The 119,514-nt window shown below is 42.9% G+C and overlaps 1 protein-coding gene across 1 annotated transcript; it reads left to right on the plus strand.

The window, feature by feature from the left end:
- Positions 1–15,043: 15,043 nt before the first annotated feature.
- On the plus strand, positions 15,044–116,308 carry B4GALT1 (beta-1,4-galactosyltransferase 1). Its single transcript, XM_061636032.1, has 6 exons — positions 15,044–15,573; positions 70,626–70,861; positions 90,449–90,636; positions 92,541–92,663; positions 102,846–102,950; positions 107,403–116,308. Exons 1-6 carry the CDS (start codon positions 15,339–15,341, stop codon positions 107,536–107,538), a joined length of 1,023 nt encoding a protein of 340 aa, XP_061492016.1. The 5' UTR covers positions 15,044–15,338; the 3' UTR covers positions 107,539–116,308.
- The last annotated feature ends 3,206 nt before the right edge of the window (positions 116,309–119,514 follow it).

Genomic DNA, 119,514 nt, shown 5'->3' on the forward strand with positions numbered 1-119,514 from the left:
ACTGGCTAATACACTTCCCTTTCGTGCTGATTGACTCGTAGGATGCTGGAGACATAGGGACCCTGCTCCAAAAAAAAGTAAGGGGTCTAAGACCCCCTCCTGAGGCCCTGGATGACTACACCCCTGCCTAAACCATATCCTGACGACTGTACAGTGACAGACTGCCCTTTCTTTGATATACCAAACACAGTTTGTTCTGCTACATTTGAATCTAGCGGTGCTTCCAGATGGGGGCTTAATATTGCAAAAGAGTCATTCAGACATCACAAACAGGGCATAGATAACTTTTTTTAAAGCTTATCAGATTTTCTACCAAAAGGATAAATCTGGATTAAGTGGTGGTAGTGGAGATATAGGCTGGCAGTTTGATGGCAATTATGTGGATGCTGCAAAAAATGTGCATGCATGAGTACCGATCCCACAATAAACATGGCTGGAAACAGCCTTTGCCACCTATGCTCTCTTTCCTGCCTCTTAGAGCAGGAATGGAGAACCCATGTAGTACAGAATAAGTGCAAGCTACACAGTTTGTCACCTTAAGAATGATTAGACAGCATGGAATACTTTTATCGTTTTTTCCTGGCAGGACTCTTGTCCTTTTAACAGCTGCCTGACAGGCAGAAGTTCAGCTGCTATAGCTTCTCTCCACCTGGAGATAAAGTATTGGTGGATTCTTTACCTGTGAAATTACTGCCTGTCATGTAGCTGTTGAAAGCTAAGTCAAGAAATAAGATGACAACTTCAGAAATGATGAGAAAACAATTGTGATCCTGAGTTTCACTTCCGCAAGGAGCAGGTGGACCTCATTACCTTTATAACCAATTAAGGTATACTTGCAAACATTTCTTTCAGCTCTGGAAGTTATTTACTGCTAGTAAACTCTCGAGAGATAGGTGAATTATTATGGGTATATTTTTCCAGCCAGAAGCAACTAAGCTCTGCAAAGGGGGCAGTGGCCAGCTTCCAGCTAGCTAAAAAATAATAATCCTTATTGTAACTAAAATATATTGGAAGCTATGGGGTGGAATATTTTTGTGACAGTTTCATTGTCTGGGATTTCAATTATTCAAGGAAGTTCAAAGTGGGGAGGAGAGCCTGACTGGGAGTCCAGAGTCTGTGAGTTCAAATCCCCGCTTGGGTCTCCTGGGTGTCAAGGGCCAGCTAAAGATCACCCCCCCCCAGTGAGTGGCTCGGGTTATGTGCCCTGCCACCTGTGCAGCCGTGGGCAAGTGGCATAGTCGCAAGGAGCCCAGTTGCCCCCCAGCTGGCAGTTGTGGACAAGGAAGGGGCTGGCTTGTGCAGCTGTGGCAAGCTGAGCAGGCCCTAGCCAGCTGGGGAGGACTAGGTAAACCCTCTCTGAATACCGCTTACCATGAAAAATCTATTCATAGGGTAGATGTAAGTTGGGATTGACTTGAAGGCAGTCCATTTCCATTTTCAAATGAATCCACTTCAGGAAGGCTGCCAGTCAAGACACTGAGAGGGCTTCCGTATGCTGCTTCCCATCACAGTGCTGCAGTAACCGGGGGGTGGTGGTGTATAAACACCTAGATTTATTTCCCCCCCATTAAACTCTTAATGCAGAGGAGCCCTACTTTGGGTCTGGACTAGAGATAGTAATCCATTCACCCTCAAGGAAGTTTGATGTGGCACTGTAATTCTGAAAACATTTATTCTGCAAGCGTCATCGGAACATGAGTTTTATCAATGCTTACTAAAAGGTCTGTCATTATTGTTATTTCTATTTATTGCCTGCCCTTCATGAATAGGTCCCAGGGTGGGTTACAAAATCTAACATACAATATTTATATTGTGCTTCTGAATGTAGTCAAGCAGCACGGTTTCATGGAATATCCCGGAGGCAGATGAAGTTGTAACCAAGCCACCCCTGGCCCTTTTCATAGCTTACAAGTGTGACCTCCAACAAAACGTTGCAGCATATTCCCCACCGCTTAAAAGGAGTGCTCCTGTCGAGAGCTCTAGACAGCCTGGAACAGAACCCTTGTAGTCCTGTATAGGGGGAGGGGATGTTTTTCCATTTTGTTTCTGAAAAATTGGGGAGAAATTGGGGGAAATGGATTTATTTTTTTTAGGCCTTCGCATCTCTATTCAAGAAAGAGAGTGGATGGGAGAAAGGAATCTGAGCATTCTATAGTTATACTACAGGAAAAGGGTCCACTTTAGTTATACTACAGGAAAAGGCTGTCTTTTTCCTTTCCTTCCTCCTGAAACATCCCTATATATTGAAGAGAAGGGAGTTGTTTTTCCCACTTCACGGCACACTAGGGTGGTTAAAAGCAAAAGAGGATAGGGCACCTTTGTACCTGTAACAGTTGTGGAGAAGAGGGGATTTTAGCACATTTGCTTGCATGACTGGCTCTGTATGCTGAAATTCCCTTTTCTACACAAAGGTGTAGGACCCTTGCCATTTTTTTCTTCATCTGCCCACCCTATGGCATGAATTCACCCACACACATACTCCCTACAGCTTCTCCAAGGTATTCACATACGTTTTTACAGGTTTGAGCACCTCTACAACTTGCAGAGCTTCCTGGGAAGAGGGATCGACTGTTAAATCACTCTGAGCATTGGAGGTTTGTGAGGGGAATAGGGCTTTCCTAACAACTGTTAGCACTCGTCACAAACTACACTTCCCAGGATTCTTTGGGGGAAGCCATAACTGTTTAAAGTAGAATACAGTAGGGCCCCGCTTATACGGCGGGTTAAAGACCAGGCCCGCACTGTAAAGCGGAACCCATAGACTATAATGGGGCCATCGCGCAAAAATGACGCAAAAATGTCACAAAATGCAGCAAAATCGGCTTTAAAAAGGGGAATTTCCCGCCGCCACATTAGCAGAACGCCGGAATGCGAAGCGCCGGTAAGCGGGGCCCTACTGTAATAGTGGAATAAACATCTGGTGTGAATGTGACCATCTCCAACATTTCACTGATGAAAGGTGGGGTACCTTTATTTTTCTCATTTCCTCATCTTGCTTGCTGCTGCCCGCCGCCCCCACATCACACTACATGATGGTGTGATGTCTTACATTTTGATTATATAGATAGAAAGGATCAAACGTTTTGCAAATATATTCAGACTGAAAAAGGAACCAGGAATCGCTACTAGCCTTCATTTATACAACCTGTGTGCGTGTATTTAACTGGACAGCCAGCGTGGTGTAGTGGTTAGAGTATTGGAGTAGGACCTGGGAGACCAGGATTTGAATTCTCACTCAGCCATGAAGCTCACTGGGTGACCTTGGGCAAGTCACTGCCTCTCATCCTAACCCACCACACAACTGTTGTGGGGATTAAATGAAGAGGGGGAGAACCACGTACACTGCCTTGAGCTCCTTGGAGAAAAGATGGGATAGAAACACCATGAATAAATAACATTATGTAATATGAATAAAATGTACATAATGCCCTGTATACTGCCAATAGGTGTTCAGGGCACCTTATAATGAAATGCAGTAAAATAACAATTGGTCTTAACTGATCGCCTCATTGAAGTGTGCCAAACCACATCATTGTTTTCTTTTAGGAAACAGGTGAGATGCACCTCTTCCATCAGTCTTGCCGATAAGGGCATCAGTGACAGAAATCATTTATGAATAATTTGATGATGCATTTCTGATATACCTGTTTTAACTTATACATTGTATGCATATTACATGCGTATTCTTGCATGTTATGTTATTTATTGTGCTCTAAACAGCACTGTGACCTTTGGGCAAACAACTTTACATAATTTTCTTAATAAATAAATCAAACAGTTTATGAGCCAGTATGGTGTAACAGTTCCAGTACTGGACTAAGGTCTGGAAAACCAGAATTCAAACTCCCACTCAGCCACGAAGCTCACTGGGTGACCTTGGGCCAATCACAGTCTCTCAGCCTAACCTACCACACAGGGTTGTTGTGAAGATAAAATGGAAAAGGACAGAAGCGTGTATTCCACTTTGAGATCTTTGGAGGAAAGGTGGGATATAAATGTAACAACAACAAAATGTGCTTCTGTATCGAATTGTATTGTTGGTTATATTTCGTTACAAAAAGAATTAAAAAAAAAGATTGATTCACATTTATAGTCAGTCTGTCATTCTCCCCTTCCCTTGGAAGCGTCTCGGGAGCATCTGGGGGCTACCATTAGGCTCACAATTAAGCACCGCTCACTGAAGCACCATGTAGAATTGGTGCCTCCACTACATAGAGGCCATTGCAAATTGTGCAGCTTTGCACTAGGCTCCAGGAAGCATTGACATGATGGCCACATATAATGCAACTAGTGCAGAATGCAGCAGCCAGACAGCTCACAGGAGCAGATTACTGGCAATATGTTACCCCGCCACTGAAAGAGCTGCCCCAGTTGCCAGTTTGCTACCAGGCCAGGTTCAAGGTACTTGTATTAATTCACACAGCCCTAAATAACATTGACCCAAAGTACCATGAGGACCACCTGACTCCTGATGTTCCATCTCAATCACTGAGATCTTCTGATGGGGTACTTCTGGTGGCTTCCCATGCTCCTGAGGTTCATTTGGCCTCCACCAGGACTGAGTCTTTAGTGTTGCAGGCCATGCCCTGTGGAACTCCCTGCCAATAGAGGTTCAACAGAAATATTTTTCTTTCTTTCTTTCTTTCTTTCTTTCTTTCTTTCTTTCTTTCTTTCTTTCTTTCTTTCTTTCTTTCTTTCTTTCTTTCTTTCTTTCTTTCTTTCTTTCTTTCTTTCTTTCTGGAATCTCCTGAAAGCGAAACTTTTTAGACAGGCCTTTTAACATTTTTTTTTCTTCCAACCAATGCAGTATTTGTCAATGCTTTTAATTTTGTTTTTAATGGTTTTTATCTTATGTTTTTGTATGTTGTAAGCCACCTTGATGTACTTTTATTAAAGTGTGGCTTATAAATACTTAAATAAAATAAAATTATAGGCAATGTTGTTCTGATGGCCAACCAAACAGACAACTTTTCTTTCTAATCCAGCCTGCTAGGGAGAGTGGATAGCCTAAACATGAATGAACCATAATGCTACTCCTTACCTAAAAACCTATTGTGGAAAATACCCAAAGCCACACCTACTTGCAGGTTCGTGACTGTAAGGAACAGTTTGTACAGAAACAGCAGAGTCATGCAGCCCCTTAACAGAGAAATCTGGAGAGGGACACCATGTATAAAGTGTTCATATTATACGGCTACAAGAATGGCCATATCCTATAGCCAGTGTGGATTTTTCACATTTCGCAGTGTTAAATTTAAAATACCCCACATGCAATTCTGATGCTTCCCATAAGCTCATTTCAAAACAAAACCTTACAAAACTTATAGTCCTGAACTCAGAAATGCTTGTTTAACAACCCTCTAAATTCTCATGGTGATACACAAAACAGTCAGAGAGAATCCAGAGTTCAAATTCTAAAAAGGAAGAAAAAAACCCAGAGCCCTTTTGGACTTTTTTCTGTCTGAGTTCCCATAATCTGTTGAAGTTCATCAAAAATCAGCCATGTTCATAGAGTACCTATAATCCTATTACTGACCTTGCCCCATACTCTGACCTTCATATTCTGCACTTTAAAGGTTAAAAAAATCCCTGGCTGATTTTTAATTAATTTAAACATTTTTGCATTGAACTGAATAATAGTGTCAGGCATGCTCAGTAAGAACCAACTGTCAGTGTTCTAAAAGTCAGACTCACAGCTGCTGGGCTTGCCTAACCAGGGGGCCACACCCACACCAGACTTTGATTTCACTTCAGACAGTCATGGCTTCCCCCAAAGAATCCTGGGAAGTGTAATTTGTGAAGGGGGCTGAGAGGAGACTCCTATTCCCCTGACAGAGCTCCAGTGGCCAGAGTGGTTTAACAGTCAGTCACTCTGACTGAAGGGGAACAGGGTGTCTCCTAGCAACTCTCAGCACTCTTCACTAACTACATTTCCTAGGATTCTTTGAGAGATGACTGTCCAAAGTAAAACAAAGGCCTGATGTGTATGTGGCCAGGGACAGCTTTGGTTTAAATTTGGATGGGAGGCTACATGTGCCTGCTGTGGAAAAAAAAGGTGTGTGTGGGGGGGGGAAACTGACAAGCAATGATACTGTTCACATTATTTTCTTTTTGGAAAGGAAAGGGGCTTCCCCTCTGCCCAGTGCCCACCCACCCAATCTCCCCCCCCCAGATTACAACCTGGGAGACTAGGCTTTGAATCCCCACACACCCATGAACCGTGGTATTATGATATAATGTTGCTATCAGCCAAAGTAATCTCTTATCAATGTGTAAAGATTCTAACTTATTCCACAGCCGGCCGCGTGGGATGGAATCAAAGGCAGCTTTAAGATCTATAAAGGCAACAAATAATTTGCCTCGGCTTGGCTTAATGTACTTATAGGAGAGCTGAGACAGTAACAGGCAATGATCCAACGGAGAGTGCCCTGGTTTAAAACCAACCTGTGCTTGGCTCAATATATTATTGGAAGTAACCCATAAGTTCAAGATCTTAGAAAGCTGGCATAAACCTTTCCCACTACTGACAAGAGACTAATGGGACGATAGTTGTTTGGATAATTTCTGGGACCTTTCTTATAAATCGGGATTATAAACGCCTTAAGCCAGGAAGTTGGAATTTTTCCAGAACTGTTGATTAGTGTAAAGAGGGAGGCAAGCATAGATGCCCACCAAGTTATATTACTCTTAAGTAGTTCGGGGGTAATACTATCCGGACCAGCTGCTTTATCATTTTTTAGCTGTGTAATTGATTCAGCAATGGTATCTGGTTCCACCGGAGCCCACTCTGGCGTATCTGATAGATCCGGGAATGAATAAAAAATATTTGCATCATCCGTACACAGCGTGAAAATGCTGTTCCCAGGTATCCGCAGAAATAAGACAATCATAAGTGTCGTTTTGTTTTCGAAGGGCACCTGAAACTATCTGCCAAAATGTCTTTGAATTATGGGTAGCAACCGCAGCCTCGAGGATGTTCCAGGATTCCCTCATTGCCTCCTGCTTCTTGTTAACTATAAATTTTTTGTATTCCCTATGTAATGTATAATATATATTTGGGAGGCAACGTTCATTATTTCTCCTATATTGGCGATAGATGACAGAGATCGTCTTCCTTAAATTTCTACATTCCCTATCAAACCATCTATTTCGTGGGGCTCTTGGGACACCAGATTTGAATGTATTAAATCCATATAGCTCAGAGACGAGTAGTTGTATCAATTGCTCATAGATAACCAGACCTTCAATTAAAGATCCTATCGTAACCAATTGAGATGCCAAAAGAACTACTTGAGGGGAGTTTACTATTTGAAGGAATTTTTGAGTTAGTTGGGGAGACCATTTAACTCTTTTATAAATATCTAGTGTTGATGTATGTGAATTTAACACAGGTTGAGTTGTTAAATAAATTTTCCCTTTAATGGTAAACAAAAATTCTAAAGGTAAGTGGTCACTATCAATGCGATCTGCTATTTTGAAATAATGGTCTTGATATTCTTTCATGGATGAAATTATTATATAGTCCACAACACTGGACCCTTGGGGGGAATGAAAAGTACATTCTCCCCAATCATCTCCATGAGTCCCATTTAAAATATATAATTGATGTTTCGAAACAAAATGAAGGAGAACAGTTCCAGCTAAATTCAAAAAAGTATCTTTTGAGTGGCGAACCTTACTTCTCAAATGCTTCCTATCTACGTTTATAAGAAACCCAGATTGTACAGCTTCAACTTCATAGGATCCAGTTCTTGCGTTGAAATCTCCAACAAGGATTATATATACTTGTGGGTATAAGGACGTCCAGTAAAGATACATAGATTCGAAAGTTATCCAACTTAACATAGTATCTTCCTTATTCAGAGAGGGGATACAATATACATTAAATAGTAAGTATAGACATTTGTGATGATCTAAATTCTAAATATAGTATAGATACCATGAAGTCATTTCCCCCCAACTCAGGAGCCGAGAGCTCTGTGAGCTTAACATTCAGCTTTAGCGAGATCGAAATACTCAGGCCTTGTCTAGCCCTCCCCTTTCTACCTTTAGGTAGAGCTGGGGTGCTAAAAGTAACAAAACCATCGATGTAGACCTGATCCTCGCACCAGGTCTCCTGGAATAATATTATATCACATTTATTTAAATATGCCAGGAGACTCGGTTCCCTGGATTTAGATTTCCACCCCGCGATGTTCCATGAGAGAATTTTCAAGGGGGGGGGAAAGAGGGCTATTCAGTCAATCACACTCTTGGATATCGTCTATGAAGGTCGCTGGTACAACACAACAGTTCTCAACTGAAGCTTTTGACGGAATCGGTAATGGAGTAGTTGGAGTTGATAGACAACTTATTCTCACTGGCGAACCAATCTCGTGTGGTTCCAGATACTGTACTGCCAGCCAGTCATAAGGATGTGCAACTGGGTTGGAATAAACATAATATAGCTCACATTGAGGGGTCTTCTCTATTGTTTTTAGGCCGAGTTGTTGAGGTAAAGATATGGAACCGTCTTGATCAATTGGAGGGAAGTCACGTGATTGCTGAGCAACTAAGTTGGAATTAAAGTCGGGAACCTCTTCTGACAATTGATCCACACTTAGATGATCCGCTGCATGAGAATCTTCATTCTCATTGCTGTTCATCAGGCAGGTCTTACAGGAAGATTGATGTTGTTGTTGTGAATTTTGTAATTCATTTTCTGTGCCATTACTGACCTTCTTTTGATTCTCCAATTTGTGCTTCTCTTCTGCAATTCCATGGAGTTCTGTCAAAGACTTCAAATGCTCCTTTACATGAGTATCAAACATCCGAGCGATGAAATTTTCAAGTTTTGTTATAATTTCCTTCCGTTCGCTAAGCGGCAGAAGACCAAAGGAATATAACAGTGATTGTTCTTCATTGTGGAAGGAGTCATTGACCCGTCCCTCAAATTGGTGTCCTTCCCGAGGTTTTGATACCATACTACCCACTGAGATCCCAGTATCAAAATCACTTTTCTTAATAAATAAATCCAAGGGGTCCAAATCGATTAACATATGTATTTTTGAACAAGCCTCAGGCTGAGATCTTTCGGTTTGTGAATATAGACCAGGTAGTGCTTCAGCTAAAGGAACCTGAGATTCCAAAGGACTTTGTATGTCTTTTTTTCTGTTAGATAGCTTCGACTGCTCCAACTCAATCAATAAGCTAGAGTTAAATTGTGTCTCAGTCTGAGGGCTTTTCTTTTGTAAACATAACATTAACTCCTCAGGAGGAGCCTGATTTTCAAAAAATCTTAATACATCCAAACCCTGGTTGGCCAATGCCTTCTTGTCTTGTCTAATATTCGTGGCAGTCTCTTGTGAAAGAAAAGTTACCACAGCAAGAGCCCTGTGGCCGTTATAATATAGATATTCCACTTGCTCTACATCGTATATATTAAGAGGCATGGACAGAGCACCTTGTAATGTCTCTTTGAGATGTCGTTTTCTCGCTTCCGGCAAAACACAACCCCTAGGTTTGGGGTAGTTTGCAAATACCAACTTACGAGCATTAAGAACCAGGTTCCACTGTGGGAACATCCTCACTGCAACCTTAGCCGATCTTGCCTACTCTTCCACAAGCACATTGTTCCACGGATCCTGTTGAGGAATGTAGCCACCCGGCCTAGTAATAGAGAGAAAGCTAGATGCTAACACAGAAGGAGAAGGAGGGCAGAGGTGAAAGGCATTCCCCAGATGGGTAGATGTATCATCCTTGATAGTCTTTGCTAGAGAAAACCTTGGTTTCTTTTGACTTTCCGTTGAAACTTTATCCAACAAATCAAACGATCTCTTAAAATTCATTTTATTGCCTTTTATACGTTTTTGTGATTTTAGATTTTTACTTTTTTTAGTAGTAATTACGCTCCGCCTCCCTTTTCTAGTGGTAGTAGCTTTCATCTGTTTGAACTTAATCCTAGAGGAGGCAACTGATGAAGAGACGTTTATAATAGAAGACTGCTCAATATTCGACAATGGTAAGGGGGCAGGAGTTTTCTGTAATTTCACTAACGTTGTTAAGTTATTACATTCTGCTAGAAAGGTTTTCACATGTTCCAACTCAGTCGCCAGCATAAATAACCACCCTTTTAAAGGAAGATCCTGTCCCAAAGGATCTGCTTGTGGAAGTTGGTAAAATTACTTCAAGGAAGGACTGGGCCCTTCTCAGCTTCAGGAGTTTTTTCTATTAAAGACTCTGATAAGGTGACTTCTGGAAATATAGCATCCTGATTCACAGAACCTGTTTGCATTGATACAGCATTGTCTTTTACAAAGGCATCCACATAGTGATCATTAATATCTATTGAAGACAGCTTACAGCTGGTTCCTTGGGAAATTGCATTGCTTACATTTTGGCTTTCAGCCAGAGCTATTTTGTCAGCCAAGCTTAAAGCTGTAGACTCCCTTGTAATTCCCTGCGAGATGCCCTTAGTAATAGTAGACCAGTCCAAAGGGGGGACGGTTAAAGACGAAGTGCCTGTCTCGCTATGTTGTTGGGAGAATGGTAGGAAAAAAATTTGTGATTTTTTTCTGACTATTTTGAGCCTTGTATGTATTATCTGCCATCGGTTGGAGTGTGGGGATTACAGCCTGTTCTTTCCTCCTCTTCTTTGATTTTCTTGTCAACAAACTTTCGAAGGAGGGAGAGATCCCAAGAGCTTTCCTCCCTTTCCTTGTCAATACCATTACAAAGTTCTGTTTTATATACAAGCCTCGAAATAATTATTTATAATAATAATAATAATAATAAAATTTTATTTCTAGGCCGCCTATCTGGCCGAATTAACGGCCACTCTAGGCGGCGTACATAGACAAAAATATAACATAGAGTAAAATATAACATATAATACTAAACAAAACCCCAGTAGTCTATAGACATCCCGAGCAGCAGGTTCACGCACACATACACACACACGGTCTCTGGCCCCTTCAGCACTTGCTGCTTTTGTAGCTGGAGAGAGACAGGGCCCCGCCCTTCCAGGCCAGGTGGAAATCAGCCAGAAATGCAGGGAGCAGGTCTTGCAGAAACTCACACAGGTAGATAGTCTCTGGCCTCTTCAGCAGTTACTGCTTTTGTAGCTGGAGAGAGACAGGGCCCCGCCCTTCCAGGCCAGGTGGAAATCAGCCAGAAATGCAGGGAGCAGGTCTTGCAGAAACTCACACAGGTAGAGGCATTCAACCAAGCTGCTATTCTGTTTGCTAGATTTCAAGGCCAGCTGTAAAACGGTCAGCTTGTTATGAGATAAGACTGCACGCTGCTTCTTTTCCACCAAAATATAATAAGAATTTGTTTATAAAAACCATATAAAACCGTCGGTCTAAAATTAGTTGATATGGTGGATATGTTAAATAATATGATAAAATAATAAGAATTCGGTGGAAGTTCAACAAGAGCCAGAAGCATCTGGTAGAAACTCACCCGTCGCCATCTTAGCTCTTTTCGCTTAAGGTGATCTTGGAGAATGAAATCAGGGAGACATCCAAAGAGAATGTGTTGTAGTAATGGGGGACTTCAATTACCCTCACAAAGATTGAGCATTAGTTTCGTAATGATAAAGATACAAAATTTCTAGACACACTAAATCTGCCCAAGAACAGTTGAAAGTAGAATCAATCAGGGCGGAAATGAAACTGGACTTAATCTTAAATAGCGCCTAGGGCCTGGTGTAAGATGTATGTGTTGTTGACCCAATTTGAAACAATGACCACAGTACTATCAAATTTAGTTTATATATAAGTAAACAGTTGGCAAGAAAATCTAATGCAGTCACATTCTACATCAAAAGAGCAAACTCTGAAAAGTTAGGGAATTGTTAATAAGGAGGTTGAAAGGGAAAATGAAGAGGGTCAGATCTCTTCACAATGCTTGGGGGTTGTTCAAAACCATAACCAGAAGTTCAGCCAGAATGCATAGCGTAGATCAGGAAAGGTACCACCAAGGCCAAGAGGATGCCAGTGTAGCTAGTGAGCAGAGGCAAGAGGGATTAATTCAGAAAACTTGTCCAAATGTGGAGAACAAAAAGGAACACAAATTTGCACATACATGTACAAATGCAAGCAATAAATAAGAGATGGAAATAACAAGAACAAAAGAATTTGAGGAACATATTGCTAAAAACATTAAGATCAACAATAAAATACATCAAAAGCAGGAAACTGGTTAGAGACATGATTGAGCTGTTGGATGACAAGGGAGTTAAAGGAATGCTAAAGGAGGATAAGAAGATGCAAAGAAGCTGAATTAATTCTTTCCATCTGTCTCCACTGCAGAATATGTAAGGCAAAACACCTGTGCCTAAACTGACATTTTCAGGAAGGGAGTCTGAAGCAGTGAGCAAAATTGTACTGACAAGATGTGATGTTCATCTAGGCCTCATTGATAAGTTAAAAATAAACAAAACACTGCAAAAGTTCTTTAAAAAATAAACCCAGATGCTTGCTTCTGTTACCTTGTACATATAACTTCCTACTTCTCCCAGAACTGCAGGGTTGTCTTGTTTTTTAAATTTTGCTTGCCAATCTATTTTAGTAGGTCAGCTTAACTGCATAAGGGCGTCAACTGCTCTAAACTGCCTCTGTTATTTATTATTTTTATTTATTTATTAGATTTATATCCCACCCTTCCTCCCCGTAGGAGCCTTGCTACATTAATGTCACCCTGGTGACATTCTGAAACTTCACAGTTTTTTTCTTCTAAATTTGTATTTCATGGTAAGTTTGCATTCACTGACATAGCTGTCTTGTTTATTTTGTTTGCTATTGTTAGGTCCAAACCCAACACGCAAGCTGTCACTCAGCTCACATACACCCGGGAAGGTGCGGAGTTGAGAGCAAGAACCTATTGCCAGAGGCCAGGAAATAACACACATTATTACCTTTGCAAAGGGGTCCCAAGACCTGCCAGCAAGTTGCCTTTCAGAAGTGGGAACCCCGTTTATTGATACACACAAGATTTATATAGTTTCCCCAATGGTTACAAAATGGGGAGCAGACGTCATAAAGAATAGAAAACATTGCTAGACATAGTAACATTTTAGATATGGAAAAAGGGGTTCTTAGGATAACAAAAGCCAGGAACATCTTGCCTTCTTTCAGACATAGGCTTGCATAGTTTATGCGACCTTGAGATAAGCACTCAGAGTCAGAGGAACAAAGGATAGATAGGAGCAGGGGATGTTCGGTTACAAGTGGAATCATTAAACTAAGAATGCGCTCAGGTTACATCTTCTACATTTGTAAGAGTATGCGTGTCAAGGTCTACAACCATGTAAATGAAGCATAGGCATTATTTTGTGATACAGCTGGTAACATCATATAAGACATTGAGTATAGATATTCACAAGGAAATGGGAGGGGAGCACATTTCCAGTTCAATCAGGCTTTTATTCACTTAGCCACTGGAATGTTTGTGGTCAGGTCATCGGGAAATAAACTGATATCTACTTTATATCAAGTCAGTAATATTTCCATACCCAACACTAACTTCTTGTTCTTCTAAATTTGTATTTCATGGTAAGTTTGCATTCACTGACATAGTTGTCTTGTTCATTTTGTTTGCTAACTTCTTGTAATACAAACTCAAATTGGCTTCTTTATCTCAATTCAAGGTCTCACCCCCCCTCCCCCTCAAGCTAAAAACAAATAAGAATTAATCTCATCAGACCAAAGGTAGATTTAATCCAGCATTCTGGGCTCCATTGTTTGTCCCACCTGGCTTTCAGAGGCACATGTTGGTTCTGAACCTATGCCACAACCAGAAAGATCAGCCAGAAGATAGGATGGCACCATCAGTCACCATAATTCCTTCTAAATAGCGAACATTGCTGATGGACTGAGTTTGCAACTGGAAGCAAAACAGGCCTATCCAAAAACTCTCTAGGTACACAGAAGTATATGCTTGAAATTAAAAGAAGAAAAAATGGACTGATGCAGGGGAGAGATGTGGCCTGCTGAACTCCCTAGCAGCCTCAGGTAAACTTCCTGGAAGATTAGGGTTGAGGGGGATGCTCTGCAACATTTTGTTGCAGGTCCCACATGTGCCTCTGAAAGCCAGGTGGGACAAACAATGGAGCCCAGAATGCTGGATTAAATCTACCTTTGGTTTGATGGGATTAATATTTATCTGTTTTTAGCTTGAGGGGGGGGTGAGACCTTGAAATGAGATAAAGAAGCCAATTTGAGTTTGTATTACAAGAAGTTAGCAAACAAAATGAACAAGACAACTATGTCAGTGAATGCAAACTTACCATGAAATACAAATTTAGAAGAAAAAAACCGTGAAGTTTCAGAATGATACTTAGAAGTATTGGGCAACTTCCAGGAACTGAGGCTAAAGAGTACTTCCGTTTCCACTGAAAAACATATTGTTTATAATATGAAATTGAATCTGCAGTTGTTAAACTGTAATGGTTGAGATGCAGAATACAGTGGGAGATTCAAGGTGGTGCTACTTCTGACTCCAGGGGGGTGGATGTCATATCTTCGAGGGCGCTGCCATTAAAAACACAAAACTCCTTCCTTGTAGAAAACTAGTCCACCGGGAGAAAAGTTTGGCATAGCCTTCTTCCTGCTGTGTTCGTTTATTACATGCCTGAGTCATCATCACTTAGGCTGCAATCCCACATACACTCAATCTGGAACATTACAAAATATGACCACCACCCTGTAGTTGAAATCGAGAATGCTACTCCCTCCGTCTACCCACCTCCTGTAGTTTCGATTTCACTCATGTTTACTGGCTGAAAACCACCAGTTGAACACTACAGGCAGCCTGCACTTCATACATGCGTAAAGCTAGCCCGCCGGTGGGTGTGCAGAGAAAGTCGCCGTCCGCGTCCTTATGAACAGAGCGGGGCACATGCTAAACCCGGTTTAAAGCCAAGGGACCTTGTGCACCCGATGACGGCGAAAATAGGTTGTGTGAATGGGGCCTTAACAGCACCATCCTTGATCTATCTCCTCAAAAGTAAGCAGGCGTACGGAGTTAAATGGGGCTGACACACACACACCCGGTGAGGGCGTGTAGGATCATAGCCTGAGTGAGACACTGTAAGCGTTCAAACTTGGACTTTCCCACAGCCACATTACTTCCTAGAGGAGGAGTTCAACAGCAGCCACCGCCCCGCCGCAGCTAGGAAAGGAGGAGCCCCAGCCTGACATCACAATTCCCCTCCCTTCGCCGCTGGGCAGGACAGCAGCTGGCGAGCGCCTCGGTATATTGGTAGCGGTCCCTTCGCTCCCCCGGCCCGATGCCCAAGAGCGCAGCGATGATGCGCCCTTCGGTGCCAGATTCGACGCACTGAAACCACGCGCAGGATGAAGGATCTGCCCGGCGCCTCGCTACAGAAGGCTTGCCGCCTCCTCGTGATCTTCTGCGTCCTCCACCTCCTGGTTGTGGTCTGCTACTACCTGGCGGGCAGCACGCTGAGCCTCCAGTGGAGTCCGGAGCCGTCGCCCCGCGGCTTGAAGCCCCCGCAGAGGGGCCTCCAGATGCTGTCGGCCAATGTCTCCAACCCGGAGGCGGATTGCCCCGACCCTTCCCCTCTGCTGGGTAAGTGCCTGGCTTCGCCGGCCTCTCTCGCTCCACGCCGTCCGGGCTTTCTGGCGTGCGCCCTTGTTCGTTCGTTTCCCTCAACCCCGATATCTCTTGACCCATGCGGTTCTCCCGTATTTTCATCCCGATCTCCTTGCCTCTCGCCTCCTGAACCCCGATTACCCCGTTGCCCTTTTCTGCCTCTCCAGTCCCCCACCCTTTCCTGTTTCTGTCTCCCCGCCGGCCCAGCCTTCTCTCGAAAGCCTCGAAGCATGGCAGGATTCCCCTGACTAAAGTTGTGTCTCCACTTTCCCTCTCAAGCTCTTCCTTTGTATTGAACGTAGCGGAACTTTCCCTAAGAATAAACAGGAGCCTCGCAAGGAGCGCGTTCGGATACAAGTTTCTTCCTTAGCGTTGGGAATTGTTACCCAGATCCGCAGCGCGGCAACACCTTTATTGTGTATGGCCAACCAAAATGATCTCGGACTTAATGAGCAAGCTTTCAGTTTCTCAATAACTCGTCATCAGGTTAAGTAGTTCATAAAACAGTGTGGGTGGGTGTGCGTGGTGGGGGTCAGGAATACAACACCTGTTGCTTTTGTAGACTTTGTGGTAAAGGTGGGGGGAGTACCTTTTATTTCGTAAATACCTAAAGGCTGCGTGCTTGTTGGGAAAGGGACCCGGTGAAAGAAAGCGGGTACCTCCGAATAAATATGCACAGGATGGGCTGCACGATTGCTTTCCAGTGCGCACTTGCTTGGGACTCGAGAGTAACTACTGTTGGGTTCAATGAGACTTGGTTTGAAGGAAGTGTGCATAGGATTGGGCTGCAGGCAACTTCCTTTTCTGTTACAACCACCCTCTTCCTCCCTCAAAACTTCCCCCCCTTTTCCGGAGTTGCTTTTTATAACCAGATCTGTCTTGGCTGAAGTGCTGCTGCAGCCCTGCAGTGCAGTTTTTGACAATGTGGTCTGCAAAGGGGATGTAAGTGGATAAATCATATGTGCCACGTTGCTGAAGAGGAACTTCCCCCAACGTTCCTATAGTTAAACATTTTCTCTCCTACTGAAGGAGAGGTGTTGTTGGTTGTCCTTTTGCGTTTTATTCAAGGACAGTTTCTTGGCCCTCCACAGGACACTGTGAACAATAGTTGTGGAGTCTTTTTTTTTACATTGTTCTGGATCTTAATGAAGCTTTTTGGCAAGCGTGCTAAAACTGGTCCAGAGTATGTGAGATTGCCATGCTGGTGTGTGGTGCTGTGATATACCCCTGCCTTCATGCATTGGGGTGGCTCTGCCTCTCGTCTGCTGAGCCAAGGAACCAGCATCACTCATCTGGCCACATTGGTGCAGCTCGAGGAAGTGGACAAGGTGCTTGGAATGGTTCGGGCAACCACGTCTGTTCTGGATCCTTGCCCATCTTGGCTAGTGAAAGCTAGCAGGGCTGGGACCACCGGTTGGGCCAAGGAAGTGGTTAACGCCTCCTTGAGGGAGGGAGTAGTCCCTGGTAGCCTCAAGGAGGCAGTAGTGAGACCTCTTTTAAAGAAACCCTCCTTGGACCCAGATAATCTGAATAACTATAGACCGGTGGCTAATGTCCCTTTTTTGGGCAAGGTTTTGGAGCGGGTGGTTGCCAGCCAACTCCAGGCGCTCTTGGATGAAACCGATTATCTAGATCCGTTTCAATCCGGTTTCAGGCCCGGTTTTGGCACCGAAACAGCCTTGGTCGCCCTGTATGATGACCTTTGTCGGGAGAGGGACAGGGGGAGTGTGACTCTGTTGATTCTCCTTGATCTCTCAGCGGCGTTTGATACCATCGACCATGGTATCCTTCTGGGGAGACTCGCGGAGTTGGGTGTCGGGGGCACTGCTTGGCAGTGGTTCTGCTCCTACTTTGCGGATCGTCACCAGAAGGTAGTGCTTGGGGAACATCACTCGACACCATGGACTCTCCATTGTGGAGTCCCCCAGGGATCGGTCTTGTCCCCCATGCTTTTCAACATCTACATGCAGCCGCTGGGTGCGGTCATCAGGAGTTTTGGAGTGCATTGCCATCAGTACGCTGATGACACGCAGCTCTATTTCTCCTTTTCATCTTCCTCAGGTGAGTCTGTTGATGTGCTGAACCGTTGCCTGACCGCGATAATGGACTGGATGAGAGCTAATAAACTGAGACTCAATCCAGACAAGACCGAGACATTGTTGGTGAATGCCTTCCCTGCTCAGATGGTGGATGCTTACCCTGTTCTGGATGGGGTTACACTCCCCCTGAAAGAACAGGTACGTAGTTTGGGGGTTCTTCTCGACTCTTCCTTGCCTCTCGAGGCCCAAGTGGCCTCGGTGGCACGGAATGCGTTTTACCATCTTCGTCTGGTAGCCCAACTACGCCCCTATCTGGACAGGGACGACCTCGCCTCCGTTGTCCACGCTCTGGTAACTTCAAGATTGGATTACTGTAATGCGCTCTACGTAGGGCTGCCCTTGAAGACAGTTCGGAAGCTTCAGCTGGTGCAGAACGCAGCTGCCAGATTATTGACGAGGACCAGTCGGTCTTCGCATATAACACCTGTCCTGGCGCGTCTGCACTGGCTTCCTATTTGCTTCCGGGCGAGATTCAAGGTGCTGGTTTTGACCTATAAAGCCTTACACGGCGTGGGACCTCAATACCTTGTGGAACGCCTCTCTCGCTATGAACCTACCCATTCACTTCGTTCAGAATCTAAGGCCCTCCTCCGGGTACCAACCCATCGGGAAGCCCGGAGGGTGGTTACTAGATCTAGGGCCTTTTCTGTGGTGGCCCCTGAGTTGTGGAACAGCCTCCCCGAAGAGGTACGCCTGGCGCCTACACTTCCATCTTTTCGGCGCCAGGTGAAGACCTTTTTATGCTCCCAGGCATTTTAATCTTCTTAACTTTTTTAATCTTTTAATCTGTATTTTAATTTTTGTAGTATTTATTTTGTTTTTGCTGTGCTTTTCGTTGTTTGTTTGTATATGTTTTTGTATTTTTATTATGATATATTGTATTTTATTTTGTTTGTTCACCGCCCTGAGAGCTATTTCGCTAAGGGCGGTATATAAATTGAAATAATAAATAAAATAAATAAATTCTTGTGTTAAGTTTTAATCGAAGGCCAGTTGCCGCACCTTAGCATGGCCATGAGTGGCATGGGGGTATGTGCTGGTCTTTGAGGAAAAACAAGAATGAAGCCTCTCTGAGTTGCCAGAGCTAGTTTTTGGAGTGCATGCCCAACAGATATAGTACTTTTAAAATTTGTTACAATTCTAATATCTTTAGGATCAACATACTATTTCTATTTACTTCTGTGCAATCTTTCCAGTCAGAGCCAGTGTGGTGTAGTGGTTAAGGTGTTGGACTACGACCTGGGAGACCAGGGTTCGAATCCCCACACAGCCATGAAGCTCCCTGGGTGACCTTGGGCCAGTCACTGCCTCTCAGCCTCAGAGGAAGGCAATGGTAAACCACCTCTGAATACCACTTACCATGAAAACCCTAATCATATGGTCAACATAAGTCGGAATTGACTTGAAGACAGTCCACTTCTTTCCAGTCAGCTTCCTGAAGGGGGTTGTATGGAACTGCAAGTTTGGGGCTGGGGCGGGGGGAAGATTGGTGCTTTTCCTGCCTATTTCTATTTTTGCTGCAGCTCCTTCCCCTACTCAGCTTTCCCCACAAGGGGGAAAAGAAGCTTGGAGGGTAGTCTTCCACAGATAAGAAGTGGGCTTCAGATCTCTTTCTGGTGTCTTTTCTCTGCAAGAGGTATTTGCCAGGGTTTTATTCCACCCTTTTGCAGGTCTTTTCACTGCTTGAGATACAGCAGCTGTGGCTTTGTAAGCCTTGGCTGAATCTTGTTTCCCCGCCTGCTCCCTGTCCTGTTACTGTGTGATATGATACTTCTGCTGTTTTATTTGTTGAAATCTGATTTATTTTAATTGTGCATATGTATTTCGTTAGCAGCAGTGGGGAAGGATGATGTATGAATTTTTTAAAATGAAATAAAACAAATATCTGGCTTAAATTATCTTCCACTTATCCAACTGCTAGAGATTTTGGATATTTGATATATCCTTGTATTTTTATGCCCTTTTCTGTTAGTTGTGTTTTAGTCTTTCTCCCCCCCCCCATTACATGAGGGGGGCATAAAGGACGATACATATTAAAGTGATACCTCCTGTTCTTTGTAGAACCTCAAAGTGATGGGCTCCTGATAGGCTTCCTTGGAGGTGCTGATATGGATCCAAATGCACCCCAACAATGCTACAGCACTAGGTGTTCCCACACATTTGCTATGTTTTAGGAAACCCCTCTTCTTTTGCCAGACTTCTTAAGATAATAATTTCTAGAGACTGTAGTGGTTAGAAAAGGGGGCCTTTGAAGAGGCATCATAACCCAGTGGTAGAAGGCATGCTTTGCATGCAAAAGGTCCTAGGTTGAATAATCCCTGGCATCTCCACCTGAAGGATCTCTGGCAATGGCTGGGAAAGACCTTTGTTTGAATCTTTGAGGAGCTGGTGCCAGGGAGTACATAGAGTAAATCAGCCTTCGACAACCTGGTGTCCTCCACTGTGTCGGCTGAAGTTGATGGGAATTTTAGTCAAAAGCATCTGGAGAGCACCAGGTCGGGGAGGTTAGATAGTCTGACAGTATAAAGCAACTTCATATGTGGATGTAAGATGATAAAAATACTTCCAACTGAATATAGTAAAAACAGCATAATGTCCCTAGTCTTTTTTTGTTAAATAATTTTGTACATTCAGCTTAAAAGAAAAAACCCAGTCAACAAAAAAACAACCCAAAAACCACGTCTGCCTTCAATGTCTAATTGCTATAACTTGGGCAGTTTTAATTTGCTTCCTTTGACATTGGGACAGCTTATTTGTCTTGCCCAAAAGATACTCCATACTAAATACTATGCTGCTGGAACATATAGGAATGGATCAGGAATGAGGAACCTTGTGGCCCTTGATATTTTGTTGAGCCCTAGGTGTCATCAGCCCTGGTCGTTGGGCTGGCTGACTGGGCTTGCTGGGAGTTCAAGTCCAATAATGTCTGGAGAGCCGCAGGTTCCCCATCCCTGGAATAGTTTTTTTTACTTTTACTTTTTTTAGATAATGCCTCACGTCTATACTAGAGTATGCTGCATTCCCTTTGTGGCCAGCTGTTTGGTTTATCCTTGTCTTGTTTCTATGGAATCAGTGCTTGCCTAAGGATAAAATTCAGTAAGTATCAACAACAAATGGGGAAGAGGAAGTCTGTTCTGATGCGTTCTTCCACATTTCAGATGCATTAGGCAAATTTGTCATTTGCCATGGAGGCTTTTGTATTAAAATCTGACCCAGTTAAATAATTTTCTTGTTGAATCCAATTTTATACCATTAACAATTTAGTGCCATTTGTGTGTGTGTGTTTAAAATATCAGGGTGAACAATGGGTATGTATCTACATATGCCATTATAACATGTATTTCAGAAGAAATCTCCTATACTCTTATACATCATTTGGCAATGTAGTGTTTTGATATCTGATTCCTCAGATTCTCTGTGAGAAGCCAAATTGTAACAAAACAAACAAAGCCACTCTCAATAGTCGACCTTTACTGCATCATAGAAGATCTTCTAGTGCTATCATTTGAGTGTTTATTTTATATGAAGCCTGGTGTAATTGCTTATCATTTGATCTAATATGGTCACAAGAATGTTGTAAAAGATCTTACCATTCTGGTTTAATCGTGAAATCAGTCTATACAAATGAAGCAATTGAGTATATTTATCTGGATCAATGGAGAATCGTTATTTGGTTTCTGTATTAAAGTTGTTTTTCCTTCTGTTCCAACTTTTTGGAATTTGATGGTCTGTAAGAAATTAATTAAAAAAACTGGTTTCATAATAATTTGCAGACAGACTTCATAAAATTTCAGCTGGAATGTTACCTAAGAGCTTTATTCATTTGACACTTTGCATGTGCAATGATGTGATTCCTTTAACTTTGTTCAACAGATGACTGTGCAGTCATCGTGCACAGAGGAAGTAAAAGTGGGTGTTTTCATTCTTAAGAGATTATTACTTGCACAGCTTTTTTTATAATGCTACTCCCCGGTACAGAGTGCCATCACCTCTTTTTTTTTTTGTGCTGCCCATAGGAACCATTTTGTGCTAGCACCCATAGCACTTTTATGAAGATACGAGTACTGGCCCCTTATTCTTACAAAAAAAGAAAAAGAAAGCATTACTTGTATGCATAGAACTGAAATTCAAGAACTCTGTATGTAAGGGATTAGAAAAGATTAATACCCAAAGAATGCCTTCTAATTGAAACCTTATTGTTGTTATGTGCCTTCAAGTCGATTATGACTTATGGCAACCCTATGAATCAGCGGCCACCAAGAGCATCTGTCATGAACCACCCTGTTCAGATCTTGTAAGTTCACGTCTGTGGCTTCCTTTATGGAATCAATCCATCTCTTCTTTGGCCTTCCTCTTTTTGTACTCCCTTCTGTTTTTCCCAGCATTATTGTCTTTTCTAGTGAATCTAGTGAACTAGATGTCAGGAATTCCCTTCCACCATCTATAACAAAATTTAAATACTCAAAGTAGTCACTTTGGCAAGATTTAGTAGTTTCCTTTCTGCAGTCATGTTGGGCTGGTTCAGAGGAAGAGCTCTGATGTCAGTGTAGACCAGCCTTTCCCAACCGGTGTGCCTCCAGGTGTTGTTGGACCACAACTCCCATCAGCCTCAGCCAGCATTACCAATGGCTGAGGCTGATGGGAGTTGTGGTCCAACAACATCTGGAGGCACACCGGTTGGGAAAGGCTGGTGTAGACAAACCGGGGTGAAAACCATAGAACGTGATAGTGTTGCAGTACAGTCTATATAATTGCTCTAGACAGAATTTTATAGCAAAGTGTTTAGAGGACAAAAAGTGATTGGGTAACAGAGTACGTACTGGTTGTTGGGCTGACAGACCCGACCCATCAGGATCATATATGTATTAGCTAACTTTCTAGTAGCAGCTTTGCTATTAAAAAGAAATCGTCTGAATTCTGTATTATTGATTGCTGCATGGTTTAGATTAATGAAAGTGAATGAAGAGTGTCAGATAGGGGACTCTCAGCTCTGTTAAAGTATGGAGTTAAATTCTGAATGAGTAGGATCCTCTTGTAGTGAGTGTTCTTTTTATTTCTATATGTTTTATATGTTGTAAAAGTTAATGGATATTTTAGTGGGTTATGTTATTAGCTTGTTTTTTTAAAATTCTATTTGAGTGGTTACACCATTTCTTATTGCATTGTTGTATGATCGGTGATAGCCTTTGGCAAAGCAATACAGATTTGTGATTAAGCGATTTCTTGTATGCTTGGGACTGAGAAGTGTGAGAACTTGGTATGTACGTAATGCCTAATTATGCAGCTGATCATTTGTAGCAACTACCAACACAGGAGCAGGCCTCTAGTTCAGGGGTAGACAACACGCTGTTCTCCAGACTTTTTGCTGTACTACAACTCCCATCATCTTTGATTATTGGCCATATTGACTGGACCTGTTTGGAGTTGCAGTCCATTTTCTGGAGGGTGCCATATTGGCTATGCTGCTGTATTTGGTCTTCATTAACCTAGGCAAGAACAAAATCTTTCCCAACTGGCATTGTACCACTAGTACCTTAATAGATAGCTATTTGCATTTAATAGAATTAAGTATCTTTAACTTCAGCTACCACGTGGGATGTCTGTCACCCGAGACCAAATATGGTATGAACTTGAAACAATTCTGATCGGCTCTTCCCCCTAACCTTTGCCCCTTAGGAGTGCCCACTCAGTCTTCAGCAAATAGTTTTGCAGTGGCCCTTTCATCTAGCATCATCCTCAGTCTGATCGCCTTTTATTTTTAGGTGTCTCCCTCCCCTCAGGAAGCCAGGTCTTCAGCAATGTATCCCTAAGACAGCATTTTGTTTAGTTTTTGGTGGAGTCTTGCCTCATTTAGACTGTTGCCAGCTGGTTACTCCTGAGCACATGCACTCTAACTAGTTGTCCCTGTCTCTTCCATCCCGTTGCCTATTTTACTTTTGTTACTTTCCTCTGGTTAGTCAGGAACCCTAAGGACACGAGGCATCTCTTAAGGGAGCTTATGTGTGTCTCAAACTGTATTGGAGGAATTCCTATACACAGCAAGGCACATGGCTCAAAGGTGACCTATGAAGCCTGGCATCCCTTCAGCCCTCCCATCGTGGCCAGTGCCCTGAATTTTTTGCAGTCTGGTTTTCATTACTGGCATAAATCCACAAGCTTGGTTCCTGGCTGTTCAGAGAGCTCCATTATTCAGTCATGACCCTAAACACTCGAGTCACAGTGAAACTTGGGAAACCCACTTCTTTGTTTCTCCTCACTTTGGAACAGATAATTATTAGCATTATCTTTTCTTTCTACCTCTTCCATTTCTTAAATCATCTGTCCTTACAGGGGCTAAGCATGGTTTGGGGCTGGGTTACATAAAGAACCCCTGTTACCCATACCAGCCTGTCTGTACTCTGAGACCTGCATTGGAGTGCCTGTTAAGTGTCGGCTGGTGAAGGAGATCTAACTGATAAGCAGTTGCAACAGGGACTTCTTGGTAGTGGCCCCATTCACTGCAGTCTTTATGGAATTAGAATTCCTGTGGAGGTTAGGCAGGTCCCATCCATTGCAGTCCTTAAGTGGGCATTGAATGCCTATCTCTTCCCTAAGTCCTTTGCTGCTTGATATATGAAATGGAAATTGACTGTCTTCAAGTCGATCCTGACTTATGGCTACCCTATGAATAGGGTTTTCATGGTAAGCGGTATTCAGAGGAGGTTTACCATTGCCTCCCTTTAAGGCTAGTCCTCCCCAGCTGGCTAGGGCCTGCTCAGCTTGCCACAGCTGCACAAGCCAGCCCCTTCCTTGTCCGCAACTGCCAGCTGGGGGGCAATTGGGCTCCTTGGGACTATGCAGCTTGCCCACGGCTGCATAGGTGGCAGGGCACATAACCCCTGAGCCACTCACTGTGGGGCTGATCTTTAGCTGGCCCTTGACACCCAGGAGATGGAGACACGAGCGGGGATTTGAACTCACAGACTCTGGACTCCCAGCAATGCTGTCCTCCCCACTTGATATAAGGAGGGGCTATAAACTGGGCCTACCATCCTGGGGTCGGACTTTTTGTTATGTTTTGTTTTACCTCTGTGGCAGTTGTTAGGCTTTCAGAAGTGTTATAAAATGGGTATTTAAATTATTTTTTATTTGTATTTGGACTTGGTTTTCTGTATGTTGTGTGGAGTATGGTTCTGTAAAATAAAGTAATTATAAATTGTTTAAATACAATTAATCTACAAGCTGCTTATATAATCATGTTTTGGGGTTTGTTGAAAAGATTGGCGATATTTTCTCTTTCTCTTTTTTGCTACATAGTGTGTTAATAGCTTATCTGCAGTATTTTATTATTATTATTATTATTGCTTTTTTAAAAGTACAATTGCTTATCGCCATTAATGTTTCTTTTGTATCAGTCTGAACTCTAGTTCTCTTTTTACTTGGCTTGTATTATCTAAATTATCTAAACATCTAAATTTGTTTTGTGTGTGAATTCAAATCCTTTAGTCTTTTCAATGAGGTTATTTTTTCTTTAACTGGTCCCCCCCCCCTTTAACAGGGAGAATATCTGCACAATTATACCATGTATATGTGTGCTAAAGGTGTCCCAAATCATTCCCTGGTCTAATCCATCTGTGAAACTGATCGCAAATAATTCTTTTTAATATTTTTACTGTTTGACTTCACCATTTTATAATATAGAAAAGTTCAGTTGCCACTGGAAGAGCCTAATTTTATCTTGTATTTCCATTCACAGCTAACAGTATTACTTTGGAACTTATCTCTGTATTTCGCATCTTAGCAAGTATATCTAGAACCATGAGAACCATGTCTATTTGAGTTACTTTGATGGTATGTGGAGAAAAGTGTAACCTTAAGATTATAAAATGCCATGTGAGGAGTTTGTAAAAATATGTAAATCATTAACCTGCACATCTATGGCTAAAGTTTTTCTTAAAAAAATTTTTGGAAGCATATATTTGATTCCCCACCCACTCCTACTGTGGAGCCTTTCAATCTATGGTTCCATTTATAATTCAGTTATAGCTTATTGTTTTAATGATCTCTCCCTCTGCAAAGTCCTCAAGGATCCCAAAAACATTCCAGGAAAAATATCCTGCTGAATGGTTACATTCTAGTAAAAACATCCTGCTGAATGGTATGCCGTAAATACTTGCAAGAGTTCGTTTTAACTCTTCTAATTTTCCTTTCATCAAAATATGTCATTTACAGTTTTCTTCAATAATATCAAAGGGAGAAAGGGTGGAATATAAATCTAATAAATAAATAAATGCCATCCTTTTTGCTTCAATATTAATACACGCTGCAAACACTTCGCTAATCTTCACACCATCTAAGTAGGAGACATGATGTTGTTTTTATTTCAGTTTCTTGTATTAAAAGTATTTGTTCTTGGAAATATGTGCTGACTTCTTTCTTTTTGCACTGTTGTTTAATCTGTTAAGTGAAACTGCTTTACATTTATTGGAGTGTATGTGTAGTGTTGTGAATATTTCAAAAAGCCATCTGAATTCTGTAATTCATAAAATTAATAAAAACCAATTTAGCTCCACTTTTGGTGGATGTTGGGCCATGTAGAATCAGTGTGTGTGTGTTTAGAAAGCCTGCTTTCCATCTTTGCATCAGAGAGGCATAGCACACTCACCGACTGGAATTGAATGACAGCCTCATGCTTTTGTGGGAGAAAATTAAAGCATGTGGTTGGGGTTGGGTAGAGATGTGGCCTGAAAAACAAACTGGGGAAAAAACATGTTTCCCCCCCCAAAAAAAAGATTTCCAGTTTTTTCCTGGGACTTTATATGTCTAGGGCTAGAGTGGGATCAGTGGTGGCTGGTGCCCATTGAAACTGGTAGGGTGGAAGGCAAGGAAACAAACAGCAAGTGGAGTAAGAGCCAATGTTGGGCACAGCCAACTAATCCTAGTTCTCTCACTGTCTTCCTTCCTGTTAAGTTCTATAAAGGACAGCACTGAGACTACACATTCACATGAGACATTTATTCCACTATTATTCCACTTTAAACAGTCATGGGTTCCCCCAAAGAATCCTGAGAAGTGTAGTTTGTGAAGAGTGCTGAAAGCTGTTAGGAGACCCCTCTTCCCCTCACAGAGCTACAATTCTCGAAGTTTTCTGGGAAGAGGAAATAACTGTTAAACCACTCTGGAGAATTGTAGCTCTGTGAGGAGAATAGGGGTCTCCTAACACCTCTCCCCATCCTTCACAAACTACACTTCTCATGGTTCTTTGGGGGAGGCCATGACTCTTTAAAGTGGAATCAATGTCTGTTGTGAATGTGGCCTATGGAGGAGGATGCTGACAGCCAGTGCTGTCCCCTGGACTGGTTGTATGTAAGAAGGCAGGCAGGTGGGGTTGAGCTGAGGACAGTGCCCCATTTGCTCCAATGGCCTGCCTCTGCTGAGTGCTCTTTCTCCCTGGTGATGTCAGACATTGAAAACCGAGCCAGTCTCTAATTGCACAGCTCCCTTCTACGTTCGGTTTCTTGGTTACACTATAGCATGATGGGATGTTGTCAAGTTTTTCTTGTTTTTCTAAAGTTGACATTATCAGTTCCTCTTAAGAACTCTTTTGTAGCTATAGTGCGACTATTTTATTCCATCCCTTATGATGCCAAAATAATATGTAATTTCTGAAACTAACCCACCAAATAATGCCATTGGGAAGCTTTATGGTTAACGGTGGGTGCGTAGGAGCAGCATATAGTGGATTGCTCCAATTATTGGTGGTTTATGCCACATCAGCTGCATAGCCTTATCCTAGTTTTTCTTCATGCTAGAGTGTGACAGAATGTGGAAAATAGCTAGAAATCAGGGAACCGAATTACTGCTGTGTATCCTCACGTTTGGACAGGAGTGCTGCTATTCAGGGTGCCAGTCAGCCTGTCATGCTCTTCTCCAAGAAATATAAGCTGTGAGGGGCTTCAGCAAGGCAATTCACTTTCCTTCTCCCAGGTTTTCCATTTTTTTCTCTTTCAGCAGATACTCAAAAATGCTTTGGTTTCTGGTGACCACTGTGCATACTCAGTCCTCATTGGGTTTTGATTCACTCCCTCCTTTCCCCCTTTTCTTTTACTTTGTAAATGTGTGCATACCAGGGGAGTCACTGGAGTATGTAGAAGCCACTATCTTATTTTTAGGTGGCTGTGTTTTCCTTCCAAATGGATAGGCACTTGACTGCCTGGGTTTGCTATTAATGTTTACAAGAGGGACCCTGCAGCAAAATGTTGCAGTGAGGAATGCTTCTGTTCATGCTCTCTCTCGCACTCTATCCTCCAGGCTGCTATGGGTGGTGGTGGTATGTGTGTAATGCATGCATGCATGCATGCATACATACAAACATATTCTCTCTCTCTCCACATATATATGAAATGTTATCTATGTATGTATAAAATACGATAGATGGATGCACAGTGTGTATATATTGTATGCAATTAAATCTGGTGAATTCTTGTTTTCCCTTTTTTTTAATGTGCGATAATGATATGGTCTTGCTAAACTTCTTGCAGGTTACCAAGGGCGAAGTTGTGGGCAGTTACTAGGCAGGGTGCTAAAGTTGTAACCAGAACTATCTCAGCTACATCTTCTGTTTCAAGCGGAAACTAGTGCCTTTGCTGTTGTTTGTCTTTTTGGGAGGCTGTCTGTGAGAACATCTTTGTTTTCTTTAATGTTGCATTTATGTAGGTTGTGTTTTTCTTATACACTTACTTTGAGCTTGATGCTGGTAGCTGTTTCTGTGACCTCCCCCCCCCAAGGAATATATCAGTAATCCATTTATACAGTGACCAATTAATCATCAGTAACTTTCCACCCCCTTTCTAATCTCCCTTCCTTCCAGTCTAGAAATACAGAAAAAAGATCAGAATGTATGCCTGAAATCCTTATGCTCCACCTCTATCACTGAGATCCTCTGATGGGGCACTTCTGGTGCTTCCCCATGCCCCTGAGGTTTGATTGGCTTTCACCATGGACTGAGCCTTTCATGCAGCAGGCCCTGCCCTGTGGAACTCCCTACCAGTAGAGGTTTGACTGGAACCATCCCTCTCGTCTTTTGAAAACTACTTTGCTTAGCCAGGCCTTTGCAATTTGAATGTTCTCTTTTTAACCAATATGTATGTATGTATTTTATGGTTGCCTTTTTGCAGATTTTATTTTTCTATGTTGTATGCCACCTTGATATATGAAAGTGTGGAGGATGAATATGTAAATAAAATAAATACACAAATCCTTCCTTCCAAAGGTAGGAGTGAAAATAGATGAAAATGGAAAGGGGGGAAAAAAGAAGTCAGGAAGAGAGAAATGCTGGTGTCCTGTGCTGATGGTCTTAAGTGTTGTCCCAGCTATGCCCACTTTCTTTCCTATAACTTGTAGACACTTTTTTGTGTCTTAATCCTTCTGGTCGCTTGCCATTTGCACCATAATGTGATTGGTCAGACCAAGGACAGTCTTTCCCCAGCATTCTGTGTCTAAGCACAGGTAACTCTGGAAGCTCAGAAACAGGGCGTGAGAGTGATGACTCTTCCCTGTTTGTCCCCTGCAGCTGGGGGTGGTACAGTATTCAATGCAAGCCCTATTCAGAGTAGACCCATTGAAGTTAATGGACATGACTAACTTAGGCTCATTAATTTTAGTGGGTCTATTCTGAGTAAGACTTCGTCGAATACAGCTCCTAGTCCTTGGAGGTGCTGTACATAACATTTCTATTTAACTGCCATGGCTATTAGCTGTTGTTTTACCATAGATGAAGACTCTGTGGCCCTCCAGATGTTGTTGGATTCCCACTCTCATCAGCCAGAGTCAGCATGCCCAATAGTCAGGGATCATGGGAACTGCAGTCCAACAATGTATCAAAGGCCACAGTTTCTCCATCCTTGTGTTAGTCTCATCCTTCACATGTTTGTCAAAACTATTTTTTTTTTAAAAGCCACCTAAGCTAAAGGCCCCCAGCGTGTTTTGTGGCTAAGGATTTGCCTGAAGCAGCTATACAACAGAACATGACGTTCTGGTTTCAAAGGGCCATAGGAAGCTGCCTTATATGGAGTCAGACTGTTGGTCCATCTAGCTCAGAACTGCCTACACTGACGGGCAGTGGCTCTCCATGGTTTCAGACCAGGGTTTCTCCCAGTCCTACACGGAGCCATCTCGATGACTCTTCTGCTCAGGTTGTGAAGAAATACCTGTGTGTGTGCACTCTTGTAGTGATAGGGTTTGGCATTTGATGGACCAAAAACATTTGGTCAAATGAGGGTCAAATAATTGCCAAATATTTAAAGCATTAACTTTATTAGAACAAAAAAACACTACATTCTTATGAATGTCTACTTAGCAGGTCCACTGAGTTCAGTGGGACTTTGTCTCAGTAAGCATGCATAGGCTGCAATCCTGTGCATATTTACCAGGGAGTATATCAAACAACTCAATAGGACATTGTTGCACTGTGTGTAGTTGTGTTGCTTAATTTTGTTTAAAAGCAGCACCACAGCAGCAGAGAGTAACAGCAGATGTTGAAATGCGAGTGTGCCAGCGTGTGCGTGCGTTTGCCTAAGAAAGCAGGCTTTTACCCTGCATCAGCATCACTGAGACTGGAGACTTAGTGAAATAAGAAAAGCTACTTTTAGTAGATGGAAAAGGCATACCTAGTTCTAACTAACTAGCTAAGTTGGAGGCATAATGCCCAGGTGTAGGAGTCAGCCCCATGCTCAGAGAGAGCAGAGACAAAGGGATGTCTCCTCTCTCCCCGACAGCCGGAGGACAAAGGAGTGGAAAGGGCGGAAGAAGGAGGGGCAGGTAAGCTTCCCTAAAGACGTCACAGTCTAGCGACAGAAGGAAGTCAGTCAGAGCATCACAGGTAAAGGTAAACAAGCTTATCCATCTGGAGGACCCTAGCTCTGTCTCCCTTCTGGAGCTTAATCAAAAGAACAAAACAGGAGTAGCTCTTGCCCCACTTCCAACAGACATACACGCCTACTCAAGATATGCATAGGTTTGTGCTGTTCATCATCAGTGTGTTTGACAGTTAACTAGCTTTCATAATTAACATTTTTGTCATGAAGCAATGACTAACTTTTAAAGAATTGTAATGCAGTTTTGACAATACTAGATAAGGCTCCTATAAATGTGTCGCTGATCTAGTTCTTCTTTTTGGTTTCTATTCAAGGTCCACCTACAGTTATTATCAGAGCTTGGAAAAGTTACTTTTTTGAACTACAACTCCCATCAGCCTCAGACAGCATGGCCACTGGATTGGGCTGATGGGAGTTGTAGTTCAAAAAAGTAACTTTTCCAAGCTCTGGTTATTATACAGCCATATAGTCAGCATGGATATTTCGCATTCCACAATGTTAAATTGAAAATACCCCCATGCCATTCTGATGCTTCCCATAACCGCATTTCAAAACAAAACCTTACAAAACTTATAGCCCTGAACTCAGAAACGCTTGCTTAACAACCCTCTGAATTCTCATGGTGATACACAAAACACTCGGAGAGAATCGAGAGTTCAAAGTGTAAAAAGAGAGAGAGAGAAACCAGACCCCTTTTGGACTTTTTTCTGTGAGGGTTCTCATAATTTGTTGAAATTAATTAAAAATCAGTCATGTTCACAGAGTACCTGTAAACCTATTACTGACCTTGCCCCCATACCTTCATCTTCTGCAGATTAAAAGGTAAAAAATTGCCTGGCTGATTTTTAATTAGTTTAAGAAATTTAGCATTGAACTCAATGATAATGTCAGGCATGCTAAGTAAGAACCAACTGCCAAGGTTCTAAAAGTCAGCCACTCTGATTGAAGCTCTGTGAGGGGAACAGGGCATTTCCTAGCAACTCTCAGTACCCTTCACAAACTACACTTCCCAGGATTCTTTGGGAGAAGCAATGACTGAAATAAAGGGCTGATGTGGATGCGGCCAGAGACAGCTTCGGTTTAAATTTGGGTGGGAGGCTATATGTGCCTACTGTAGAATAAAAAGATGGGGGAAACCCTGAAGAAGAAGGATACATAAGAACATAAGAACATAAGAAGAGCCTGCTGGATCAGGCCAGTGGCCCATCTAGTCCAGCATCCTGTTCTCACAGTGGCCAACCAGGTGCCTGGGGGAAGCCCGCAAGCAGGACCCGAGTGCAAGAACACTCTCCCCTCCTGAGGCTTCCGGCAACTGGTTTTCAGAAGCATGCTGCCTCTGACTAGGGTGGCAGAGCACAGCCATCATGGCTAGTAGCCATTGATAGCCCTGTCCTCCATGAATTTGTCTAATCTTCTTTTAAAGCCATCCAAGCTGGTGACCATTACTGCATCTTGTGGGAGCAAATTCCATAGTTTAACTATGCGCTGAGTAAAGAAGTACTTCCTTTTGTCTGTCCTGAATCTTCCAACATTCAGCTTCTTTGAATGTCCACGAGTTCTAGTATTATGAGAGAGGGAGAAGAACTTTTCTCTATCCACTTTCTCAATGCCATGCATAATTTTATACACTTCTATCATGTCTCCTCTGACCCTCCTTTTCTCTAAACTAAAAAGCCCCAAATGCTGCAACCTTTCCTCGTAAGGGAGTCGCTCCACCCCCTTGATCATTCTGGTTGCCCTCTTCTGAACCTTTTCCAACTCTATAATATCCTTTTTGAGATGAGGCGACCAGAACTGTACACAGTATTCCAAATACGGCCGCACCATAGATTTATACAATGGCATTATGATATCGGCTGTTTTATTTTCAATACCTTTCCTAATTATCGCTAGCATGGAATTTGCCTTTTTCACAGCTGCCGCACACTGGGTCGACATTTTCATCGTGCTGTCCACTACAACCCCGAGGTCTCTCTCCTGGTCGGTCACCGCCAGTTCAGACCCCATGAGCGTATATGTGAAATTAAGATTTTTTGCTCCAATATGCATAATTTTACACTTGTTTATATTGAATTGCATTTGCCATTTTTCTGCCCATTCACTCAGTTTGGAGAGGTCTTTTTGGAGCTCTTCGCAATCCCCTTTTGTTTTAACAACCCTGAACAATTTAGTGTCATCAGCAAACTTGGCCACTTCACTGCTCACTCCTAATTCTAGGTCATTAATGAACAAGTTGAAAAGTACAGGTCCCAATACCGATCCTTGAGGGACTCCACTTTCTACAGCCCTCCATTGGGAGAACTGTCCGTTTATTCCTACTCTCTGCTTTCTGCTTCTTAACCAATTTCTTATCCACAAGAGGACCTCTCCTCTTATTCCATGACTGCTAAGCTTCCTCAGAAGCCTTTGGTGAGGTACCTTGTCAAACGCTTTTTGAAAGTCTAAGTACACTATGTCCACTAGATCACCTCTATCTATATGCTTGTTGACACTCTCAAAGAATTCTAATAGGTTACTGAGACAGGACTTTCCCTTGCAGAAGCCATGCTGGCTCTGCTTCAGCAAGGCTTGTTCTTCTATGTGCTTAGTTAATCTAGCTTTAATCATACTTTCTACCAGTTTTCCAGGGACAGAAGTTAAGCTAACTGGCCTGTAATTTCCGGGATCCCCTCTGGATCCCTTTTTGAAGATTGGCGTTACATTTGCCACTTTCCAGTCCTCAGGCACGGAGGAGGACCCAAGGGACAAGTTACATATTTTAGTTAGCAGATCAGCAATTTCACATTTGAGTTCTTTGAGAACTCTCGGGTGGATGCCATCCGGGCCCGGTGATTTGTCAGTTTTTATATTGTCCATTAAGCTTAGAACTTCCTCTCTCGTTACCACTATTTGTCTCAGTTCCTCAGAATCCCTTCCTGCAAATGTTTGTTCAGGTTCAGGGATCTGCCCTATATCTTCCACTGTGAAGACAGATGCAAAGAATTCATTTAGCTTCTCTGCAATCTCCTTATCGTTCTTTAGTACACCTTTGACTCCCTTATCATCCAAGGGTCCAATTGTCTCCCTAGATGGTCTCCTGCTTTGAATGTATTTATAGAATTTTTTGTTGTTGGTTTTTATGTTCTTAGCAATGTGCTCCTCAAATTCTTTTTTAGCATCCCTTATTGTCTTCTTGCATTTCTTTTGCCAGAGTTTGTGTTCTTTTTTATTTTCTTCATTTGGACAAGACTTCCATTTTCTGAAGGAAGACTTTTTGCCTCTAAGAGCTTCCTTGACTTTGCTCGTTAACCATGCTGGCATCTTCTTGGCCCTGGCGGTACCTTTTCTGATCTGCGGTATGCACTGTTGGCTTGTGTGCATTGTTGTGTGAAACAGCATACATTACGTTGGAGTTAAGTTGAGCAAGAAACATCTTCAGAGCATGTTAAGAGTCTTTATTAAGACATTAGGGCCAGAGGCTTAAGAGTGAATACATGTAGAGATTCTTCTCACCCCCCTTCTGGTACATCTCTCTCCATAGATAAACACAAAAGACAGCCTCTCAGCTCAGAGGCATAATTCAGAAGAGCAACAACTCACATAGACTCTGTTACAACTTTCCCAGCTGTTATCAGATGGCTACCATAGCAACGACCCTGGCAGTCCGTTCCCAGACAGAACATAGACATAACTCCCCCTTAACCAAAGTTACGTCTTGAAACTTGCAGGCTTCATGGAAAACTACTAGAGACAGTAATGCCTACTGGTCGCCAGCCCAACATGCACTCCAGTTGAGCTTCTAATATAGTGTTTTTAAACAACTTCCAAGCATTTTCGAATGATGTGACCCTCTGGACTTTGTTTTTCAGCTTTCTTTTTACCAATCCCCTCATTTTTGTGAAGTTTCCTCTTTTGAAGTCAAATGTGACCATGTTGGATTTTCTTGGCAATTGGCCAGTTACATGTATGTTTAATTTAATAGCACTGTGGTCACTGCTCCCAATCGGTTCAACAACACTTACATCTCGCACCAGGTCCCGGTCCCCACTGAGGATTAAGTCCAGGGTTGCCGTCCCTCTGGTCGGTTCCATGACCAACTGGTCTGGGGAATAGTCATTTAGAATATCTAGAAACTTTGCTTCTTTGTCATGACTGGAACACATATGCAGCCAGTCTATGTCCGGGTAGTTGAAGTCACCCATTACTACCACATTTCCTAGTTTGGATGCTTCCTCAATTTCATATCTCATCTCAAGGTCTCCCTGAGCATTTTGATCAGGGGGACGATAGATCGTTCCCAGTATTAAGTCCCTCCTGGGGCATGGTATCACCACCCACAACGATTCTGTGGAGGAGTCTACCTCTTTTGGGGTTTCGAGCTTGCTGGATTCAATGCCTTCTTTCACGTATAGAGCGACTCCGCCACCAATACGTCCTTCCCTGTCCTTCCGATATAGTTTATATCCAGGGATAACCGTATCCCACTGGTTTTCTCCATTCCACCAGGTCTGTTCACAATGTTTTCCTTTTGGAAAGGAAAGGGGCTTCCCTCTGCCCAGTGCCCACCCATCCAATCTCCTCCCCCTCCCCTCCCCTTTCTGCCATCCTCCTCCCTTCCCTGCCCCTCCCGCAAGTCAGTTTCACCTGTCCTAAGCATGATTGCACAAGAATAAATCCCACTGAACTCAAAAAGCATGCAAATAATCAAACCTGCCCTCCCTTCCCCTCCTCCATCCCCTTCCAATCCCCCCTAATTCACTAATAGGCAAAAATCCTTGCGGTTTAAGAACGTACCTATAGCCAACAGATATTTCTATCAAACTTTGAAAAGCCGGGAAATTGGGCAGCTATAGTGAATGCACCAGGGGAGCAGGAGACCTGGCCTCCTCTCTGAGATATTGTACTGCCCTACAAATATGTCAAAATGCAAACACCATTTGGGTTGGTCTTTCACAGTCCAATCCACTTCCTGTATAGCTTGGAAGAATTTGGTAACATGTGCCTCTGAGCACATGGTGAGTGGTGGCAACACCTGCAATCAGCCCATATAACAGAAACAAGACGTGTGCTGTGCTGATCTTGTTTGAGCAGGGAGGAAGCAACAATATTAAAACAGTTGACATAGTTCAGATAGTCACTTTAAATATGTCTGATTTACTTTGCCATTTTAGTGATGTTTCCTATAGTAAATCATTCTCTTTTGCTTCTGTTTCTGTGAATATGTGAAGTACAGCAACACTTTGCAAAATTTACACTAAAAAAAGTCCAAAAATAATTATGGAATAATGGCACTGACTGTTCTGCAAAATAGTTTCCAGTGGACATGAGGAGTGTCTCAGTTTGCACAAGATAAAACAGTGGGAGGTGCAATATATTCTAGCAAAATTCTAGGTGTGCTATGTTTTTAATTGACCATGCCCACCTTTCCTTAAATGAAATAGTTTAAACATAGCAGGCTGAAAACATGCATCTTGGGCAGGCCAAGTTTGTTTTTTCCAACAGCTAGAGTCATGGCTTAAGTAGCAACATATTGTAATCAATCTGATTTTACATCATACTGCAGTTTCAGATTCAACTGTTAAATGCACCCAAAATAAAAATAGAGCATAACCTCCAGTTTGAAACACAAAAGGCTATCTTCACCATCATATGACATTGACCAATAAAAAGGCTTTGAAATTAATAAAAATAAATTTGGCACAGATTTCCAGGATAAATAATGAAATACAATTTTCTAGGTTAGATTCTCTGTAGAAACAGTAGTAACACAGAAAAGAAGCAAAGTAAGAACACCACCAACAAACTTACAAAAATGTAATTCTCCATCTTTGGAGATGGCAGGTGTTGCCACCACTCACCATATGCTCAGAGGCACATGTTACCAAATTCTTCCAAGCTGCACAGGAAGTGGATTGGACTGTGAAAGACCAACCCAAATGGTGTTTGCATTTTTACAAATTCAGAGAGGAAGTCAGGTCTCCTGCTCCCCTGGTGCATTCACTATAGCTGCCCAATTTCCCTGCTTTTTAAAGTTTGATAGAAATATCTGTTGGCTTATAGGTACGTTCTTAAACCACAAGGTTTTTTGCCTATTAGTGGATATTTCTTAAAAAGGAAATTATAATGGAAATAAAGCGAAGTAATAACAGCTCCCCTTACCACTTCTTAAACCCTGCATCTTTAAGGGCACTTGAATTAAATAGACAACAAATGCTTCAGGCATTGTGGCTTCTTGGAATGTTTTATTGACCACTGTCAAATAATAGATGGTCAGGTGACAATATTTGACCAGACAGTTGACTGGTGTGCCCACACTACACTGTAGTCATAAAGGTTCTTGTTTCAGTGTTCTAAGTTCAGGACTTGCAATATCTTATTATATCCAGCTTGTCTGTTTTAAAGGAACTTAATACAACTGGTTCGTTTTCTGAAGCAATGTAAATTTCTATGTCTTTTAGCTATCTGTGAGTTGCTGGCAGCTTGTTTAGTTGACGCTGGCTGAACTTTGATACTATCGTAACTGAAATTTAGCACTGGAACTTGTTGTTTTGACCTTGTGTTACTAAGGAGACTAAATATATCCAGTGACTGATAAGCACAAGCAGTATGGAAATTTCAGGCAGAGACTGGCTCAGGCCTGCACAACTCGTGACCCACCAAGTCAAATGCAACCCACCAGTCGTGTATGAGGCTTGCCCTCCCCTGCTGTTGGCCCCCTAGCAACTAGCTTTCAGAGGTATGCTGCTTCTGCACACTGAGGTTCTATCTATCCATTGTGAGGTGTGTCTTCCATGAATTTGTCTGATCCTCTTTTAAAACCACTGAAGCTACTTCCATTGCCCCATCTTGTGGCAGTAAATTCCATAAATTAATTACCCGTTGTGTGAAGAAGTATTTTCACTTGTCTGTCCTGGATCTACCGCCAATCAATTTTTGCTGGGTAATCCTGAGCTCCAGTATTATATGAGAGAGGGGGGAAAACTTTACTCTATCCACTTTCTTCACTACTCGCTACAAATTGGACTGCCTTCAAGTCGATTCCCACTTATGGCGACCCTATGAATAGGGTTTTCATGGTAAGCGGTATTCAGAGGGGGTTTACCATTGCCTTCCTCTGAGTTTGAGAGGCAGTGACTAGCCCAAGATCACCCAGTGAGCTTCATGATTGTGTGGGGATTTGAACCCTGGTCTCCCAGGTTGTAGTCCAACACTCTAACCACTACTCCACACTGGCTCTCCCCCACAAATTAAAAAGCCGCAAATTCTTTCATTTTTTTCTCTCATGTGGAAGTAGTCCAGCCCCTTGTTTGTCTTTTTCTTGATTTGTTGTTTTTAGCCCTAAGTTTCATTAAAATATCTAAAATAATTGTGTGTGTGCCACTGACAGCACAATCCTATGCTTGTCTATTCAGGTGTAAGTCCAATTGAGTTCAATGGGATGTTATGCCTTGTTAAGTGTGATTAGGACTGCAGTCTAAGAAGTTACCAGTGAACTTTGTGGAATGCAGGGAACCTGGGGACAAATCAATCAGTACATGGCATACAACAGCTTTTTTTTTTATGAGGTGGCAGAGCGCTCAGCCATTTTAAGAACAGAAATCACATTATGCTTGCCATAGCAATGAAAATGCTAATCAAGGGCAAGAAGGGACCAGGAAGGTGTGTAGCTAACCTGCCCCTTTTTTCTAATTACGAGCTGTCTTAAATATTTTGTTCATCGGAATTTAAATGGAAGATGGGAAATGGCAGCAATGTATTCATACTATACTTCTAAAAGTGTTGTAAAATAGATTTGAAAGGAACTAGAGTGTTGAGTAAACAGAGGAAGTGAACTAATAGGACAGGTGTATCATCTGATCATCCAAAGGTAGTGATTGGGGGAAAAACTTTCTTCGCATAACTTACCCTCAGTGACATCAAGTGCTGACATTCACATTAAAGATAATCTTTCATGAAAGGTCTGAAGATTGTTGCTGGCTCAATCTTACCTTCTTTGGAGTCAGTAAAAGAATGGTATACTAGCCAACATTGTAAATGGCATGTAGTCAATGCACTTGGAGCAGCCCCGATCCTCTGGTCGCAGTTAAGGGAGTGGACAGAGGCTTCGCACCTTCCTCCTGCCCCTCCCTTCTGAAGTGAGAGCGCTCGCTGCTTTTCCTCTGCCAGCCTTCACTGCTGTTACTGTGACAGAGGTCCCCTCCCAAGGTCTGTGAACCCTGGTTTCAAACCCTGGTGAGAAAGGAACAGTGCTAACTATAGTTGTTGGTTTTTACAATGCTTCCTAGGAACAGTTACCTGAAAGAGAGAGAAAAAGTTTAACTTGGCTGATATTGCATCCATCCATTATTTTACTAATTAACACTGTAATCTAAACTCCAGCTGGGGAGTGATAGGGCTTAACTGTTTGGCAGCGTCACTGCCACAGCCTTGCCACTCCTGCTGGCTGGGGTGAATTGTGACCAGGAGGCAAATTTCTGCAGCATCCTGGAGCTGGTGCAACAATTGGGCACAGTGCTGTCAAGTGATGGCAGTAGGGCCTCCTGGGGATCCTGTGCATCCTGGCATGGCTCGCCCCTTCCCCTGGAACACCCTGTTTCATGGCTTTCTGCAGGCTACTGCCAGCAGGGATCCTGCCGGTGGCATTACTGGGTGGGTGATCAGGGAGGAGTTACTCTTTCCCAGCTCTGCCCACCTGGGTATATGGTTCAGCACTGTGGTAGATCCGAGGGTCGGGGAGGTGGGGTGGCTGTGGCCTATAGGAGTTCTCTCTCGCTCATCAAGCACCCGTCCAGGTGATCTCTGGCTTGGAATGCCTCCACCTTGTGTTGGGTCAAGGAGACAGACTGGGAATCTTGTTGGTGTACCATCCACCCTGCTGCCCAACAGCTTCCCTAGCTGAGCTGTCAGAGGTAGTCTCGGAGGTACTGTTGAAGTCCCCCAGACTATTGGTACTGGGGGACTTCAACATTCATGCTGAGGCTGCTTTATCTGGGGCGGCTCAGGACTTCATGGCCTCCATGGCAACCATGGGGCTGTCTCAATTTGCCACTGGCCCAACACACGTGTCGGGGCATACCCTTGATTTATCTTTGCCACTGGACGTGGAGATGGTGATCTGGAGGTGGGGAATTTCTCATCAACCCCATTGTCATGGACAGATCACCGCTTGCTGAAGTTTAGGCTTACAGCCACCCTTTCCCTCTGCAAGGGTGGAGGACCCACTAAGTTGGTCCGACCTCGGAGACTAATGGATCCTCAGGGTTTCCAAAGGGCTCTGGGGGATTTTCCGGCTGATAAGACAGGCGCCCCTGTCGAAGCCCTGGTCGAACTGTGGAATATGGAAATGACCTGGGCCGTTGACACGATCGCTCCTGCGCGCCCTATCCCATGCAGAGCTCTTGCAGCCCCGTGGTATACCCCGGAGCTGAGAGCGATGAAGCAAGAGAGGAGAAGGCTTGAGTGCAGATGGAGGCGTACTCCTGACAGATGCAATTATGCCTTGGTAAGTGCCTCCACTAAGCTGTATACAGCAGCGGTGAGGGCAGCGAAAAAGCGATATTTTGCTGCCACCATTAAATCATCTCTCAACCGTCCAGCAGAGCTTTTTAAAGTTGTCCTAGGGCTTCTACACCATAGTCCTCAGGATATTATAGAACCTTCAGAAACCCGCTGTAACGAGTTCGCTGGGCACTTCCAAGATAAAATCTTATGCATCCGTCGGGACTTAGACTCCAGTATTATGGCAGTTGAACCTAATGAGGTATCCAGAACACGGTCTTGTCCTCATTTATTGGATGAGTTTCAGTTGGTACAGCTCGAGGACGTTGACAAGGTGCTTGGACTGGTACGTGCGACCACCTCGATGCTGGATCCTTGCCCCTCTTGGCTAGGGAAAGCTGGCAGGGCTGGAACAGCCGGCTGGGCCAGGGAAGTGATAAATGCCTCCTTGAGAGATGGAGTGGTTCCTAGTTGTTTAAAAGAGGCGGTAGGGAGACCACTCCTGAAGAAACCTTCCCTGGACCCAGATAACCTTAACAACTATAGGCCGGTAGCGAATGTTCCATTCCTGGGCAAGGTCTTGGAACGGGTGGTCGCCAACCAGCTCCAGGCGCTCTTGGATGAAACCGATTATCTAGATCCGTTTCAATCCGGTTTTAGGCCCGGTTTTGGCACTGAAACAGCCTTGGTCGCCCTGTATGATGACCTATGTCAGGAGAGGGACAGAGGGAGTGTTACTCTGTTGATTCTCCTTGATCTCTCAGCTGCTTTTGATACCATCGACCATGGTATCCTTCTGGAGAGACTCATGGAGTTGGGAGTCGGAGGTACTCCTTGGCAGTGGCTCCGCTCCTACTTGATGGATCGGCTCCAGAGAGTAGGGCTTGGGGAACATTGTTCGATACCCTGGACTCTCCATTGTGGAGTCCCGCAGGGATCGGTTCTGTCCCCCATGCTTTTTAACATCTACATGAAGCCGTTGGGTGCGGTCATCAGGAGTTTTGGAGTGCGTTGTCACCAGTATGCTGATGACACGCAACTCTACTTCTCCTTTTCATCTTCTTCAGGTGAGGCTGTTAATGTACTGAACCGTTGCCTGACCGCGATAATGGACTGGATGAGAGCTAATAAACTGAGGCTCAATCCTGACAAGACTGAGACGCTGTTGGTGAGTGCCTTCTCTGGTCAGATGGTGGATGTTCAACCTGTTCTAGATGGGGTTACACTCCCCCTGAAGGAACAGGTTCGTAGCCTGGGGGTTCTTTTCAATCCATTCCTGTCTGTCGAGGCGCAGGTGGCCTCGGTGGCACGGAATGCGTTCTACCACCTTCGGATGGTAGCCCAGCTACGTCCCTATCTGGGAAGCGATGACCTCGCCTCAGTTGTACATGCTCTGGTAACCTCGAGATTGGATTACTGCAATGCGCTCTACGTGGGGCTGGCTTTGAAGACAGTTCGGAAACTACAGCTAGTGCAAAACGCAGCAGCTAGAATGTTGACGAGGACCAGACGGTCCACGCATATAACACCCGTTCTGGCTCGTTTGCACTGGCTACCTATTTGTTTCCGGGCCAAATTCAAAGTGCTAGTTTTGACTTATAAAGCCTTACACGGCACGGGACCACAATACCTAGTGGAACGCCTCTCCCGGTATGAACCCACCCGTTCACTGCGTTCAACATCTAAGGCCCTCCTCCGAGCTCCGACTCACAGAGAAGCTCGGAGGGCTGTAACAAGATCTAGGGCCTTTTCGGTGGTTGCCCCCGAATTATGGAACAGTTTCCTTGATGAGGTGCGCCTGGCGCCTACACTTATTTCTTTTCGGCGCCAGGTTAAAACCTTTTTATTCTCCCAAGCATTTTAATCTATCTTTTAGCTTTTAATGTATAGCAGGTTGTTGAACTGTTCAATATGTATGTTTTTACTGTTTTGTGATTTTATTGTTCTATTGTATTTTATCCATGCTGTGCACCGCCCTGAGAGCCTTCGGGCTATGGGCGGTATATAAATCGAATGAAATAAATAAATAAAATAAATTACTATCTACCCACACATTCTGCAAGCAGAACAGGGAGTTCTACACCCAGCCTAGCACAGTTTGTATTCTAGCTAATTTTATGAGAAGATGCGTTTTTACACATGGGATTTTTTTTCCATGCGCATTTTTTTTAATGGAAAATATGGTAGTTGACTGCAGGAGTGTTGTGTGTGCACCTTCCATGCTCAGGTATTTGTCTTGCAAATATACGTATTGTGTCTTTAGACACGTGCTGGTTATGTTAGAAGTCGGAGGGTCAGGTTTTTTTAATTGTCACTGCTTGGCATGTGAACACAGTTGCATAGGTGAATAATGTGAATTCCTGAAATGTGCTAAGATGCACTCCAGTATTCCAAGACGACCCTGCAGTGCTTGGCAAGGTTGTTTCCATTTGTGGTGCTGAGCCCAGCCCCTGACAGAGAATGTGTATGCCAAAAGCTGCTCTAATTGAAAGATGCACCTTTTGAAAACCTGTTTGTCTTTGTTTACTGGTTCTTCCAGAGTTGTGGCCGTGGGTGTTGGGCTACGAATGGAACCATATTTCTAATGTGGCTAAAAGTCCTGTTGTGAAATAGTTGAGGCTGTTGACCATTTGGCCTATGGCAAAAGCTAGGAACTCTCCCAGATTAAGCAACCCCCTTTTTTTTGTTTTTGTTTTTCTGTACTTCTCAGCTCTTTGTATCCAAGATGACCTTGGTTTGTAGTTTATTAATCTTTATTGCACAAGAGCAGCTATGTTGGAGTGTCTGTTTCTTTGATGAATTGCGCCAAAGTGCCCTGGCTGGATATTAACGAACAGGCAAAAATACCTTGTGGTTTAAGAATGTACTGCCTTCAGTGTACTGTGGTTTAAGAATGGACTGCCTTCAAGTCGATCCCAACTTATGGCTACCCTATGAATAGGGATTTCATGGTAAGCAGTATTCAGAGGGGTTTACCATTGCCTCCCTCTGAGGCTAGTCCTCCCCAGCTGGCGAGGGCCTGCTCAGCTTGCCACAGCTGCACAAGCCAACCCCTTCCTTGTCCACAACTGCCAGCTGGGGGGCAACTGGGCTCCTTGGGACTATGCCGCTTGCCCACGGCTGCACAGGTGGCAGGGCACGTAACCCCTAAGCCACTCACTGTGGGAGTAATCTTTAGCTGGCCCTTTACACCCAGGAGACATGAGCAGGGATTTGAACTCACAGACTCTGGCCACTCAGTCAGACTCTCCTCCCCACTGTGCTATACCAGCTGTCTAAGAAAGTACCTATAGTCAACAGATACTTCTATCAAACTTTAAACAGCAGGGAAATTGGGCAGCTATAGTGAATGCACCAGGGGAGCAGAAGACGTGACCTCCTTTCTGAGATATTGTACTGCCCTACAAATTTGTAAAAATGCAAACGCCATTTGGGTTGGTCTTTCACAGTCCAATCCACTTCCTGTGCATCTTGGAAGAATTTGGTAACATGTGCCTCTGAGCATATGGTGAGTAGGAGGGGAGAGAAGGAAGGAGGCCAGGGGTGGGAGGGGTGAAGAAAGGGAGAGGGAAGGGGCAAGAGGGAGGGGATAGAAGGGAGGAGGAGGAGGAGGAGGGGAGGGCAGGTTTGATCATTTGCATGCTGTTTGAGTTCAGTGGGATTTACTACAGTACAATCATGCAGGATAGCTGACCTGACCTGGGGGAGGGGTAAGGGGGAGAGAACAGGTGGAAGGGTAGGGGTAGGAGGTTGGGTGGGTGGGCACTGGGCAGAGGGAAAACCCCATTCCAAAAGGAAACCATTGTGAACAATATCATTGTTTTTCAGGGATTCCTCCACCTTTTTATTCTACAGCAGGCACATGTAGTCTCCCACCCAAATTTAAACCAAAGCTGTCCCTGGCCACATCCACACCAGACCATTATTTCACTTTGGACAGTCATGGCTTCCCTCAAAGAATCCTGGGAAGTGTAGTTAGTGAAGGGTGCCTAGAGTTGCTATGAGATGCCCTGTTCTCCACACAGAGCTTCAGTCAGAGCAGCTGACTCTTAAACCACTCTGGCCACTGGAGCTCTATTTGGGGAATAGGAGTCTCCTCTCAGCACCCTTCACAAACTTCACATTCCCAGGGTTGTTTGGGGGAAGCCATGACTGTCTGAAGTGAAATAAATGTCTGGTGTGGGTGTGGGCACCTGATTATCCAAGCCCAGCAGCTGTGTCTGGTTTTTAGAACACTGACTGTTGGTTCTTACTGAGCATTCCCGTGCTTATTATTGACGTCAATGTTACATTTCTTAAATTAATTAAAAATCAGCCAGGCTTTTTTTTTTTTTACTTTTAAATTGCAGAAGATGAAAGTCAGAATATGGAGCAAGGTCAGCAATAGGATTACAGTGAACATGGCTGATTTTTAATTAATTTCAACAAATTATAAGACCACTGACAGAAAAAAGTCCAACAATGGTCTGGATTTCCCTGCTCTTGTTTTACAGTTTGAAATTTAGATGGTAGTTAAGCAAGCCTTTCTGAGTTCAGGACTATATGTTTTGTAAGGTTTTGTTTTGAAATGAGCTTATGGGAAGCAGCAGAATGACATGGGGGGTATTTTCAATTTAACGTTGCAGAATGCGAAAATCCAAGCTGGCTCTAGTATACAGCCACTCTTGTGGCTGTACAATTAGGAAGGCAAACTGTGAGTCTAAGGAATTATCCCTGTAGAGAAGGAGTATCCCTTGTCCTTGGGCAGAGTGATGTGGCATTCAGTATTATTCAGTCTTGTCACAAATTGGAGTGTGTGCAAATGTAACATTTTCTGAGTGGTTCTTCCTGGTCCTCCTAATGGCTATGATGGCTCTAGCCCAAATCTGACTTTGAAAGCTGTCAGCCAGACATAATAAAGGAGACTGGGGGTGCTTCCAGACTGTTGCTATTTTGGGGTGGGATTCAGTCACATACCCACAAATTCAATTTGTGCAATTATAGTGGATTGGGAGGTCTTTCGCCTGGGAGTGAGTATTTGAGCATTTGGGTGCTTGCTTACTTGCTCCCTTGGGTTGCTGTGTCTTGAGACAGCTGAGGTCCCTGGTAAGTGCGGTAAGGACTGGGACCCCCTCCCTGACCCTGAATCAAGAAAGAGGCTGCATTCAGTCTTGCAGTCTCTTGCATCAGTCCCTGGCTGAGTCAGGGGGCATAAAAGCCGCCAGTGGGGTTGCCACCAAAGGATCTCCCTGGGTGCTACCCCTGTCTATTTTTTTTTTTAAAAAACCAATCTAGAGGAGATTGATAGTTGGGAGGATATAAGGCACATGTGTGGTTCCTGCGCAAGGTGAGAGCTTGTGCAATGAATTGTGTGATAGGAGAAAGTTGCTGGATGCCTTCAGAGTGAGTCTACATCTGGCAGAAGGTTGGCTCTCCCTGGGTGTAAGACTGGGGGCAGTAGATGTGCCTTGTATGAAAGATATTGAGTGGCCTAGTCCTAGTAATACTGTTCGCAATTTTCTCAGAGGCATATTGGGATAACTGTTCTAATAGCTTTTATTGTTCATATTATGTGTCTAGGAGGAGTCTTGGGAAGGAGGGACATGGGGGGTGCCACCCCAGTTTCAGTGATCATGGATAGAGAGAGGTATAGCCATGGGAAGGCGATGGGTTACCATGGAAGATGAGGGCAAGGCTATCTATGGCTTGTTCCTTGCTCCCATGGACGGGTTCCTGGTTGCTCATTTGCTGTGCCCACTGGCCTGTGTGTGCTGTTGTTTAATGCCAGATCAGTAAAGAATAAGACCACACTCATCCATGATTTGATCATGAATAGGATGCTGATTTGGTGTGCATTACTGAGACCTAGGTGGGTGAGGTGGGAGGAGTTGACCTGACCCAGCTTTGCCCACCTGGATACTCAGTGCAACACCAGCACAAGCTGCAGGAGAGATGGCTGTGGTCTACAGAACTTTCATCTCTGTCACCAGGAAACCACTCTGTCTTGGAGCTGGCTGTGAGGGCCTGCACCTGGTGTCGGGTCAAGGAGACAATAAAATAGGGTTGCTACTGATGTGTCGTTCACCCTGTTGCCCAGCAGCATATTTGACTGAGCTGCTGTAGGCCGTCTCAGCTGTGCTATTGGAGGACCCAGAACGATAGTCCTGGGTGATTTCAATGTCCATGCTGAAGCTGCCTCTTGTGTTCTGGCTCGAGACTTCATGGCCTCCATGATGACCATGGAAAGTTGTCACTGGATTCAACACATAGGGCAGGGCACACCTTCAATTTGGATTTTGCTCCAGATGGAGGAAAGGGTGGTCTGGAGATGTGGATGTCACCCCATTGTCATGGTCAGACCACTTCCTGGTGAAGTTTAGACTTGGGGCTCCAATCTACCCCTGCAGGGGTGATGGACAGATTAAGATGGTCTGCCTTTGGAGACTAATGGAATCCACTGGATTCCTGAACACCTTGGGGGAGTTCCCAGTAGATAGAGCAGGCGACTGAGCTGAAGCCCTTGTTACGCTGTGGAACAACAAGGCACATCGGGCTCTTATCACAATTGCCCCTGAGCACCCTCTCCGGCATTATGGAGTCCAGTTTGCACCTTGGTACATCAGTGAACTAAGGACAGTGAAACAGGCTGGATGACAGCTAGAGCACAAGTGGCGAAAGACGTGCTGTGAGGCTGATTGGGCTCAAGTAAAACATCATAACCGTGCCTGCTGTGTGGTGATCAGGGTGGCAAAGAAGCCCCACTTCTCTGCCTCCATCACATCCTCAAGTAGCCACGCAGTGGAGCATTTTCGTATTGTCAGGTGTCTGTTAACATCAACTCCAGGAAATGGAGTTTTAGACCCTTGGAAGCCCATTGTGAATTGTTTGCAAGGAACTTCGAGGGTAAAGTTGCTCACCTCCATAACAATCTTGATGCCCCCACCTACATCTACTGTAGTTCCCAGTGAGGTGTCCAGTGCAACATCTGCTACAATGTCTTGGGATCACTTTTAGTTGATGCGGCCTGATAACGTGGACAGGGTGCTTGCAACAATGCAGCCAGCAACATGTCCTCTCAACCCTTGCCCTTCTTGGCTTGTGAAAACTTGCTGAGGAGGTATGACTAAGCGGATCCAGGGTGCGGTTAATGCATCTTTGCAAGAGGGAATGGTCCCAGCCACCCTGACAGAGGCAGTGATCCGACCATTCCTGATAAAGCCCACCCTGGATCCATTGGTTTGTGACAACTACCACCTGGTTGCAAATACTCCCTTTTTAGGGAAGGTGATTGAGCGGGTTGTGGCACAGCTATTGCTCTTGGATGAAACAGATTATCTTGACCCATTTCAATCTGTGTTCAGGCCTGGTTATGGCACTGAATCAGCCTTGGTCGCCCCAATGGATGACTTTTATTGGGAGAAGGACAGGGGGATTGCGATCCTGTTGTTCTTATTTGATCTCTCAGTGGGTTTTGATACCATTGACCATAGTATCCTTCTGAGTCGACTTGGTGAGATGGGTATCAGTGGCACTGTTTTACAATGGTTCCGAACCTATTTCCAGGATTGTTTTCAGAGAATGGCATTGGCCCTGTGGCAGTTGTGCTGTGGGATGCTGCAGGTACCATCTTTTCCCCAATGCTGTTTAACATCTATATGAAGCCCTTGGGAGCTGTTATCAGCAGGTTTGGGGCAAGGTGTCAGCAGTATGCTGATGATACCAAGCTCTATTACTCTGTAACATCTGAATCGGGAGAGGCCATGCAAGCCCTGGACCCGTGACTGGAACTGGTGGTGGGCTAGATGACAGCCAATAAACTGAGTCTGAATCCTAGCAAGAGGGATGTGGTGTGTGTTGGTGGTTCCCGAGTTTGACTGGTTAGTCAATTGTCTGCTTTGGATAGTCATAGTCCCTCTGAAAGAGCAGGTTCCTAGTCTGAGGGTACTCCTGGATCCATCTTTGTTGCTAGAGGCTCCGTGACCTCAGTGGCCAGAAGTGCCTTTTACCTGCTTGGCCATATCTGGTGGGATAGCCTGGCCGTTGTTGTCCATGCACTGGTAACTCCATGCTGGATTACTGTAATGCGTTCTATGTGGAGCTGCCCTTGAGGTTTGTCCGGAAGCTGCAGCTGGTGCAAAACACGGCGGCTTGACTGCTCACTGGAGCAGGGTATCGCCAACATGTTAAGCTGAAAGAATTGTGCTGGTTGCCCAGTTGCTGCTGGCCCATGTTCAAGGTTCTAGTTTTAGTGTACAAAGCCCTACACAGCTTGGGACCAGGATTCCTGAAAAATTGTCTTACCCCTTATATACCCAATTGATCACAGCACTCTGCAGGTGAGGGCCTGCTGCAGATACCATCTTATCAGGAGGTCCATTACACACAACATAGAAAGTGGACCTTTAGTGTTGTGACATCTACGCTTTGGAATTCCCTCCCCTTAAATATTAGACAGGCACCATCTCTGTTACCTTTTTGGCGCCTACTGAAGACCTTCCTCTTTCAACAATCCTTTTAAGTAGAGACCTTATCCCAGTCTGCATCTGTGCTGGAATTGCTTTTTAAGATGTTTTTAAATATATTTTTGAGATGTTTTGTTTTAAAATGTTTTAAAGTCTTTTGTTTTTAAGATGTTTTAAAGTGCTTTTGTTTGCTGCCATGGGCTCCTCCTAGGAGGAAGGATATAAATTTAATTAATAAATAATAAACGAAGCAGGTTCCCCCAAAAGGTTGAACTCTGTGTGATGGGAAAATGCATGGAAAAATGTGGGATAATACTTGCATTGACGCAGACTGCAAACATTCCCTGCAGATAAATCAGAATGAATGCTCATTAAATAGTCAATGTTACCCAATCACCTTGCAAACAAATCCAGATGAAGCTCAATAAACAAGGCCATCTGCAATTGCCCTGGGAGCCTTGCTTGAGGTTGGGTGCGTGTGTGGACTTGTGCTGGAGTGTATCCTTAATACTGCAGGGGAGTTGGCCAGGGGTGGGGGGTAGAAAATCAGTCGGCTCCTTTGGGGAGGAACCAATTAAATTCATATTTTCAAGGGGGGGATCCCTCATTTATTCTGTTTCGTAAGGAAGCATGTCAACAACTTTAAAGACAAGACATGAATGGTGCACTCAAATGGGGTTGGAGAAAATATCTGTTCTTGCTACATTTTTCCTAAAGGGTCTGGAATAGGGTTGCCAGGTGTCTAGTTTTTGCCCAGAGTCTCTGGCTTTCGGTGGTACTATCTGGGTCTCTGGGTGAGTCACCTTAATCTCCGGACTCCTAGCTTTCATTTGAAAACAAAAATTAAGATTCTAGGTGGTCTGGTTCAAAAGATATAAACCAAAATGTCAGTCCTTCCCCCTGCCACTTCTGTTAGTACCCGCTGCTCTAATCCCTGCCCTTTCAGGTTTCTTGCCAATAAGTGAAGTCAGGGTTGCAATTGACAAGATTTGTTGACCCCCAGGCAATACCTGAACCCACAGTTTCCTTTTCCTGCTTGTATCACAGCAGGAATTCAGTAAATATATAGCTTTCAGCAGCATAAAGAGTACTTTCTCTGTACAGGATTGGGACTTCCTTCTCGTTAAACATGTATAGGATTGCACTATAACAGAAGATCACAGCAGGATCTTGGTGGGCATACACAGTAAACAATGTTAGTTATAATTTTAATAAGTGCACGCAGGGATTTTTAATTACTTGCAAAAATGGCATGTTATACATGTTATGTTTCAAATAATTTTTGAAGTGTACATGCTGCAATGTTATACTTTTCTAATTAAGGAGTCAAACAAGTTTAAATTTTACTGGACTGTTGAAGAGGGCAGTTTATTTGTCTTATTCATAACCTGTTTTGGAAACCTTCCCAATGTGAAGATTTTCTGGAAGTAAAGCTGCAATGCTAATTCCACATACCTGGGAGTTAACCCCATTGAATTCAGTAGGACTTACTTTTGAGTAGACATGGTTAGGATTGTGCTGAAAATCAATGGGACTTTTGAGTGAACACAGAAAAGGATTGTGTTGTAAATCTTTGTCTCCCCCTCCAATCTTTTTTTTTAAAGCAATTAGGCCGGGCTTACTAGGTGTCACTGATTTTATACGGCAGAGAACTAATACTTTAAAAAAATGTTCTGCAATGGCCAACTGGTTTTGACAATAAACTATTATATGTGGTGTAGTGGTTAAGGTGTTGGACTATGACCTGGGAGACCAGGGTTTGAATCCCCACACAGCCATGAAGCTCACTGGGTGACCTTGGGCCAGTCACTGCCTCTCAGCCTCAGAGGAAGGCAATGGTAAAACCACCTTTGAATACCACTTACCATGAAAACCCTATTCATAGGGTCGCCATAAGTCAGAATCGACTTGAAGGCAGTACATTTACATTTATATGTATTTTTACATCTCCAGTGTGTGTGTGCATTTGGAATCTTTCCAACCCTGTGAGGTAGGGTTGAAACCAAGGCAGTTCACAACAAGAAATAAAGCCATTTAAAACCCAATAATCATAAAACAAGTATGAAACAGTTGCACAACAGCTTAAAGTGGTGTGATTCTGAATTTTTGATTGGGTGAGTGAAGTTCCTTATCACTGAATTGAAGTCCTGTGCATGCTTCCTTATTTGAGTAAGCCCCATTGAATACATTGTGTCTTGCTTCTGAGTAAACATGCATAGGATTGCACTATAAATATCTTTGCAGGTTGTGTAAATAATAAATATCTTTGACATTCATTCTTACATAAATATTTCTTCATACTATGTCTTGATATGTATCTGATTTCACACTATGGCTGTAAATTATTATTTACAAATTATTTCCTCTACATTTTAAGTGTGCCCTTCTTCCTTGGGGTGGTCATGGTCCCCCTCTGTTGTTTTCATTCTGAGTGGCAGATTAGGCTAAGAGATGGTGCGTAGCCCATGGTCACCCAATACACTTTGTAGCTTATTTCCATTTTAAAATTTAATTTAAATGATTTATATGCAGGCAAAGTTTATGAAGTAATGCAGATTCACATAATACATTTAAAACACACCCAACTCTCATTTAAAGCACATAATTTCCCCCAAAGATTCCTGGGAAGTGTAGTTTCCCCCTCACAGTTATAGTTCCCACCTCCCTTAACAAACTACAGCTTCCATGATTCTGTGCTGGGATTCATGTGCTTCAAATGTATGTTGAATGTGCTTTAATTGCATGGTGTGGATCTGTCCTAGTATGCTGTGCATTCAGTAGTGAACTGAAAATAACAATTCTAAAATATGCTTTTTAGAACAGGGCTGTAGCTCAGTGGTAGGGCACATGCTTTGCATGCAAAGGTCCAAAATTCAATCTCTGGAAAGACTATTGCCTGGAATCCTGGAGAGCCAATGCTAGTTCATGTCATCAGTACTGAGCTAGATGGTATCAAATGGCCTGAGTTGGTATAAGGCATATTCCTTTGTGCCTAAAAGAGGAAAGAGACCCAGGGTCCACAGTGATTCTGAAATTTATTTATGTATTTTATATACAACATTTATATACAGTTTTATTGTAAAAAACCTCAAAGCGGTTTATAGAAGAAATTAAAACAATAAAATTATTGGCAAAAACAATTAAAGACAGGTATTTAAAAACATTCAAAATAATAAAACCAACAATGAGTTAAAAACAGATAAAAAACATAATAGCTTCTACGTGCCTGGGTAGGCTTGCCTAAACAAAAATGTTGTTAGCAGGTGCCAAAATGAATACAATGAAGCCCCGGCCTAATGTAAATAGGCAAGGAATTCCAAAGCATAGGTACTACCACATTAAAGGAACAATTTATTACAAGAGCAGAACAAGTATTATGTGGAACCCATAAAATGGAAAGCACACCTTGAACTTGACCTGGTAGAAAACCGGCAACCAGTGCAGATTTCAGAGCAGAGGTATTATGTGCTGATAGGGTCTCACTCATGTCAGCAATGGTGCTGCAGCACTCTGCACTAACTGCAGCCCCCGGATCAGGTTGTGCATGAGGATTTCTGTGACCTTGACTGACTGGTTGCCAGGATTTTTTTGGTTTTGGTTAGGAACCCTGACTGGTTGTGGGATGCTGAGTTTTCTGTCTTACTCACAGGAATGTTGTTGTGGTTGGTATGGTATTGCGTTTAGGAAATCATTGCTGTCTTTTATATTTATTTTTCTATTTGTATTTCATTTGCCTCTGACCTTACTCCCTTACATCCATAGAGGAAACAGCAGTGGTTCCATGTGGTCAGCTCAACCCCCTGAAACCCCCTGATGATGCACCTTGTTATTTGCATGATGGTTTGTTTCTTGTCCAATAGTGGTAAAATAGACTTCACATTCTGGCTTTAACTGCTGTTGTTCCCAATCTACTGCCGTGAAGGTAGACCAAACCATTTGTGTTTTCTTTCTGTCAGTTATTACTCACTGGAATTGGGTTGGCTGTCAAAGTGAGTTTATAGCATCCCACAGAGTAGGCAGGAAAAAGTAGAGAATCTTCTTAACTTACTCATTTCTCAAGCCTCGTCTACAGACTTGACCCTTCATTGCAGAGAAAGAGGGTTGGAGCAGCCACGTTAAAAGGCAGCTAGGGCATTCCAGGCAGGGGGCTGCCAACCCTGCTTTGATACAGATATCAAGCCTTACCAACAGCACAATCCTAACCATATCTACTCTGAAGTAAGTCCTGTTGAGTTCTATGGGGCTTAGTCCCTTAGTAAGTGTGTTTAAAATTGTAGCCTTCAGGGCATCCATCTTTACTCCTGAGTGCTCTCATCTAACATCACCACAACAGTAGGCTTTCTTCCTACAATGGTCTTCTGGTGACTGGTTTGGCCTGAGGGCACTTAAATCTTCTTCCCAGAAACAAGTAGGCTAGATTAAATGTTCCTTACCAAAGCTGTCTAAACAGGTGAGAAGGAATGATCCCGTCACTTCAGCTAGACCTAGAAACACCCTCATTTAGCTAAGATTTCTGTCTTAATTTCCAATCAGATATTTTTTTTGTTTGAGTGGTATGCTCCAAGCAACTTTGGTTGATGCTTAATGTATCATTCTTAATGATATCACTAGTACATGTCTCCATGACATCACTAGGGCCCGCCCCTAGAATCGCAGGGTTTGGGATACTTCTGACCTGGCAACCCAAGCCTGGAAACTGAAAGTGGCCTGCTGCCTTCCACCCCCACCCCCCAACAAACAATTAAGTATTATGTAAAAATTAATTTAGTTTTATTGCTAGAATGTCTGTGCCTGAAAAACATCAGTTAGAATGCAAAGGCTTGCAGAACTTTAAATAAGTAGGAGAGATGATCCCAATGTATCCACAGTATATCATGTATAAAATGGGAGGTGCCAGGATTTAAGCCCATTGTTAAAACTGCTTGTCAATGCTGTAACTAATCATTTCTGTATGTCCCCTCCCAAGAACTAGCAGCTGGGTACATTAAGAATACATATGAACCTTTTAAGGAAACTGCTTCTGATTTTCTCCATCTGACTGTCACTTATGATGTTAGATTGAAGGCACAGGGCCCCTGATCTGCTGCCATGGTGCCACTCTGCCAGGCCAGCTGCCCTAGGTCTTTGATTACACAGCCACAAGAGTGGCTGTATGCTATAGTCAGCATGGATTTTTCACATTCCGCAATGTTAAATTGAAAATACCCCCCATGCAATTCGGATGCTTCCCATAAGCTCATTTCAAAACAAAACCTTACAAAACCTGTAGTCCTGAACTCAGAAATGCTTGCTTCTCTAAACTTTCATGACAATACATAAAACAGAGAGAATCAAGAGTTCAAAGTCTAAAAAGAGAGAGAGAAAAACCAGACCCCTTTTGGACTTTTTTCTGTTAGAGTTCTCATAATCTGTTGAAATTCATTAAAAATCAGCCATGTTCACAGAGTACCTGTAATCCTATTACTGATCTTGCTCCATACCCTGACCTTCATCTTCTGCAGTTTAAAAGTTAAAAAAAATGACTGACTGATTTTTAATTAATTTAAGTAATTTTGCACGGAACTCAGTGATAACATCGGACATGCTTAGTAAAAACCAGCTGTCAGTGTTCTAAAAGCCAGACTCACAGCTGCTTGGCTTGGCTAATCAGGTGGCCACCCCCACACCAGACCTTCATTTCACTTTAGATAGTCATGGCTTCCCCCAAAGAATCCTGGGAAGTGTAGTTTGTGAAGGGTGCTGAGAGGAGACTCCTATTCCCCTGAGAGAGCTCCAGTGGCCAGAGTGGTTTAACAGTCAGCCGCTCTGACCGAAGCTATGTAAGGAGAACAAGGCATCTCATAGCAACTCTAGGCACCTTTCGCTAACTACACTTCCCAGGATTCTTTGGAAGAAGCCATGACTGTCTAAAGTGAAATAAAGGTCTGGTGTGGATGTGGCCAGGGACAGCTTTGGTTTAAATTTGGGTGGGAAGCTACATGTGCCTGCTGTAGAATAATACGGTGGGGGAAACCCTGAAAAACAATGATACTGTTTAAAATGTTTTCCTTTTGGAAAGAAAAGGGGCTTCCCCTCTGCCCAGTGTCCACCCACCCAATCTCCTTCCCTCCCCTTCTTCCTGCCCCCCTTCCTGCCTCCCCCAGGTCAGTTTCACCTATCCTAAGCATGATTGCAGAGAGCTAGTGTGGTGTAGTGGTGAGAGTGCTGGACTACAACCTGGGAGACGTAGGTTTGAATCCCCGCACAGCCATGAAGCGCACTGGATGACGTGGGGCCAGTCACTGCCTCTGAGCCTCAGAGGAAGGTGATGGTAAATTCATCTCTGAATACTGCTTACCATGAAAACCCTATTCATAGGGTCGCCATAAGTTGGAATCGACTTGAAGGCAATCCATTTCCATTTCAACATGACTGCACAGGAGAAAATCCCACCAAACTCAGAAAGCATGCTCTCCTCTCATCCTCCTTCCTACCCCTTCCCTCCCCGTCCCCCTCCTTTTCTAGAGAGTTTTATCAGAGAGTTTGCTGAGAAGCACATGTTGCCAAATTCTTCCAAGCTACATAGGAAGTGGATTGGACCGTGAAAGACCAACCCAAATGGTGTTTGGATTTTAACATATTTGTAGGACAGTACAATATCTCAGAGAGGAGGTCAGGTCTCCTGCTCCCCTGGTGCATTCACTATAGCTGCCCAATTTCCCTGCTGTTTAAAGTTTGATAGAAATATCTGTTGGCTGTTGGTACATTCTTAAACCGCAAGGTTTTTTGCCTATTAGTGAATATTTATTCATGTTGTTGTTCTGCCCAGTGCCTTCATTGCCCAACTCTTGCATTGCTTGTTTGGGATCCGACCTGAAAACGTCTTTTCCTGTTCTGAGATGTAAGGAAAGGTGGTGGTAATCGCTATAGGTAGTGATATGGAGAAGCACTCTCCACATGTTTAAATGCACTCCCCTCTTATTATACCTTGTTAACCCTGGCACTTAAATGGGTGCTGGAACTCAGTTGTTGTGAACAGTAGCTGCGGATTTCTAAGTCAAGTAGAGCCATCATTTTATGCATTGTGGCAGCCCATAAAATGTGTGCCACTTGTTAAAAAAACTGATGTAACCGTCTGTGAGAGCCACAGCCAGCCACCCTGGGTTCCTGGCCACCTGGGGAAGGGAGATTCGGACACAAGAGAGTGTACCCCTCTCTTTGCACCCTCCCTCCCACTCCGCATTAAGAGCTTGCATAAGGGTATGTGTGATTTGATTAAAGGCTGCCCCATATTAATCAACCTAATACAAATAACAGTAATAAAACCCTTCGTTGGGTCTCCCCGAAGCCTCTTGAGGTAGTGTGATATAATGGCTTCAGGCGTAAGTGGTGAAAATAGAGACCACAACAGGTTTATAAATCAATTAAAAAGTTTGCTAAGACAGGGAAAATGTGGAGTTAAATCAAGAGATAGTTATGGAGAAAAAAATGCAGTGCCCCATGTGTGATGCAGAAAAAATTACAGGAAACCCAGAATATCGTTTTAGAGCACAACAAATTAAAACTGGATAAACTCAATCCACTTGCCTTCATCTAAACAGTCCCTAGACTCACTGGGCCCTCAGTAGGGTTCCTTACACACAAGTAGCCCTTTGTTCCTTGAGGCTTTCCTTCCAGGGTTAGCAAAGTTCTGCCTATCTCTCAGACACCTTATGATGGGAATCCCCTCGTTCTACCTATTTCCAGGATGGTGCTTCCTTAATAAAAACTCTTTGTTAATCATATACCCCACTCCATTAGGTCTAGGGTTGCCAGGTTCATGGCCTGAGACTGATCCTGTATCTTTGGGAGAAAAGTCAGCCAAGTGCAGGTGTTCTTGCAACACTGTAATGAGAACAACCACAAGGTGGAATTCTCCCTTCCCCCTGCACAACTTTTAAGGATACAGAAGATCTCTTGGAGGTCTCAGGATCAGTCTCAGGCCATGAACCTTGCAACTCTAAGTAGGTCACAGGAAGTTATGAATGGTCCAGACTCTGATGTGGCTTTCCACACACAGGTGTCCCCAGGCCAGGTCATATGATCAGCCAGGCCAACTGATTTGGACAAGTTCACCTTGCTAAATTGGCTAAACAAACAACAAATGCAAACATGTATTCCCATGTTATGCACAGCATTTCCTAAAAAACAAAGTCCATATTAACAGTCCAGCACAGCAAAGACCAGTTCCTTCACACCTTCCCTCCCTCTCCCTCCATCACACTTTGCTCCATAGTAACACCAATCCCACCCCGCCCCTTGGTCACAACTTGACTATCGCTTTGATGCCTGACACACTTCATAGGCTCTTCCATTTGGTGACCTGAATTGTTCTGGTAATGGAGGAAATTCCAAGAGCTTTTTCCTGTGTTCTTTTAAAGTTTGGCTTTGTCAGGCTGTAAAAACAACAACCCAGAACCATAGCATGCTTTGAATTGCAGATTAGTTTTAGATAAAACCAACCAGGATCTCTCTCTCTTCTCTCCCCCCCCCCCAATAAGTATAATGGTCATAGGAACATAGGACGCTGCCTTAGACTTAGGGCTCATCCAGTCGACTGTAAAATGTGTGACACACCCGCTATGTGTGTTCATTATTTTTCGGTTGTCCAAATGACATCTCACACTGTTATGCATTTTCGCTGGTTAAATCCGCTCCTTGCAATACCGGCAAAAATGCGATTTGCTGTTTAAAATCGGGAATCATCTGCTGTGCCTTCAGGAGTTAGGATGCATAACGCGGACTTTACAGCTGATGGGCGGTTCTTGGGCGTTTCCCCTTGCCCCCTCTCCTCATTCCAGCCAATCATGTATCTGCACTTTTGCGCATGTGCGAGAATAAGCCCGGGAAAATTGAACCAATCATCGCAATGGTGGGGTGTTGGGGGGTTTCTGCAACTACTGCGCAGATGCATTTTATTTTTTGCCAGCCTGCAAACTGGGCGGCCGCTGTGGGTGAGATCTGCAATGCACAGCAAGCGAGAAAGGGGGGACGGTCGGTTTCAGCCTGCCTCCGAAAGCTTTGTCAATTTCATTGTACTTGCTGGGGTTTTTGCTTCAAATCAGAAAAGCATACATTTGTTTAAGTGTAATATCTCAAATACAAACTTAGAAAAGGGCTTCTGGTCGGTTTCAAGCCTGCTTAGAAAGCTTTGTCAATTTCATTCTCTTGGGAAGGAAAGGGAGAAGGAGGGGGGGTAACACATTTCTTGCTTTTTTGGAGAAATAAGTGCAATTGCCAGCGTGTGTATCTCCTTAAATATCAATAAAGGCAGAAAAGCATACATTCGTTTAAGTGTAATATCGCAAATACAAACAAGGCAGGCGTGAAACCGACCAGCAGCCTTTCCTTAGAGGCGAGAACTCCTTTACAGCCATATTGTGCTTCATTGCAAAGGGGGAGAGGAGCATACGTAATTTTTTGGCTGACCAATTGGTTGATAGGGGAGGTTTTAGAGGCGGAACTTGGAAAAAGCGAAAAGAATGTAGGGGTCTTACTGCTGCGTGTGTGGGTGCAAACAAGCGTTTTTTTTAATTGGGAAAGAGCAAACTAAAAGGCAAAGTGAGGACTATCAGATGACAAACCGAATATGGAAACCGTGGATTATCCCGCTCCGTTTGGATAAGCCCTGAGTCAGACAAATGGTCCATCTTGTTCAGCATTTTCTACACTGACTGTCAACAGTTCTCCCGGTTTTGAGGCAGCAATCTCTTCCAGCCTTTCCTGGACATGCTAGGAATGAAACATGGGACCTTCTGCATGCAAAGTAGATGCACTGCCACTAGGCTGTGGCCCTTTCCTAAGGTCAATTTACAACTTGTCCCTTTGTAAAGAGCATCATAAAAGCATGGATTACTACAAACATAACAGTCTAGAACACCTCTATAGGAGACTTGCTTCTCTAGCAGTTTTTCATTTGAAGCTAAGCTGTGGTTGGAAGATTTAACAGGAGTTCCCGCTAGGGAAAACAACAGAGAATCAACGCAATAGTGGCCTTGTTCACATGTCATGATAGTACTAACTGGTACAAGACCAACCAAACTTTGCACAAAGAAAAGGGGTAACAAGTGCCATGTTAAGAAGCCTAGAAGGTATAGCACAGGAGTGCTGAACTAGTGGCTCTCCAGATGTTGCTGAACTTCAACTCCTATCATCCCTGGCTACTACCCAAGCAGTATGGGGCTGATGGGAGTTGTCCAACACCATCTGGAGGACCATAAGTCTCCACCACCACTATGGAATAAATGTGGATGCTCTGAGCACGCTCTCTGTGGCATTGTTGATAATGTCTTCTGACTTCACTGGTTTTGTTGTTTTTCTGGCTCTTGATGATTTCATATTTTGATACTGTTTCAGTGAGGATTATTTCTGGTCTTTGGTTATTTAGATAATTTAAATGCTGTCCTTTGCACAAGCCATAGGGTGGTTTACAACAGTCCAGTAGATTTTTTCAAGATCCATGAAATTGCACAACCCTTAAAAACACATAACAGATCACTAAAGAACAATTGCTAATAGCTGGATCATCGGGTTTCTCCTTGAAATGCTTGCTGAAAAAGATTTGTCTTAATTAGCTGCCTAGAACTATAAAGAGGTGGGGCCAGAAACACATCAGGAGGGAGGGACTTCCACATACAAGCAGGCGCCACTGAAAAAGCCCTTATAAGGTTATCAGGTGCTCTGGAGACGATCTAGGATGCAAATAACTTAAATAAAGTGGTGAGCAACAACCAGCCCAGCTTTAATCTGGAAACACAATTGAGTGATTGTGCAAGACCTTGAAAGCAGAGATGCATTCTCTAAGCCAGGTGTGGGGAACCTTTGGTTCTCCAGAGGTTGCTGAACTAAAACTCCCATCAGCCTCGGCAAGCATGGCCAATAGCCAAGGGAGATGAGATGTAGTTCAGCAACATCTGAGGGCCAAAGTCTCCACATCTGCTCTAAGCAAACAAAAACAAGCTCTTCTCATTTTGCAGAGATGTGCGCTTCTCTAGGCCACACCCCCATGCATATTTGTAACAGTTGGCAGGCCAGCTATCTGCATGAACTAGACATGTGTCCTAGAATGCTCCCTGGAAGCTTCTGTAACACACACAGGTTCCTTGGCTGACAAGTTAATATTGAAATGATTTTGTGAAGATAAGACAGTTTGAAAAACTCTTATCTAATAGCCTGAGACAAGCTGTGGGCATATGGCAGAGTTTTAGAGGTGAAAAATAATAAAATAAATTACCTTTATCAAGGTGTGAAACAGCACAATGAAATGTTATGGAAATGTATACAACTTGGAACTCTGCCGAAACAGAGAGAGAAGGGATGTTTATGTCTTAATGCTTGTGCTTATTTTCTTGTCTTGACTCAATATTAAGAGTGAAACTTGGAGTTTGCAGTTCCTCATTTTCCCTTGTAACATTTGGAAGGGAGAATCCTTGGGCAGAAGGCAGGATACTTAACCCTTCCCTTGCCTGCTATTCTTCCTTGCAAATACCTGGGCATTGCTTAATATTGTTCCTCACCCACACATGAACTCCAAAACAGGAAGTGGCCCCAAACTGGGGAGGAAATGGCTCTGCTATGGGCAGGGGAGGAATATGGACAAGAGAATCAGCAGGTGCAGGAGAGGTGCCTCTTCTCCTCCCCTGCAAGTGCCTCTATTTCCCATTGCTTTGACAAATGTGGAGGTGGGGGCCGTTGGAGAAGGAGAGGTGGTAACAAAAGATTCTGCAATAAACGAAAATCTCAATGAATTGCTTATTTCTGCATAATCGCCCCTTGTCAGCCTTTATGTCCCTCATGTGATGAGGGGGGAGTGAGCTGTTGGGGCCCCACCCACTCTGTTGTGTGAGTGTGGTAGGCTCCCTGCTGCTTACATTTAGCCCCTGACATTTAGAGGGGGAAGGGCTGCAAGGGAGTGGGGCCAATGGGCTCATCCTCACTGCCCCCATGCAATTATCATGGTGTGGCATATGTGTGTGAATGCCTGGATAGGACTTATATGTACTATAGACATCAGGTGCAGGCAGATCTCAGGTGCAGATGTTATTTTCCTGGGAACCTGGGAACAGTAGGGTGCAGAGATGGGAAAGCTCCCTCATACCACATTCAGAAATTTTATCATTTGACCAGGACATAGGAATGGCAATGCGATGGACTCCCTGTTAGATCAATGGCTCCTAAACTTTTTTCCACACAGACCACTTGAAAATTGCTCAGGGTCTTGGCGAACCACGTAATGATTTTTGTCTGCCTGTTGTAGCTATTGAATTTAAATTTTAATACAGTATAATACAATATAAGAAGTAAAATAAGCAGTAAAAATCCAATTAACAATCAATACAAATATTGAATGTGATGGATGCACTATCTTGAACCACAAATCCAGAAACACACCGCAGACCATCTGAATGAAGCTCACGGACCACAGTTTGGGAATCTCTGTGTTAGATGAATAGTGATAAACATGATTTAGTGCTGATGCAGACATAACACTGTAGCATGGTTGGGGCATACCATAGAAAGGAGTGGGAAATTTGGGAATGATAAAAGGGAAGAGAGCCGGTTGAGCACATGAGAAAGGGTGAAGGGGGGGGGGAACCTGTGAGCACAATCTCCTAACCACGATTAGGAGATTGGGAATGTTACCTCTGCAGGTGATTTAAGGCAACTTTCAGTGGCTACGCCACAACAATCCACACAGATGGGCTAGCTTGCTTTTATATAATAACAATAACAATAATAATAACATTTTATTTATGAGTCGCCTATCTGGCTGAATTAACGGTCACTCTAGGCGACGTACACTGACACAATAAAGTACAATATAAACCAGAAAACCACATTCAATATATACATAGAAAGCTTCATTGCCAGTTGTTTGCTTCTAGCAGTGTACATGGGTAAAAGTCACGTGAATACGGGAAGAATATTCTTATGAAGTAGAGGGCTTGTGGTATTCTGTGGATGCTTACAGTTGCAAATTGAAAATGTTCTCTTTTGGTGCAGTTTCTGTGTACCTCAGCCATTGATTACCATGATTCATAATACAGCCCATGAATGCTCTTTGCTATATTTGGGGAAAGTAAATTTTATATTTGTTCTTGGCCAAACGTCCTTATTAATTTTATAGAGAACACAGATCACACGGAGATTGCTGAGATTGTCATGAGTCCCATCTAGGGTTACTAACATGCAGAAGCAGCTTGCCTGGTGGAGGAAGGAGAAGGGGGAGAGACAAGGTGGCAGGAAGTTCTGCTTTGCCAATGTGTCTGCACCTGGACAGTCAGGGTGCTCCAGCTAGTGCATTTGCACTGCACCAACTTTCCTGTTGCTTTGCTCTTTTCTTTCCTGGTAAGCATCAGCAACCCACCTGCCAGGAAGGTAGTGCCTTCACCCCACCGGCCAAGCCACTTCTGTCAGCCAGTGAGTACTTTACTGGTCCAAGAACCAGTAAAACCTTTTTCTCATAGGTAATCAGGATCAAGTTCTGAAAAGCCAATAAATGCTAAAGGATGAATTGGCTAAATTGAACATTGTTCCTAGGAGGTTCTTTGAAAATAAGGCAGCGCCAAAGCCTCTACTTCCTAACCCCCAGCCTTGCCCAAATTTCCATCAAGACAATAAACATGGATGGCTCATCGACCTGGAGGCCCCGGAAGAAAGTTCTAAGAAGGAAAAATCAGCACCCCAAAAAGAGAATATGGTCTTTACACCGCAAACTACTCCTCAATCAGTTGGTGGATCCAATATCTCATATGTGCAGGAAGAGCAGGAACTCCTACAATCATTTGGAGCTCTTGCCCTAGAAGATCGCATTGAACTATTATGCAGACTTGAGCAACTGTCAGCACAGCTGACAAAGATCCACAGCCACTGCCCGGATTACCAAGGTGGCGAGACAAACACTGCGCAGGAATGGGATGCGAAATGTGAGCCCACCCGACAATATCAACAAGGGAGAACCCCATTAACTTTCTCATCTACCTCGTGGTCTACCACAAGTTCCCTGACATCGACGCACTGGGACGCCCTAGGGGTGGGGAGCCTACCTGAGTGACAAACAAGGAGGGTGGTCATGTGCAGACTGGAAGGGGACACCATAAGGAGGGTGGGAAGCCATGATATTAAGAGGCTGGGCGGCAGATCCTGGAAAGGTGTATACGGCAGGCCACGCCAACTTAGGGGAACAAGGGATAGATGTATAATATCCATCCCATGTTCCGGGCCTGTCCATAACCAGAAGACTACTGGGGGAAGCAGGACACCATCCAACCTTCATCTGCTGTTGTGTAACGCCAGGTCTGTGACCCAAAAAACATCGCTCATCCATGATGTGATCCTGGATGAGAGCGGAGACCTGGTATGTATTACGGAGACCTGGCTGGATGAGACCTCAGCTCCCACCCTTGGGGCCATGTGTCCAGCCGGTTTCCAATATGCACAGCAGCTGAGGGTTGGTAGGCGGGGAGGGGGAGTGGCAGTCATCTATCGGGAGTCCTTGGTTTTCGCCAGACCCCCTCTCCATGAGACCAAGTTTGTCGATTGCATGTACTGGAGGTTGGGCCCAAAGGGCAGTTTAGGGATTCTGCTTGTGTACCACCCTCCCCGCTGCACAGCAGACTCCCTGACCGAGGTGCTTGAGGTGGTCGCGGGTGTACGGATGCTCTCCCCCAATCTCTTGGTTTTGGGAGACTTCAACGTGCACGCTGAGACCGTCCTCACTGGAGCCGCTCGAGATTTCATGGAAACCATGACTTCATGGGAACTGCACCTTAGTACTATAGGGCCCACCCATGTAGCCGGTCATGCTCTTGACCTTGTGTTTGCCTCAGGAGGGGAGGAGAGTGCTCTGAAAATAGGGGCTGTTTTCTCTTACCCTGTGTCATGGTCAGATCACTACCTGGTGAATATCGACCTCTCAATGCCACACACCCTCCGCAGGGGACAAGGACCTATTAGGATGGTCCGCCCTAGATGCCTGATGGATCCTATAGGATTCCTGAATGTGCTGAGAGACCTGGAGCCTGCTGCAGGACGCCCGGTTGAAGCCCTGGTGATGGAATGGAATGGAGAGATCACTAGGGCAATAAACCGAGTGGCTCTGAAACGTCCTCTCCCCCTGAATAGAACTCAGACAGCACCCTGGTATTCACCACGGCTGCGGGGTCTGAGACAGGAGGTGAGACGACTAGAGCGCCGGTGGCGGAAATCTTGCTCTGAAGACGATCGGACACTGGTTAGAGCAGCAATAGCTGCCTACCAGGTGGCAACAAAGGCAACGAAGAGAGAATTCTTTGCTGCCTCTATTGCGTCGGCAGAGTGTTGTCCCAGGAGGTTGTTCCAAGTGGTCCGAAGCCTGGTCGGTCCAGTTGCTCAGGAACCCATGGAATACTCTAAAGCCTCCTGTGACATATTTGCTAAACACTTTGCCGATAAAATCAAGCGCTTGAAAAGCATGATTCCATGCGCCGTGGATACAGGAAGTGAGCTAGAGTCGGCCAGTTGCATTCCGGTCCGGTGGGATCGATTTCAGCCTCTTCCCTCTGAGGAAGTGGACAAGGTGCTCTCTACAGTGAAGCCAACCATTTGTCTTCTAGATCCTTGCCCATCATGGCTCATTATGAACTGTAAAGAGAGGCTGAGCGAAAGGATCAAGGCAGTGGTAAATGCATCTTTGGAAGAGGGTGCAATGCCATCAGCCCTCAAGGAGGCAATAATAAATCCCATGTTGAAAAAGTCCTCCTTGGATCCTCAAGACCCAAACAACTTCTGCCCAGTCTCTAACTTACCATTCTTGGGCAAGGTGATTGAGCGAGTGGTGGCCAAACAGTTGCAGACACACTTGGATGAAGCAAATTATTTGGATCCATTCCAATTGGGCTTCAGGACTGGACATGGAACTGAAACAGCCTTGGTCGCCTTGGTGGATGATATGAGGAGGACGTTGGATAGGGGAGAACATACCCTCCTTGTCCTCCTGGATCTCTCAGCGGCTTTTGATACTGTTGACCACGGTATCCTTTTAGATCGCCTGGAGGGATTAGCAATAGGGGGCACCGTTTTGCGGTGGCTTCGTTCCTATCTCTCTGACAGGCACCAACAGGTGGCATTGGGGGATGAGGTTTCAGACCCTTGGCCTCTCAATTGTGGAGTGCCACAGGGTTCTATCCTCTCCCCCATGCTATTCAACATCTATGTAAAGCCGCTGGGGGCCATCATCAGGAGATTTGGGCTGCAGTGTCACCAATATGCGGGTGACACTCAGCTCTATCTCTCGTTTAAGTCCTCACCAAGGTTGCCTGTGGATACCACGTCCAAGTGCCTGGAATCCGTTAGTGAATGGATGGGAAGGAATAGGCTGAAGCTTAACCCTGACAAGACCGAGGTGTTGCTCGTGGGAGACAAGAGTAAGTTGGGAGATATAGACCTGGTGATTAATGGAGTAAAATTGCCCCTGAAAGACCAGGTCCGTAGCCTCGGGGTCATTCTCGACTCCCAACTGTCCATGGAGGCTCAGGTTTTGGCAGTGGGTCAAACAGCTTGGTATCAACTTCATCTGATACGGAAGCTGCGACCCTACCTTCCTGTTCATCTGCTCCCACGGGTAGTACATGCCCTTGTCTCCTCTCGCTTAGACTACTGTAATGCGCTCTACGTGGGGCTGCCCTTGAAAACGATCCGGAAACTACAGCTGATACAAAATGCGGCGGCACGTTTAATTAGTAACTGCTGTCGCTGTGATCACATCACGCCAGTGTTAGTAGATCTACACTGGTTACCAGTTGTTTACCGGGCCCAATTCAAGGTGCTGGTACTGACCTTTAAAGCCCTATATGGTGTCGGCCTAGTCTATCTGAAGGAGCGCCTCCAGCATCACCAATTAGGCCACCTAATAAGATCAGCCACACAAGACCTTCTCTCGATTCCGCCAGTTGAAACTGTTAGGCTGGTGCGAACCAGAGAAACGGCATTTTTGATTGTGGCCCCCACCCTCTGGAACTCCCTTCCTTTCGATCTTCGCCATGCCCCCTCTTTGATAGGCTTTCGCCAAGCCTTAAAGACCTGGCTATTCAGACAGGCCTATGGGAAATCTGGGGTATGTTAGTTTTTAATTACCTAAAGAGGTGTTTAGTTTTTTAAATATTAGTATGTTTGTATTGGTTTTATACTGTATTTTATTGTACATGTAAGTCTCCTAGAGTGGCCGTTAATATGGCCAGATAGGCGACTCACAAATAAAATTTATTATTATTATTATAAATTCACATTCTGGCTCCATCCTTGGAGAAGGGCTGCAATTCAGTGGTAGAGCACATGCTTTTCATGCAGAAGGCTACCAGTTCAATCCCTGGCTTCTGCAGGCAGGGCTGAGAGGGCCCTTGTCTGAAAGCCTGCAGAGCTGCTGCCAGTCATTGTGTAGGCAGTGCTGAGTGAGAAGGACCGATGGCCTGACTCGGTATAAGACATCTTCCTATGGCCTAGTAAGGTTTCCCTATTTCTCCTGCCCTGGCCCCCCACCAAGGCCAAATGGAAGGGGGCAACAACATCTATTATATGCAATAAAAGGTTTGGCAACTTTAGTCCCATCCTAAGTAAATTTACCTATAGGTCTGGAAATCTTTGAATGAAGAGCAAGGACATAAGACTGGAGGGAAACTGCAGCAAGTTAAAGGTCAGAAGGCCAGCCTCAATATTAGCTATGCCAAGCTCATGTATGAATTCTCTGTCTGCATGAATATTAAGATCAACGTTTCCTGTTCCTCTGTCTTATTGGTATTTGTGTTTCCCTTTATCTGTCCATCTGACAGTTGGTTTTGTTAACCTGACACTCGACTCAATAGCACTTTGCCCTTGTTTGTTCCTTAAGATATGTAAATGGATATTTCGCCCTGCCAAGAATGAGATGCTAATTCATTTTTTGTGGGCAAACTCTTTTATACGTACTTGAGCAGAATCGAAAGCAGTCATTTAATTTCTACCATCCTCCCCACCCCCCTGAAAAGAAAATGTGTGTCCTCTGTCTGTGGAGGACCTGAATTTATCTGTAGTGGTTAAGTAAAAGGATCTCTTTTCTAAAGATACTTATGTATAAGTGGACCTTAGCTCAGTGGCAGCGCTTCTGCTTTGCGTGCAAGAAGTCTCAGGTTGAAATTCTGGCATCTTCAGGTAGGCCTAGGAATATATCTTGTCTGAAACCTTGGAGACTCACTACCAGTTGGTGTAAATACTGAGCTAGCTATACCAATGGTCTGATTCAGCATAAGGCAGCTTCCTATGTTCCTATTTGATACTAGTCGGTTTTTCTGTCCAGTTGACACACTTAGCACTGCTGGTAGAGGGTTGTTTGTGTGTTACAGCAGAAGCGTGAAAAATGACTGACTTGCACAACTGCTGGGGCATGTGAGCATATGGCTCTTTTACACATGTTCTCTCTTGCAACATGATTTGTAGACAGTGAGCATCCAGAGCAGGCTTTCCTGCATGACGGTGCCACAGCAATGAGATGGCCTTTCTAGAGAAACCCACCACGGCCATATTTGCTGAACGTTAGTTAAAACTTGCATGTCGCCAGGGATTTTGAGTATATGGGGTTATGAAGGTTTAGTGCTGTTGATCTTTATTCATTTATGTATTTCTTACATACAATATTTGTCTAAGGCTGTCATCTTGCTGCATTCTGCAGTGTGACAGCTTTCTAAATGCTGCAGGACCATGGCAGCAGGTGAGCAAGTAGGGTGAATGAGGCAGGCAGGCAAGGTAGTCGCAAAGGAACAGTCATGACAGGCTGGGGCAGTTCCTCAGCAACTGTCCTGCTCTTATGCTGCTGTTGCCGCCCCCCACCTCACCAACAACGCTGTTTTAACCTGCAGCTGGCTGGTTACTGAGGAGGTGTCCTGCCCTGCACTGTTCGGACTGTTCCTGTGTGCCTTGGCTGCCCGTCTTCCTCTTCTGCTTTCCTCCTTCTCAAGGGAGATGGTCTGAGGGGGAGAGGAGGCAGCTTGATGACCTCTAGAAGTGGGGAAGGGGCGGTAGCTTGGCAACCTCTAGAAGGGGAGAGGGTTGGCCAGATCTCAAAGGAGGGGAAGTTTGGCAAGGCCTGAGGATGGGGGGTGGGGGTGGCAAAGGGGGTGAAGGATAGGTGGGGGTGGCATTCTTTGGCGCCTCCGGCATGGGGGGGGCGGAGAAGGGGAGGATCATAAAAAGCTTTTGGTAAGGGGTTTGGGTTTGGGTGAGGTGGTTAGGTGGTGGAATGGGAGACCAAAGCAAGCAGGGGTAGGAGTAATACTAAGCTTTACTGTGTATATGGTAGTGCTACAGAATTGATTTTATTTTGTTAATTTCTGTTAGTTCTCCACTTGTGACATTGCAATTATAAATGTGGTTGTACATCTCTTTGATTCTTAGTTGATTCTCCGTTAACAAAATTGATTAAATAAAAATAGAAGAGCCCTTAATTTAGCCCACTGTTTCCAAACTTCTGGATTTTAATTTTTGTTATAATTTTGTTACAATTTCCTGCATCTGAAAGGCTTGCTTTTAGAATGTTTTGGAGTAAGAACTACACACCCACTGGGGAGTCTATTTTTTCCATGTCTCTCTGTCTTTGTTCTGAGTGTGCCTTTCAAAGGAGGCAAGTTCAGACCAATGACTCGTGCAGAGATGCAACATACACTGTCCTCTGAAGATGGTTGATTCTGCTGTGTGTCTGCATCAGAGGGCTTGAATTATAAAATTGCACCAAATGCTATGATGAAGCAGAAACGTGCCAGAGTAATGGATCATGCAGAGATGGGGGCAGCCTCCTGTGTTTGGGGGGTGCTTTTTGCTCATGGAAACCTTCAGTTATTTCATTCTTATGGCCTACAGTTTGGGAATTGAGAAATCTTCCATCATGTCTAATTTTCCTTAAGAAGGCTTAAACATGCCTCATTTACAGCCTTTCTGGTGTCTCCTGCTACATGAGTCTATTCCTGGTATCCTGAGCTGGTAAAGTTATTTTGAAAGACTATTAGATGTCCTGCACGTGTGCTCAGAGTGTGCACGGAAGCCTGGCAAATCTATTGCCAGCTGCAGTGTAGGTGACCCATTTTGCCTTAGAATTCTGATACAGGAGTTTTAGGAGGTATATTGTTTCAGTGGGTGAGTTAAACCCAAAAGAGGTTTTGTTTTGCATGTGGTTAGTCCCTGAAGGTTTTTTTAAAAGGAAAAAAAGCCCAAAACACATAAAACTAGAACTGGAAGATTTCAAGATGGTGTTAGAATGACTGTATAAATTCCTGCCTTGTATCTTAAATAGTTATGGGTTGGTTGCTAGATTGATTTGGTGGATGACAGGCAAAGTAATCATGCCAAGCTGATGTCTATTTTATATATTATATTTAGCTCCCACCCACCCCTGGCCACCTCTCTTCCATGAAGCAACACAAAGCATTTTAAATAAGAGTTCCTAAATGGTCTCCCACCAGACACCGACCAATCCCAGACATGCTATGCTTCAGCAAGGTTGTTGCCTCATGTACCTTCAAGCCATGTACTAGACTGATACCACTTGCTTACTTTGAATATTTGAATCACTATTGCAAATATGATCATAAATATTGTCACAGATCCATCTGCTCATGCTTATCAGAATTACGTCATTTGTGGCACATCAACTCCAGTTGACAGCTTGTCTTCCTGAACTGTTTCTATTCTAGCTGGTCATTATAAGCACTGTTATGTGACATTTACTGCTGGCTGTGTTTTCCTCTCGCCTCCTCATCCCTTCTTTCTTTGTCTCCTGTCTTCTAGACTGTAAACTTCCAGGCAGGGCTGTTTGAGTGATATCCCATGTTAGGCCACTTTCACACCTTACATTTATTCCACTATTATTCCATTTTAAATAAACATGGCTTCCTCCAAAGAATGATGGGAAGTGTAGTTTGTGAAGGGTGCTGAGAGTTTTTACGAGATCCCTATTCTCCTCACAAAGCTACAAGTGTCAGAGTAGTTTAACAGTCAGTCCCTCTTCCCAGAGAACTCTGAGAATTGTAGCTCTGTGAATGGAACAGGGCGTTTCCTAGCAACTCTCAGCACCCTTCACAAACTACACTTCCTGGGATTCTTTGAGGGAAGCCATGATTGTTTAAAGTGGATTAAAATGTGAATGTGGTCTTAGTCACACTCTAGACCAGCCTTTCCCAACCGGTGTGCCTCCAGATGTTGTTGGACCACAACTCCCATCAGCCTCAGCCATTGGCAATGCTGGCTGAGGCTGATGAGAGTTGTGGTCCAACAACATCTGGAGGCACACCGGTTGCTGCTCTAGACTCATTGATTATATGCATATTCCAGGTTTCCTGAAGTAACCAGCACATAAAACAGATACTTATAACAATTCTTACAACTATATAAAAATACTTGCGTATTGATGTGCTTACAAAGCTATGCTACAGAAATATAGTAGCCTGTAGGGCTTGATGTAAAATATTTTTTGCATATAATTTTGCATGTAATTGGCGTTTTGCTTTAGAAAACAACCTGTCAGTGCACAAGCAGCTTGGAGATAAGCGGGCATTTGATAGAAGAGGTGGCCCGATGTTAGCAAAGCTCATTTGGGTCATCTGCCAAATTCCACATATAATTCCTACATCATCCCTATATGTAGTTTATAGTGTTACAATGATAGCTTATGCCCTTCAGTGTCTTGTTGTAAGCAAAGGAAGTGTTGGCCAAATCTTAATATTGATCAACAGGCCTGGAGAGACAGCAGGGCCTCTGAAATAGCTGATAGTAGGCACATGCAAAGTGTGTGATCCAGCAGAGATTATAAATCATTTCTTACTAGTGGTACAATATTGCCTGGGGTGTCATTGTAAGACAAAAAAGGAAATTGTAAGTAAAATGCTTCATTCTGAGAAAAAGAAATGTCTGGTTCAGTTGTGTGGTAACATCTGCAAAAGATTAGCTGCTTGTATCCACTCATCACTAGCCACCTTTGTTCCCCTAATATATCACTTCTGAATCACTGGATCAAAACTCATACGTGTATCCAGAATGAAATTCTTGGTTCCCAAGGAGACTCTTATAGAACCTATCATTCTCTCCCAGAGCCAACGATCTCCCACAATTTTCTTGTCTGACTACCTTGTTTTTCCTTCCAGTTGGTCCATTACGTGTGGAGTTTTCGCTATCTGTGGATTTGAAGAAAGTCGAGGAGGACAACCCAGAAGTCAGGGAAGGAGGGCGCTACACCCCAAAGGACTGCAAAGCACTTCAGAAAGTAGCAATTATCATCCCATTCAGAAATCGAGATGAACATTTGAGTTACTGGCTGTTTTATCTTCATCCAATCCTTCAGAGACAACAGCTTGATTATGGTGTATATGTAATTAACCAGGTAAGTGGTCACCAGATTCTGAATAAACTAGTGCATGTGGAAAAGGAGCATGTGCGTGCTGTCATTTTTTTCAGACATGTGGTTGACTTTCTGTTGAGTGAATAGATAAGCAATTGTATAGTGTGTATAATGGTGAGATGATACATTTTGGTAAATCTGTGAAAACAACCCTTGCTTTGCACGCTGTTAAAGCAAATGTTGGTGTTAAATAAATGTTTTTATTTAATGACTAACAGGCTTTTAAAAAACATAACAACATAAAATTTTGCGTTATCGAACAATCCACAGGGATCATAAAATAGCCCAAAATTAGATAAAGTCGATCCTCTATTTCCCGTCAGCAACCCAAATATTATTCTAAAGTTGTTGCCAACCTTCTATATGTCGGGAGTAAGATAAACAGCCAAGATGCCCCTGAGCAGAGAGTTCTAGGGCTTTTTCTGCACTGGTGCCCTCCCTATAGATCAGATTGTTGTCAACAGAAATGCCAATAACGGGAGCATCCAAAGCAGCACCTTGCTTGACTACGCTCCAACTCCAGCCTGGGTACTGGCCAGGGATGATGGGAGTTGTAGTTCAGCAGGTTCCCTGTCCCTAGCTTAGTCCTTGTTTTTAATTTTATAGAAACTCTTCGTCCAGTGGGCTGGCCATATAACTTGTCAACTTAACTATCATGAGCTAATCACTTAAGTTCTTAATTTAGTTTCTGTTCTACATTGCACTGGAATTGATAACTCTCTAAACTTCAGAAGAAGGAGGGTAATCCCTAATAGCCATATAGCCAGATTTTTGAAGAAAAATAAATAAACTTTCCCCCCCTCGTGGGCTGTCTGTCACCATATCTAACTAAGCCTGTTAGTTCTGCAACTGTGCAACTGTAAAAAAAAATTAGGAAAGGTTTTATTCTTGTAGTAATATTATACTATGCTCAAGTACTAGCAAAGAATGCTATTGGTGAATGAGGGCTCCTTCATGTAATACATTTTATAACACTTATGCCTGGTCATGTGATGCATTCCTAGAATGCATTTATTTGAACTCTTTATTTTTTAATTGATTGTATTTTTTAATTTGAATTGAAAAAAAGTTACGAAAAAGGAAAATAAACCCTCAACATATTAAAAATAAAATAACCAGCTGTGACCCAGGCTCAGGGGATCTTGGGTGGGGGGCATGCTGAACTCAGGTAAGCACTTGAGACTTTTTTTAATTACTTTTTTATTGAACAAACCCCTCACCAACATTATGAATTTATAAAAGAAAGAGAGTCCTGAATAAAATATTTGGTGGTCTTCTTGCTGTTCAGTCCCTCTGCTTCTGCAGGACCCTGGCAGTTGCCCGGGTGAGCCTAGGTGAAGATGTAGCTTCTATGACATGCACATTGCCGGTTCCTGGATCCCCTGTTCCTCAGAGCTGTTCTGTCCCATGCTGGCTCTCTTTCGCTCTTCCTTTCTCGCCCTATATCCATCCTAGATTTTCTTCTAAGGCCTTCTTATTCCCCAGCAGCTACAGCTCTTCTCCCTCTAACTAATACTATGGGAAGTCTTCCCCACATACAATAAGCCACAAGGACAAATAATAATGTATACAAACTGTGTTGTAGCACAGTTGGAAAAATGGTGCGATGCAAAAACATGTTGATCCAATAGATGTTCAAAAGTATCTCTTTGAAGGGATAGAGAACACATTGTATGCCCACTACATTTGAAATGATCCTGAAACTGAGAATCTAATTCACCAGTTAGGGGAGGATCAATGTCTGAACAAATTAAGTAGTCTCTAAGATTACCACTATATCAGTGAATCACTGTATTCAGTGTCGCTGAACACTAAAGTCAGGATCATTCAGACCATGGTATTCCCGATCTATATGTATGGATGTGAGAGTTGGACAGTGAAAAAAGCGGGTAAGAGAAACGTCAATTCATTTGAAATGTGGTGTTGGATGAGAGTTTTGTGCATACAATGGACTGCAAAAAAGACAAATAATTGGGTGATAGAACAAATTAAACCAGAGCTGTCACTAGAAGCTAAAATGATGAAACTGAGGTTGTCATACTTTGGACACGTAATGAGAAGACATGATTCACTAGAAAAGACCATAATGCTGGGGAAAACAGAAGGGAGTCGAAAAAGAGGAAGGCCAAACAAGAGATGGATTGATTCCATAAAGGAAGCCACAGACCTGAATTTACAAGATCTGAACAGTGTGGTTCATGACAGATGCTCTTGGAGGTCGCTGATTCATAGGGTTGCCATAAGTCATAATCGACTTGAAGGCACATAACAACAACAAGATTACCAAGCACACAACTGCAAATAAAGTAGCAAAGTATATGTAGTGATAAAACACTAAATGGGGAAAATACACAGTAGTGAATAGCAGAATAACAATGTGCTAATTACAAAAATAGCTGTAGAAAAATGCATACAAGTGCACAGAATACAAGGTTCATAAATTGCAGTGTACTAAATACAGAGAATTATATTCTGATAAATACAAAACATTGACAGGTATCCGGTATATTTCCATTTCAAAAAACGTCTTCAGAATTAAAACAACTTCTAAATTGGATCCCAGCTGCAAAAGCATTAAAACAATCCCCATAAAAGGTTAAACATAATCCATATTGATATACCTTTTATACATATATTAAAAGTAGCACATAATGTTTCATCCAAATCCAATTAACTTGCTAAAGGGAGGTATCCACTTCATAGCTGTAAGCACGAACCAACACACAAGCACTTCCTTGACACACCTGTTGGAGGCTGCCAGCTCTCTTTCTATCTTCCTTTCTCTCTATATATCCATCCTAGATTTTCTTCTCGTGTCTCCTTATTCCCTAGCAACACCAGCTCCCTCCAACTGCCCTTTTCTGTCCTCCCCCCCCCATTCTATTCTCCACAATAACTGTTGTTACAAGGGTGACACATCAATAACATACTGACATGCCGCCCTGGGCTCCTGCTGGGAGGAAGGGTGGGATAGAATAATAATAATAATAATAATTAATAATAATAATAATAATAATAATAATAATAATAATAATAATCCTTAATTTAAACATAAAAATTTATGTATGCTATCCAGATAGGCATCTACACGAGTTGTAACACATTACAAGAAATGTGTTCAAATGTAGCAAGGGCAGTAAGATCCTCAGACCACTGCATAATAGATGGTGAATGTTTATCCTTACTATTTCTATTTTTCTGATTGCTGGATCTACTGAGATGTTCATCTGGCTGACAGAGCATCTTCTTACCATTGTGATATTCTGACAATAGCCTTGGTGGCCCAGAGGGAGAAGCCTGTAACCTGTCTTGGGTACAGATTGCCTAGACTGAGGGATGGCTGAAGATTTGTGAACTTTATATTGGATTCGTGGCACTGGATTGGTCATTTTTGTGTCACCTGATGCCCCAAGCCAAAGATTTTGGGGCCATTACACATCCATTCCGACAGCTGGTATAGCACAATGGGGAGAAGAGCCTAGCTGGCAGTCCAGTGTCTGTAAGTTCAAATCCCCGCTTGTGTCTCCTGGGTGTCAAGGACCAGCTAAAGATCAACCGCGCAGTGAGTGGCTCAGGGGTTATGTGCCCTGCCACCTGTGCAGCCGTGGGCAAGCGGCATAGTCCCAAGGAGCCCAGTTGCCCCCCAGCTGGCAGTTGTGGACAAGGAAGGGGCTGGCTTGTGCAGCTGTGGCAAGCTGAGCAGGCCCTCGCCAGCTGGGGAGGACTAGCCTCAGGGAGGCAATGGTAAATCCCCTCTGAATACCGCTTACCATGAACACCCTATTAATAGGGTAGCCATAAGTCGGGATCGACTTGAAGGCAGTCCATTTCCATTTTTTTCATACATCCATTCCAGGGGGAACAGCCTGCAGTTGCCTTCTCTGACCGCCAGTGTCGGTAGCATGCTTCATTTGCAGGGCTCCTGATTACAGTCCTGTAGTACCAGATAGGCTTGTATTATCATAGTCTATAGTTAGTTCTGTTGTGCAAATGAATAGCTGTAACATTAAATTGCATATTGTTGCAATTTGTAATAGATGTACTAAAGTTTGGAATGAGTTTAAGCAACATGTTGAAAAGTTTAGTTGCCACTTCTAGTTATTAATACAGAGACTGCTGCGCCAAGAACCAATGTGAAGTCATGGAGTTTTGTCTGCCTGTTCATAGTTATCCATGTCTTCTTCCTGAACTTTGGGAAAACAAACATCATTTGTGGTTCTTCTGACCAGATGGTGGATGTCCAACCTGTCCTGGGTGGGGTTGGACTCCCCCTGAAGGAGCAGGTTCGGAGCTTGGGGGTTCTCCTAGAACCATCTCTGTCACTTGAGGCTCAGGTAGCCTCGGTGGCACAGAGTGCCTTCTACCAACTTCGGTTGGTGGCCCAGCTGCGCCCCTATCTGGACAGGGATAACCTGGCTTCAGTTGTCCATGCTCTGGTAACCTCCAAGTTAGATTACTGCAATGCACTCTACGTGGGGCTGCCTTTGAAGACAGTTCGGAAACTGCAGCTTGTGCAAAATGCAGTGGCCAGATTGGTAACAGGGACCAGGCGGTCCGAACATATAAAACCAATTCTGGCCCGCTTGCATTGGCTGCCTGTATGTTTCCGAGCTCGATTCAAGGTGCTGGTTTTAACCTATAAAGCCTTATATAGCTTGGGACCACAATACCTGATGGAACGCCTCTCCCGATACGAACCCACCTGTACACTACGCTCAACATCTGAGGCCCTCCTCCAGATGCCTACTCTGAGGGAAGCTCGGAGGGTGGCAACAAGGGAGAGGGCCTTCTCAGTGGTGGCCCCCAAATTATGGAATGATGTGTTTGACGAGGTGCGCCTGGCGCCATCACTGTTATCTTTTCGGTGCCAGGTCAAGACTTTCCTCTTCTCCCAGGCATTTTAGCATGTGTTTTTAAATTGTTTAAAAAATTTTAAATTGTGTTTTAAATTGTTTTTAAAAGATGTGTTTTAAATTTGTATATTTGTTTTTAATGTTTTTAGTTACTGTAAACCGCCCAGAGAGCTTCGGCTATGGGGCGGTATACAAATAAATAAATAAATAAATTTGCACAAATGGAGATAGTAGGAAGCAACACCAATCTGTTTTATAAGCATTCTGAACTTTCATGAGCCAAAATGATTATCTTTTCCTGTGCCGGTTGCATAGGGTACGTACACCTGCATGACACAACTGTGTCAAGCTCAGCAATATTTAACCATTTCACACAAAAGAACAAGTAGTTCTACATTCTGGACACGTTTTTAGATAAGCCAGCTTTTGTTTAGAATGAGATTTCAGTAAAGCAGTGCTGAAATTATACTGCTGACCTGGGGGGCAGTTTTTCTCCTCCCCGGTTAATATTAAGTGGCATGCGTCATGGTTGCATTCAAAAAGATCATGAATATCTTCCTGTTTGGCTTCCAAAACAATGGGCAGAACCCTTGCAACTACAGAATAGCCTGTTTTAATATTGCTTCCTGGCATCTCATTGTCCGTCTTGTTTAATTGCTCAGGGAACAGACCTGCTTTCTCAGCAATAGTGTTGCTTCTGGGATTGCCTTGAGTCTGTCAGTTCCAACACTGGCTGTGTTAGGGAAACCAAGAGCACCCTCACTCCTTTCCTTGGGATGATATCACATACTGATGGGACGGTGGTGGTAGTAGTAATATATGGAGCCTCTCTGCTCAGGGGCATTTGCTAGTAGAGAGATTCAAAATGATGGCTTGATTTTTGTCAAGGCAATCTTCAGTTCAAACAGTTTGGGAATAATTAGGCTATAAATTTCTACTTCCTGTATTCTTGCTCCTTGCCATCTGATACCTCTTGAGAAGGCATTAAAATGTTATTTCTAAGAGGTTTTATAGTTCCTACTTATAGTATCTCAAAAAGAAGGAAAATGCTTAGTGGGATCTGTTGAGCTAAACTTCTATCTTGTCCTTTTAAAAATTTGTTTCCTTTAGCAGCATAGAGTCGGGTTATTCCGTTGTGTTTCTCCATGGCTGAATATAAAGGTTTCAGTTCTTTTCCTATGAAAAACTTTCATGGAAATAATGGATCCAAAATATGCTACATTTGGAAATATGCTTTATTGACTTCAACATAACATGTAGGTTGAGTTCAGGGCCCTAATAAGATTCTGTTAAAAAAAAACCCTATATAGTTTTGAGAGATAGGGGATATTGGATAATACTAAACATCTAAAGAATATAATTCTGTAGTTATGTTTTCCATTATAGTGCAAAGATCATATAAAAGTTATCCAGTGTCATGACATAATTTGTCAATGAAGCATTAAATTTGGTTAACTTCATTGCATCAGGATGTCTTGTGTATTCAGAGGTCTGGCCAGTTATGTATGCAACAAGAAACATTGGCAATAACCTTAAATTATCCAGATGGTTTTTTTCTTGGAAGGATTATGAGGAGCTTTTAATACCTGCTAAGAAAACATTCTTATTTCTTTGCTCTCTTGACAATTGCTTTCTTTCTCTCTCTCTCTCTTTGTTTTTTTTTGGCTCCTTTGTCTGTCCTTCCTCTGCATCTACTCTTCCTTTTCTTTCTTTCTTTTTTTCTTCCTTTAGGGGGGAGATGTTATTTTTTTTCTTGTTAAACCTGTCCTATAGCAAAGCAATCACTGAAGCAAGGAGAGTTTTTATGTGAGTGATTCTTACTCCAGCTGCGTCCTTCTGTACCCTGCATCTCGTAGGAAAAAAAAAAGGAAGGAAGGAATGCTGACCACCTTGCTGCATCAATGGTAATGTCCCACCTCTTAACTTTCAGTGCATTACAAATTCAAACTTAAATCCACTGCATTTTCACCATTGACTTCTGGAACTGCAGAAACGCATTAGGTTAAGCGGAATACTGAAATGGAGATTAGGGTGTAGAAATGTGAGAGTATATAAAATGTTGGGGGTTGGACTGCTGGAGCCACTGCTGGAGCCACTGGGAAAAAATGGATGTTAATCCTCTCTGCCCCCCACCCCCGTGGTATACAACTTGGCTGTTATTAAGCCATATACAGTTACTTGCCCTATATTCACATCTCCATGGTGCATCTGCTCTCTGTTTGGAGCACGCTGTGTTCTAGCTGTGATGATTTCTGGGTGGACAGTCAATGGTCAGGTTTGCACAACATGCTAAGCCATGGTTTATACTTAACCATAGTTTAAAATAATAATATAATCCTGTCACCATGGCTTAGCTATAATTTACTAACTATGGCTAATGGGTTCTTATTAACCAAGACTTGTAACTCGTTTATAAACCTTGGTTTATGTTAACCATATCTTATTCAGTTATAACATGGTCCTGTTCTGTAGCACAGAGACTTGCTTTTGGGTTTCATCCAGCTGTATCAGTGGTTTTGAAATTGCATTGACTTGTCTGACAAGAAATCCCTGTGTGCCTGCCAGGAAACTCCTCTGCAAAAGATTCTAGGGTGCATTATAGGATCCATAGTCACAGCTCACTAAGACTTGCCAGAAATTTGCTTGTGTGTTGCAGAGCTGACTTAACATCCTCTTCAGGCAAACATTGCAAGGTTCAATCAGACACAACCTGTCTTTCAAGGAAGCTCCTCCATAATTGATAGTCTACTCATTGGACAATCCTTGGTAAGCTTCTGAGAACTCCGAAGGTCCCTGGAACACAGAGTGAAAACCATTAAGCTATATTGGTAGAAAGAAGGTAGCAGCTGTTTTCAGTGGTCTCATTACTTTGAGAAATCTGCATCTGCTGTTGCAACTTTCTAATCAGATAATATATGAAAGATTTAATTAACAAGGACATGAACTCCATCCTGCAAGACAGAGCCAGGGTGGGAAGTCTCTGGCTGGTGAGCTCTGCCAACCTCAAGGAAGTAGCAACATCCAAGCCTGAACTAAAAACGCTAGGCTTGCAGCCCCAGTCTTATGCTGTTCATTCTTTCTTAGATAATATTTGTGCTAGATAATGAATGAGCGCCACCGTTTCACATGTTGCAATTTTGGAGCAAATAGCTCTGTGTGGGATTGGCTGATTGAGTAGAGCCGGGAGGGGGGGTGTTCTGCCCAGACTTAACAGAAACATACAGCTGCTGCTCCAGGCAGACGTCCAGCTGGCTCTCTGAACCAACTAGTAATTAGTTTGAAGCCTCTTGTTGGAGAGGAGCAGAGTGGAGATGGTGTGTTGGGTGTCCTCAAATCTACAAGTACAGTATGTACAAGTACAGGAACTCTTGCTGTAAACTTTGCTGTTTCATATTGAAAGAAAAGCTCAACAGTATTAAGCTATAACACTGAAACAGTGGCAAATTAGAACAGCCTTCCTGAGAGACAGTGTTGAGATGTCAATTTCCTGAACTCTTTGAAAGCAGAGTGAAAGAAATAAGAAGGGTTTATGGGGGTCTTTGTCTAGAAAACAAATAAATTGGGGGGGGATTGAAATGATGCAATATTGATATCAGACCTAAACTTTATTTTACAGTTGTAAGAACATTAAATTCACTGGGGTGGATCCCAATGTTTCTTTCATCTGAGGGCAGGCAACCTTTGGATCCCATTATATATAACCTGGTTAGAAGTTCAGCATGCAAAATATTGATTTTTTTCTATATTGAGGAAAAAAGTAATATATATTTTTACTTTAAGCCAGATTACAAATATGCCACCTTATTTTAAATTATTTCTATCTTGCTTTTTGCCCCTGAACAGGGCCTCCGCAGGTGGTGATAGTGGTGAGTCTGAAAACAGAAAATGTCTAACATGTTAAACAAAAATGAAGGTTATTTGAGGTTAGAATTGATGTGTAGACTTCAGTATTATAATGTAGAAAGAGAAGAAATATGTTGAGAGAGAGAGAGAGCTCTGTGTGTATATTTTTCGTTCATATTAAGACTCAGGAAAAATAGAAAAATGCTCCCCTGCCCCCGACTTACCCCATCCCTGCTGGTCAGTCCTTCACTTCTCTAAGCCAGTGGTTGGTTGGTTGATTTATTTCTCATGAGGTCATTGGACTGGCTGGATGGTAAATACCACTGGACTAAACAGTTTTCCAAAACTCTGGAATAAGTTCTTCCCCTGTATTCCTGCAGATGGGTTATAGAACTCTTATCTTTCTGGTTTTCCCCCTGTTAATGCCCTTCCCTGCTTTAGTTTGCCAGTTTTTGTTAGACTAGGGCCATTGCATACTGTACATTGGTTCCAAATGAGCTGTCCTTTTCCAAGGAGGCAAGTTGCACTATATTCTGCTTTGGGCCAAGCTTGACATTTTGTGGTAGACTAGGCTCTGGGAAGCTGGATCTCTGCTAAACCTCTAAAAAGCAGCAAGGAGTGTAGTTTTGGAGGGAAGAAGCAATAGTGCAGGAAAGATCCATGACACTGTTTCCATCCAGGCTGTCTGAGGTCCAAAAAGGCCTGGGCCACTTCCAGCTTTTGAGCCCTTAGCCATATATACATACATACACATTGTGGGGCTCAATGTACTGTAATAGTTTTTGCATTACACTGTGTTTTTGGGATGTGATACCAATAAAATCTCCTTTCTGTCAAAATGGAGTTATTTTGAAATCAACCATAATCTTTATTTCCAACCAGGGCTTATGTTAAAGAGGTCCATTGGACTCCAATTAGCACATTTTGTCTCCTGAAAGTGATGGAGGAGAGTTAAAAGCTGCAACCATCACAAATATGTTGAAACAAAAATCCTTGATATATCTAAGTGTTCTCTAGCCCAGCTGAACCTCATTTCTGACCTGTTGCTTTTCATATTTATATCATGTTGAATTGGTTCCAAGTGTTCAATTTATGCATGTTATTTACATGACAGGTAGATCTGCTGACGCAAAGCCATCTGACCTAAGTCAGATCTCAGTGTGGACTGTAGTCTGGTCATGACACAGGTGCATTTTGATTCTGCAACCAAGTTGTGTCTGTTGTGTGAATGACCAGGGGCTCTGGTCCTTCTGTGTACAATAGACAAGATTAATATATGGTTCAATTTGGGCACTATGCAATTTTGGAATGGTTTTTCATCCTAAGGAGGAGGCCAATGTAAGAAACAGGAAGCACCTTAATGCTGTCTTGTTTTGGAAATAGTTTTAATAAAAGTTTGTTTTTCTTTGTTTAAATCTACCTCCTTATGTTCTGTCTCCCTTAATGCAGTTTCTGGTTACAGTGCCATGTCAATCCCCACGAATCAATTTCTAGTTGCATTTGAACTAAGTAATACTTTTGCTTCCTAATTTGTTTTCTGTGTTTATTGTGGATGAATCTGGATGGGGTGAGGCTGCTTGCCTCAGGCATGAACCAGGCTCAAGTAAGCAGCAAGAAAGTTCTCCTAACATTTGCAACATTTTAAGCCACGATTGTGTGTACTTTGCACTTTAAAACAAAGTGCTAGTTTAAATTCTGCCACAAGGGACTGAACCCTGCAACTTTTATATATTATGCAAATTTGATATATTTGCATACTTTCACTTTTTTCCATTTTTATAAAAATTGTATCATTTTTATTTAGAAAAAAAGAAAAATTGCAAGCCTGTATGTACAAAAGGAGACAAGTATGCACAAACAGGCAAAATTACAATATAGTAAAATAACAAGATCTTGAAATGTATTTCAGTGAATGTATTTATTCAGAATGATTCCTCATTTACAATGCAAGCCCTTTCTATGTTAATTTAAAGTAAGTCCTACTGAGTGCAGTTGAGCTTACTCTCAAATATGTGTGTTTAGGATTGCAGTCTAAAATCTTGGTAGCTGCAAGTTCAGGACTAACTCTACACCTGAAACCTGAGAAAGTCTTTTAAGATAATAGAATTACTTTGAGATATTATCAAATACCTTCTATTATCTAATTAATCTGTTCAAGTATTCTCCAAAGCTTTGGATATTAGGATAGAATATGTTTGAAATTTGCATATGGCCATACAGTGCCAACAAATGCAGCAAATTATATTAAATGTTTGTGGTGTCTAATTCTGTGGTGTCAAATACCACTGAAAATGTCCCCCCCCCCGATTATTCAAAATTTAACCTTAAGGGTATGCAACCAAGAACCATTCTCACTATATCTCTGCATCAAGTCGTATCAAGTCTCTCTCCTATTTCTACAGAACACTGCAAGATAAATTACTTTTTAAGTGTATAAAACTTTTAACAGTGTATAAAACTTGCTTATCATGCCTTTTGTATTATTTGTACTTGCTAGCAATTCAGAAGGGATATTTTCCCTTTAAATATTTTACACTTCCTTAGAAGCAGTGAAATTATATGCCTGCCTGGAAATATTGCTGGTTTTGTATAATACTGGGCCATTATAGTTACCCCTTCCTCGTGTGTATCCAATACAGGCTTTTTGGTGCCAGCCTGGTGAAGACCTTCCTTTTTTTGCCCAGGCAATTTAGATTATAGATTTTATTTTATTTTTTGCAATTGTGTTTTATTCTGTGTTTAGCTTTTGGGATTATCTTGTTGTATTTTCTTTATTTCTTCATTTAAAAAATGAAATTGTTTTCTTTTTTGATTGTTTTAAATTGTATTTATATGTTGTCTGAATCAATTTTTATTCACCCTCTTGTACTCCGCTCTGGAATTTTTGCTGAAGGGTGGTTAGAAAATACTTTAAATAAAATAAAAAATAAATACATAATTCTAATCTAGACCAAATTCTTGCCATCATCATTTTTTACCCACCCTTCACCCAAAGGTCCCAGGGAGGGTCACAACAATTTTAAAATATGACATTAAAAACAATTCAAATAAATAATGGAACTTCACCCGTTGTATTTATCTCATATATTGACTACAGGACTCTAAATTGGCTTGAGAGAACTTTGAGAGGACTAGAATGATCTTAAATCTGCCACACTATTTTTGTGTAATTTATTCTGGTTTTGCCAGTCATGAAGGGAGGGAGGCTCCAGCAATTATATAGCGCATTGATCCCACCCCTGAACACCAAAATGTTTCTCAGCTACATCTGTGGCTTCTGATGTTCTAGCACGTATCGTCTTTCCTGTATAACTTTGCCAACATGTCTATGTGGAAAAACTGGTTCTGGGTTCTGTCTTGGGCTGCTTCCACACTGGGCAATTGTTGTGGCATAGCCACACTTTGCTCACATACCTTTTACAGCGCATCTGCAGGATGTCATGAAAAAAAACCCTCTTATTTTCCCCATATTCAGCTGTGTTCTTTTTCCAGAGCTCTGAAATCCAATCATTTTTAATTCCACGAAATAACTGCATAATATCCTCATGTAGATGACCTATGTTGCTGTTACTCTCGCCTGTTAGAATGCTGTAGCCTAGGGATGGGGAACTTGTGGTTTTCCACATGCTGTGGGATTACAACTCCCATAGTCTCTGACCATTATCCATTTTGGCTGGGGCTGATGGGAGCTTAGTCTAATAACCTGGAAGGCCACAGGTTTCCCCACTCCTCTCTAGCCATTTTCTTCTCTTTGGTTCAGAAGAGGGCAACCAGAATGAGATCAAGGGGGTGGAGCGACTCCCTTATGAGGAAAGGTTGCAGCATTTGGGGCTTTTTAGTTTAGAGAAAAGGCGGGTCAGAGGAGACATGATAGAAGTGTATAAAATTATGCATGGCATTGAGAAAGTGGATAGAGAAAAGTTTTTCTCCCTCTCATAATACTAGAACTTGCGGACATTCAAAGAAGCTGAATGTTGGAAGATTCAGGACAGACAAAAGGAAGTACTTCTTTACTCAGCACATAGTTAGACTATGGAATTTGCTCCCACAAGATGCAGTAATGGCCACCAGCTTGGATGGCTTTAAAAGAAGATTAGACAAATTCATGGAGGACAGGGCTATCAATTGCTACTAGCCATGATGGCTGTGCTCTGCCCCCCTAGTCAGAGGCAGCATGCTTCTGAAAACCAGTTGCCAGAAGCCTCAGGAGGGGAGAGTGTTCTTGCACTCGGGTCCTGCTTGCGGGCTTCCCCCAGGCACCTGGTTGGCCACTGTGAGAACAGGATGCTGGACTAGATGGGCCACTGGCCTGATCCAGCAGGCTCTTCTTATGTTCTTTTGTCCTCTTGAGAAATCAGCTCCATCACTTTTAACTTGTCGCATTCCAAATAGCCGTGTCTTGATATCTCTCCTCCTGAACTGCAGCTGAGTGGCAATTATTATTGGGAGTGCACACAATTAAAATACCTCCAACCTTAGGGGCCGGGGAAATGGGGCCTGCCTGCTTGCTACAAAATGCTGAAAGTCTAAAAACAGAGTTAATATTCCACTTCCAGCTTAAGATATAAACACAAACTTTTGGTGTTGCTAAAAAATTGGCTTTGTGGATACCATGGACTGCGAAAAAGACAAATAATTGGGTGTTAGAACAAATTAAACCAGAACTATCACTAGAAGCTGAAATGATGAAACTGAGGTTATCATCCTTTGGACACATAATGAGAAGACATGATTCACTAGAAAAGACAATAATGCTGGGAAAAACAGAAGGGAGTAGAAAAAGAGGAAGGCCAGACAAGAGATGGATTGATTCCATAAAGGAAGCCACAGACCTGAACTTACAAGATCTGAACAGGATGGTTCACGACAGATGCTATTGGAGGTCGCTGATTCTTAGGGTCACCATAAGTCATAATCGACTTGGAGGCACAGAACAACAACAAAAATTGCCCATGTCAGGAAGTACCCTCAGCTTAGTGGAACTTGATTTTGGTGTCCACACAACTCGATTTTAAATGGTTTCCATTGAGTTTTATGGGAAAAATGAATGCTTCAATCCCATTCATACTTGCCTGGGAGTAAGCTGCATTAACATGCAGTGGGACTTGCTTCAGAGTAAATAATATGCCTACAATTGTGCTGCAGATTGCCTCTTTGGGTCACTGATAAAAGAGAAGAAGAAATGTGCCCCAGTCACTGGATTGCTAGGAACTGAAAGGAAGGACCCAGAGGTATTCAGACAGGCCTATAAGATCAGGGTGGATTAGTTTTAAAGTGTTAATTGATGGTTGCTTTTAGATGGATTATGATTGTTTTTAATATGTGTATTGTATTTTATATTGTTGTACGTCACCTAGAGTGTCCGTTAACCCGGACAGATAGGCGACCCACAAATAAAATTATTATTATTATTATTATTAAAGGGCCAGAGGAAAACAAAACTCGGACAAAGTCTGCTGGGAAGGACATTTTCCATATACATTTCAGCCCTTTGGTGGACATCTCACAGGAGCTTAATGATTCTCTAAATGTTTTTAAGACCCTGAACGTTTCTTTTATGAGAATTTAACATTGTTGCTTTTTCAGTTGGGCTTAAATAAATTAGAAGCATCAATGTTTTTTAAGGTCTCGTAATCAAGGTGTGAAAGTGAAAGTTTATTGTCTCTGGTTAGAGGGCTTCTTTTTCTTAAATGTGCGTGCAAAAAGAGGGAGGATGTACATGAATGGCTTTTATATCCTAATCCTTTGCTTGAGGCACTTGGTTTGCAATTTCCTTCCTGCAATTTTTCCTGTGATTATTTATTACATTGGGGAGGGAGGGAGTTGAAACGAACATAATTCGTTTTAAGAGGGGATTAACCACAAGAAATGATGTCCAAACAAAACCTGTTGGACAATCTTGTTCTGTTATGTTTACATCTTCCCAAAAGGAGACACAGCCAATAATAATAAACATTTTATAACAGGGCATTTCAAATGGGCAGAGTGCTTCATGTACATTAAGGCAGGTGTTTATGAGCAGTGTAAGGTTGCAATAGAGGCTTCATTAAATCCTCCAAATGAATTCACGGTTGAGATGAAATGAGATTTGACCTGGGGACTTCCTAGCTCACCCTCTTAGCCACTCTGCTACCCAGCTGTGACAAAGCTAGCAGGCTGAACTTTTATGCATGGTCAGTAATAAACATGTAATAAATGTTGGGCATAAGGTGCATGTTTTTTCCCTTCAAGGTTGTACCTCCATTGCAGTTATACCCTGTTTTCCTTGTGGGCAGGCTGCAGTATTTTGTACCTAAAAGAAAACAATTTCCCGCCCATAGATGGAATATTGCATTTATATTGTGATTGTTTATTTTGAATGCAACTGCGCAAGTTTTGTGTGTTGCTGTTGGACATTGCTAGTGTCAAGTAACACAAGTATCCGCCTGCTTGCTTGGTGTGGAACTGGATGGTATGCTGCTGAACACCAGTAAAGTGTAGGTAGTATCGCAAAACATGTGGTGTGCTGTCATTGTGCTCAGTTTCACCATAACTCTCTCTATTCCACAGGTGGGGATCAGGAAGTGTAGTGAATTTGTATTGCATGCTTTTAACTACACATTACAGCAGCCTTTCCCAATCAGTGTGCCTCCAGATGTTATTGGACCACAACTCCCATCTTTCCTGACCATTGGCAATCCTGGTTGTGCCTGATGGGAGTTGTGATCCAACAACATCTGTAGGCACACTGGTTGATAAAGGCTGCATTACAGGGAAAAGAGGAGGAGGACACACGTGGTTACTACTTTTGGCAGCAACCAAGCGTTCTTTGCATCTACAATCCACATCATTTTGTTAACCCTTTTATTTTTACAGTTATACAGGAAGGGTTATAACTCAGTGGTAGAGCACCTGTTTTGCATACAGAAAGTACCAAGTTCAGTCCCTGGCATCTCCAAGTAGAGCTAGGAAAGACCCCCATTTGAAATTCTGGGGCGTCATTGCCACTCAGTGTAAACAATACTCTGCTACTTGGACCAGTGATCTGACTCATTACAAGGCAGCTTCCTATGTTCCCATATAGTTATCTTAAATGTTTTGGGAGGCTCTGCAGTCTCCCAGTGTACAATTTTTAACACTCATCCAGCTTTTTTTTTTTTAAGTAGTAACCAGGCAGAAGATTAGCCCCTTCTCAAAATGTCTCACAGTTTCTGAACTGAAAGTTGTTTGTTATTTATTTTTGTTTTTTAAAAAAATCCTGTTCTGGAGAGTGAACATTTAGATACACTTTTCAAAAGAGGGCGATGACCTAGCAGTGCAAGTGTACGCCTCCCTAACATGCAGAAAGTATATCAGGCATTTGTCACTGAAAAGAGTGTTGCAGGATTATCATGCAAAGGCTAAAATGAGAAAGAGGCAGCACTAGACTTTTAAGACTCTTTTTAATCGGCGAGGATTCTTTTCTCTTGCGGCGTGGCACTTTCAATACAAATGTATTAGCTAGCCTTGAATGCTAGCATAAATTGTGGTTTCAGGATGTTATCTGCATTTCTATCCATGCCTTTCTACATGGAACAGATTAGCCACCTGTCTGGCTGATACAAAAAATGCACCTTGATTTTTCTATTGGAAATAGATTGGATCCCATGAGGAGAGACACATGTTAGCTGGGGACAAAAAAAAAAGTGTTGATCTGGAAGTTGTGAGAATGCACGGCAACTGTGTTGGCACACCTGTTCTGGCATTCGGAATTTGGATGGGATCATGGGAGTTGAGGTTATATTTGACCTTTCACATGAGGCACAAGCTAGCTCCAGTATTCTAGTGGAATGTAGTGCAAGTTTAGCGCAAATTTCTCTGATAAATGATACCAGAAATAATCCGTTAGCAAGGCTGGGAACCCAGAAGATTGCAAGAGATTTTTGCTAGCTGCAGCCGCTCATGTGACAGGCATCCCAGCATGCAGTGTGTTCCCGCCCTTTAGTTGCACCTGGTTTTTTGCCTGACGAAGGTTGTACTGGTATTCTGACATCAGTGCAAATAGCAGCAGAACACACCCCTGTGTCTATGCAACTAAAATAATTTTAAAAGTCAGATCCTAAAGGGAGAGGGCTTGCATGGTGAAAGGTGGAGATCTTAGACCTCCTACACATTGGGGAACAATACACATGTGTATAATGGGTGAGGGATGAAAACAAGACATTCACTGCAGCCATGTGAAAGACCTTTGCGCGATATCGGCTGAAAAAACTGCTGTTCCTTAACGCAACAGGTACTGCAGTGTGAAAGGGGTTTTAGAAATCGGGACAGAATCACTTCCTTTTTAATCCGTTAAACTAACACAATTAGTCTCATGTGTGAAAGCAGCCTAGGATTTAATTGAATCATCTGAATGATGCATCGTTTGGCATTGGGCACACTTAAATGGTTTGATAGCATATGATAGTTCCACATGTGACAAAGTCCAATCTGATCTACAAATTCTGAAATATTCAGGTGATTGAATGGTAGGTCACTGTGGGGAAAGTGACACAGTCTTAAGATAGTGAAGAGCAATGAGATTCCTTACAATGACAGAGATTCAGGCTGTTTTCAGACATGGGCCTTTTTGCGTTAGTTTAACATGGTAGTGTTTCTGTCCCAATTTCTAAAATTCCTTTCACAGGAACAGTAGATTTTTCAGCCAATATTCTGGCATTTCACGCAACTGTCTTTCTTACGGCTGTAATGAACATCTTGTGTTCGGCCCTCACTCATTTTACACAAGCACACTATAGTTCCCCACTGTGTAGGAGGTTTACGATCTCATCCCGCCGCCATGCAACCCCTCTCCCTTTAGCATCTAACATATATTTTTTAAGTTGTATAGACACAGTTGTGTGTGGGAAATGCTGCTGGTACTCACGCCTATGCCGGAATATCGGTACCGGTTTCATCAAGCAAAAAGAAAGTGTGTACCTAAAGGGCAGGAATGCACTGCATGCTGGGATGCCTGTCACACTGAGTGGCTGCAGCTAGTTAAAAACTCCTGCAATTTTCCAGGTTCCCAAGCTTGCAAATGGATTATTTCTGGTATTTCAGGACTGGACATGGAACTGAAACAGCCTTGGTCGCTCTGGTGGATGATATGAGGAGGGTATTAGATAGGGGAGAATTCACCTTTCTTGTCCTCCTCGATCTCTCAGCGGCTTTTGATACTGTCGACCACAGTATCCTTTTACATCGCCTGGAGGGATTGGGAATAGAAGGCACTGTACTGCAGTGGTTCCGCTCCTTTCTCTCCGATAGGCATCAACAAGTAGCATTGGGGGAGGAGGTTTCAGACCCTTGGCCTCTCAATTGTGGTGTGCCACAGGGCTCTATCCTCTCTCCCATGCTATTTAATATCTATATGAAGCCGCTGGGGACTATCATTAGGAGATTTGGGCTGCAGTGTCACCAGTATGCAGATGACACTCAGCTCTATCTCTCGTTTAAATCCTCACCAGAGTTGGCTGTGGAGACCATGTCCAAGTGCCTGGAATCCGTGAGTGGATGGATGGGAAGGAACAGGTTGAAACTGAATCCTGATAAGACCGAGGTGCTACTCGTGGGGGACAAGGGAAGGTTGGGAGATATTGACTTGATGTTCGATGGGGTGAAACTGCCCCTAAAGGACCAAGTCCGCAGCCTAGGGGTTGTCCTTGATTCCAAGCTGTCCATGGAGGCTCAGATTTCGGCAGTGAGCCGGGCAGCTTGGTATCAATTACACCTCATACGTAGACTGCAACCCTACCTCCCTGTTCATCAGCTCCCATTGGTGGTACATGCCCTGGTCACCTCTCGTTTGGACTACTGTAATGCGCTCTACGTGGGGCTACCCTTGAAAATGGTCCGGAAACTACAACTTATACAAAATGCGGCGGCTCGACTACTTACAAACTGTCGTCGCCGGGAGCACATCACCCCAGTGCTGTTCGATCTGCACTGGCTCCCAGTTGTTTTCCGGGCCCAATTCAAGGTGTTGGTATTAACCTTTAAAGCCCTACACGGTCTCGGCCCAGTTTATCTGATGGAGCGCCTCCAACACCACCAATTATGCCGCCCGACAAGATCAGCCACATAGGGCCTTCTCTCAGTCCCACCAACTAAAACAGCTAGGCTGGTGGGGACTAGAGAGAGGGCCTTCTCAGTGGCGGCCCCCACTCTCTGGAACTCCCTCCCATATGATCTTCGGCATGCCCCTTCCCTGAATGTATTCCGCCAGGCCTTGAAGACCTGGCTTTTCAGACAGGCCTTCAGGACTTCCGGGGAGGGTTAATCTTTTTGACTAATTGCCTGCTACTCTGAACTGTCACTGTTTTACTGTTTTATTGTTGTACTGTATTTATTATGATGTATTTTAATTGAGTTGTACGTCGCCTAGAGTGGCCATCGGCCAGATAGGCAACTTATAAATTAAAATTATTATTATTATTATTATTATTATTTATCACAAAAAATAGCGCTAAACTTGCAGTATATTCCACTAGATTTCCAGAACTAGCAGCTTGTATATCATGTGAAAGATCAACTATAATGTGCAAATTACCAGGTAAGAAATTGACAGAATAAAGGAATAAAGTGCAGTGTGAAAGCAGCCTCAGCACACATGCTTTCAACCTCCCCAAGGTTTCAAGAGAGGTCTCTGGGGAAGGCAAAACATGCAAGGCGCCAGAAAAACATGCTGCTTTCAAGTTAAATGAGTCAATAATTTAAGCTAATCTGGACAAGAAAAAATGACTAGAAATTTTGAGAGAACTTTCTCTTGCATGTTTGCATTGCTGCTTTTGAAGGTCCAGACCTGCAACAAATACCAAATGCTAACCAGCCTTTCTTTAAGGTGCTTAATAGCTCTTCTCTTTTTTTACATTAGGATGGAGAAGAAACATTTAACCGTGCAAAGCTTCTGAACGTAGGCTTCACAGAATCTTTGAAAGAATATGATTATGACTGCTTTGTATTTAGTGATGTTGACCTAATCCCTATGGATGACAGAAATATCTACAAGTGCTACAGCCAACCCAGGCATCTCTCTGTGTCTATGGATAAGTTTGGATTTCGGTAAGACAATTGTTAACATTTGTCTGAAGTAAGAAAAAAACCCCTATGTAATAGCATATCTGTTGATATCAGGGATGGATTAATGACAAGAGCCTATATCCAGGTGGGCTTGGGCAGCAAAGTCATGGCCCACTCTGGATTATGCTGTTCCAAGATGGCAAACCCCTATTCTCAGGGGTTTCTCTGATCTTTAATCAGTGCCTTGGTTGCCTGAAGTATTTTTTATTTCTTTCATTTCTTTAGATAATCTGTTCACTGTTCTTCAGCCAAAAAGCTATTGGAACAGTTTATATAAAAATGTAAAATCTATTTACATAAAGTTTAAAATCTCTGTTTCCTACCTGTATACCCAGCTGTAAACATGCACACATGCACAATATTGATCCTCCTTGGCTGTAAGGCTTCTTAATTGAGGAGCATGTCTCAGCTGAGAGATTATGCACAAAATCCAAAGGACGATGTAAAGTCTGGAGTAGATGCCTATCTCACAACTTCTGAAAACATTTTTTTGTAAGTGAAACTGGGGGCACAATTTTTACTGCATGCTGATATAAAATTCAGAAGAGTTACCTGGAGATCCTTTTTTTGTTGGGTCTGGACCACTGCCAACTAGTTGCCCATCCTTATTTTTCTTACTGGTATCTGAGATACTTTTGCTTTTTAGAGGGGAAAAGTAAAAATGCTAATTGTATTCGAACTGTAATGAAATTAGTGTGATCCTAAACATGTTTACTTGGAAGTAAATACAACTGAGTCCAATAGGATGTGCTGCCTAGTAAGTATACTTCAGATTGCAGCCTAACCAGTGTGGTGTAGTGGTTAGAGTGTTGGACTGTAAAGTTCAAATCCCTGCTCAGCCATGAAGCACATTGGCTGACCTTGGGCAAGTCACTGTCTCTCAGCCTAATCTCTCTCACAGAGTTGTTATGAGAATAAAATTGGGAGGGGAAGACCATGTTTGTACACCACCTTGAGCTCCTTGGAGGAAAGGTGGGATATAAATGTAATACAGAGATATAATAATGTATTTATTTATCAGCTTTCCCTAACCTAGTGTTGTCCAGATGTTTTGGACTCCCATCAGCCCTAGCCAGCATGACCAATTAATTTGGGATTATGGGAAGTGTAGTTCCAAGCATCTGGATGGCAGTAGGCGGGGGAAGACTGCCTTATACAGTTGGAGTAAGTGATTTCTATTGGTAAGACTAAGATGTTGTAATCTACCCCTGGTTGGTATGCCCAATGCTAAAAACATGACCAAGAGTCTGAGGCCCCGTCAGAGGTAATGGGGAAGCCTAGCTTTCCACAACCTGAATGAGCTGTGGTGAGCCTTGTGTTTGTGCACTCACTCTGCTGGCACATGAAAGAGAAGAGGGGAAGGGGTAAATGCATGAACATGTAACAGGAACAGGATGGTTTACTTATTACAACCGTATTAGGCCTGAAAGTCCTTGCAAGTTATGTATGCAACTTCACTAAGAACAGGTTTCGAGTATTGCTATTCGGTGGCAGGATTAAGACTTCACTTTTCAGATAATAAAGGGTGTCGCTAAAAATCAAATGCTGTTCTTACTTTCTTCTGTATTTCTGATAGGGAAAAATGGAAACCAATAGTCTTCATTTAGTGCTGTATAACAATGATATTGCTTAATTCAGCTGAAAAAAGTGTTTAAGCAATTTCTGAATTCAGTACATTCTGTTTTCCAGAAGCAGAGATTCCTCCCCTTATCGCATGCAGGGTTTTGGGTGTATTGAAGCCAATATTTGTATGGCAATTGCTGATGTTGTATTTTCCATACTCTTTAATGCAATTATTAATACTCTTGTTTAGAATGGTGACTAGATGGTCTTTGTGATGGCAGAAAAACCTGTTTTTATTAATGACTTGCCTTTCTGTCTTCCAGCTTGCCTTACAATCAGTATTTTGGAGGAGTGTCTGCTTTGAGCAAGGAGCAATTTGAAAAAATCAATGGGTTTCCCAATAATTATTGGGGCTGGGGTGGCGAAGATGATGATATTTATAACAGGTAAGATGCTGTGTCTTCTGTTTAATATAGACTTCTTTCACTGTTTAGGGAAAGCTTATTTTTGTAAGCAGTCGTCTGCTCAGGTACCTGAGACTAATACTTTATTTAATTGTTTGTTTGTTTGTTTATTTATTTATATTCCACCCTTCCTCCCAGTAGGAACCCAGGGCGGCAAACAAAAGCACTAAAAACACTTTAAAACATCATAAAAACAGACTTTAAAATATATTAAAACAAAACGTCTTTAAAAACATTTTTAAAAGGTTTAAAAACAGATTTTTTAAAAAAAGGTTTAAAAACATATTAAAAAGCAACAACAACAATAATTTATTTCAGTCATTGACCAGATACATAGAATACAAAAAATAAAAACCAATAAAATGCAATACAATTTAGAAATAGTACATCCAATCAAGATTTTACAAGCATTTGACCTGTACCTTCCTACAAGAAATAGAAGCCGCAATATATTTGGCGACTTTATATGTAACTTGTGGAGAGTAATCTCCCAATAAATAATCAGCATAAAAGGATTCTGGTCTACCTGGGAAGGAAATTAAAATAGGGGAAATTAGCTGTTGCCTTAGATCACGATAAAAAGGGCATCTCAATAGAACATGCACATTGGTTTCAGTTTCACCTTTGCCACAAGGGCAAATTCTATCACTGTATGGGACTTTATTAAACTTGCCCTCTAAAAGGGCAGAGGGGAGAGTATTCGTCCTCACCAGAGTAAAAGCCCTTCGATACTTAGGGAGTGTCAAATCTGTTAGATAGGGCATGGGAGAAAAACATCTAGGATTGTACCTATGTTTTCTTACAAGCATCAAATGGTGTTGGAAATCTATGTCTTTGATGCGTTGCCGGATGACCACTCGGGCTGTGTCAAGGCCCATTTTTAGAATTATCGGGACAGAGAAGCCCAAATTAGCTATTTTATCTAAAATCTGCTTTTCCCATATTGAATTAAAATCATCGACTAAAATAAAAGGGGAAAGACCTTTTGGCTCAAAAATCAGTTTTAACCACGCATTTATTTTAAGGGCCCAAATGCGTGATTCAACAGATTGCAATCCCGTTTCTAGTCTCAAAATAAAACTAGGTATACAGGTAGAAACAGCTAAAACAGCTCTCATAAAAGTGTTTTGAATAGATTCCAGAGCCGAAAATTTCTCAGAGATGAAAATTTGAGAACCGTATAGCAATTGGGGAATAATTTTCGCCATAAATATTTTAACAACTGATGGGAAGGATTGGCCACCTCTCTGATAGAAAAAGGTCATTAATGCCTTCATAGATCTTTTTGCATTTAAAGTGGCTACACCAGTCTGCAGCCGAAAGGATCCCGAGGCTTGAAAAGTTATGCCTAGATATTTATAATTATTTACCTGCTCAACTGCCTGGCCATTAATACGCCAGAGATGTTTTGTTTTCTTTTTGGAGAAGACTATAACTTTCATTTTTGCATGATTTATGGTTAAAAATTCTGAAGAACAGAAAGATGTTAATGCGGCTAGTAAACGCTTTAAGCCGATGGGAGTCCTAGACATTAAAGCTATGTCGTCCGCGTATAATAATAGAAAGCGCGGAGTTCCAGCTAACCTTGGAGGGTGCGACACAATAGGAGCTAGCTTGGATACAACATCGTTAATGTAAATATCAAATAACAGGGGCGCTAAAGGGCAACCCTGTTTTACACCTTTAAAGGTGTAAATAGGGTTTGAAAGATGTCCCTTGTTGGAACATCTAACTTGGAGTGATGTATTTTCATATAGGCCCCTTATTAATGCTAGAAGACGTTTATCAATACCTAGATTGTTTAATTTCTCCCGAAGTCTTATTCTGGATATGGAATCAAACGCCATTTTTAGATCAATGAACGCAACACAGACGCAGAGTAATAGTTCTCTGCCATCCCTTCCTCTGTCTACCATTGTTCACTTGTGGCTTCCCCTGTGCTGCCTAATGTGATGATCATTTATAGTTTTGTTGCTATAGCTATGCAAAGAGTTCATTTTAACGAGGTAATATGAGGTGAGGGAATACTGTCTTCCATGCTGCTTTCCGTACAGGCCTTAATCTTGGCATCTTAATTCTTGCTTTGCACATCTGCAAAGATTATGGCGTCTAGTAAACATATTCAGTGAGAGCCAGTGTGGTGTAGTGGTTAACGTGCTGGACTATGACCTGGGAGACCAGGGTTTGAATCCCCACACAGCCATGAAGCTCACTGGGTGACCTTGGGCCAGTCACTGTCTTGCAGCCTCAGAGGAAGGCAACAGTAAACCCCCTCTGAATACCACTTACCATGAAAACCCTATTCATAGGGTCACCATAAGTCAGGATTGACTTGAAGGCAGTCCATTTCCACTTTTTAAACATATTCCTCAATGCAGAATTGTTTCTCTGTAAAAAAAGGGCCTCTCCCAATGAGTAGTATGTAGTTTACTGCTCAGAGTAGTGGTGCTCAAAACTCCAGCCAAGCTGGATCTAGCCAAGACTTTCCTGCCTTACTCTTGTGAGAATTTGACCCAAACTCCCTTAAAACAGAGTAGTGAGTTATAACTCTTGGTTTGAGTTTGAGCGTGGGGTGGGGGACCCTTTAGCATCATGAAACTACAGCATATTGCTGGGCACTTAACTCACTTTGACATCCTGAATATGCACTCTCTGTTCTGTTGAGTCTGTATGAAGGCCTTGAATGTGCTATTCAATCCAGCTGCAAGTGTGTGAGCTGGGTATCTGGTTACTCTGGAGTGAAAATGAAATGGGCTATGTGCAAAGCTGTTACATGTAGGGATGGATGTTTATTGAAAACCTTGAATATTTGAAGATGACTCTGCTCACTCCTTCCTCATTATTTACTGAGGAGTCCTGCACTCTGCACATCTTCAGGGGGAAAAGTGGAAGCATTCAGTGTGGATCAGTTCCCCCCCCCATTGTTTTAGGCAGAATCAGCTTTATATGCACTACTTCTTTTTATGGCCTGGTTTTGCATTTTGGCTCCTGCAAAGTTGAATGCCTGAGTCATAATGTTTGTTACTAGGGCAATCAATTTTCTACATCTAACAGATGGTTCTGGCACAATTTGATTCAAAGAAGTCCTCAGAAGTGACTGGCTCATAAAAATGTTTATTAGCCTACCTACCCACAGATAACCTTACAACAACATTTTATTGCAGTCAGCCAACCATTAAGAAGTACCCAACTGGAATATATAATCATAAAATCAGAAGAACAGAGGTGAGGATATAAGAGCTCACAGTCACTGAATGTTTAAGAGACACTTCTCAACTTGCTACGGTTGACCAAGAAAGTGGGTAGTTACATGCCAGTGCTAGGAGGAGGTGAAAGATAGCTTGCTGGCTACCTAACCTGTGCATAAATACCACACCTACTTTCTCCCCCCCCCTTTCTTTCCAACTGTGACATTTGCAAAGCGCTTAACTGGTATATATTTCAGCTACAAGCTGAACTCCAGACATTAGTCTGTGGTGGCTTGCATCCAAAGAGGCCCAGGGAATGGCACTCATTCATTGTTTTCCTTTTCTTGCTGGCTTGCCATCAAACCAAGCTGGCAGAAAGCAGAAGATCCAGGGACAGAGCCTGATGCTGTGCATTGCACAGGGGTCACTGTTCTCCTTGTCTCTTTAGTGCTGCTCTGTGAGTTGGAGAGCAAAGAAGAATCTGGCTTCCCACTGTCAGGGTCAAGCCTTTGGCAGCTTCCATTCAAGCTCTTTGAAAACCTTCTTCCTCTCTACTTTCAACTGGAGGAGCATGCTGCAGCTCGTCTTCAGAAGTCCCAGGAAGTATTTACATAATAATGTGAGGATGTTCAGGTGTTTGAGAGAATAGGAAAAAATGAGAGGCATGGATTACAGGCACAGAAGTGTTATGGGAATACCACCATAAACCTTTTATTTTTTTAATGTAGATGGTGTTCTAAGGATACTGGCAAAAGAAAACAATCCACTGTTTCATTTCTCGAAAGAGAGGTACCAGGGCTCTGGGCTGTATGGGAGGCCTTTCATGTGCCCTGATAGGATGTCCTGCTCCTTTAAGTGTGTTGAAAGCAGGCTGTTGGGACTATTATAAGGGAAAGCATCACTGAGCACACCCAGGGCCGGATTAAGCTGAGGAGGGCCCCTAGGCTGATTCTGAGCCGCCCGCCATCCCATCCCATCCCATCCCCCCGCTTCACCTACCTTTCCACTTTTTTTGCAGCTGCATGCACTGCGCGCGCAGGTTTGCCATCAGTCAAGATGGCAACCGAGGTTTCCCTAAGGGGCTGAAGCCTCTGCCGCCATCTTGGTTGATGGCAGCAATGCGCGTGTGTAGCACGCGCTACATTCCAAGCTTTTATTGCTAAGCTCATAGCAGAAAAAACACGTAAACAAATACTTTTGGGAGGAGGGGGAGGATGTTGGATCACTGTTCTAACATAACTAAAAGCCAAATGAAACAGATGTACATTGCAGTCAGGGGCGTCACTACCGGGGTGCAGATCGCACCCGGGTGACACCATGAGGGGGGTGACACCCAGACCCAACCCCCCCCCGCACTCCCGCTAGTGACACCGCTGCCTACCCCTTCTGCAGAGCGCGGAGGAGAGCTGGCTCCTCTCCTCACATGGCGTCTGCACCGAAAGCAGGCGCCTGCTCGCTGGCGGTGAAGCCTGGAAGGGCCTTCCACCGTCAGTGTGGAGTGCGGCGTGCGCGCATGCGTGCGCAACCAGCCACCCCGTCCATGCCCCTGGGAGGGTGTGCGCTGGAGGTCCGCACCCCCCCACACTCCCACTAGTGATGCCGCTGATTGCAGTTCTCCTCAAAACCAGGAAGAATAAGAGTTTGCCCTGGGAGGGGCAGGAGGGCTTGAAGGCCCTTTAGTCTAACCCCTGCTTGCTGCAGACAATCCAGGGGAAGAGCATTCCCAATATATGGCTGCCCTGGTTGAAGACCTCCAGCAACCTTATCCTATTTATTTATTTATTACATTTATATCCCACCTTTCCTCTAAGGAGCTCGAGGTGGTATACATGGTCCTCCCCCTCCCCATTTTATCCTCACAACAACCATGTGAGAGAGGTTAAACTGGGAGATGGTGACTGGCCCAAGGGTCACTCAGGGAGCTTTATGGCTGGTCTTTATAACCCTGGTCTCCCAGGTCCCAGCCCAACACTCTAATCACTACACTACACTGGCTTTTTAATGTTAACCTGAAATCTAGTCTCCTGCAATTTAAGCTTATTATCTACTCCTGCGCTCTGGGGCATCAGAGAGAAAACGTCTTTCCTCTCTTCTGTGTGACTGCCCTTCAGGAATTTGAAGAGTGCTGTCGTGGCACCCCTTGGTCCTCTGTTCTCCAGGCTAAGCATAACCAGTTCCTTCAACCTTTCGTCATAGGATTTATTTTTCTGTACCCCTGCATCTTCACTGCCTTCCTGCTGATACTGTTCCAGTTTATCTACCATCTCCTTGAAGTGCAGTGCCCAGAAATGGATGCAGTGCTCTAGATAACATCTGTCTAATGTGGAATAAAATGGAACTTTGACGTGTTATGTCTTGGAAACTGTGGTTTTCTTAATGTAGCCTAAAATTGCATTAGCCTTTTTTTCCTTTTTCTTTTTGGTGGAGCCACAGAATTATATACCTCCCACGAGATAATATTCACAGCCTTAAAGCAACTGATACAAAAGGCCCTGCTTCTACAACCTCACACAGAGAAGGAACATAAAGGAGGGTCATGTCCACGAAAGGGTTAAACCAAAAAGGAGCAAAACGGAAAGCAACCACAGCTGCATGTAATCAGCTGCAGAGATAAGCGGCTGGCAAGCTATAAAACAGTTGTAAAAAGAATGCGTAGTGTGGGGGATGTGAGGTTGCAACAAACATATGTATTGCTTCTGTATGGAATTCATGCCAGTAAAGAATATATCGATTCGAATGTCTCTTCCTTGAGCGTCTTGTGGTACGCACTCTCGCTCTCTCACACAAAAGGCATACGCCAAATGGCAACGCATCCAACAAGGGTTATGGGCCCAGCTTGGTGCTCAGTGTGGTGAGAGCAAGGAAGAGGAACTCCTTAGGGATGAATACTACCGGAAAGCAGACGGAGAAGAAAAAGCCTTGTCTGTGAGAATGGCAGTATCACTATCAGCAGGCATGCCATTGGAACGGCTTACTGACCTAAACTATTCCTGTTGGCGTTTGAGAATGCAGGCGTTCCTGACTAAAGAGGATTTATGGCAGGTGATTGAAAACGACCCACTGGTGGACCCACCACCAGCTCCATGGAAACGTTTGGAGGAAAGAGCACGTTCTTATCTAATATTAGCAGTAGATGATACACAACTGTTACATATACAAGATAAACCCACAGCTAAGGCAATTTGGCAGTCACTGAAAGACGTGTACATCAGGAAAACAGCAAGCAGTAAAATATACTTGGCAAGGAAGTTACACCAACTGCTGCTGATGGATGACGTATCTATGTCTACACATTTACTAGAGATAAACTGTTTGCAGAACTGCAAGAAAGAGAAGTGGTACACACAACAGGTGTACATCATCTTATCCTCCTTAAACTCTTCCTGGGATCCAATCATTAGTTTGCTGGAAGCCATGCCAGATGAAGGGCTGACTGTCCAGTACGTTTCGGGAAAGCTGATCCAGGAGTGGGAGAGGCAAAAGGACATAGAAGGAAGAGAGCAAGACATGAAAAGAGAAAGGAGAGAGAGAAACCAAGACTTTAAGGACACAGGTATGAGGTCTTCTGGAATAAAGGCATGTTATACCTGTGGTTCTACTTTGCATCTGAAAAAAGACTGTAAGTCTATGCGGAAAGAGCAAGGAAGAACATCGTCATACGTGCAGTTGGTACGTGCTGCTAAAGAGAGCAGCAACCAAGACAGTATTGCATGGGTAGTAGACTCAGGTGCTACCCACAGCATGATCAAGGACAAAACATTGTTCAGAACTATGTGTACTATTAATGAAGATGTGGTTCTAGCAGATGGCACAAACAGACAGGTACTGGGAAAGGGAACTGTAAACATATGTGTACTAAATACTGTAATGACTAATGTGTTGTATGTTCCTAAATTGGAAAGTAATATAATGTCTGTAACAAAACTAAACTCCATGGGATATGTGGTCACATTTAGTAATGGAACATGCGAGATAAAACAAGGAAATAGAGTGTGTTTGAAAGGAGTTCTTAAGAACTCTCTATTCTACATAACACTGAGTCCAAAAGGAAGGACGGCTATGATAGCAAATCAGAAGCCTCATGAAAACTGTATACATCTTTGGCACAGAAAACTAGGCCACGCCAATTTCGGAACAATAATTAAAACCCCCGAAATTAGTGAGGATGTAACATTTACAGATTGCAAAAGGCACGTAGATTGTGACATTTGCAGGCAAACCAAAGCTACTATAACACCAATACGAAAGGAGGCTATAAGTAACACAAATAAACCATATCAGACAATACATGTAGACCTAGCAGGACCATTTCAAAAGTCTCAGGGTGGTGCCAAATATTTCCTTGTAATAGTTGATGATTACTCCAGATTTTGTACCATATATTTACTAAATGCGAAAGATGAAGCCAGGGGATAAACTGAAACTCTTTGTGAGAAAAGTTGAAGTGCAACATGGCACAACTATTCGTCAAATACGTTCAGACCAAGGTGGAGAATTCACCAGTAAATCACTAGAACAATACTTGTTAACAAAGGGAATTAATCATGCGTTAACAGCCCCGTATTCTCCGTTTCAGAACGGATTGGCAGAGAGAAAAAATAGGACCCTTCAGGATGCCACAAGGGCCATGTTAAGGGACTCTGACCTACCAAATGCATTTTGGAGAGAATGTATGTTATACGCTACTTACATACAAAATAGGCTGTTTCACAGTGCATTAAACATGACACCATACGAAAGGCTCCATGGTAGGAAACCTAGAATGCAGCATATATTAAGGTTCGGTGCAAAATGCTGGGTTCATGTTAACAAAGGGAAACAGTATGGTAAACTAGCACCCAGAGCACAGAAAGGATATATATTGGGTTTCCAAAACGCCTACTATCGTGTGTGGCTGCCAACACAGAGACAAGTGATTCTCAGTAGAAGCGTTAAAGCCCAGGAACAGGACTGGGGTGAAACAGTACAGGTAGAATTAGGTAACTCACATAGAGATGATGAGAACACTGAACATGGAATTGAAAAGGAACATGAAATAAAGCAGGAGGAAACTGAAACACAGATAACACTGAGAAGGTCAGAAAGAGCAAACGTAGGAAGGCCACCTGATAGGTTCCAGATCGGTGCTATACGTTGTCAAAACAGCTAAAGATGAGAGTTAAACCCAGAAGGGAAAACAGAGTGTGAAACATTATACATTGACTGTATTAAGTAAACCATAAACGCACTAAACATATCAGTGTGAGATACCACCACGTCAGGGAATGCATTCAGCAGGGCTTCATAACACTAATCTACTTAAACACAAAGGACATGATTGCAGACGTATTGACAAAGCCTCTATGCGAGGAAGCTTACAACAAACTGGTTAACATGTTAGGTATGTGTACTGTATAAAACAAAGTCTACAACAAAGGAAACTATGTACGAATTAGAATGAAACTGTCTTCACAGAAAAAGTGGGGGTTGTTGGACTAAACAGTAGCATAATGGTTTTATATGTTTTTCTGTAAAAGACATGTCCACGAAAGGGTTAAACCAAAAAGGAGCAAAACGGAAAGCAACCACAGCTGCATGTAATCAGCTGCAGAGATAAGCGGCTGGCAAGCTGTAAAAACAGTTGTAAAAAGAATGCGTAGTGTGGGGGATGTGAGGTTGCAACAAACATGTATTGCTTCTGTATGGAATTCATGCCAGTAAAGAATATATCGATTCAAATGTCTTTTCCTTGAGCGTCTTGTGGTATGCACTCTCGCTCTCTCACACAAAGGGCATACGCCAAATGGCAACGCATCCAACACTGACTAGGGAGAAGCAGTTCTGACATATGCAGGGCCTAGTGTGGGAAGAGGTTCAAGGACGTGAAGGACATTACATTATGGAACAGGGGGCAGGCAAAGAGCAGTGGTGTTGAAGAAACATTCTGGTGGAAGCATTCCAAGTGTTTTTGGTACTTAATCTGTGTTCCTGATGCTGCATCTGCCAAATAGCTCTTGGACTGATAATTGTGACTGCAAATGGCTCTCATGCACAGACTTTGTCCTCCCTTGGCTCAGAACCCTCTCTGAAAAGATACTTTTGGTTGATGACATGTAGTTTGAATGTATGGCTGGGATGAGCATGAACTTTCCTCTGTTTTTGTTGTATTTGGTTGATATCTGTAAAAAATGAAAATTAATAAAAGTTATTTAAAAATAATTGTGACTGCAACAAGCTGCATTAGAATTTGCACTTTTAAGATCTTAATTTTCTAGATCAGTCTTCAACCCAATACAGTGTAGTAGTCCCATCTGAATTCACAGCGATTAACCAGCATATATACAGAGTAAAAACTATTTTTATTTTTATTAAATTTATATTATGCCCTTCCTCTCAAAGGGAGCCCAGAATAGAAAGAATATAGAAATATTTGTTATATCTTCTTACCAATTTAGGGAATGAGTGAGAAGTAAATGTCCCTGTCTTAATAGCAGCTGGTATAACTTAGAGGCATAGAGTGTGAACTGAGAAGTCCCCATGTCATATCTCACTTCATCCACAGATTTCCTTGATAGCCTTTGGTATGCCACTGTCTCTCAGACCCAGGCACACATGCAAATATCCAATATTGGAATTAAAGAACTGGCCTGTTTTATAAGGATGTTGCATGAATTATTAAGATAATTACTTGGTGATGTATTTTGAACGCTGGAAGTATGCTACATGGATATCAAGAGATAACATTATTTTACTTTCACAAGTATCCATTTGTTAGGCTATTTACAACTAATTGGGGGTTTTTTTTGCCATGGGTATCTTTAAAACAGGGGTTATGAACCTGTTGGACTCCTATCATCCCTGACCACTGGCCATGTTGGCTAGGGTTGATGGGAAGTGGTGTCAAACAACATCTGGAGGGCTGTAGGTTTCCCAACCCTGCTTTAAGATGTGGGTGTGGTTTTATATAACAAGTTCTCCATTTGTTTGGCTTTTACAGGCTTGTTTTTAAAGGCATGCGGATCTCCCGCCCAGATGGTGCAATTGGGAAATGTCGGATGATTCGCCATTCAAGAGACCAGAAAAATGAGCCCAACCCACAGAGGTAGGTCAACTTTCATTGCCTTATGTGCATATAGTGAAAGCTTGTTATAGCGTGGGCATGGTGGGGGAAGACAAAGGATGCACCTGCATTATAGGGCAATCTGCATTATAATGTAAACTTCACTGAAAGGGTTAAAGCCAGCAAGTACAATCCTACTGGTTCTTAGAGAGGCAAAAAAAAAAAACCCACTGCTGCTGCAGCTGAGGAAGGAAGAAGCAGGAAGGGGTAACAAGAGAGGGGGAGAACGAGTTAAATAAAGCTCCACAGACAGTAATGAAGGAACTCAAGAACTCGGAGGCTTGAGAGATCCCTTGGGAGAAAAACTCCAGGAAGGAAAAGGGAGGAAGGAAGGGAGGGAGGGGTACTTCAGGAAACAGTTTTTTTTAAAAGCTCTTAAAGAAAAAAAGGGGAAAAAAAGACTCAAAACACCCTGGTGAAGCAAACGGAGGACTCACCAGGGGCAAGGAGCACAGAGGATGGAAAAAATGAGGTATAACAAACAGAAAAATAGGGTATACGGTATTTCACTTTGGGGGTGGTCATAGCTGCAGTATATCCAATTCTGCAGTACAGTGACACATGATATATCGAGCTTTCACTGTAGTCATATTGGGCTGCATCCAGTTGTCTTCCTCATGCTGACAGAAGGCGCTCTGATCTACTGAGGCTTCCTTCACTGGAATAGAGAGACCTCTCCCTTCCAGCCCCCCCCCCCCACCGTGTCATTCCTCATCCTGTTCTGAACGTTCCCCAACCTCTGAAGCAGATTTTGTAGGCATGCAGGGGGTGGAATTGTCAAAAATACCTCCCTCCCCTTCTGCTGATGGAAGCCTCTCCTGGATGAAAGAGCCGCCTTGTCAGTATAAGGGACACCATTGGATACAACACTATTTCTTTTCTGTTGGCCCTCCTTTTCTTTAAATAACACATCTGCTAGTGAAGAGACTTTAAAAAAAAATAAAACTACAGAATTGATGTCTAACAAGCTGGGGCCTCAGTTTATTCATTTATCTTAAAGTTCCACCCTTCTTAAAAAGTGACTCTCATCACAGCCATAGGCATGTAATCAACTGTCTATATATTCACATGCGAATGGCAAACACAGTGGAGTGGCAGTAGGCAACTGACAGCTTAGGTGCTCATGTGGCTTCCAAAACAGTCCTTGGGTTATATCCGATGTTAGCTCTACTCCAGGTAAACCCAATGAAATGAATAGACATGGTAACTGGAGTCCCTTAATTCCAGTGGGTCTATTTTGAGTACAGCATACAACCCCTTGTTTCCAAGGAATCTACCTTTCCATATTGCAGCCACTTGCTCCTAAGCTAAGGCACGGCAAAGAGCAGTTTTAACCCCTGGCCTATTCCCAGTTTGAAAAGCAGCTTTTGCAGTGCTTTCCTCTTGTCATGAGCTTCAGGTCAGCACATCTTTGGGTTCGCATGACTGCCCTGTTCATAATTAGAATTGGTTGGTAGGGGGCAAGGGGAGGATCTGTCTTCTTATGACAAAGTGTATACAGATTAGGGGTACTTAACCCTGCCATGCCTCACCTCCCTGTGCTCTGTACTTCAAGTATTTTCTCCTTAGCCCTCAGTATCAGAGCTCAGCTGGGGAGGAAAGTGGTTGAATTATAGATCACAAGGAAGTAAGTTGTGACAAGACTCCCCCCTCAGTTTCAAGATATGAATGAAGCAGGCACACAGGCAGCAAACACTGGTGCTTCTCATCATGTCTGTTCTTACTCCTAGACTCTCTTAAGTCAAATAGAAAACGATATTGTTTTATGCCCTTTTTTAGCTCTCAGTCCTAATTTCTCCTATTGAAGAGGTCTATGAAACTTGAAAGTTTGCACCCTATCTTTAAACTAGTGGTTGGTTCAATAAATATACCATGTCATAGATCCTGTGTGATATTGGCACAAACCTTTGTAGTGTTTTGAACATTTGGGCCGCACAATATTTTGTTTTATTCTTATAAAAACAATTAACCAAAATTGGGTGACTAAACACTTGGAAGAGAAAGCCGCTTGGCTTCAAGTGATTTAGACGCTGCTCTTGAGGCAGTTCCAGCTGAGGTTTTAATGCAACATTGAATCCAGTGTTGTGGGATCAATTCCAGTTAATACAGCCTGATGATGTGGACAAGAAACTTGCAGTGACGCGCCCACCACCTGCTCATTAGATCCTTGTGCATCCTGGCTTGTTAAAGCTAGCTGAAGTGGGTTACAGGTATAGTAAATGCATTTTTACATGATGGTGTGATGCCCACTTCTCTTAAAGTGGTGGTGGTGCGTCCACTTCTTAAAAAGCCCACACTGGAACAACTATAGACCATTGGCAAAGGTGGTTATAGAACAACTGCATGTATTCCTGGATGAGACTGATTATCTAGATTCATCACAATCTGGATTCAGACCTGGTTTTGGAAAAGAATCTGTCTTGATCACCCTGATGGATTACCTTTATCATGAGAGAGACAGGAGGAGTGCGCCCCTGTTACTTCTGCTCAATCTCTCATCAGCATTTGATGCCATTGACCATGGTATCCTCCTGGACTGACTCAGTGGGATGGGTATTGGAGGCACTGTATTACAGTGGTTCTGCTCTTACCTTCAGAGCCACGTCCTGAGAGTAACACTGGGTGAGAGTTCCTCAGCCTCCTGGCACTTGGACTATGAGGTTCCGTAACGTCTATATGAAGCTGTTGGGAGCTTCATTAGGAGTTTTGGAGCAAGATGTCAGCAGTATGCTGATGACACACAGCTCTATTTCTCCATAACGTCTGAGTCAGGAGAGGCTGTGAATGCTCTGGATCAGTGTCTGAATGCTGTAGTTTATTTATTTATTTATTTATTTATTTTTATTCGATTTATATACCGCCCACAGCCCAAGGGCTCTCAGGGCGGTGCACAACATGGATAAAATACAATAAAATCACAAAAACAGCAAAGTATACATTATTAAACAAGTAAACAACCTAATATAGATTAAAAACACAAATGAATTAAAATGCCTGGGAGAATAAAAAGGTTTTAACCTGGCGCTGAAAAGATAAAAGTGTAGGCGCCAGGCGCACCTCATCGAGGAAACTGTTCCATAAATCGGGGGCAACCACTGAAAAGGCCCTAGATCTTGTTACTACCCTCCGAGCTTCTCTGTGAGTCGGAGCTCGGAGGAGGGCCTTAGATGTTGAATGTAGTGAACAGGTAGGTTCATATCGGGAGAGGCGTTCCGCTAGGTATTGTGGTCCCGCGCTGTGTAAGGCTTTATAAGTCAAAACTAGCACTTTGAATTTGGCCCGGAAACAAATAGGTAGCCAGTGCAAACGAGCCAGAACAGGTGTTATGTGTGCAGACCGCCTAGTCCTCATCAGCAGTCTAGCAGCTGCGTTTTGCACTAGCTGTAGTTTCCGAACTGTCTTCAAAGGCAGCCGCACATAGAGCGCATTGCAGTAATCCAATCTAGAGGTTACCAGAGCATGCACAACTGAAGCGAGGTCGTCTGGTGGACTGGATGAGCACCAATAAACTGCTTGAATCCTGGGAAGATGGAGGCTCTTTGGGTAGGTGGTTCCCATGTCCGGGAGATCGGCAAGTTACTTGTTCTGGATGGGGTTGCACTCCCTCTGAAGGGCTAGGTCTGTAGCCTAGGGCTACTCCTGGATTCATCTTTGTCACTAGACGCCCAAGTATCCTCTGTGGCTAGGAGTGTCTTTTACCAGCTTTGTCTGATTCATCAACTACAGCTGTTCCTGGACAGGGATAGCCTGACCACTGTAGTCCATGTGTTGGTAACCTCGAGGCTGGATTACTACAGTACACTCTATGTGGGGCTGCCCTTGGCCCTGGTTTGGAAGTTCCAGCTGGTGCAAAATGTGGCAGCCAGACTGCTGGTGGGAGCACATGGCCGACAACATGTGACACTACTCTTAAAACATCTGTACTGGCTGCCCATCTTCTACCAAGGTAGGTTCAAGGTCTTTGTATTAATTTACAAAGCCGTGAACGACTTAGATCCATGGTGTCTTAGGGGACCGCCTGAACCCTTATATCCCAACTCGATTGCCGAGATCATCTGCAGGAGCAGCCTTGGCCGTCTCCCAAGTTGGCGAGGCTAATTTAACATTGACAGGAAATCGAGCCTTCAGTGTCATCGCCCCAGTTCTCTGGAATGCTCTGCCAACAGAGATTCAGCAGATGCCTTTTGTTTTAACCTGTAAATACCTGCCGAAAACCTTAATTTAGAAGGTGTATTTTCACAATAGTTGACCTTTGGTTTTATTGTGTGGTGGTGGTGGTTTTTTAATTTGTTGTAAACTGCTTTGATGTTTTTAATAAAATAGCGGTATACAAATATATTTATATTTATAAATAAAATGCCCTTGCAAGAGGCAAAGTATAATTCTGTTTGCAAATGGATATTTCCCAACAGTGAATTTCTTGTGTTCTTACAGGTTCAACAAAATTGCTCACACAAAGGAGACAATGAACTCTGATGGCTTAAACACTCTGAAATACACAGTTGTAAAAACTGATAAATTCCCATTGTATACAAAAATCACAGTGGATGTTGGATCACCAAAAAGCTAGCATGGCAGAGGTGCAACAGAAGACTTGGAGGACCTAACCAGGGACTATTCATCCTATCAGAATTTTATACCTGCTGTTTTTATTACAATCAACATGAAAAAGGGTGCCTTGTTTTGCCATTCAGAGGCCTTTCAATTGGCTGGACAAATAAGAATTTTAATCCCAGATTTTGCTATATAACTCTTTCTCTCTTTTAGATTTAGAACTATTCATAGGAGTTTGTAACTGTGTCCAGTTTCAGGAAATGGTGGCAACATAGGGGCATAATCCACTGTGAGGTTTTCCTGTACAAGCCCCACAGAAAAGCAAGCAAGCTGTGTGATGGTACCATCCACCCATGCAGCTCCTGTGTGTCTCAGTGGGCCTTGCTCAAGAGAGTTGCATGATGGGATTGTGCCCTGTGTGTTTACTACAGTGTTCTCCAGTTTAAATAATAGTAACACACAACTTGGAAAATATTTCTGCTTTACAAATAATTATGTATTCAGCAATTATGGGCCATTCCCTTCCTCCCCCCCCCCATTTAATTTTAAAATTAGGTAACATTTATGAAAATTCACTGCTGTGGTTGCAGTTTGAAGAAGTGGAAAATGCTGCTAAAATTGTCTGAGTTTACATGCTTTGATATAGCTCCCCTTCATGTAGACAGAATCATTCTTTTCTTATAGCTGTTGAAACAACTTCTCTAAGAGAGAAGAAATGTAAATATCAAAACAAAAATAGCCTTAAATTTTGTTCTGCTGGCAGAGGATTTTTTTAATTATTCAGACCTCTTTTGCTGAAAAATAGCTTTGCATGGCAAAAGTATTAAAGCTCTCATATTAAATGCAAGGTGCGGTTGACTTGGTACAGTCTAGGGGAGCTCTCAGCCCATTGATTGTATTGGTCTGGGCTTATGTCCACTGTGGGGAGAAAGTGCAAACTGTGATCTATCATCTATTTGAATGCACTTCAGTCCCTCAAGCCTCCTAACTGAAGTCCCCCTTCTTTCCTGGAGCAGAATGCTTAGGAAGATACCAAGTTAAAATATACGTGATACAGCCCAGAGATCATGCAATGCTTTCTCCCCAGGGTGTGGGAAAGAGGCAGGGCAGGATGCAATCCTGAGGCTTGGGGCCAAGGTATGTAAGATATAGCCCCTGGTGACAAGTTAAGCATTCCATATGAGTTCTGTCATGTTTTATATTCACTTGCTACATGAGTTGGTCTGTTTGTGTGTAGTGTTAGCATTCCAGCATCACATATGTCCAGGCTGTTATTGAACACGACCAAGTCACAGCTACATCTGAATGGGCCAATCCATATGGCAAGTATATTTAAATATGGCAAGGCACGTGTAGAGTACTCATACAGGTGCTCTGCATCACATCTTTGACCCTTAGAACTGAGTTGTACATGACATTATTCACATGGCAAGTAACTCTGCTTCTGTGGAACCCCAAAGGGCTTGATCCCACAAGCTGTCCCAACACACAGAGCTGTGTTACCTTCAGCAGCAAATTTTTCCTAGCTGTTTTAAGGAACAGGAGCAGGGAAATTAACTGTTGGGGATAAGAATGGAAAAATTGAGAAGCCCACCCAGACCACACCACCTTTTGCCTAACAATAAGCTTCTCCATCGAGAGCAAGTCTGATGTTGATCCGTCCTTCTCAGGAGCATAAGGATGGGGAAGCCTTTCTAGATACAGATTGTGGAGGGAGCCCTTCAATGTTCTATACAAGCATAGCAGAGCTACTTGCCAGGTAGGTAATAAAATGGGTAGCTCAGCTCTTAAGATAGTTCTCCCAGGACACAATGATGAACAGGCCTCACATGTAGCAGAATTATTGCTTAAGGCAGTGCTTCACAAAGGCTGTGTGGAGGTATCTGGCATATCGGAATGTGAGGTGACATTCATTGTGCTCCTAGTTTGCAGTGTGGGCATGCAACTACTGTAGAAGCACATGGAAGCAGCTGTGGCCAAAGATTTCATGAGCAGCAGAGCCTATTTCCACTTGTAGGTAATGGCACCCGTGCAGATAGGTAGGGTTTTAAGGAACACATAGACAATAAGGACTTTGAGTACACTTAAATAACAGAGACCTTCTATGAAAGCACCTTATTAAGCAGAGTAGGAATTCACCACTCTTCGTCTTTGCTCCACCATGCAGCCTGGGCACATGCTGCCTCTGTAGTTTGTAGCAGAGAGGGTGACCCAGTGACCAGTTCAATGACCCTCATTGAAATCAGTAGAGTGACAAGTGGAAGGCTGTCCGTCCTTGACATTGAAAGGAAAAAAAAGACTGGCATAAATACTATTTCTTGGTTACTTTATGTGTGAATGTTGAGTTTCATGTTTTTTTACGGTTACAATGCAATCTCTTTCTCACTAAGGAATGGCAAATTATTTGTAATTCTGGGCTCATAAAGTGGTCTCTTTGTCAGATAAGTTTACTGTTCTAAAGCCTACATATTGTATAAATATCAAACAAAATGTATTTCTCTTGCAGTGTTGTGTGTGAAACTTGAAATTTGTTTTTATAGTTGCAACTTTTTAACTTTTATGTATAATCCCCTGCAATATCTCATTAACAAATGAGATATTCTGGAGGATTGTATATAAAAGCTAACTGCGACATTAGGGAGCATGTTAACACCGTCACCATAAGCTGCAGGCAAAGTCGCATTTAAACCAGACTAAAAAGGGGGTTTATACAATCCTTGTAAGATTGCCTGTTCAGTCTTTTAATGGGCTGGTACATAAAAGGATGGCAAAAACATTTTGCCTTTTTAGTGTATTGCTTGAGGAGATGACATCCTCAAACCTTTTTTTTTTTTTGATAAATCTTAAGAATATCTGTCTGTATGCCTTTGAAACTGAGGGCCTGATTGGATGTTGTGTTGTCCCCCTACCCTCTCTGGATTGTCTGTGGGGAATAATGAAGAGATTGCAATGCTGATAGATTACAAAACTGGACTTCTTCCAGAATGTCAGAATCCTTGATTTTTGCTCAGCGCTCTACATACATACCCACATTACACTTTTATAAGGTGTTTTTACATGGGGTTCCCAGTGGTCTCCCTTTCAAGAGACTAGCTCACACTCACTTAGTTTTAGCAGTGCTTATAGCATCAGGCAGTCCCAAACCATTCACTTGGCCCTGCTCAGGACTCATGTATGAACAGGGGTAGGCGTCAACTTTAGGCTTCTCTTGCATGCCCTCCAATTTCTCTCACGATGGCACATAAGTAATCTCATCTCAGGAAAACACCTTGGAGCAACAATGCAGAGACTTGTGACACCTTAAATTCCAACAAGTTTTGTTACACCATAAGCTTCTGTGGACCATTTCATCAGATGCATGAAATCTAATCCTGAATTAGCAAGCATAGTTTCCACATTCCTCAGCGGTCCCCCTATATTGCCTCAGGTGTCGGTAGCAGCCCCAGAAATATCCACTGTCCCTCACACCCAACCAAGTTGTAAAGGATGTGGAGTTACCTTTTCTGCTCTCTTGTAAACACCCAACCCTTTCGACTTTTCCACTCCGCTTCCTCAACAGTATTGCCAAAGGAAAGCCACCCACAGTTTATCTAGTCATAGACAAACTAAGAGGGAAGCCTGCTGCTGTTGCTCTAGGTGCTGCTGCTCAGGGGAAAAAACATGCTTGTGGAATTCTGTTTTGCACAGCCTACTTGCCCCTGGTTGGAAACCAACAGCAACAGTCAAAACAGAGAGATTCTGTCCTCTCCAATCATCCAGCATGCTCCACTCGTCCTCTTGCTCTGAGGCTTTCCAGCCATGCTAGGAACTGCTACTATATTGTGCTGTCTGGAGCTCCACCCCCATCTCGCCAAGATGCTGCAGCAGTTGAGGGCTCCCCCCCCCACGTGCCTGAATGCATGCACGCTTGCAGATGCTTGCAGGAGGGACAGGTGTGTTTGCGTGTGTGCATGCACTGATTCGTCTTTTGCTCTGATTCCCCAAGTCCTAACCAAGTAATCAGTTCTAATTATCATCCCAAGGTCTAAAAGTACTAACCCCCCTCCTCAATCTATTCATCCTTTTGTCTTTACAGTGTAGCATCCCCACCACAACCACGTTGCTCCTTCTTGATAATTATTTTTTAAAGCTCAGCAGGTTGGCTGTGGCTGGGGTCCACATACTGCAGCTGAAATGTATTTATTTAATTATTATTGCATTTATATCCCACCTTTCCTCCAAGTTGCTCAAGGTGGTGCACATGGTTCCACACCTTTCCATTTTATCCTTACACAGACCCTGTGAGATAGGTCAGGCTGAGAGACTGTGTCTGGTCCAAGGTCACCCAGTGGGCTTCATGGCTGGGTGGGGATTTGAACCTGGATCTTAGTCCAACACTGTCACCCACTGGTGTTGGGAGACAGGACTGTACATCTTCAGACTGCGTGGGAGAAGGGTATACAAATTTGATTGGACCTTTCCATTAAGAAAAGAAAGCAACATCTCCCTGTCTGCAGGGAGCTTTTAATGGAAAGGGATATTTAGAGATGTGATTTTGCCACACACCTTTTTTTTTTAATTAACAGACTTAAATTACAATTGGGGGGGGTCACAAAAAATTTTGAGCTTACAAAGGGGGTCCCATACTTATAACGGCTGGGAAGCACTGCTCTGTCTCTAGCTTCATTGGAATCCTGACCAAATCTGGTCTAGTATGAAAAATGGAAATGGACTGCCTTCAAATCGATCCTGACTTATGGCGACCCTATAAATAAGAGTTTCATGGTAAGGTGGTTTCAGAGGTGGTTCACCATTGCCTTCCTCTGAGGCTGAGAGGCAGTGACTGGCCCAATGTCACCCAGAGAGCTTTGTGGCTCTGTGGGGATTTGAACCCTGGTCTCCCAGGTCATAGTCTAACACTAACCACTATGCCACACTGGCTCTCACCTGGTCTAGTATAGGGATGCTATTAAGGGGGTAGTGATGCCAACAAAAAAAAAATCCCCAACTAGACCGATGCCTCAAATCCACCAAAATCTGACTGTAACCCACTAGACACCATATTTGGTAACGTTTTTATGTAATTGTGAAACACTGTTAGGAGGAATTGCTTAACAATGTGGATAATAGAATTTAAAAGGTTCAAAAAGGTTCTGTGTTGTATTTAAGTTTGAAACTGCAGATATAAGTGTGTGCGCATGTCTTTTAAATCTGAGAGAAGTATGGAGGTTTTGCATTCCTGGTGGTTGTTTTTTAGATATAAAACAAGTCCTGTGTTTATGTGTTTTGTTGGTTGACTACTCTGAGAACAGGATGCTAGACTTAAGATGGGCCTTTGGCCTGATTCCGCAGGCTCTTCCTGTGAAGATTATAAGATACAAAGGATACCTGTTGTGGAATCACCTGATTTAAATACAAAGGTTCCTCATTGGGGAGGCAGGTGCACTCTGTGCATGCTCATGCCAGTTATTTCTGAGGCATATAGCTCCTCTGCTCAAGTCTCTGGGAGCTGGCTGTGGTTTGTGAGGGGAAGTTGGTGGTGCTTAGGCTGCATCACACTTTGATTGGGTAGAATATTGCTGCACTTTTTCCTTCTCAGTAAGCTAATTGGCAAGAATCCCCTTGTCTTTATACCTTTAAAAAAACAAGAGGAACTGGTGACTTAATTTAAAAATCCTCCTCTGCCACTGGCTCATTGTGTGGTGTTGGGTACATTACTCTGGTACCCTTTCAGTCAAAGAGGTAGCCAACTAGCCATGGCTTACAGCAGAAATGAAACAATAGTCAAATAGCACTTTAGAGACTGTACATAGGAACAGAAATGCAAACAATGAAAAATACGATAAAATGTCTGAAAGTAGAAAATCTAGCCAAAAAAGGCTAGATTTTGGCTAGATAGTTTCATGAAATACATAACAGAGAAAAAATGAAATTGAAGTATTTGTAAAAACAATCAGATTCTGACCATAAAATGTTTGCCACCCACTAGATTTCCCACTAGCTACTAGACAGGAAAATTTGCCACCAGACGTGTGCTGAAAAAGACTAGATTTAGTGGGGGGAAATCACTAAATTGGCACCAGTGTTGGGGTGTGTGGATATGCATACTATGCAAACAATTTTCGAAAGGTGCACATTATAGTTTTGTTGTGTGTCTGTCTGTGCGCACGTGTGCACATGTGAAGATCAGGGGAAAATGCCATAGAACCTGTATTTGATTATATGAGAGTACATTTTAGCTCTTTCAGGTTCAAAGGTTTTGATAAAAGTGCCTTTAAAATTCACGGCGGGGGGGGGGAATTCTTCTCCATAGAACAGCATTTGATAAGTTACTTTACCATTGCTGTGGCTCATTTATTTGTCTTTACAAGATACAACATTAAAGACATATTAATAATAAAGGTCTTTTTTATTGATACAAAATGTTTCTGCGCTTATATTTTAATACTTTGATGGTTCTTTCTTCTCTCCTGCCTACCCACCCCCAATTTGCAATCATTTATTCAGAAAGTGTTGACTTGCACTTCTGTTTTTAAACTGAAACTCTGGACAACATGAAACCCTGTTCTGCGCTGAGGGTATTCTTTTCAGGCATTATTTCTCAAAAGTAGGAGAAATTCAATTTAGTTTGCATTTAAAGCTGAATCCATCAAATTTGGATTTTCCAAAACAATATGAGAAGTGAACACAGCCATCCTTTTCCAAATTTTGCTATGCAATTCTCCAACCAAACAATGTTTACAGACATGAATATATTAGGGGAAATGTGCATAAAATATTAGTGAAAATAGTATACAATATGTACCATTTTGGGGCTCCTCCTGGCAGTCCCACCCCATATATACAGTCTGCCTAGTAAACATCACAAGACGTCACCCTAAGAGTCAGAAACGACTCGCACTATAAGTGTGGGGACACCTTTACCTTCTACTGGGAGGAAGAGTGGGATATAAATTAATAAATAAAATAAAATTATATTGGGATAAATTCCTTGCAAAAGCTTGTGTGCATTGGTAAAAACTGCATACAAAAGTATGTGTGTGAGGAGAAATTCACACCAAAATGCTGGAGTTTTGTCAGGATTTTTTTTTAATTGCTGCAAAAATGTAGAGAACTTAATAATAATAATAATAATTTAATTTATGTGTCGCCTATCTGGCCAATGGCCACTCTAGGCGACGTACAAATCAGTTGCAGTAAATGCAGCACAATAAAATACACATAAAATACAATATAACAAGGAAACTATAAATAGGAATGATAACAGTTCAGAGTAATAGGCAGTTAGTCCTGAAAATTAACCCTCCCCGGATGTCCCAAAGGCCTGTCTGAAAAGCCAGGTCTTCAAGGCTTTGCGGAATACATTCAGGGAAGGGGCATGCTGAAGATCGTACGGGAGGGAGTTCCAGAGAGCGGGGGCTGCCACTGAAAATGCCCTCTCTCTAGTCCCTACCAACCTAGCTGTTTTAGTTGGTGGGACTGAGAGAAGGCCCTGAGTGGCTGATCTTTAATTTAATTTAAACTTAATTTAACTTAATTAAAGACTGGGAAAAAATAGAATTTCAGAGAACTAAAATGGACAGATCCTTCAATTCCTACTCAGAAGTGCATGTCACTTGGGAAACCTGCACTTACCATTCCAGGATTGAAATTAAGGTCCCTTTTGCAACTGCTGTATGGCTCCTTCTGTCACAACCTCCCTTTTGCAGAGGTCCAAGGTCATGTGAGAGGAGTCTATGCTGCAGCTTCTTCCCTTCCATGACATTGGGGTGCCATTTTGGATGGATTTTTAGGTGAAAGAGAGAAGATTTAAGCAAGATTCCAAGGCCAAATTGAGATTAAAACGGCAAAAAAGCTGTGTGTGGTAAGAACATTGCTTGTTGATTATATTTTTTTAGATGTTACAGTAAGATTGATCAGCTTTTCCATATCTTTCCTCCAAAGGGTTTTGTGTCTTTTAATGTGCATACATAGGGGCCAGTGCAGTGTGTACTCTATGCCCTTTGGTGTTCCTAGCTCTTTCTGCAATTGCAACTCTCTGGGCACAGAATGGGGAGGGGAGTATGCAGCAGGGTCATCTGGTATATAGATCATGTTACTGTTTTAACAATAATCACTTCATGTTTAAAAGTAGTGAGATGGCAATAATTAAAAGGCTGAAATATGTGTACTCTTCAAAATCTGTGTCCAGGCAATCCAAGTTCTGCATCAGTTGTGCACCACACTGAGCAAAAAATGCATAAATAAGCATAAATATTGCAACATGCACACATCCTGGTTATAGAAGATTTTGATAAACACATGGGGCTTGCAACACAGATGGGCAATCCCACCTTAGTGGCACCTCTTCTTCCCACACCAGCATCTCTTCTCCTGGAGACTGGAGCAATGCTGGCAAGGTAAGGAGGCAACACATGGACTTCTTCCTTCTCACTTACGGTATGATGTTACCAAGCATGAAGTGCAGGAAGGATATTTCCATGCTGCTGTTATTTCTATGCTGCTAAAAGTACTGTTGGGAGGGGCCCTAAGTGTATGGTGGCAATTCAGTTCTGAAGAGAGATGCAAAGTTGTAAAATCACCATAGATGCCTGTTATCTTCAGGACTCATGTTAACTATATTGAGTGCAAAACGTTAGTGTTTTGCATTCACCATGGACAATCTTTTCCTCTCCTCTTGCTGTCATCTGTTATCTACATGTCATAACTGTGGTTTTGTTCCTTTTTTATATTGATAGCAAAATAGAATATTTTTAATAACATTTGGTGACATTCTTGGAATAAAAATTATTTCTATTTTTGTCATACTTTTTGCTTTTGTGATTTACTGTTGCCTTTTTACAATTATACATTTTGATTATCTTATGATCCTGGCTACCTGACAAGGGAGACATTCAGTTCAGTTCACATCTAAAGATGAATCTATCTAATTTCCACTTTCCAAAACAGTACACAAACCAAAACACAGCCATCCTTTGACATTCACGCTTCACCTAATTTTGCAGTGCAGTTCTCCAGTCAAGCAAAGTGTACGAAAAAGCGTAGCGTAGTCAAGAGTAAACCCTGCATAAAAATGCATATGTTAGTGAAAGTAACACAGAGAATGCATTATGTTAGGGAAAAATGCACAGAAAAATATGCATATTAAGATAATTTTGGACTAAAATGCTAATGCATTTTCATAAGGACTTTTTTAAAAAAAATCTGGAAACTGATGTGGAATGTGGAGAACCGGAGTTAAGATTGGAAAAATGATAAACCGGGATTGACAGATTTCCCCATCCCTCAGCCGAACAGGGGAATCTCATCATGCAGCTTCTGATGGACTGTACTGCTTTCAGATTGCAGGTGGTAGACTGCATGTTGACTGATCCCTTCAAACAGGCATGTTTCTTCACTGCACCCCTGGTAAATTGGCTCAGTTCAGCAAAAGTTGTACTATATGATTCTCATGCTGGTGCAGCTTCGCTCTGATATAATGAAACATGAATATTTGAGCTGATACATTCCTTTTTTGGCCTGTTCTAAGTATTCTTGCTTTGCTGGCAGTCAGGTGATGCTCCCAAGGTGCTATTCATGTAAGCTAGTGATTCTACTTCTGTATATATCTAAGACACAATGTAGCACCCTCGTCCTCAGCGATTACTAGCCATCTAAAACATTTCCCAACTTACTCAGACACACTCACTCTTTAGTCATACATGGTTGATTCAAAAGAAAAAGAACCAACTCTCCTAAGAGTTTCCCTGCCTGATTGCCAGGAGGTGTTTTATTTTTATCACAGAACTGAGTGATTAAGGGCACTTCCAAACTGGGATTCAGTCCCAGACCAGCAAACTGAGGTTGTGAAATTAGAGATGTTTGGGAGGTCTTGTGCAACAAACTCTCATTAGAATACTAGTATTTTCAAGGTTTATATAGGAGTGGTGGAAGAAATCAGTTTCCCCCAAAAGTCTGTGTGAATCTTTAGTGCTTCAGCTATTGGTTTGGGACCCACAAGTGGTCCATGTCCCAATCTGAGGTGAGTCATACCAGTGGCACCTTTACCACTGGGGAGAGGGTATTTAAAAAAAAAAGGAAAGAGGAGACCTATACAGAAAAAAACATTTTAAAGTGGAGACGACCTTTTTCTTTCAAGGGCCAGATTCCTTTTGAGAATCACTTGTTAGGGTCCTTCTGGGCCTGAAAAGGTTGGGTGTTCAAAAGCTTCACCTGCATCTTCAGTGTGTTTGTAACTTTTAACCAGCTGTGACTGATCAGGTCCAAGTTTCCAACATTAATTAACTAGGCCTGCTTTGTAGGGTACTTGATGTTTCTTTCTCTGGAAATTATACAGCCACGAGAGTGGCAGTATACTAGAGCCAGCATGCATTTTTCACATTCCGCAATGTTAAATTGAAAATACCCCACATGCCATTCTGATGTTTCCCATAAACTCGTTTCAAAACAAAACCTTACAAAACTTACAGTCCTGAACTCAGAAATGCTTGCTTAACAACCTCTTAACTTTTCATGGCAATACACAAAACAGTCAGAATAGAGAGTTCAAAGTCTAAAAAGAGAGAGAAACTCAGAGCCCTTTTGGACTTTTTTCTGTCACAGTTCTCATAATCTGTTGAAATTCATTAAAAATCAGCCATGTTCACAGAGTACCTGTAATCCTAATACTGACCTTGCCATACTCTGACCATCTTCTGCAGTTTAAATTTTTTTAAAAAATGCCTCCCTGATTTTTAATTAATTTAAGAAATTTTGCATTGAATGATTAGGTTGGGCATGCTCAGTAAGAACCAACTGTCAATGTTCTAAAAGCCAGACTCACAGCTGCTGCGCTTGCCTAATCGGGGCCACACCCACACTAGACTTTGATTTCACTTGAGAGAGTCATGGCTTCCCCCAAATAATCCTGGGAAATGTGAAGTTTGTGAAGGGTGCTGAGACGAGACTCCTATTCCCCCGAGAGAGCTCCAGTGGCCAGAGTGGTTTAACAGTCAGCTGCTCTGACTTGAAGGTCTGTGAGGGGAACAGGGCGTCTCCTAGCAACTCTGAGCACCCTTCACTAACTACACTTCCCAGGATTCCTTGAGGAAAGCCATGACTGTCCAAAGTGAAATAAAGGTCTGGTATGGATGTGGCCAGGGACAGCTTTGGTTTAAATTGGGGTGGGAGGCTACATGTGCCTGCTGTAGAATAAAAAAGTGGGGAAAATGCTGAAAAGCAATGATACTGTCACAGTGTTTTCGTTTTGAAAAGGAAAGGACTTCCCCTCTGCCCAGTGCCCACCCACTCCATCTCCTCCCCTCCCCTTCCTCCTCCCCTCCCCTCCCCTCCCTCCCCCAGGTCAGTGTTGGACTATGACCTGGGAGACCAGGGTTCAAATCCCCACACAGCCATGAAGCCCACTGGGTGACCTTGGGCCAGTCACTGCCTCTCAGCCTCAGAGCAAGGCAATGGTAAAACCACCTCTGAATACTGTTTACCATGAAAACCCTATTCATAGGGTCACCATAAGTCGGGATCAAAGGCAGTCCATTTCCATTTTCAAACATGATTGCACAGAAATAAATCCCATTGAACTAAAAAAGTATGCAAATGATCGAACCCACCCTCCCTTCTCCTCCCTCCTATTCCCTCCCTCTTCCCTCCCCCTTCCTTTGCTCCTCCCTACCCATCCCCTTTCAATTCCCTCCCCCTTTCCCTCTCCTTCCCCTCCCCTTGGTCAGTTTTACCTACCTTAAGCATGAATGCCAGGGAGTAAATACCATTGAACTCTATGAGCATGCAAATTATCAAACTTGCCCTCCCCTCCCCCTTCCTTTGCCCCTCTCTGCTCCTTCCCTCTCCTCCTCCCCTATGGTCAGTTCTACCTATCCTAATAATGACTGCATAGGAGTAAATCCCACTGAACTCAATAAACATGCAAATGATCAAACCTGTCCTCCTCCCCTCCTCCTGCTGCCTGCTTCCATCCCCTCTTCCCCTCTGCCCTTCCTCTCCTCCCTCCCTCCTCCTC

Source organism: Rhineura floridana, chromosome 1 (assembly GCF_030035675.1).
Source record: "Rhineura floridana isolate rRhiFlo1 chromosome 1, rRhiFlo1.hap2, whole genome shotgun sequence".
Taxonomy (NCBI): domain Eukaryota; kingdom Metazoa; phylum Chordata; class Lepidosauria; order Squamata; family Rhineuridae; genus Rhineura; species Rhineura floridana.

What these genes read in the sequence shown, in the direction of transcription:
- B4GALT1 (XM_061636032.1), top strand. Translation starts at nt 15,339, where the DNA reads ATGAAGGATCTGCCCGGCGCCTCGCTACAGAAGGCTTGCCGCCTCCTC. An exon ending in CGACCCTTCCCCTCTGCTGG is followed by an intron (nt 15,574 to 70,625) that starts GTAAGTGCCTGG and finishes TTTTCCTTCCAG; the next exon opens with TTGGTCCATTACGTGTGGAG. An exon ending in AATGAGCCCAACCCACAGAG is followed by an intron (nt 102,951 to 107,402) that starts GTAGGTCAACTT and finishes GTGTTCTTACAG; the next exon opens with GTTCAACAAAATTGCTCACA.